We start from the raw sequence: 143,878 nt of genomic DNA on the forward strand, positions 1-143,878 counted from the left end.
AAGGACCATGAAACCTCTTTTGACAGAGCTAAGGATCTGAGACAGACAAAAATATTGTTGTGTGGTCTCAGATTCCCTACTTTATATTTTCCAGTGCCATAGCTTGAGATTCCGATTCAGCCAAATTGTTTTAATCATGGTGATTGTAATTAAAGCACTGTAGATAAGAAGCAGGTCTGATTTACATTAATTATTTGTATTTGTACTCAGCATGATGATACTACTGATGTTGCTACTTTCTCAAATAGCTTGCCACACTCACATTCTCAGATGTCATGTCCATGATCCACAGCCTCCACTTCACAAGTATTATCAACCTGGAGATCTCATCATTGGTGGTGTTGTTTCTCTGACTTTTATAGTTTCTGATCCTCTGGCTTTCGATGTAGAACCTCCACCAGTGGTATACCAAGATCTTAGGTAAGGAATTTCCCCTCATTTCCTTCTTAAACCTACAGCCTAAGAAGGGTATTTTCCACAGTCCACTACCTGCTTACCAAGAAGCTCACTACTTCTGAGTAGATATACTGTATAAATAATTGGGCTAGCAGTAGATTAGTTACTTGATTTTTAATGCCATTAAATGTTTTTCCCTAGCATTTCTTTTCTCTCACTGAAATCCTTTTTCTCTTCTGCACTGACTTATTCTATCTTCCTTGTTATAAAATCACATGTATAGCCATGCTAGGGATAATTGCTTTGATTGCTTACCCCATCAAACATTGCAGATTTTCATTGTACATGATCAGAAGTAGAGATCTTTCCCAGTCATTCAGTCATTTTGTAATCAGAATCAGGTGACTCCAGGATGTCTTACAAACAAAGCATCAATTGGTAGCACTCATTACAATCTCTCCCTCTCTGAAACTTACCCCTCTGATTTTCCACCTTTGGGCAATATTGATCAGCACTTTAACCTTCTGGGGAGTAGGACTCTCTTTGAAATGAATGCATAGGTACTTCCTCTTTAAAAGGTAATGTGTTATTTCATTTTTTGGCTAAATGTGATAAGGCAACCATGCTGTATTTGGAGAGCCTCCTTTGCATTTCTACTGAATTCTACCTGCACTTCGGTGCCCCATATTTTGCCCTGATACCACTGCTACATAGGCATGTGATTCTCAATATGCATTCAAGTTGGATAGTTACATTATTTTTTATACCACAATCTAGAGGGAAAAAAAGACTTACTGAGAACTCAAATATTCTACTCATGAAGTTAATAATATTGATAGAGCTTGGGTTTTATCCTTCTATATCTATCAGAGTAAGATAAGTTTCAACAACAACAACAACAACAATAATTTTTAATGTCAAATATATAGAAATCAGTAGGTTATAAACTTTAATCTACCCTGCTGATGTAGATTGCAACTCTTGTTCTAGCATCCTCACTAAGCATTACCAGCACATTTTGGCTTTGGCATTTGCAGTAAAGGAAATAAATGAAAATTCCCAATTGCTACCTAATTTCACCTTGGGCTTCCATATCTATGACAGCTATTTCAATGCACAGAGGACATACCATGCCACAATGCAGCTAATGTCTACATCAGATAGATTCATCCCCAATTATAAATGTGGTATCCAAAGCAACTTAATAGCAGTCATTGGAGGACTTGATGCCCAAACTTCCCTTCATATAACAAATATTTTGGATATCTATAAAATTCCTCAGGTAAGATAATAGTTCTTCTCTTAAAGTGTAGTATTGGAATTAGGCTTCATTTCATTCATTCATTCATTCATTCATTCATTCATTCATTCATTCATTCATTTTATTAAGAATTTTTATAGAATAAAAGATAAGAAAGAAGGAAGGAAGGAAATGACAGAAAGAGAGAGAGAGAGAGAGAGAGAGAGAGTTAAGAAATATAATGACTTCCAACATTATTTTCAACAGATAATTACAATCTTATAGTCCCTCCTCCCGCTTAGTTATTATACAAGATCCTTCAGCCTCTCAGAGGCTTCATTTCATTCTTATCCTTCCTTATTGAATTTTACTATTCAAAAGGTTGAAATAAATGGATCAGGAGTAACGTGGCAGATCATACATTTTGTGTAGATAAGACATGCTAAGGTAGGATTACTTCTTTATTTATTTCTAAGCATTTAAAATAAAACTACATAAAAAACTATTCTGGCTTGAAGACATGTTGGCTGGAGGAAATTAGTGTGAGATAGAAAGTATTTAATACTCTTGATATCCACATACACTACTCAAACTGAGTTACTAGAAAAATTGTAAAATCTCTTCCAGGTCAAGCTTGATTCCAGGTGACTTTATGAACTTATCTGTGGAATTTTCATGCAAATGAATCTATAAAAATGGTTTCTTTTGCCTTTCTCTAATTGCCTCTTACAGTATTTCTCAATTCTAGCCTACAACCCTGGGAATCCTGTTGGCCTATCATCCCTCTGTTAACCAAATAGGTCCCTGCTTATATTTTAGAGGACAGCAAATGTTGACTAGGTGCTCCACCCTAGTTGGGCAATTCAGACAATATATTGTTGCAAATTTAGATATGGCAGGATAACTAAGATTCTACATTGTCAAATTTCTATCAGAACTCCTCCAGTGGAAAAATGGAGGAGAAAGAAATGTGACTCATGTGTTCTTCTGAAAATGTTCCAATAAAGGCTATGAAGCCATATGATAGGCTCATTTATTTTCCTTTTCATTAGTATCAAGAGAAGGAGAAACATCTCCACCATCTTTCCTCTAGAAATATTAGTGTTTAGGCTATGGCATAACTCAGTGTCTAATCACAAGACCTCAAAATCTATATAGGAAAAACATAAACTCTAGGGTTTGTGGTCTGGGAGGCAATTTAATATTTCTCTATCCCTTCATCAAACACTGTGCAAATGTTGGGGAACCATTCCTAGTTGGGGGAATATCGAAGGTTTGTTGCATCTGCTAAACTTCACTTTTTCATGCCTTGATCCCAGCTATTCCACTCTTCTTGCTTAACAGTGCTTGAAGTGTCTCTTTCCTCTTAGGATCACTTCCAACCTAGAAAATTATCTATTAAACATTATTTTTCTTGTCAGATATAAAGAATTCCATAATCAATTTGATGCAGGTTCAGACTGACCTTGTGAAGTGGGGGCTCTTCCATTGGAGAAATGGGCTCAACAAAATCCACTCGTGCTTGTGGACTAGGATGAGCAAGTTTCACAAGGTCTTGGAGTGAAGTGGGAACTTCTGATGGGATTGCTGAGGCAAAAAGTTGGAGAGAGAAAGGAGGAAGATAAGGATGACAAAGATGAATTCTACACGCTATTCAGACACTACATTGCAAAACAGTTTTCCCAATCTCACTTCCATCATATGTGTGGGGAGAATCAAAATCCTCAGAACTGCATTTAGAAATGCTGGAAATTGTTGAGCCCCAAAGAGCTCTGACTGATATCAGATTGGGATGGACTGCTTTCACAAAAAGGTGTACATGCATTTTTATGTCTGTGCATGCACAAGTGAAGTGGTTTGCCTTTGGGCTGCAGGGATGGGGTCAAGTAGAGCAACCTATTTCATATCACTCTCCCTTTGATTGATTTAAGCATATCAGGTGTTTTAAAGAGTGATCTTTTATATATAATCCAGGTCCTTCTGAAAGTATATCATAACTTACTTCCTCAAGCTAGCAATACTATTATATACTTTGTGCTCCTGTTTTAAATGATTCTGCAGGTTAGAGACAAATGCCTAATATTTTTGTAATGCTTACACAGGGCACGGGTTTAAATCCTAGCTTCCTCTGTGATGTCCATGAGTTTTTGTGTGCCATGTTTGACACAGAAGATAAGAGGACATTTTCTATTTTACCCTCTGAACACCTAAAATGCTGTCCATAATTCTTTACTGTGACTATGGCTGTTGAAATGCTGGTGCAGTTATTATGTTGTGTTGTGATATTCATGTGTATACTGTATCACTGGAAGATATTTTAAGCATATGTTATATCTAGTACAGTTATTTGCAATAATAGGTTTTAGCAAAAATTCATATAAAATTAAACAATCCATACCATTTCAGTTCATCCTCCCTACAACCAATGTCACTATCTGTCAACATCTGTATCCATATCTTCCTTGTGGCTATGGCAAACAGTGCAACTTTTATCTACATTGGTCAGTAGGAAATAGATTTTTCTTCTATGCTGGACTGACTCAGTTGAGCTAAGAAAGACATAACAAATCTAGCTCTGGGTTCCTGATATAATTTGCAATTTAATAAATAATGGATCAGATCTTCCCCCTGTGAATTATCACAAATACACAAAAGGTGTGTAATTGGTAATTGTTTGTATCTTCCATCCAAATAGGCTATTGGCATTATCTGAAAATGAAGTTCTGTGAAAACTAGTCTCAGGGGGTGGGATGTGAGAGCCTGAAAACAAGATGACATTCCTTTTCCATCTTTAAGAAATTTGTACCACTTGGCCAACTTCAGCTTGTATACATGCTCTTTATCTTGTCTAAAATCTTTAAATAATAAGTAGTCCCTCAGTACTGTACAATTATTTATGTCATTCAACAGTTCCTGATCTAGTGAAAAGGGTGAGAATAGTTTTAAACACAAATTCACCCATCCACTACTGTTAAATTGTTGTCAGAGGCATTGTTTTGCCAAATAAATGTCTGGCGTGAGAACTAGTCTCCAATAGTATACAATTATTGCTTTCTTTATCCTTTAAGAAATTGATGGAAGACCCACTTCTAATCTCAGCATCACTGCCAGTGTATTGGGGAATAAAGCTAGAACTGATCCCATGATTTTGAATGAGACAATGGCCATAAATCGTGGACACAGAAAGGTTTAGCTCATCACTATCTGGGATGATACTGGACACAGTCAAGATTACCAATGACAAGAGGTGATGTGAACTGCACTTTAATATTATCTGAAGATACACAGGTTCCCCATCATTGTCTTAAACCATCAGACTTAGTATTTCTGTAAATATGCATAAAATGTAATAGGTTTGAAAGTTTAGCATTCTGGGATTTGCTATGCAAATGCTATTACTGATGTGTTTCCCTTATGAATTATATTCAGATCATTTATGGATCAGCTCCGGAGATGAACGATAAGCTTCCAGGTCTGTCTTTCTACCAGATGGCCCCTAAAGATGACCTTCAGCACTTTGGTATCCTCTCTTTGCTTCTCTATTTCTCATGGACATGGATTGGGATCCTTGCTATGGATGATGACAGAGGAGAAAGATTTGTGCATACTGTAATTCCAGCATTTTCCAAACAAGGCATCTGTTTTGCCTTCATAGAAATGTTCCCTAGAATAAATTACTCTGATGAACATGAAAACATGATAAATAAAGGAGTAAAAATGTATGAAGTTATCCTAGCCAGCAAAGCCAATGTAGTGTTGTTCTATGGGGTATCTTATTCTGTTTTGTTTTTGATATGGTTTCCTTATATTTCTGAATTTGGGGTACAAAAATCATATATAAATCCATTAAAAGGAAAAGTATGGGTAATGACTACTCAGATGGAGCTCAGTATTTTGAACTATCAAAGGAACTGGAGTATAGAAATGTTACATGGTACTCTGTCCTTTACAATTCACTCCAAAGAACTTCATGGGTTTCAAGATTTTATTCAGAGTCAGAAACCATTAAGCAGTAAAGAGGATGGCTTTATGGTGGACTTCTGGCAACATATCTTTAACTGTGGATTTCCAAATAGAATTCAGGACAAAGTTGTAGGACTCATTTGCACAGGCAAGGAGAAGCTGCAGGATGTTCCTGGCCCTTTTTTTGAAATGAATACCATTGGCCACAGCTACAGTGTATACAATGCTGTCTACACTGTGGCCTATGCCTTATGTGCCATGACCGCACCAAGGCTCAGACCAAAAGCAAGAATGAAGGAATCCAAAATTAAGCACTTTTTAGAGGTAAAAGGCTTCAAATCTGAAGTGTAGGAACTTGACTGAAATTTTATCCCTAGCTTCTCTATCTACTCTCCATAAAATTGCGTTAATAGTCTTGCAGATACACTGAACACAAACTTGAATTCTAAGGAAGGTTCATGTTTAACTCTAATAATTAATGCACATCTTGGCTTGGAATAAAATGAAAGGTGTTGGAAAATGCACCAGTGTAAGTGCAGTGATAGTGGTGGTGCCTTCCTTTGAATACCTGCAAATGTTATATTACAGATGTAGTAGAGAGTAAAGATGTTTACTCTGTTAAAGTAAACCTGTCACTTGAAATTATTTTTTAACCTGTTCCATCTAATCTGTGAGCAGAGAAATTGAGTGGGCAACTTTTGCAAATCTCTGCAAAGGAAGGAGAAATTCCTCAAAATAGGCTTTTCCCTCAGTAAGCAGCACAACTGAAAAAGCCTGATGGAAAGCATTCCCTCATCATGGCTTCACTCAGGCTAGGAAGTCAGAAGTTTCAAGGAGAACGAAAGGAAGAAAAGTCCCACCAACTTTGTGACTTTTTCTTTTCAATCCAGCTTCATCGCTTTCTCAGAGGTGTCTCATTCAACAACAGTGCTGGAGACTATATTTCCTTTGATGAGAACAGGAGGTTACTAGTTGGAATGGATGTAACCAACTGGGTTATTTCCTCAAACCAATCTTTTCATAGAAAGAAAGTTGGGAGAATCGCTCATGAAACTTCTCTAGGACGAATGCTGACCGTCAGTGAAGATGCCATAGAATGGCACAACTGGTTTAACCAAGTAAGTTCCACTGTCCTTAAATTTAATGGTGAATTCTAATAACATTTGATTAAAAAAATGAAAAAATGCTATAATCAAACTGATATTACAAATGAAGGTCTACTGAAGCAATCTCTGGAGCATGTTTGAAATAGATTGACTGAAAGCGTGTTGGTGGAAATATAAAGCAGAATATGCATTTATCTTTTGAATCATATATGAAAACAAAGTCATCTCCTCCAACTTTCAACCATGCTACCAAGCATAATGGGAACAATCTTTTTTGCTCAATAGGTCACATGCAAACCTACGTTTTAGCCTGGACTCTTTCCAGGTGTGGATACTGAGTGACAAACACATGTGAGTTCAGGTGCTGTTGCATGAACAAGCATGCTCTCCAGGCTTCACAAGCTCACTTGCCTTTGACAGCAGGATCACGCTTATCTTCTGAGTCTAAGTCTAATCCATTCTCATACTTGTTAAGGCTTTTTAATCAGAGAGACTAAGGAGTAAAATCAATTCAAAAGGCAAACTAGATTAAAATGTCAGAAATTAATCCAACAGTAATGGAATTTCCCCAAAGCATGTGTCATGCTCCCTTCATAATAGCTTTGCTCCTATAATTGCTACAATAAGTCCTTCTTTCACCCGAGTACTGGTGACCTGGATCTGCTCTGGCTTTCTTATAGATTAACCATATTTTCTCTTCTAGATCTGCTTGGCTGTTGGGATATCCAAGCTTTCCTCTGTGATTCTGCCTTCTCATGTTCCCTTATTAAATATCGGCATGTCTGTGGGCTGGGCAGAGGAATCTTAGACTGTAATGTACTGGGTGGGTTTCATGGAGCTGTTGCTGGCCTTGTCTCCTTACTGGAGAGAAAACTTCCTTCTGGTAGTCTTCTTTATCCGAAGGATGCTTGTAAGACTATTTCATGATACCCAAATGAACATAGACATACTGTAGGTAATACATGTGTGAACACATATAATCATATACACACTCACAATACAATTGCTTGCAAAGCAAGAATCTTGACTCTCATTCCTCTTCCAATGATCCTGCATCAATTCATGTATAATGGTATAATGTACCTATTTTATATAAATCTGCTCATCTGGTAATGCCATTATTTTACCATGTTATCTGAAGCAATCGGTAGATGTTTTTTAAAAGGAAAGAAACTGCAAAGTCTGGCCAGAAAAAACATGGTCTGCAAGAGTTAAAAAATAATAAAATATTTGTTCTATTAGATATCTTGTTCATTGAGCAAAAGTATAAATAGCACACCAACAAATTTGACAAACAAAAATTATATTGGAGGTCAGTGAAAATCCTTAGCAAATATTAAAATGCTTTTGAATTCATGCATTTGTTCATCTTTCAGTATCAATCAGTTGACAAGCAGTAGGTCCTACTTACATGATAGCACTTCAGTAATGGATTGTGAACTGATTCTCCTGCAGCCTTAATAACATAAGGGAATGGACAAGAATCAACAGGATTTGAACCTGTGATTATTCTCAGAGTTACTCTCTTCTAACATTCCTAACTAGGTCCAACCAACTTCCATTTGTACTGAGCACTGCCAGCCTGGTACTAGCAAGAAAGTTAAGGAAGGGGAGCCATTCTGTTGCTATGACTGCATCACATGTCCAGTTGGAAAGATTTCAGAGGAGGAGGGTAAGAATTAGGATAAGTAGACTAGCTGTTATGGACAGAAAATTGTATGTAGAATATGTTGGACTTGGAGCAGCATAACCATGTTTCAGGTCCGTATTCAATCATGAAGATCACTAAATGACTTTTGGCTACTCTCTCTCAAGCAGACCCAACCATCACAGTAGTTGTGGAGGTAAAATAAGAGGAGATGTATGTCATCTTCAGCTGTTAAAGGAAAGGTGATAAATAAATGCGAGAAGAAATCAATATGTTTGTGCCTCTGTCAGAACTGAAAAATTCAGAGGGAAGTGTTGAATAGAAAGGGGTTGCTTAGGAAAGAGTAAATGTTATATATGTTTAGGTTAAAATTCCCCCTTCAAATGATAGAGAAGGGGCGGGGAAGGATGGGAGGGAAAGGGGGAAAAAGACAGTTTTACTGATTCTTAAAGCAAATATCATCATCATCATCATCATCATCATCATCATCATCATCATCATCTCATGAGAAGGGGGTTCAGGTAGCAGATCTTTCAGGTAGTAACTGAATGGTTCTGTTTTCAGATTAAAAACAGCAGGAGTCAGTTATCCCTTTTTGAAATAAAGAAGTATAATAAAATTGCACTTCTAGGACCCCTTATGAGACCACAATGTTGATTGAAAATGACCTAATTGGACCACTGATTGGGGCAAGTAATTTTTCCAGAAGGCTTCTAGGAAGTATGTTTTATGGCTTGAATACAGTACATAGGTTTGATACAAGAACTGAAACCAAGTATCTTTCTTTTACAGATATGAGGGATTGTTATAAATGCAGAGATGAATTTTATCCAAATAAGAACAAGAATTTCTGTCTCCCCAGATATGTAAGTTTCTTATCTTATGGAGAACCTCTTGGGATGAGTTTCTCTTTCTCGGCTCTTTTCTTTTCTTTGATCACAGCTCTGGTGCTGGGAATATTCCTAAAGCATCATAACAGCCCAATTGTTATAGCCAATAATCGAAACCTCACTTACACTCTTCTGGTCTCCCTCTTGCTCTGCTTCTTCTGTGTGTTCTTGTTCATTGGCCGTCCTCAGCAGGTGACCTGTCTTATCCGACAAACTGCTTTTGGCATCACCTTCTCGGTGGTGGTTTCTTGTGTGCTGGCAAAAACCATAATGGTGGTTCTGGCATTCTTAGCCACCCAACCTGGATCCAAGATGAGGAAGTGGGTGGGGAAAAGACTGGCCCACTCAGTACTTCTTTTCTGCTCCCTGATTCAGGCATGCATTTGCATTTCATGGATGTGGATCTCTCCACCTTTCCTAGAGGTTGATGTTCATTCAGTGCATGAAGAAATCATACTGCAGTGCAACGAGGGCTCAGTGGTTATGTTTTACTGTGTCCTGGGCTACCTGGGCTTCCTGGCTGTTATCAGCTTCTCTGTGGCTTTTCTTGCCCGGAAGTTACCTGACACTTTCAATGAAGCCAAATTCATCACATTCAGTATGTTGGTGTTTTGCAGCGTGTGGTTGTCTTTTGTTCCAACCTATCTCAGCACCAAAGGAAAGTATATGGTTGCCGTGGAAATCTTTTCCATCTTTGCTTCCAGTGCTGGTTTGCTGGGATGCATTTTTTTCCCCAAAAGTTACATTATTCTATTGAGGCCAGAGCTGAACAAGAGAGAACAAATGATAAGAAAGAAGTGCTAAGAAGAGCAAAGGCCTCTTTTGCTATAATATGCAAAGTACAGGTGAGATACATGTTCAGTCTGTACCATTTCATGATATTACAGTGCTGTGGACAGCCCACTACCTGTTACACAGATATGATCTCCATCATACTTTTTGTATCCCCTTGAGGCGTTATCCTCTACCCCCCCACAAAAAAGTAGGAAAATGCCAGAATTGGCTAATATGTAGAAGTATGTCCTGTATCAGCCCATCTTGCCAGACTACCCTTGCCCTGGTATTTTACAAAGGCAGCAAACTGGCTTCTGCATGATGCTTTGCTCATTGGATGGGAATGTCCTCATCATCAATGCACATCAACTGTGATCCGCTCCAGTTAATCAAGCCCTCATTCAGTTAAATACACCTCTTTTCCTCAACTCCTTAAATACTAGAAAAGCTCCAAAAACAGGCCAACATTTGTGGATGTATCCTGACCTGATCGACTCCAGGTATCCTTAGTAAGTCAAAACGTAATTTAAAAATTAGTGTCTTCCCAAAATGTATTAGATTAAGTATAATCAAAATGTTATAACCATCATGTATAACCCTAATCTAATACATTATCTTGATCTCGATCTCAATCTCGATCTAGATCTCTATGATTCAGAAAGGATTCTGTAATGAAAGCCAGTATGCTACAGGGATTACGGTGCTGAACTAGGACTGAAAAGACTCTAGCCTCTGTGCTGGATGCTTCCTGGATGACTTTGGGACAGTCACTGTCTCTCAGCCCAATGTGTCGCACAGGTTTGCTGTGGTGGGGGAAAAAAATAGGAGAAAGGTGAGACATATATGCCACATTGAACTCCTGGAAATAAGGTGGGATGGATAAATAATAGGGGTATTCCCTTTCTTGTATATGATTGTGTGTGGTTATCTGACATGCCATGTTCACTATTTTCTGTAGGAAATGTATCATCCAAGTTTAATTATGAAATCAGTTTTAAAGAATATATTTTATCTAACTGGAAATCAGTAGAGACATCTCCAGTCATTTTTCATGAAAGCAGAGACCAACCCACAGCCCATGCAGATCCTTACTCTCCATTTCGAAACCCCAAAGCATCCTGAATACATGAAATCTGGCAGCAAAATGAGCTACATTTCAATGGCGCAGTTCTTTACTAAAAAAAAGAAAGTGAGGGAGGAGTAATACTTCTAGAATGTGAAATGCTTTTTCCCTCTTTTCTTGAAACCCCCCCTCCCAGTCCCCAACATGATGAAAAAAAGCCAAATATGTTTCATCTCATTCCTCTCTAGGTGTCACCATATAATCAAAAAGCTTTGTGCTAACTGCTTATGAATTACACTTAAAAAGTTTACTCATTTTGAATTATATTTTGAAACAGTTTATACAAGATTACTTTGTAATGGTAGTCTGGTATGGGGATTATATTCATTATCCATTACTGACAAATGGAATTTTCAATAAAAAATATACTGTGATTTCTGGAATGTGTTGTAAAATACTTGCATGATTCAAAACTATCTATGGGAAAAACGTTATTTCTGCATATTTTTTTCCTTCAGGTCAAAAATATCCCATTTTTGCATTTATCGGCAATCTACCTTTTAATAAAATTAAATTGGAAAAAATACATTGCAATATCTATCTTTAAATATTTAAGCAATCATATTACATGGGATGCCCATACTAGTCTGTTTAAGAACAATGATACAAGTTTTGTTGCATATTAAATATTAATGGATTTACTATACTATTATCCTTTGTGGAGCTGATGTAAGAGACAACAATCAGCTGAAGCAGATAATATATATATGTCAGTATCTTGTAAGATTCCTAAATTAACCAGAGTACTATGTTCCAGAAGCATTTCTGGTACTCCCGTTGTCAAATCTGACAGAGGACAAACTCATCTTCATACTCCTCATCTCTCTGCTACTCTGCTTTCTTTCTGCATGGTCATGAGTCAGCCTCTGAACATGACATGTCTCTTCCGTCAAAGTGTTTTTGCCATCATCTTCTCAATGGTTATTTCCTGTATGCTGACAAAGCCCATCACTGTGGTCCTGACATTTTTGGCTACCAGACCAGGATCCAGAATGAGGAAGTGGGTGGGGAAAAGACACACCATCTCCTTTGTCTTTTCTGCTCATCTATCCAGGCAGCCATTTATATTGCTAAGCTGGCAATCAGTCCTCCGTTTCCAGATATTGACATGCAATTAGTCAGTGACAAAATTATGCTAGAATGTCATGAACGTTCTTTATGTTTTGTTCTGCTGTGGTTATATGGTCATTCTGGCCAGTGCAAGTTTCTCTGCTGCTTTTCTTGCTCAGAAGCTGCCTGACAGATTTAATGAAGCTAAATATATTACTTTCAGCATGTTGATATTTTGTACAGTTTGGTTATCCTTTGTTCCAACCTATCTAGCACCAAAGGAAAATACATGGTAACTCTAGAGATCTTCTCCATCTTAGCCTCCAGTGCTGGAGTGTTTGCCCTATGTACTTCATTATTTTGTTGAGATCATAGTGGAATAAAGAACAGCTTATAAGAAGAAAACTTTGAGAAATGAATCTGCCTCTGCCATTACTTCAGCATTGACTGCTGATGAATACTTTAGTATGTCTTTGTATATTTGCTAGACATGTTCTATTTCCATCTCAGTAGCTGTTGTGTTTTTAGATGGGCTGAAGCCTGTCATTTTCCTAGCTTTAAAATTTGGAAATTGTAAGAACCGTGGTACTCAGTTCCCAATGAAAGCAACTCTCACTGAAACCAATGCAGATTCAAAGGGAAGTTCATTTATTGGTAAGTAGTGAACAACTCTAGAAACATAGCTGGAACTGAGTCTCGCACGCACCAAAACTTGATTTTACCTCACTCCCATTTCACACACACCCTTCTGTCTTTGAATTTCTCTTGCAAACATTGAAGATATTCTCACATTCCCTCATTGGTATGACCTTGGGCATTCCTGAGAGCCAGATAATGGCCCATCTGCGCCTAATGGTGAGCATTCCAACCTTCTCTCCCTTCCTCCCTCTCTACTGTAATGGCAGAAACAAAGCAAGTGAACTAGCAGTGCAAGTGATTGATTGCGAGGATTCTGACAGAATTTTTTTCAGGGTTTGCTAAAAAAAAACCAAAAACACCCAAAACATAGCTAGATTTTTAAGGGAGCCAACTTGATGTAGTGGTTAAGGCAGCAAGTGGGAACTGGGAGACCATGAGTTTGAATTCCACCTTAGGCACAAAACCAGCTGGTTGACCTTAGGCCAGTCAGTCTCTCTCAGCCCTAGGAAGAAGGCAATGGTAAGCCACTTCCAAAAATCTTGCCAAGAAAACAACAGAGATTTGTCCAGGCAATCATCAGGAGTCAAAAGAACAAAATAATCTTTATTGTAGCAGCTCTTTTTCAAACTTCTATTTTGTTCAAGAAGACTTCAGAATACTTTCCTAATGATTCATGAAAGAAAAATAGCTTAGTAGTAACTCCAAATTCATGAATCCCAAATTCAGTACTCAGAGTGTGTGGATTTCTTCTCCAAGGGCAGGACAAGAATCAGTAGTTAGACGGTTTACAAAGGGAGATCCAAACTCAAAAAAAGGATGGATTCTGACCATTAGGGCAACTAGACTGTGGAACAACATACCTCCTGGAATTCATCACTGGAAGTTTTCAAGGAAAATTTAGAAATCCATTTTTCTGGGATGGTATGAGGGTTCCAGCCCTGGGCATGGTGTTGGACTAGAAGACCTTCAAAGTCCTTCTCAACCCTGCAGTTCTATGGTTTAGAATCAAGACAACAGAAGACGGGATAGGAGCAGCTGAAATGCTGAATGTCTATATACACAACCAGAACATTTATGGTATGCCAATGGGCACAGGCCTCACAGGGTTCCTAGCTATAGTATTCATTTCCTCTACAAATTAAATTCTGTGGAACTGACTTCTACAAAGAAAATTCAGCTAGTTAGTCTAGACCCAAAGCACCAAATAGAGCACTTTTTTTTTTTTTTTTAAGTTCTGATATAAAAACCTCTGAAACAGTGAAAATTCTGATTTTCCAAGCAGGAATGAGAGAATATAATATTTCTTCCATGTCTTCCTATCCTTTTTTTATTAAATCTGAGAAGGTATCCCAGCATATTGCAAAGATTCTGTGTGGGCTTTGATGCTTTTATTGACATTTACTCAAAAATCCAGCTGGCAGGATATTCCTGCTGTTAAGAATGTGTATAGAAAATACGTCATTTGTCACTGCAAAGGCAAATCTTAACCATCTTCTGGTATATGGATGATTACTCAGAGAGCCAGGATCTGTCAAAACATATTCAAGAGAATTTTTTTTTAAAGGTGAAACTGAAACAGGAAATGCCCAAACACATTCATGAACTTGATTTGTCCAAGTTTAGCAGATCTGTTACATATATATGTACCTCTTGAGCCCAACTATAAACTATGATAAATATGTGTCATCTGACCCTCCCCACAAGACCGGTTTAATTTTCATAAATACATCATTAAAGTCTTCTTTACCTCAGATTCCTGAAGGACATTTTTCTGAACCTCAAAATTCATGTTTCAGTGAGTAGGTTCTTTAGCTTTGCATGCTCAAATCCACAAGAACATTATCCTGTCTTTCATAGGGAGAAATCCAAAAGGCCCAAATGCCTTTGGACAAAGATTTAGTACAATTGTATAAAATTTGCCGGGTCAGTTTTTGTTGGTTCCAACCATTTTTGGATTGACAATTTGAACATCGGCAGCTTAGATTACAAAAGCAAGGCACACATTTGCCTTTAAATTATGATGACAATGAGGAGGAGGAGGAGGAGGAGGAGGAGGAGGAGGAGGAGGAGGAGGAGGAGGAGGAGGAGGAGGATAATTAGACCTGATAAAGCTGACAGAATGAGATTAGATAAGGGTCCATCCCAAAGTATCCTGTGCCTATACAGATAATCTTCCTTTTGCGAACAAAATTGGGAATGGCAACTCAGTTGTTAAACAAACTGGCTGCTAAATGAAACTGCAATTGCGCATATGATCTTAATTCAGCTTTCCTTTGCTTTATAGACCTGCAAAGGTCATATATGTGAGGATTGGTCGAAAAGTTACATTTTCATCAATGTCATAACTACAAACGGTCATTAAAAATCACTAAATTAACACCACCTGTATATATTATATCTGCAATGATCCAGGTCATTTAGATACTAAAGAAATGTTTCTCTATTTACCTAATTACTTTGTGCTTCCATCCCTTCCATTTGTATCCAAGAAGATAAAAAACATTCTTTGGAGTGGTGCATGTAGACAGATATAACGTGTGCAACAAAAAAGTATTGTTTGCCAAATTGCATCAGTAATAGATAACATAACCAATTTTCACCAAATGCTAGGAACTCTCCGCCAATTTTAGATAATTACCAAAGAGCTATAATTATTTCTGCTGCTTTCCAATCTCCGTGCTGTCTAATATCAAACTTGTTTACAAGAACAGCAGCATAAATGTGTGTAGTTGTACATGCATGCGTCTCTCTGTGTGTCTGTATGGTGTGTATATACAGTCAGGTCTAAAAAATAAGAACAGATAGATTTCAATCAGATTGATTCAAGGACACACTCTTTATAATTCATTCACCAGATTTCAACTTTAATTCAAATCTATTGCAGAGGCTCTAATGTCTGGTATAGACGTGGTATAGATGTATTTGTGTCTTAGTTTAGAGGGTCAATTTCTGCTTAGGATGTTGATAGTAGTAGTGTTACTTTCTCTACTACTGCCTCACTTGACATGCCAGAAAAATGTAAATTGTCGAATTGTGGATCACCATCACATTTTTCACAAGTACCTTCAGCCAGGAGATCTACTCTTGGGTGGCCTTGTTTCCCACACCTTCTTCACTTCCACACCAAAACTTTTTGATGAACCACCACTTCCAGTGTACTCTGAAACCTACATGTAAGGAATTGGATTTGCCTTCAATATAATTCTGAGCAGATTATATTTAGCAGTCCAAATTTATGGATATGATATATTGCAACAAGGAAAGCCATAGATTCCAGTGCTAGAAATTAAGTACAGATTGCAAATCGATTTTTGCTCCCCTACTTCTCCAAGAAAATATTAACTATACAGCTAGTATTTAAGATTTTTTTTTTACTCAAACTAAAATCCTATAGACTTAACTCAGTCAATGTAAAGTTAGGTAAGTAAGTACATAAAAGATCAATAAGTGTCTATTTAACTTTCAGCTGGGGAATGCATTTTGATTCATTTAGACTGAGATTCTCTTAATTCAACTCTTGCTGAAACATTTGAATTTCACACTTCTTCATAACAAATCACCATATTGCTTCCAATAAGATGAATAAAATATTCAATTCATAATGCCACACAGTCTCCTGTTTATATATTTAGAATTACTTTTCAATTTGTCGTCTATAGCAATGGCTAATATATAACAATTATAAATCCATCAGAAAATTTCTATATGTATAAAAAGTTGATGTAAAGTTTATGTTAAATCAAGGTCAACTCCCAGAGATTTCACATATATTTTATGTAATTCTCTTGGCAACTGCATAGTCTACCCCTGCCTTCTTCTAATCTATAGTGCTGGACACCCTGATAGTAGATTTTGGAGTGATTGGCCAAGATCAGTTAGCAGTCAGGGTAGAGATCTATCAAGAAATGCATTTATGAATTCTAAAATGATATTGAGGGTTAAAGGAAAAAAAAAAAGCTTCTACATTAGAAAATTATAAACCATCTCCTTAATGTGCAAGATTTCTTTTATTTTTAAAATAACCTGCTCCAAATATTTGTCCTGTAGAATCATACCATTCAGCTTGTTTTGGCTTGTCATGCCGAGGTAGCTTTGTTGTCTGAATTTTGGACCAAACATGCCTCTTAAACTATGGCATATAATTATTTTACTGAATTAATTTGACACATAATGGAAATCCTACTATAGGGTTATGACTCAGAACTACCAGCATATCCTGGCCTTGGTCTTTGCGATAAAGGAAATCAATGAAGATCCCCAGATCTTACCCAACATCACTCTTGGATTCCATATCTATGATAGCCATATGAATACCAGGTGGGCCTTTCGTTCTGCAATGCAACTTATTTCTCCAAAGAAGCAATTTCTCCCCAATTACCATTCTGATACTAAGGACAATCTCCTTGTAGTCATTGAAGGACTGAATATTGAATCCTCTCTTCAGATACCAAACTTTTTCAGCATCTACAAGATTCCTCTGGTAGGATTTATCTGCACATTGTGATAATTACCCTTCTTCTACCTGTAATGTTTTGTGTTGTTCACATTAAATCATATAGATTTGTGTTGTTCACATTAAATCATATAGAGCTTATTTGTGTGGTGATGTAGGTGATCTCAGAAGCGTCAGCCAACAACATAGTAGCATTAAAGTGTCTTTAAAATCACTTCACCTCATACAATATAAAAGTGATAGATATAAATATAAAAATGATTATTGCACGCCACCAAGTGTGACCTTGTTTGAGACGGGTGGTCATATAAATTTGACCAATAAGTAAAATAAATAAATATTTTTCCATTGGTATTAAAGCCTTCAGTCTTCCTGAGAAGGATAAATACTTGCCACATTTTGTTCTAGAGAGTATTTGTTCCACAATAAATTAATTTACTGAAATGTGATCCCAGCAACTCCATGGCAAAATATTACTATTATTACTATTACGAATATTTATTAAGCAGATGTACACATTAATCTTTCTTTGTCAGTTCTCCAATTTCCAATTGGTTTAGGTCTCCTATGGCTCTGCTCCAGTGACGATGGATCACACCCAAACCCCTTACTTGTACCAAATGGTCTCAAATGAAGCCCATCAGTACAGGGAGATTCTCAAATTACTTCTCTATTTCAGGTGGATATGGGTTGGATTATTCACTTCCTTTGGAATGAATTCAGAATGGATATTTCAAGTGATGATTCCAGAATTTGCCACTCATGGCATTTGTTTTTATTTCATAGACACAGTCTACAATGTAGGCATAGAAATTGAATATGGGGGTTTAAGGAAATGGAGATTTAAACTATGGAATAGAATCATGACCAGCACAGCCAATATATACCTCCTCTTTGGTTATCTTTGCACTTTAGTGCTTTTGAAGTGGTTGCTTACTATGGACCAAGAATACGAGACAACAAATAAAATATATGGTAAAGTGTGGATTTTGACCACTGAGCTACAGCTTAAGAACTATGACACTGATTATAGTCAGAAACCTGCTGAAATAATCTACCAAGGTGCTTTATCATTGACTGTCCATTCCAATGAAGTGCCAGGATTTCAGCAATTTATTCAGGACAGAAAGCCTTATATAAAGCTTATTGCTCTGGCAATGTACCTAAACTGAGAAGTGTCAGTCAAGAACATTCTGGCATCAAAGAGTTTTCCACTGTTCTGTTATGGCTGACAATTTAAATGGCATCTCACCTAATAAAATATAAAAGTGATAAATATAAATATAAAAATGATTATTGTGGGCTGCCCAGAGTCACCATGTTTGAGATGGGTGGCCATATATATTTTATCAATAAAACAAATAAATAAATACTTATCCATTGGTATCTGAGCCTTCAATATTCCTGGGAGGCATAAATACTTGCTACATTTTGCTCCAGAGAGTATTTGTTCCACAATAAATCAATTTACTGAAATATGATCCCAGCAACTCCATGGTGAAATACTACTGCTACTTCTACTACTGCTACTAGACTGATATTGCAGGCTTGAAAAGATAAACGTAGGGCTCCATTTATCCAATGGATTGAAGATGTTATTGAAGTTGCTACTTATGAGCAGATTGTTTAGAGACATAAACTTTATAGACCTATAATGAAATATGGGACACATTGATACAAAATATAATGAATAAAAAATGACATAACTATATTAGAAATATATATGTACTGCAATAATATTTGTATTAGATAAGCATATATAGAAATGTAATTGCTTATTGTTTTAATGATATATTGACACTTTTCTTCTTTTTTAACTTTTTCGTTAAAGCAGTCATATATTTTTGTCTTCTTTTGCAATGAAAACAAATTAAAAATAAATAAAAAACTACTACTGCTGATATTAATAAGCAGATATAAACATTAATCTTTCTTTGCTGTATCTCCAATCGGTTTAGGTCTCCTATGGCTCTGCTCCAGTGACGATGGATCACACCCAAGCCCCTTACTTGTACCAAATGGTCCCAAATGAGGCCCATCAGTACAAGGAGATTCTGGAATTACTTCTATATTTCAGGTGGACGTGGGTTGGATTATTCACTTCCATTGGAATGAATTCAGAATGGATATTTCAAGTGATGATTCCAGAATTTGCCCCGTATGGCATTTGTTTTGCTTTCATTGATACAGTCTACAATGTAGGCATGGAAAATGAATATGGGGGTTTAAGGAAATGGAGATTTAAGCTATGGAATAGAATTATGACCAGCACAGCCAATATATATCTCCTGTTTGGTGATCTCCGCACTGTAGTGATTTTGAAGTTGTTGCTTCATATGAACCAAGAATATGAGACAGCAAATAAGAGATATGGTAAAGTATGGATTCTGACCACTGAGCTTGAGTTTAAGAACTATGGAAGTAATCACGGGTGGAAAGCTGCTGAAGTAATCTACCACGGTGCTTTATCCTTGGCTGTCCATTCCAATGAGCTGCCAGGATTTCAGCAATTTATTGAGGACAGAAAGCCTTCCAATGCAAAAGAAGATTTTTTAATAAGGGACTTTTGGTCTTACGCTTTTGGCTGCACCTTCCCCAACTCAGTTCTGAAGCATAGAAATCGTGACCTCTGCACTGGGCTGGAGAGCCTGGAGAACGTTCCTGAAAACCGTATAGAAAAAAGCACTACTGGGCACAGCTACAGCATCTATAATGCTGTCTTTGCTGTGGCTCATGCTTTGCATGCCATGTTGTCATCCAGACTCAAGCACAGAAGAGGGGTGGAGAGGGAGAGGCAGACATTTCTGACTCAGCAGGCATGGGAGGTAATGTAAATCTCTAAGGTCCTTTACTGTTTTATTCCTTTAGTATTTTATTCTCAGTGATGGGGCCATTACTAATGTAAAAATTCTTCTGTAGCATATTAGTAATGTTTTAAAGAAAACCTTGGATCAAAAGTGTTAGTAGGAATGCAGGATCAGCATAATCCTGTCTATTTAACTATCTAAGTAGTCCAGCTTTTTTAAAAAATAGCAAGGTTTGTAAAAGAGAAACTATAGAAGAAAATTCCATCCATTTTATTTTGTCTGTTTCTTTAAGATGTCAAGTTTTTATACACATAACAGTGTATCTTTTAACATCGATTCCTTAAGGAAAGTATAGAAAGAAAGAAAATGTGAATTCTGTTATGTAAAGGTTATATGTAAACGTACAAATAATAATTGTAGCTATAAGCTACTTAATTAATTTGACAATTAACTCCTACAAGTATTCACTGGTGGCAATACTGGCATTCAATAATACTTTCACATATAGTTTCATGTCATGTATTTATATTTCCCTAAGACTAATCTTGAATGAAGCCTATAGTTTATGAAAGTTCTCCAGGACCAACTTCATATTGCTAATTTTTGAGAAGCAGTTCCTTGATTTTTGAACAATGTGAGTGATCTGTGTCCAGATGCCATTGGACTGGAATGACCGACTCTCATCACTGACCATGCTATCTAAGCCTGATGCTTATCATTGCAACAAACTGATACTAAAAGAAAGGTTGAATTATTTCAGATGTGAGATAATTTCATTCTGTGTGTGATGTCTGGAGCTGGCTCTTATTTTTGCAGTTTGTTTTTTAAGAAAAATGTTAAGATACATATATGCTCTTGTCTTTCAGGATATATTTAACCAATATTCAGTTCCTTGTTTTTGGAAGATTTCCTTAAACATTTGTTCCCTTTCCATCTAGCTCTTCTATTTCCTGAAGCAAGTGTCTTTTAACAATACCATAGGGGACAAGGTTTCCTTTGACCAGAATGGTGTGTTTCTAACAAAATTTGATGTCATCAACTGGGTGTTGTTTTCAAACCTGTCTTTTACTAAACTACAAGTTGGAATGGTCAGTTCTCAAGCTCCAGGAGACCAAAAAGTTATTCTGAATGAAAATCCCATCATATGGCAAAATTGGTTTAATCAGGTAGGAGAAAAATGCAAACCTGTGGGAACTCACCTCACAGAGTTGTCGTTGTAGGGAAAATAGGAGGCAGGAGCATTGTGTAAGCCTCCTTGAGTTGGACAAAATAAAAGCTGGATATAAATCTAATCATAAATAAATAAAAATAAGTTGACATCCTTGTCTAGTACCATTATGGAGTAAAAAAGAAAATGAAGAATGACCATTGACCTTCACTTTCCATTTGGGGGTCTCATAGAAAATCTAGACCATCTTTAGGAACTCCACCTGTGGCTATGGAAACATACATATACAACCCATATTTTTTATCCAAAGCATTTCCCCATCAAGAGAGCTTTGTCTCATCGCTTTTTATTGAATTCAATCCAATCTGGAACCAGCCAAACATTCTGACACAAGTCTACTTTTAATAAAGCCCACTCAATTATCCTTCACCACTGGAAAAATTACTCAATTAAGTCTGTTAGCTAATGTCTACATTAGGCTATAAAATAGGACTCTAATTAGGACATAACATATGCTCTTTTTACCAGGGTTTTGTATAACTAATATATTCTTCATTAAATGAAGAAGATAAAATACCATTTGCAAAAATCTTATTGAGAAATATACACAGAGACACACACTGTAGACAGAATTTATATATCAACTAGAAAAGTATATCAATCAATGTTTTATACCAATGCACAGTAAATTTATCCAACCGTGTTATTTTCATTTTTTTATTTGTTATTGTTATTTTTAGGAATCTATCTATAGAAGAACAGTTTCAGGTTTAGAAAAATATCTATATCTATACCTTTAGTACTTCAGATGGTGTGCTTCTTCTTCTTCTTCTTTTTTTTTTTTAAGGAAAATGTATATCTTCAGAAGAACTACATATCTTACCCTTCCCATATTTAATGACTGTAACATAATCAAAATATCAAAGTTGCTTTCTTTGTACATTCTGATAGGAAGTTAGGAGAACAGGATAATTTGGGCTAAGAGCATTTTAACCGAAAGAACATATCCAGTAATAGGTAACTATATGTTATCTTCTCCTCTGGACTGTAAAGATTCTTAACTTATCCTTGGGAAGGTTTATCTTGATTTATGTTTTCCACTGTCATTGGTGAATTAGGTGCAACCTCTTTCAGTTTGTAACGACAATTGCCAACCGGGTTACAGGAAACAAAGGAAAGAAGGGGAGCCTTTCTGCTGCTATGATTGCATTCCCTGTCCAGAAGGAAAGATTTCTGAGTGGGAAGGTAAGGGAGGGCAGTGCAATTTTTGAGAGCACATTAGTTACCAATAGAGGGATAATAAAAGGGCTTCATGTCAGAAGATCAGGCAGATCTCTGTATTATCTATCTGGGTAGCTCAGGAAAGTGGTAATAGATGGACGTGGAGTTGTTGGGGTTTGGGTACATTGGGCCTAATTCTTAGTGAACAGATGCTCAGGGTAAAGAGGCTCCCCACAATAACACATTGCATTAATTTATTCCTGTGTTCCTTCCAATGGTGGGAAGAAGAAGGGAGAATGAGAGAGGTCAGTAGAATCAGCATAGAGTTGCATGCATTTCTGTGCAATTCAGATAAGCCATCTGGAATTGGGCATCTCTAACAATGGTTCATCTCTCAAGGGAAAAGCGTTTCTTGGAGAATTCTTCCTCAGTAGCAGACTCTTGATCATTATTCCTATCAACAACTTCAGTATCAAACTTTTGCGTAACTAAGGCTAAACTTTTTGTTTCCAGATATGCCTGAATGTGTTGAGTGCATAGAAGATCATTACCCAAACAAGCATCAGAATACCTGCATCCCCAAAACTGTAACCTTTTTATCCTATAATGAACCTATGGGGATAGGTTTAGCCACCAGTGCTCATTTCTTTTCCTTGATCACAGTTGTCTTGTTAAGAACATTTATAGTGCACCACAATACTCCCATTGTCAAAGCCAATAACCGGGACCTCACCTACACTCTTCTCATCTCCCTCCTGCTCTGTTTCCTTTCTACCCTGCTTTTTATTGGGCAGCCTCAGAAGGTGAAATGTGTCCTGCAGCAATCAGTGTTTGGCATTGTCTTCTCAGTAGCTGTGTCTTCTGTATTGGCCAAAACCATCACTGTGGTTCTGGCATTCCTGGCCACCCAACCAGGAACAAAGAGGACCAGATGGATGGGGAAAGGCCTGGCCAGCTCCATTGTTATCTTTTGTTCTCTTATTCAAGTAGGCATTTGTACCGTGTGGCTGGCAACCAGTCCCCCATTCCCAGATACTGATATGCACTCAGGAACAGGTGAAATTACTCTGGAATGCAATGAGGCATCCCCCATCATGTTTTACAGTGTGCTTGGGTACATGGGCTTTTTAGCCATTGCCAGCTTCATTGTAGCTTTCTTTGCCCGGAATTTACCTGACAGTTTCAATGAAGCCAAATTCATTACTTTCAGCATGTTAGTGTTTGTCAGTGTGTGGCTGTCATTTGTCCCAACACACCTGAGTACCAAAGGAAAATACATGGTTGCTGTGGAGATTTTCTCTATTTTAGCTTCCAGTGCTGGATTGCTGACTTTCATATTTTTCCCCAAATGGTACATTATAGTTGTGCGGCCTGAACTGAACAACCGGGAGCATCTTAAGTGGAGAAGCCACTGAAGAAGTAGGAAAGCTGTCTTGGCACGTCACAGTTGTTACATCTCTTCCTTGTAAAAAAAAAAAGCAACATGACACAATGGATATAAATCAGTGGACATGCAAGAAGTGGAAATTGACAAAGATATGTACAATCTCTTCAATTCCCTCTTCCCTTTTAGCAGAATAATGGTAGAACATCCTCATATTTTTCTAAAGAGTTATGAGTTCTTTCAGTAATTTTATAGGTTACAAATTTGACCCTCCACACTGAACTTGAAAGATTTCCTACCATTACCACAAGGTATAGCCTCACCATGCTGTTCGTGTACTCCTAACCCTTGATTATGCTGAATTGCCTCTAAATCTGGTTGGGTTGAGACATTCTGGCAGCACCCTGCAGGATATTCAGTCCACACTTCAGGTTGCCATGTCGGCTCATTTGATAATTCCTCTGCTGCTGCTGTTCCCTCCCAACTTTCTCTTCCAAAACAGAAATTTTCAGCTGCTTTCTTCCTAGGGATGGGCCTTCAGGACATATATATTTGTATATGTATGTATAAATAGGCACTCACGTATAACATTATATGATGCACAGTTAATTTGAATGGATATGTACAAAGCTAAAGCATATGCAGGCACAAACACTCAGCTTCAAATTTAAAAAATAAACAAAAGAAAAACAAAAACCTTTCCCTGCATTTCCTCAGCTGTTCCTCAAGAAAGTCTACTAAAACTACTGTTACTGAAGGTCTTTTTCATTGAAAAAATGATTTTAGCACTGGACTGACTTTCAGAATGTAACCAATTCAAAATTCGCTAGTTTTTTTTTTCTTTTAAATATAATAATAAGCCTCCTGGTGCACCTTTGGAAATCATGCAGGCTTATTCTGAACCAGTGATGTTTTGCACACTGGGCTCATTTTATAATCATTACTTCAACAAGAAGAACCAAGAAAAAATAACTCCATCTACAAAGTAGCCAGACTGGAGTCATTTGCCTAGAAGAAAGCCAAGCCCAGCAGGCAACACAGAAGGCAGCACTACAGCAGACAGAAGCAGGAAAACACACCTTGAAGGCAGAACAGGTGATATCATTTGTTCGTGACCTGTAAAAATGGTCACTGCTCCATACTGCCTATGCGGAAACCTGGTTTTGTAGATAAGCCCTCAGATTTTGAAATGCTGAAGATGTTGTCTCCCTGATTTTGCTTTATTAAGATATGCAAACCTTAAATGAAATGTCAAGCATAAAAAGAGCCTTCACTCAAAATGTGGAAAACAAGCCAGCATGATCATACCATCATCCAGTAGTGGATTTCTAAAAATGAATTGTCTTTCAGCAAAATTTACTGGAAATATATGTTGTGGAACATGATCTCTTTTGCCAGTATTTACTTCAGATGAGATCAGTTATTTCGGGCAACTCTTTTAGATGTTGTATATGTTCTGCTTTTTCTTCAAAAGTAACTCTTTAGGACACAATGATTAGATTAGGAATTTACCTGCCAAATAGTTTGATATTCTTGGATGGAACTGGTAGCTAACAGAGATAATTGGTCCTTGAACGTGGAGATTCCATCTTGCCATAGGTTGCAGGATCTAATAATATAATCAGTTAGGAGGATGTAGGAAAAGCAAGTGAGTTGTTTTAAGTAAGAAAATCTCAGTCCCTCATCTGCTGATTATATTCAAAGCTATTAGTGAATTAATTTGAATATACACAATGTATATATACAAGGGTAACCAAGAAAACAAATAGATCATAGAAGAAATCAAGAAAGAAGTCTTCCTTGAAACGCAAATGAACAGGCTCAAATTACCATATTTTGGACACATATGTGAAGACATAACTCCTTTGCAAAGTGTAAAATTCTGAAAAAGGTGGAAGAAAAGAGAAGAAAATGACCAGTCGGTGTACTCTTGGAAGACCTGAAGAGCCAGCTTGAGGGAGGTCATCCTGGAGAAGGTCTATCAATGTGGTTGCTAGGTGTTGACACTGACTTAAGGATACATAGTCAATCAATTAAACAACCTTCCCAAGAAGGACAGACCGGGTGACAAGTGTCTAAAACCACTGATCCAGGGATGGCCTCTTTGGAAAGGGACATACCACAACCCCTTTTAAGACAGTTAGTAGATCCCCCTTCTACCCCTTGCAATAGCCAAGACAGGCAGGGATTCAAGCCATGGGTGGCACAGGTTAACTAGATATTACCCAATCAAATTCTTTGAAGTTCACAAGCCATCCAAACAAAATCCCAGGCCATAAGGCAAGACCATACCCTAGTGAGCACCATTGACTGCCTAGGAGGAGTCACGTCCCCCCAATTCTGAGCAACTTTATTGACAAAGTGTTGTATAAGTTGCTTATAGCAGCCAGGTAGTCAATCTCTATACTGACTCCTCCCCAAAAGAACCATCCTAAACCAGACTACTAGATCATAACACACCAGTATAATCAAGGAGGAGAAACAAAGATCGTTCACCTCCCATATCACCATGGTGCAGGTGTGGATGTGTGTAGGTAGCATGCTTGGTCAGATTCACTTTTTGTTTTGCTCTATTGGCCCTCTAGGCATTATTTCAAGCACTTGATTTCCTAGAGGGCCTCTGGAAACCAAGGAGCCAATTTGAATTGGCCCAGGAAGACACTGTTTGGGGGTAATCACATCCAGCTGTTTTGGATGTTGCCAATGGTTCACACCATTGGAGGTCTCACATGGGTTGCTATTAATTGACTTCTTAACTATATAGTCTAATGTTATATTAGACCATATATTTGCTATATATTGCATATATATATATTGCATATATTTGCATATATGCTAACCAGATGAATCATACCTATCTTATGCTGGATTGATGCCAATTCCATTACAATTAATATATTAATGTGTGGGAGGAATACTAAGAAATGGTAATATTTGTTTTCATGAATTCTTGTTCTTGCATCCCATTTTAACCCCTTTATATACTGTATATGGTTATTTAAATTTTTTCTGGAAATAAAATTCTTATTACATTAAGGAATTAATTTAATTTATTTAGTTTCCATTCATCTCTGAATCATGATATTATTTGATCATGGCAATGAAGTGATGGAAACCCCTTCATATCTAGATCATACAAGGCCTGCCCAGAGATAAAAGGGAGGTCTACTGTTTCATGGCCTACATGTATAGAGCTAGAGATTATTTGCAACCAGCCCATAGAATCAATCATCCAAAAGAATGATCTGGTAGTCTTCTGTCTAGAATGCATGGCTTCTATGCTATTGCCAGAGGTTTTCTGTCCAGACAGGATTTTTGGCCATGATGTTGCATTATAAGAGAAAGGCAGACATTTGCCAGAGGGAGGAAAGGAGGAGGAGGAGGAGGAGGAGGAGGAGGAGGAGGAGGAGAAGGAGAAGGAGAAGGAGAAGGAGAAGGAGAAGGAGAAGGAGAAGGAGAAGGAGAAGGAGAAGGAGGCTGCTCTCTTTGAAAGCTGACCAATTGAGTTTGCTGTTTTTGAGAAGCCTTGAAGCCATGGCTGAAAAGGAATGCAGGTATGGCACCTGGTCTGTGGCAATGGACTCCACTCATGAAATACCAACATGTGAGTGCCTTTAGTTTGTTGAGTTGCAGAGACAAGTCTGGGATACTGCTGGTGTATCCCAGCCACATGCAGCTCAGAAAAACCTCTCCCTAGGGCGGAGCTGGCGTCGCGGCGATACGGCGGGCGATCCTGGGCTCCCAGGATCGCAGCCGATATTTCCTCTCCCGGACGGTCCCGATGGACCTAAGCCGTCCCGTAGAGATGGCGATTGCAAAGGGCGCATCCCGCGGATCTCAGGGACGCCGCAAGTCCCAGATTGATCCCGGGAGAAGCTCTTGAAGCCGGCGGAGGAGAGCCAGCCAAAATGGCTGCGAAAACCGGGACAGCTCCAAAGGAAGAAGGAAGAGAGGGGTGTCAACTGGGTGAGATGGACTTTTACTATTCAACTATTCTTAGAGAACACCTTAAGTAACTTAAAGTAACTTTTTTTATGCCTTTTTATGTTTTTGTTTGTTCATGTATGTTTTGTGTTTGTTGTAAAAATAAAAAAATATTTAAAAAGAAAAAAAGAAAAACCTCTCCCTGAGCAGCTGGGTTTGATCTCTGGGCTGGGGGTGGAGAATCTCCATGTCGTGGTATTGGGGTCTTTAACTTCCAAGATGTAGGGAACAGTCCTGGTAAGACCCAGGAGTACATGGCCTTCATGGCAAAGACCATAGGTTTCTTCATGTAGTCTCTGGCCTGACTCATGGAAAAAGCTCATACATTAAACTTTTTTTTTTTCCTGAACAGATATTACGTGATCTGGATATGGAGGCATTTGTATCACACCTCTTTCCTGTTCATAAACTGTTTATGATTAGCCTAAAGAAGAGAAGCCTAAGAGGAGACATGATAACAGTAGTTAGAAGGTTTACAAAGGGAGATCCATACTCAAAACAAGGAGGAGTTTGTAACCATTAGAGCAACTAGACCACTAGATTCTCCTGGAATCCATCACTGGAAGTTTTCAAGCAAATTTTTAAAAGCCATTTTAGTGGGATGGTATGAGGGTTCCAGTCCTGGGCATGGTGTTGGACAAGAAGACCTTCAAAGTCCTTCTCAACCCTGCAGTTCTATGGTTTAGAATCAAGCCAACAGAAGCACAGGATTGGAGCAGCTGAAATGCTAAATGTCTATATGCCCAAAGAGAACAGTTATGATATGCCAATGGCCGCAGGGCTCACAGGGGTCCTAGCCCTAGTATCTATTTCCTCTGCAAAAATAAAATCTGTGGAAATGATTTTACAAAGAAAGTTCAGCTGCTTAGTCTAGACCCAAACCACCAAATAGAACACTTGTTTTGAGTTATGATATAAAAAACTTTGGAATAGTGAACATTCTGATTTTGCAGAGCAGAAGTGAGAGGTTATAATATTTCCCCCATGCCTTGCTATTTGTGATGGAATGGAATTATAAAGGACAAGCTCAGGGAGACAAACATTTTCTTAGCTTGCCAGAACCATGAGGGAGGATCAAGAGGATGAGACTGGCACCTTCCTGAGGAATTCACACTGTTGTGGCTCGAGGTCTTTGGGAACTGAGGTTTCAGTCTGGGAAGATTCTTTCTAGAGGTTGTAGCTAATAAACATAGCTGAACTGAATTAGCATTGTCTCTTGGAGTTCCTTGGGTTAGGCCTGACACTATTCTTCTTTATTAATCTGAGAAGGTATCCCAGCATATTGACAAGATTTTGTATTGGGTTTGATGCTGTTATTGGCATTTACTCAAAAATCCACCTCACACAATATTGTAGGGGGCATGGGGTTCTCTGAGCCTGGTCGTTTACTAGCAGACATTTTGTTACCTGACTAGGTAACATCTTCAGTGCTAGAAAGGAGTGGGGTTTGCTCTCTCTTTATATGCAGTAGCTTGCCTGGCCAGTGTTGGTGGAGGTGTTGATATTCCTGCTGTTCTGAATGCTTATACAAAATGTCATTTGTCACTGCAAAGGCAAGTCTTAACTATCTCCTGATCTTTGGATTATTACTCAGAGAACCAGGAACTCTCCAACAAGCTTCCTGAGATCTGAGTGAAACAATAAATCTGTGATGGAATGGAATGAGAGGGTCAAGGACAGAAGCATCTCAGCCCACAGCATGAGCATGGGAAAGCAGAGAAGATGAGACTGGCACCACCCTAAGGGATTTGTAGTGTTTAGTTGCTGGCTTGGGGAGTTTACAGTTAGTCTGGCGAGATTCTATCTAGCAGGTGTGAGCTAATAAAGTAACTGAGCTGTTCCAGAACAGTCTCGTGGAGTTTCTTGGGCTTAACCTGACAAAATCCTTGCACACAGTTGAAATTATTTAAAAGAGCTTATAATTTCCCACTGTCATCTAAAGCTTTTGATTCCTAGGGTCCAGAGTTGATGTTCAGGTACCTTTGGTAGGGAGGCAAAGTGGTGCTTCCCACTTCCCAGCACCATCTTCCCAGCACCATTCAGGAGAATGGAGAAAATCTATCTATGTTTTCACTAAGAGTTGACAATGAATGGACAGCACATAAGCAATTACTCAATCAATTGATGCTTCCAACTCTTTTCTTCCAAAGTTGTAGCTTTTCACCAGGGAATGCAGAAGGACCCAAAATTATTTAAAAAATAACAGTAAATTTAACTCAATTCATTTTACCTCCTGGTAAGCAAATGTTTCACATTTCACAATAAACACTTTAACTGAAGTCTATCAGTTTATTTTTAATACTTTATACTTGAGTACAGTTTTCAGTTACAACAAGCATATTAAGAGTGCTAATGAATCATGAATATGACATTCTACCATCAAGTAAAGAATGAGCTGCAAGAAAAAGGATCAGCAAGGAAGGGTTTCAAAATGCAATCTTAAAACTGAAAGGGAAAAAAAAATCAGCCAACAATATATTTCAGCCACATTTAAAGGTTAAGGATATTATACATACATACATACATACATACATACATACATACATACATACGAATGAATGAATGAATGAATGAATGAATGAATGAATGAAATAATGTCAAATGGAAACAAGAAATTACCCAACCCACTCATGAAATTGATTAGTCCAGGTTTAGCAGATCTGCTGCATACATATATCTGCCTCTTCACCCAACTCTAATCTATGTTATATCTGTGTCATCTGCCCCTCCCCTCAAGACCGGTTTAGTTTTAATAAATACACCTTTAAAATCTTCCTTACCTCAGATTCCTGAAGGACATTTTTTGCCTCCCCAAAACCCATACGTCAGTGGGTAGGTTCTTTTTGTTTGCATGCTCAGACCTACAAGAATATTGTCCTGTCTTTCACAGGAAGAAATCTAAAAGGCCCAAATGCCTTTGGACAAAGAAAGTTTTAGTACAATTGTGTAAAATGGGTTTGTTCCACTTCAGTGCTTTAGCTTTGCAGTGACAATGCAATCTACGCCAACTAATGAAGCAGTATGGGCACCCCTGTTTTGAAGGAGAGGGCACTAATCACAATTTGGTTTTCATTATGTACTTTGCTCAGTGAAGCAAAATGCCCCTTCAAAACCTAGCTAGTATTTTGCAACAGGTTGGTTTTTGTTGGTTCCAACCATAATTTGGATTGAAGACTAGAACAAGGGCATGCCAGATTAAAAAAGCAAGGCACACATTTCCCTTTAAATGATGATGACATGGATGAGGATGTTCAGAATGATGAGGATGAGGATGATGATAATGGTAGATCTCAGCAATTAAATCTGAGAAAGAAAACTGATGGAAGAAAATGAAGTAAGGTTGCATCCCAAAGTATCCTGTGCCTATTCAGATAGTCCTCGTTTTGTGACCACAATTGGGGACAGCAACTTGGTCATTAAGCAAAGTGAAACTGTGCCCATACTTATGATCTTAATTCAGCTTTCCTTTGCTTTATAAACTCGCAAAGGTCATTAGTGTGAAGATTGGTCATAAAGTTACTTTTTCATCATCGGCTTAACTGTGAATGGTTATTAAATGAGGCAGTCACTAAATGAAGACTACTTATATATTATATCTGCTGTGATCCAGGTAATTTAGAAATTTAACAACTATTTTTCTGAGTTTTTACCAAATCACTATGCACGTATATCCCATCTATTTGTCTCCAGGTAAAGAAAAAACAGTTCTTTGGAATGGTGCACGTAGACAGAAAAAAAATGTGGCAGGAAAAAAAAGTTTTGTTTGCCAGATTACATCAGTGTTAATAAAGCTTCAAGGGAAATATAGCACAACCAATTTTCAGCAATGCTAGAAAGGATTTGCCAATTTTAGATAATTACCAAAGAGCTATAATTATTTCTGCCACTTTCCAATCTTTCTGCTGTCTAATATCAAACTTGTTTACAAGAATGAGAGTGTATATATGTCTGACTTTATGTGCATGTGGCTCAGTGTGTGTGTAGGTATTCTGTGTATGTACAGTCAAGTCTAAAAATTAGTGACATATAGATTCCAGTCAGATTGATTCAAGGACACCCTCTTTGCAATTCATTCATCAGATTTCAACTTTCATTCAAATCTAGTCATTGTTATCAGTCAGAGGGTCCAATGTCTGTGGTATAGATGTCTTTGTGTCTTAGTGTAGAGGGTCAATTTCTACTTGGGATGTTGATAGTAGTACTGTTACTTTTTCTAGTACTACCTCACATGGCATGGCAGAAAAATGTTAACTGTCGAACTGTGAATCGCCATCGCATTTTTCAGAAATACCTTCAGCCAGGAGATCTACTGTTTGGTGGCCTTGTTTCACATACTTTCTTTGCTTCCAGACCAAACCATTTTGATGAACCACCACCTCCAATGTACCTTGAAAGCTTCCTGTAAGGGACTGGGTTTGCCTTCAGTATACTTTTGAGCAGATTGTATATAGCAGACCAAATTCATGGGTATCATTCCAGCAAGGAATGGAGTAGACTGCATTGCTAGAAATCAAGTATCTATTGCAAATCTATGTTTGCTCCCGTAGTTCTCCAATAAAATATTAATTATATAGCTAGTGGTTAAGTTTTTTTTAATAAGACAAAGGCTAAGATCAAGGGGACTTGGAGACAAATGAGTCAGCTGGTAGAATTAAAGATGGGTGTGGAGTTTAAGGATAAGAGTCAGCTACTGAAAAATTATAAGGGCCTGACTCCATCTGAAGCCTAAGAGATTGCTAAAAAAAAGGCTCACAGTACTGGCTGCCAGGCTAAGGAGATACACTAGAGAAGCAGAGGCCAAGAAGATAAATGCCCTGATCTCCAAAGAACCATCCAAGGTGTATTACCCAACTGCAGTGCAACAACACAGTAGCAGCAGAGCCATCAACAGCAGAAACTGAACTGTCCTGGAAGAAGATATGGGAGAAAGCAAAGACACATGACAGCAGTGCGAAGTGGCTGCAGGACCTGAAAGCAGACCACAGCAAATTCCCAGAACAGAAACCAGTCATCATCGCAGTGGCAGATATCCAACAGCGGGTCAAGAACATGATGAGCTGGACAGCACTTGGCCTGGACATGATCCACACCTACTGGCAAAAACAAGTAACAGCAGTGCATGAAAGCCTAGCAGCAGAGATGAAACAGCTGCTAGCAGCAATCTCCCACCCAGTGTGGCTAATACATGGAAGGACACGTGCTGATCATGAAAGACATTGGTATCCCACAGTCACACGGGAAACACGATGAGAAGGCAAGGGAGACAGCAACATCCAAGTATCATCAAACAATATAATAGGTCCTCAAGAACCAGCTCAATGGGAAGAACAAGATCCATGCCATCAACACGTATGGCCTGCCAGTCATCAGATACCCTGCTGCTATATTGAGCTGGCCAAAGGAGGATATGGAGGATATGGAGGCTGATGATGTGAAGACCTGGAATTTCCTCACAATGTACGGAAGTTTCCACCCCAAGTCCAACACCCAGACACTTTACGCTAGCCAGAAAGAGAACAGGCGGGGTGACAAAGCCACTGTCCTGGACAAAACCCGGAGCATCCAGGAGTACATCAGTAAGACGGCATCCAAAGATGAGCTGCTAAGAGAATGCCTGAGGTAGCAGAAGAGATGGGAGGATGTTCAAGCAGAGGAAGCACCATGGCAAGACAAGACCCTCCATGGGACGTGGCATCAACAAATAACTGAGGTGGCTGACATTAAAAAATCCTATCAGTGACTGGAAAGGGCTGGACTCAAAGAGAGCAGTGAGGCACAGATCATAGCAGCGCAAGAACAGGCACTAAGCACCAGATCCAACGAAGCAGAGGTCTACCACACTAGACAGGACCCAAGGTGCAGACTGCACAGAGGCCTCAGAGAAAGTCCAACATATAGTGGCAGGGTGTAAGATACAGGAAGGAACATCATATGCTGAATGGCACAACCAAGTAGTTGGCATTGTGTACAGGAACATCTGCACAGCATATGGGCTAGCACCTCCCAAGTACAGATGGGAGATTCCAGAGAAGGTTGTGTAGAATAACACAGCTAAGATCCTGTGGGACTTCCAGATACATGCAGACAGGCAGGTACTGGGCTATCAACCAGACATTGTGGTAGGAGACAAGGACCAGAAGACAGCAGTAGTGATAGATGTAGCAGTGCCAAGTGACAGCAACATCAGGGAGAAGGAGTATGAGAAGCTGGAGAAGTACCAGGGCTCTCGGGGGTGTGACTCCTAAGCTGGGAAACTGGAGATCCAACAGATCCCAGGAACAACATCAGAAGTCTCTGTCCAGAAAAGTGCACTGCTGGGAACAGCTAAGATACTCCATAGAAGCCTCAAACTCTCAGGACTCTGATAGAGGACCTGAGAATGAGGAAGACACATACCACCCATAGGGATAACAGGGGACTTTTTTCTGTTCTTTTCTTTTTTTCCATTTTGTCTTCCTTCCTTCCTTCCTTCCTTCCTTCCTTCCTTCCTTCCTTCCTTCCTTCCTTCCTTCCTTCCTTCCTTCCTTCCTTCCTTCCTTCCTTCCTTCCTTCCCTTCTCTCTCTCTCTCTTTCTTCCTTCCTTTCTTTCTTCCTTTCTTTCTTTCTTTCTTTCTTTCTTTCTTTCTTTCTTTCTTTCTTTCTTTCTTTCTTTCTTTCTTTCTTTCTTTCTTTCTTTCTTTCTATCAATGTAAAGTTTAGTTTAAATCAAGCTCGACGGCCAGAGATTTCACATATACGTTATGTAATTTTCTTGGCAAATGTGTAGAAGTGGTTCATCCCTACCTTTCTCTAACCGGTAGCCTTTGATTCCCTGATAGTAGCCTTTTGGGGTAATTGGCCAAGATCAGTGAGCAGTCTGGATAGAGCTATATTAACAATGCATTTATGAATTCTAAAGTCAAACTGAGGATGAAGGGTGTGTGTGTGTGTGTGAGAGAGAGAGAGAGAGAGAGAAACTTCTCTATTAGAAAATTATGAACCATCTTCTTAATGTGCAAGTTTTTTTTATTTTTAAAATACCCTGTTCCAAATATTTACCCTACTGAATCACATCATTTAGCTTGTTTTAGCTGCTCATGCTGAGGTAGCTTTTTTGTCTGAATTTTGGACCAAGCATGCCTCTTAAACTATGGCATATAAGTATTTTCTATCCAGCCGTCTGGATAGAACTATATTAACAGTGCATTTATGAATTCTAAAGTCAAACTGAGGATGAAGGGTGTGTGTGTGTGTGTGTGTGTGTGTGTGTATGTGTGTGAAACTTCTCTGTTAGAAAATTATGAACCATCTCCTTAATGTGCAAGATTTCTTTCATTTTTAAAATACCCTGTTCCAAATATTTACCCTACTGAATCACATCATTTAGCTTGTTTTAGCTGCTCATGCTGAGGTAGCTTTTTTGTCTGAATTTTGGACCAATTTTGGCATATAAGTATTTTCCTGAATTAATTTGGCACATAATGGAAATCCCACTGTAGGGTTATGACTCAGAACTACCAGCATATCCTGGCCTTGGTTTTTGCGATAAAGGAAATCAATGAAGATCCACAGATCTTACCCAACATCACTCTCGGATTCAATATCTATGATAGTCATATGAATACCAGGTGGGCTTTTCGTTCTTCAATGCAACTTATTTCTCCAAAGAAGCGATTTCTCCCCAATTACCATTGTGATACTAAAGACAATCTTCTTGCAGTCATTGAAGGATTTAATATTGAATCCTCCCAACAGATACCAAATATTTTGAATATCTACAAGATGCCTCAGGTAGGACGTATGTGTCAATTATAAGGCATTTAGATGTGATCAAATTGTCCTTTTCCCTCATTAGATGTTATTGTGTTCTATAGACAGAGAGAGGTTTATTTCCTGTAATCATATCAAGTTATTGGTATGGCAACATAGCTAATCTGAGAAGAAACTTTTATCACGAAAGAGTCTCTCACTGCTGCTAGGGTGGCTAACAGTTTAAAAGTTAAAAAAGAGAGGAGACTTGATAAAATTTAAAATGACATCTTATGAATCACTATCAAAACCTTTACACTTCCTGGTGAAGGATGAATTGTTGCAATGTTTTGTTCAGCTTCTATGTTTGTATATATATTTTACCTGTTTTTATACATGTTGCTTATGCTTGTTTATATTTTAATCATTTAAAAAATACAGGTTTTGAATACCTTGTCAGAATCTGTTTTCATCCAAGCTCTTTTTACTGACTGATGTTAAATGGTAGTCACAAGAAAGTGGAAGTGTTTTTTTTAATCCAAAATAGTTTTCAATACTTTTAGAAAACACAGTAAATAATTTAACTCTTTTGCATATTGAGGAAGTTTGGGTTGTTCTAAAAGGATGAACTCTTCTGTCTCAAGTACAAGGGCTGCATTGTTGAATTTTAAGTAATGGAATAAGGAGAGAGCAGGAGATCTGGTTCTAGTCCACTCTCAGCCATAGAAGCTCTCTTGGTGAGTTTGGGCTAGACACCATCTTTCAGCCTAATTTATTTCAGCATTCTTTTTTTGCAGAAAAAGAACAGGCAGCACTATAGATATTTCCCTTGAGCTCCTGAATGAATTATGAAATCATAACAAAAAGAATAAGCAGATATACAAATTACCCTTCTTCCATTCCATTTTATTCTTCGTCAATTCTCCAATCACTCATCTCTTTAGCTCTCCTATGGCTCTGCTCCAGTGACAGTGGATCATACCCAAGCCCCTTACATGTACCAAATGGTCCCAAGTGAAGCCCATCAGTACAGGGAGATTCTGGAATTACTTCTCTATTTCAGGTGGACGTGGGTTGGATTTTTCATTGCGACTGGAATGAATTCAGAGTGGATATTTCAAGTGATGGTTCCAGAATTTGCCACTCATGGCATTTGCTTTGCTTTCATAGACACAGTCTACAATGTAGGCATGGAAAATGAACACGGAGGTATAAGGAAATGGAAATTTAAACTATGGAGTAGAATCATGACCAGCACAGCCAATGTATTTCTGCTTTTTGGTGATCCTCACACCATATTGGTTTTGAACTGGTTGCTCCGTCTAGGAAGAAATAGTGAAAGAACAAATACAGCAAAGGGTAAAGTGTGGATTTTGACTGCTGAGCTAGAATTTAAGTCCTACAGCAATAAACGGGGTCAGAATGTTGCTGAATTAATCTACAATGGGGCTTTATCCTTGGCTGTTCATTCCAATGGGCTGCCAGGATTTCAGCAATTTATTCAGGAGAGAAAGCCTTCCAACGCAAAAGAAGATTTTTTTATAAGGGACTTTTGGTCTTATGCTTTTGGCTGCACTTTCCCCAACTGGGTTCTGAAGCATAGAAATCGTGACCTCTGCACTGGACTGGAGAGCCTGGAGAACGTTCCTGAAAACCGTATAGAAGAAAGCACTATTGGGCACAGCTACGGCATCTATAATGCTGCCTTTGCTGTGGCTCATGCTTTGCATGCCATGTTGTCATCCAGATTCAAGGAAAGAAGAATGGTGGAGGGGCAGAGTCAGACATTTCTGACTCACCAGCCATGGGAGGTAATGTGAATCTGTAAGGTCCGTTAGTGCATCATTTTCACTGGTGGGACCATTACAACAATAAAATCATACTAGTAATTGTTTAAATAAACTCTGGTGGGTAAACTGTTAATAGGAAACCATGTGTCAGCATAATCCTACCTATAATACTGTGTGTATAGGATTTTGATCCATTATTATTATAATGATTACTATTCTTATTATGAAAGAAACTACTAGACATATTTTAATAACATGCAAAACTTGCTTTCTATCTTTAGCTCCTCCATTTTCTGAAGCAAGTGTCTTTTAATAATACCATAGGGGACAAGATTTCCTTTGACCAGGATGGTGTGTTTCTAACAAATTTTGATGTCATAAACTGGGTTTTGTTTCCGAACAAGTCTTTTGGTAGAGTAAGAGTCGGAATGATCACCTCCGAAACAGCAAGAGATAAAAAATTCATTGTGAATGAAAATCCCATTGTCTGGCATGGTTGCTTTAAGCAGGTAGGACATAACTGTAGATATTTCACTACTTGCCTTGTTATTGACAAGGGTGTGTTTGTGACTGAAACCAGAAACAGGAGATATACATATAGATTTTCATGAAGTTGCATCATATGAATATATATGAAAATAAAGTTTTGTACAACAGTTGCAATAAAGGATTACCATTTTCCATTTAATAATTAATGCATAATCTACATCTGCCAGCAACGTTTTCTAAAAGCAATTCATGGAATACTTGTAGCTCTAAATTGGAGGCAATGTTAAAGAACAAGTCTTTTTGTAATGAGTGAATTGCCCCAAACAGTAGGGTAGCCTATTGCAAGGTTGGGATTTTTCCAGTGAGCTCAGAATAGCTGTTCCAAAATTCGGAGAGGATAATTTAGGGACAGAACACTTTAATCTAAAGAACTTCTCCAATAATATGTAATTGAATGTCATGTTCTCCTCTGGACTGTAAGGATTCAAACTTATCCTTGAGAAGGTTTATGTTGGTTGATGTTTTCTACTCTCATTGATGAATTAGGGGCCACCTCTCTCAGTTTGCAGTGACAAGTGCCAACCTGGTGAGAGGAAGCAAAGGAAGGAAGGGGAGCCCTTCTGCTGCTATGATTGCATTCCCTGTCCAGAAGGCAAGATTTCTGAGTGGGAAGGTAAGAGGGGTGGTCCTTTTCTCAAAACATATGAGCTACCACTCAGATCACATTGGATTTACAAACTGCCTCCCTAATTTCAAGCTTCTTGGGCTTATAGTGGAATTGTCATGCACTCAATAAACTTGTTCTTACTTAAGTGATTCCCAGGGAAAGGGAAAGCTGAACATAAACCTGATTGCTACACTGTTCAATATTAGAACTTGCTCTTATGAGTTTGAGGAAAATTCTCCCCTTTGGACTACTTTTTGCGAAATTTCATTTTAAGGTTTAATTGTGTTATTTACTCAGACCAAAAAATAGAAGGAGATTGCATTGTTGGAATTCTTTGACATTGCTTTGGGGTTGTCATCATTTTGTTAGCCTAAAAGGATGATAGGTAGATCACAATTATAGTGAGAAACAGATGTTTAACTGCTCCCTAATAAAATATGTTATTACATAATAAAGCTCAACTGTAAGTTAGGTAGTTTCGCAGGTAGATTAACTCAGTCTTTATTCCTGATTTTTTTCTTGAGTATTGAAGCAGCATGAGGATTTTCCAGATTTTCTTGGCAGAAAAGAAGAGGACGAGTTGGACCCAATGCTCTTGGGGATGTTATGCCCATGCATAATTTGCTTTTGGAATTGCAAGGAAAGATTGGAGAATACCATGTATTCCTCTACACGCTGATCTAAAACCAGTGAAACATATTTCTGAACAAACAGGAATGGGGTTGCCCTTTATCTTCATTTTAATGGTACTAAACTGTAAATAACTACGGATAGATGTACTAATATTTTTACCAGAGAATAAAGTCCAGATTGCAAATACATATTACAGCTATAGATATGATTCCTGAAATTCTGTATTACAGTTTATCTTAGCCCAAAGACCAAGAAACAGTAATAAGTAGGAATAGGACTTTGTCTAAAATGAAGTGGAAATGGCATTTTTGAGGGGATGTGATTGTTCTCACTGCATTTCTGGGTGTCTCCATGATGAAGTGGTGTCCTTTCCTAAACTTGGACAATGATTTGGCTGTAGGTCGTATTTGCCATTTGAATGCTTCTCTCCCTTAGTTACATGACCACTAGGAGCTTGTTTCTCACCCTTTTCCACATGAATGGTCAACTGTCTCTTACCATTGCTTTCTCTCTTCCTTGGTGTAGAGGTAAGGTTGCCCAAGACTTCCCTGCTGACTGACTTTATGGCACACTTGGTACAGGAGATCTGTGCTTTAGCAATCTTGTCATTTTATTGGTTTTCACTAAGCTTTACAAAGACCTCTTTGAAAGAGTCCACTCTGGTTTTGACTGTGGATAACAGCTCAGAGACAGAGAGAACAGTTTGCGGTGTTAGCAGGCTTTGCCTGATTAGAAAATCAGTTATATGTTCATTGTTTAAGTTGATGAGGCTTGCATTCCCATCCTCATCCTGCAAAAGCACTGCAGCTACTGAGCAGATTGCAACAGTGTGCTCGGAGGGGGTGCCCATCCTCTTCCATAGGAGAGGAGAGATCTATAAGCTGTTGGCTTCTGATCTCTACTCATAGATCCCACTGTAGAGCATCATGTCCAGCAGAGGGATTAGAGGAGATTGCATTACTTACAGGAGGTGGCTGCCTGCTTGTTAGGTAGGTAACTGTTGACTTTTAGCTGTTTTGTGGGCTTAGATGTTGCTTGGGTTGCAGAATGTGTCTGATGTCTCTTCCTTCTTTTCCCCATGATGATTGGTGGTATCCTGAAGTTTTCTCTACTCCTTCTATACGTTGGGGGTTCTGATAGAGCAGCACAAGGGTGTCACATTAAAAGCATGAGTGGAGGGGCAATTGTAAAATAAAATAGGCTGGTATTGAAAGCAATAGTTGAAGAAAAAAGATGATTAAAAAAAATCATCTTTTGGAGGAGATCTTTACAGCAGTTTGAGCCTCATTGCCATCTTGGCTCCTCCCTTCTATTAAAGCAGTAGGTATGATTCCTGGAAATTCTGTATTGCAGTTTATCTTTGCCCAAAAGGCCAAGAAACAGTAATAACTAGGAATGTGACCTTGTCTAGATGGAAATGGAAATGGTATTTTTGAAGGGGTATGATTGTTATCACTGCATTTCTGGGTGTCTCAGCTGTGCTCAGCTAATGCAAAAATGCCATCCTTCAAATTCAAAATATAGTCTTCAGAAACTGTTAATTTTTTTTTTTTTAAGTCAAAGAGATCCCCACTTTCTGACTACTTGCTTTTCTACACATGGCTTACAGGAAAGATTAGCTTCTTCTGGGAATGATCCATTATGTGCTACTCTTGCAACTTCTTGCAAGAGAATTGCTAGAAGGAAAAGAAGGGCTGAAGGAGCTAACAATACAAGGGGATTCCCAGTGTCATCTCACTGGAAATCCCTGACCTCAGTGAAAAAAAATCTATCTTGGTGGAAAAAGAAATTAACTGGATATAAAGTTCCTGCACTTTGAATAGATCGAAGCTAGATCTTGGTGAAGAGCACCTCTGAATATTGAGATATTTGTATTAGGGCAAAGAGTTTACACAAAGCAACACTTTGCATTAATAAACACACATGCTACTTCATCCTGCAGTACTTCCAATGCTGGGAAGAAGAAAGAACTGGAGAGGTCAGCAGACTCAGCATGGAGTTGAATGCATTTCTGTGCAATCCAGACAAGGCATCTGGAATTGAGTGTCTCTGGTATTGGGTCATCTCTCAAGGGAAGAGTGTTTATTGTAGAAAATTGCTTTTCTTTCTCACTGACATTTCTATGACCACCACAGTATCAAACATTTGTGTATCTAAGGATCAATTTCTCTTTTCCAGATATGCCTGACTGTGTTGAATGCAAAGAGGATCATTATCCAAACAAGCATCAGAATATCTGCATCCCCAAAACTGTAACCTTTTTATCTTATAACGAGCTTATGGGAATGGGTTTAGCCACTGCTGCTCTTTTCCTGTCCCTGATCAATGTTGTCTTGTTAAGAGCATTTATACTGCACCACCATACTCCCATTGTCAAAGCTAATAACCGGGACCTCACCTACACACTTCTCATCTCCCTCCTGCTCTGCTTCCTTTCTACCCTGCTTTTTCTTGGGCAGCCTCAGAAGGTGAAGTGTCTCCTGCAGCAATCGGTGTTTGGCATTGTCTTCTCAGTGGCTGTGTCTTCTGTATTGGCCAAAACCATCACTGTGGTTCTGGCATTCCTAGCCACCCAACCAGGAACAAAGAGGACCAGATGGATGGGGAAAGGCCTGGCCAGTTCCATTGTTATCTGTTGTTCTCTTATTCAAGTAGGCATTTGTACCGTGTGGCTGGCAACCAGTCCCCCATTCCCGGATGCTGATATGGATTCAGGAACAGGTGAAATTACCCTGGAATGTAATGAGGCATCCCCCATCATGTTTTACAGTGTGATTGGATACATAGGCTTTTTAGCCATTGCCAGCTTCATTGTGGCTTTCTTTGCCCGGAATTTACCCCACACTTTCAATGAAGCCAAGTCTATCACTTTCAGCATGTTAGTGTTCTTCAGTGTGTGGTTGTCATTTGTCCCAACATACCTGAGCACCAAAGGAAAATACATGGTTGCTATGGAGATTTTCTCTATTTTAGCTTCCAGTGCTGGATTGCTGAGTTTCATATTTTTCCCCAAATGGTACATTATTGTTCTGAGGCCTGAACTGAATAACCGGGAACATCTTAAGTGGAGAAACCACTGAAGAAGCAAGGGAGCTGTCTCAGCAAGCCACATCTATTAGAACTCTTCTAGCTAAAGCACAACATGACAAAACACTTAAAAAAAAAAAAAAAATACTGGTAGACCATTTGAAATCATCCTGACTGATTCTGGTGATTGTTGTTGTTATCTTTGGTAGTGATTTTATTCAAGGTTATAATCACAACAGTAAAAACTAATACAAAGTCAGAAAAAGAATCTTAATCTTTAGTTCATTCAAATAATTTCGTATAACATTTTTCTTTGTCCCTTCTCACAAGATTCTTCAAAACTTTTACAAGCCTTTTTTGTAAATCCATTCTAAGAAATTAAACCAGATCACTCTCTTGGATTACTTTTGGTATATCCCTTTTAATTATTAAGATATCAGCTCATTTCTTTGGAATATCCAGGGTAACATATCCCATTTTTAAAATCTTTTCTTATTATGTTTTTAAAAAAGATTCAAAACAAAAGCGTTTTTCCATAGGAAGGATTCTTTATCATTAATTCCAAAATCTTCTTTTGAATTTATCTGACCCTTAGTCCATTTGTATATTTCTAAAATAAATGTTTTAATCACCCTTTTGATGGTTATGCCAAGAAAAAAAAATTAAGTTCTTAAACTTGTAGTTAAAACACCCTTTTGCTAGGCATTGAAGGAAACTCACCCGGTGCTGTCAAACGTGTTGATCCATAGGTTTCCAAAAGGTGAAAAGCAGTTAACAAGCAATTTCTGGAAGGGATTAGAAAAGGAAGAATGTGAACTTTGATCCTATCCAAGGTGCCAACCGCAGTTTCATCAAGATGGCTATTCCCTTGTCTCCCAGAGCTCTAAACACACCTGCTGTCTTGCGGTCTTCTCATGAGGAGAAGCTTTCTGGAGCACTTGTCCATCATACCATCATCCAGTAGTGTATTTTCAAAAATGAATTGCCTTCCAGGAAAATTTACTGCCATTATATATTGTTGGATCCAGTCTCTTTTACAAGTAATTATTTCAGATGTGATTAGATATTTTAGTCAACTGTTTTAGACATTGTACGTCTTCAGCCTTTTATTCAGAATTACTAGATTAGGACAAGATTATTAGATTAGGAATATTTTGCTTCTTTAATTGGTCACAAACTGAAATCCACTTTCACTGACCATTACTTGAGTAAGGGGAAACTATGGTAGAAAATAGATGTATAAAGTTGCACTTACATCTCAGAGGCTAATGACCCTTTGTTTTGTTTTTGTTTGCACTTTTGGCGTACTTAAACTTTTCCAGAATCACCACAAAATCTTTGGCACAATTGTAGTTGAATAAATAAAGCAGCAAACAAGAATTGCTCTTCTTTAGTAATTAGAAATTGGTGCCTCACATCTTCAAAATCTCTTGCACACTAATGACAAATTGAAGAGGTGTATCATGCACTATGATAATATAGGAAATGAATTTCTGCATATTATTCAAGCTCTATAGTCTCTGATTCTAAGCCTGAAATACCAAGATGAGAGTGCCTCTAGGTGAGGTTGGGTTGCACAGACAGGTTTAGGAAACTGCTTGTGTGTCCCAGCCACCTGTGATAGGATCAGGAAATGCAGTGATTTCCATCACCCCTTTTGCTGTGTCAGAGCAGAACAGAAACTGTTTATGATTAGCCTAAAGAAGAAAAGTCTAAGAGGAGACATGATATCCATGTTCTCACATTTGAAAGCTTACCCCAGGGAAGAGAATATGGATTTACTCTCCAAGGGTAGGACAAGAATCAGTAGTTAGGAGGTTTACAAAGGGAGATCCAAACTCAAAACAAGGAGGGATTTCTGACCATTAGAGCAACTAGACCATGTATAAATGGACCTCCTGGAATCCATCACTGGATGTTTTTAAACAAAATTTAGAAAGTAATTTTCCTGGGATGGTATGAGGATTCCAGTCCTGGGTGTGGTGTTCCACAAGAAGACTTCAAAGTCCTTGTCAACCCTGCAGTTCTATGGTATAAAATCAAGCCAACATAACAACAGGGTAGGAGAAGCTGAAATACTTAATGTCTATATGCCCAAAGAGAACACTGATGGTATGCCAATGGCTGCAGGCCTCACAGTATTCCTAGCCCTCGTATCTATTTCCTCGGGGGGGGGGAGGGGGAGGGAATCTGTGGAATTGACTTGTATAAAGAAAGTTCAGTTCATTAGTCTAGAACCAAACCACCAAATGGAGCACTTGTTCTTAGCTGTGATATAAAAATCTTTCAGATAGTGAACCTTCTGATTTTGCAGGGTAGGAGTGAGAGATTATCTCCTATCTTCCTATTCTTTTTATTACATCTGGGTAGGTATCCAAGCATATTGCCAAGATTTTTTGTGGGCTTTGATGTTTTTATTGACATTTACTCAAAAATCCAGCTCATCGTGCTGTTGATAACTCTTATACAAAATCTCATTTGTCACTGTAAAAGCAAGTCTTAACTATCTCCTGGCTTTTGGATCATTAGTCAGAGAGCCGGGAGCTGTCAAACCAGCTTCCTGAGATCTCAGTGAAGTAATAAATCCTTGTGCACAGGAGAAATTGCCTAAAAGTGCTTATTATTTCCAACTGTCACCTAAAGCTTTTGATTCCTAGGGTCCAAAGTTGATGTTCTGCTGTCTCTTGTAGGTAGACACCATCTTTCCAGCACCATTCAGGTGAGGGACTGAGTGTCCTGGAGAAAATCTATTTATGTGGTCACTAAGAGTGGAGAATGACTTGATGGAACATAATCAATTAATCAATCTAGGCTTCTAACTTCTTTCTTCCAATGTAAAAGCTGCAAGGAAAAGGATCAACAAGGAAGGTTGCAAAGTACAAACCTCAAATGGAAAGGGGAAAAAAAGTCAGCCATCAATACATTTTAGGCACAAATAATGCTTAAGAAATTTCAAGAATTTTTTTTAAAAAAGCCAAACAGAAAGAAGAAATTCCCCAACCCACTCATGAACTTGATTATTCTACGTTTAGCAGATCTGCTGCATATATATCTGCCACTTGAGCCAAACTAACTTATGTGTCATCTGCCCCTGCCCCCAAGACAGGTTTAATTTTAATCAATACATCATTAATATCTTCTTTACCTCAGATTCCTGAATCACATTTTTCCCCTTCCCAAAACCCATGTTTCAGTGGAAAGTTTCTTTAGCTTTGCATGCTCAAGTCTAACAGACCATTGTCCTGCCTTTTATAGGCAGAAATACATGAAAAAGCCCAAAATGCCTTTGGACAAAGAAAGATTTAGTACAATTGTGTAAATGGGTGTGTTCCACTTCAGTTCTTAAGCCTTGCAGTGACAATGCAACCCACGCCAACTAATGAAGCAGTATGGGCACCCCTGTTCACAATTTTGTTTTGATTATGTACTTTGCCCTATGAAGCAAAATGCCCCTTCAAAACTTAGCACACCTCTAATATTTTACAACAGGTTTTTGTTGGTTCCAAACATGTTTTGGATTGAAGATTTGAACAAGGGCATGATAGATGACAAAAGCAAAGCACACATTTCCCTTTAAATGATGATGACAATGATAAGGATGAGGTGGATGAAGAGGATGAGGATGGTGATAATGGTTAGATGTGAGAAATTAGATCTGAGAAAGCGGATGGAAGGAAATGAGGTAAGGGTCCATCCCAAATAGCCAGTGCCTATACAGGTAGGCCTTGCTTTGTGACCACAATTGGGAAAGGCAACTCAGTCGTTAAACAAGTGGCATTTGCCACTATGGTTATCATCTTAATTCAGCTTTCCTTTGCTTTAGAGACCTGCAAAGGTCATAAATGTGAGGATAAGTCATAAAGCTACTTTTTCATCATTGTTGTATCTGTGAAGTGTTATTAAACAAGACAGTCATTAAATGAAGACTACCTGTATATTATATCTGCAGGGATCCAGGTAATTTAGATATTTAAGAACTATTTCTCCGAGTTTTTATCAAATTTCTATGTTCCTACATCCCTTCTATTTGTCTCCAGGAAGACAAAAAAAAACAACAACTTTGGAATGGTACATGTAGACTGAAATAATGTGTGCCACAAAAAAAGTTTTATTTCCAGATTGCATCAGTGTTAATAAAGCTTCAAGGGAAATATCATACAACCAATTTTCAGCAATGCTAGGGAGGATTCACCAGTTTTAGATAATTACCAAAGAGCTATAATCATTTCTGCTGCTTTCTAATCTCTGTGCTGTCTAACATCAAACTTGTTTACAAGAATGAGAATTCATATGTGTGTAGTTGTACATGCATGCGTCTCTCTGTGTGTCTGTATGGTGTGTATATACAGTCAGGTCTCAAAAATAAGAACAGATAGATTCCAGTCAGATTGATTCAAGGACACACTCTTCGTAGTTCATTCACCAGACTTCAACTTTCATTCCAATCTAGGCATTGTTATCCCAGAAGCTCTAATGTCTGCGGTATAGATGTCTTTGGGTCTTAGTTTAGAGGCCAAATTACTACTTAGAATGTTGATAGTAATAGTGCTACTTTTTCTACTACTCCCTCACATGGCACGCCAGAAAAATGTGAATTGTCAAATTGTGGATCACCATCGCATTTTTAACAATTACCTTCAGCCAGGAGATCTACTCTTTGGTGGCCTTGTTTCTCACACCTTCTTTGCCTCCAGATCAAAATATTTTGAACAACCACCACTTCCAGTGTACTCTGAAGCCTACCTGTAAGGAATTGGATTTGCCTTCAATATACATCTGAACAGATTTTATGTAGCAAACCAACTTTATGAGTATGATTTATTGCAGCAAGGAATGGAGTATATTCTATTGCTAGAAATCAAATACAGATTGCAAATCTATTTTTGCTCCCCTAATTTTCTAAGAAAAAATTAATTATATAGTTTCTGTTTAAGTTTTCTTTAATCGCACCAAAATGTTATAGATTTAACTCAGTCAACGTAAAGTTAGGTAAGTAAGTACTTCAAAAAGCAATAAGTGTATCTTTAAGTTTCAGCTCGGGAATGCATTTTCATTCATTTAGACCAAGATTCTCTTAATTCAACTCTTGCTTAAAAACTAGAAGTTCATACTTCCTCATAACAAATCACCATATTGCTTCCAAATAAGATGAGTAAAATATTAAATTCATAATGCCACACAGTCTCCTGTTTATTTATTTAGAATTACTTTTGAATTTCACCCAGTGGAATCACTAATATACAACAATTATAAATCCACCAGAAAATTTCTATATATAAGAAAAGACAGTATAATGTTTACTTTAAATCAGGCTCAACTCCTAGAGATTTCATGTATATTTTACATATTTTTCTTCAGAACTGCATAGAAGTGGTCCACCCCTGCCTTCCTCTAATCCATAGCTTATGGATTTTCTGATAGTAGCCTTTTGGCATGATTGGCCAAGATCAGTTAGCAGTCTAGATGGAGATATATCAAGAAATGCATTTATGAATTCTAAAATGAAACTGGGGTTGAAGTGAAAAAAAGATTTCTATATTAGGAAATTATAAACTATCTCCTTAAAATGTGCAAGTTTTCCTTATTTATTAAATAACCTGCTCCAAATATTTATCATACCAAATCACTAATTTAGCTTGTTTTGGCTCCTCATGCCAAGGTAGATTGTTGTCTGAATTTTGGACCAAGCATGCCTCTTAAACTATGGCATGTAATTATTTTCTTGAATTCATCTGACACATAATGGAAATCCCACTCTAGGGTTATGACTCAGAACTACCAGCACATCCTGGCCTTGGTCTTTGCGATAAAGGAAATCAATGAAGATCCCCAGATCTTACCCAACATCACCCTCGGATTCCATATCTATGATAGTCATATGAATGCCAAGTGGGCCTTTCGTTCTGCAATGCAACTTATTTCTCCAAAGAAGCAATTTCTCCCCAATTACCATTGTGGTACTAAAGACAACCTTCTTGCTGTCATTGAAGGACTTGAAATTGAATCCTCCCTTAGGATACCAAAGCTTTTCAGCATCTACAAGATTCCTCAGGTAGGAGGTATTTGCAGATTATAATGAGTATCCTTCTTCCTCCTGGAAAGCTTTGTGTTGTGCAATAGAGGATATTTTTTTAATTATATAAAGCTTATTGCTCCGCCAATGTACCTAAACTGAGAAGTGTCGGTCAAGAACATTCTAGCATCAAAGAGTCTTCCATTGGCAGGTTAAATGTCATCTCACCTAATAAAATGTAAAAATGATGGTGAAATCCTATTGCTGCTACTACTACTGCTACTACTACTACTAGAGTGATATTACAGGCTTGAAAAGATAAACATAGGGCCCCATTTATTCAATGGATTGAAGATCTTATTGCAGTTGCTACTTATGAGCAGATTGTTTATACACATAAAATTTATAGACCTATAATGAAATATGGGACACATTGATACAAAATATAATGAATAAAAAAATGACATAACTATATTAGAAAGATATATGTACTGCAATAATATTTGTATTAAATAAGCATATATAGAATTGTAATTGTTTATTGTTTTAATGATATATTGACACTTTCCTTCTTTTTTTCACTTTTTCGTTAAAGCAGTCATGTATTTTTGTCTTCTTTTGCAATGAAAAATATTAAAAATAAATTAAAAACTACTACTGCTGATATTAATAAGCAGATATAAATATTAATTTTTCTTTGCTGTATCTCCAATCGGTTTAGGTCTCCTATGGCTCTGCTCCAGTGATGATGGATCACACCCAAGCCCTTTACATGTTCCAAATGGTCCCAAATGAGGCCCATCAGTACAAGGAGATTCTGGAATTACTTCTGTATTTCAGGTGGACGTGGGTTGGGTTATTCACTACCATTGGAATGAATTCAGAATGGATATTTCAAGTGATGATTCCAACATTTGCCCCACATGGCATTTGTTTTGCTTTCATAGACACAATCTACAGTGTAGGCATGGAAATTGAACATGGGGGTTTAAGGAAATTGACATTTAAGCTACAGAATAGAATCATGACCAGCACAGCCAATATATATCTCCTCTTTGGTGATATTCGCACTTTAGTGCTTTTGAACTGGTTCCTTACTATGGACCAAGAATACAAGAAAACAAATAAAATATATGGTAAAGTGTGGATTTTGACCACTGAGCTACAGCTTAAGAACTATGACACTGATTACAGTCAGAAAGCTGCTGAAATAATCTACCAAGGTGCATTATCGTTGGCTGTCCATTCCAATGAGGTGCCAGGATTTCAGCAATTTATTCAGGACAGAAAGCCTTCCAATGCAAAGGAAGATTTTTTTATAAGGGACTTTTGGTCTTATGCTTTTGGCTGCACCTTCCCCGGCTGGGTTCTGAACCATACAAATAGTGACCTCTGCACTGGATTGGAGAGCCTGGAGAACCTTCCTGAAAAGCATTTAGAAAAAAGCATTACGGGGCACAGCTACAGCATCTATAATGCTGTCTTTGCTGTGGCTCATGCTTTGCATGCCATGTTGTCATCCAGACTCAAGCACAGAAGAAGGATGGAGAGGCAGAGGCAGACATTTCTGACTCAGCAGGCATGGGAGGTAATGTAAACCTGCAAGGTCCACTAGTGCTTTATTCTCAGTGGTGGGGCCATTACTACTGTAAAAATTGTTCTGTAGCATATTACTAATATTTTAAAGAAAATCCTGTGTACAAAGTGTTAGTAAGTTTGTATAAACCTGTCTATTTTACTATCTATGAAGTCCAGCATTTTTAAAAATTGAGAGTTTTGTAAAAGAGAAACTACAGAAGAAAATTACATCCATTTTAATTCGTTTGTTTCCTTAAGATCTCAAGTTTTTATACACATAACATTGCATTTTTTACAGAAATTCCTTGAGAAAACTATACAAAGAAAAAAGTGTGAATTCTGTTATGTAAAGGGCAATAGTAAGAATTGTAGTTAAGCTACTTAATTAATTTGACAATTAAATTAACTCCTACAAGTATTCACTGGTGTCAATAATGGCATTCTATAATATATTCAGATCTAGTTTCACCTTATATATTTATATTTCCCTAAAAATAAATCTTGAATGAGGTCCATATTTTATTAAGGTTCCCCAATACTAAGTTCTCAAGGACCAGCTCCATGTTGCTAATTCTTGAGGACCATTTAATTGATTTCTGAGCAATATGAGTGATGTATGTCCAGATGCCATTGGACTGGACCAGTTGATTCTCAGCACTGGCCCTGCTACCTAAGGCTATGCTTATCACTGCTCATTGAGACAAACTGATATTTTAAAAAAAGAGTTGAATTATTTCAGAAGTGACAGAATTCCATCCTGTGTGTGATGTCTGAAGATGGCTGTTATATTTGAAGCTTTCTGTTTCTTTTATGAGAAAAAACTGAGATACATATATGTTCATGTGTTTGAGGATATTCAAATGTTGGGATATTTTCTTAAATATTTGTTTCCCTTTCCATGTAGCTCTTCCATTTTCTGAAGCAAGTGTCTTTTAATAATTCCATAGGGGAAAAGGTTTCCTTTGATCAGAATGGTGTGTTTCTAACAGAATATGATGTCATCAACTGGGTGATGTTTCCAAACCTGTCTTTTACTAGTGTACAAGTTGGAATGATCAACTCTCAAGCTCCAGGAGACCAAAAAGTTATTCTGAACAAAAATCCCATCATATGGCACCATTGGTTTAACCAGGTAAGACATAAATGCAACCCTGTGGGAACTCACCTCACAGAGTTATTGTGGGGAAAATAAGAGGCAGGAGCATTAGGTAAGCCTCCTTGAGTAGACAGAATAAAAGCTTGGTATAAATCTAATAATAAATAAATACAGTAAAAATAAGTTGCCATCCTTGTCTAGGACCATTGTAGAGTAAAAAAGGAAAGGAAGAATGACCTTTGACCTTTGACACTTTTCATTTGGGGTTCTGATAGAAAATCTATATCAAGTTTAGAAATCCTTTAGGAAATCCATATTTGGCTATGGAAACATACATACTGTATATAATCCATATTTTTTATCCCAAGCTTTTCCCCATCAACAGAGCTTTGCCTCCTCTGTTTTTATTGAATTCAATCCAATCTGGAACCAGCCAAACATATTCTGACACAACTCTACCTATAATAAAGACCATTCAGTCATCCTTCACCACTGGAAAAACTACTCAATGAAGTTTGTTAGCTAATGTCTACATTAGTCTATGAAATAGGACTCTAATTAGGACATGCTATTTTGATCAGGTTTTTGTAAAAGTGATTTATATTTCATGAAATGAAGATAAAATACCATTCTGCAAAAATCTCATTGTACACACAGACACACACACTGTAGATAGAATTTATCTATCACAAAGAAAGGTATATCAAAAAATGTTTTATACCAATTCACTATTGAATCCCATTATTTTTATTTTTCATTTGTTATTGTTATTCTTAGGAATCTAGCTATAGAAGAACAGTTTCAGCTTTAGAAAAAACGTCTATCTCAACAGATTATTTCTCAGGTTTAGAACTTCAGATGGAGGGCTTTTTGTTTTTGAAGGAAAATGTATATCTCCATAAGAACTACATATCTTACCATTCCCGTGTTTAATGACTGTAACATAATCAAAATATCAAAGTTGCTTTCTTTGTACATTCTGATAGGAAGTTAGGAGAACAGGAAAAATTGGGCTCAGAACATTTTAACCTAAAGAAGATATGCAGTAATTGGTAACTACATGTCATCTTCTCCTCTGGACTGTAAAGATTCTAAACTTATCCTTGGGGAGGTTTATGTTGATTTATGTTTTCCACTGTCATTGGTGAATTAGGTGCAACCTCTCTCAGTCTGTAATGCCAATTGCCAACCGGGTTACAGGAAGCAAAGGAAGGAAGGGGAGCCCTTCTGCTGCTATGATTGCATTCCCTGTCCAGAAGGCAAGATCTCTGAGTGGGAAGGTAAGGCGGGACAGTGCAATTTCTGAGAGCACATTAGTTACCAATAGAGGGATAATAAAAGGGCTTCATGTCATCTTCTCACTGCAGATCTCTGTATTCTCTGTCTGGGTAGCTCAGGAAAGTGGTAATAGATGGATATTCAGTTGTTAGGGTTTGGGTACATTGGCCCTAATTCTTAGCAAACAGATTCTCAGGGTAAAGGGGTTCCCACAATAACACTCTGAATTTAGTGTACTCCTCCAGTTCTTTCAATGTTGGGAATAAGAAAGGAGAACTAGAGAGGTAAGGACACTCAGTATAGTTGAATGCATTTTTTGTAATCCAGATAAGGCATCTGTTACTGGGCATCTCTAGCAGTGGTTCATTTGTCAAGGGACAAGTGTTTCTTGTAGAAAATTGTTCTTCCTCAGTAGCAGATTCTTCATCTTCATTCCTATCAATAACTTCAGTATCAAACTTTTGTGTAACTAAAGCTAAACCTCTCTTTAACAGATATGCCTGACTGTGTTGAGTGCAAAGAAGATCATTATCCAAACAAGCATCAGAATACCTGCATCCCCAAAACTGTAACCTTTCTCTCCTATGAGGAACCTATGGGGATGGGTTTAGCCACTGCTGCTCTTTTCTTTTCCTTGATCACGGTTGTCTTGTTAAGAACATTTATAGTGCACCACAATACTCCCATTGTCAGAGCCAATAACCGGGACCTCACCTACACTCTTCTCATCTCCCTCCTGCTCTGCTTCCTTTCTACTCTGCTTTTTCTTGGGCAACCTCAGAAAGTGAAGTGTCTCCTGCAGCAGTCGGTATTTGGCATCGTCTTCTCAGTGGCCGTGTCTTCTGTGTTGGCCAAAACCATCACTGTGGTTCTGGCATTCATGGCTACCCAACCAGGAACAAAGAGGAGCAGATGGATGGGGAAAGGCCTGGCCAGTTCCATTGTTATCTCTTGTTCTCTTATTCAAGTAGGCATTTGTACCGTGTGGCTGGCAACCAGTCCCCCATTCCTGGATGCTGATATGGATTCAGGAACAGGCGAAATTACCCTGGAATGTAATGAGGCATCCCCCATCATGTTTTACAGTGTGATTGGGTACATGGGCTTTTTAGCCATTGCCAGCTTCATTGTGGCTTTCTTTGCCCGGAATTTACCCGACACTTTCAATGAAGCCAAATTCATCACTTTCAGCATGGTAGTGTTTGTCAGCGTGTGGCTTTCATTTGTCCCAACGTACCTGAGTACCAGAGGAAAGTACATGGTTGCTGTGGAGATTTTCTCTATATTAGCTTCCAGTGCTGGATTGCTGAGTTTCATATTTTTCCCCAAATGGTACATTATTGTTCTGAGGTCTGAACTGAACAACCGGGAGCATCTTAAGTGGAGAAACCACTGAAGAAGCAGGAAAGCTGTCTTGGCAAGCCACATCTGTTACATCTCTTCCTTGAAAAACAAAACAAAACAAAACAAAATGACACAATAAATTTAAATGAGTGGACATGCACAGAAGTGGAAATTAACAAAGATTTGTACAATCTCTTTAATGCTAGGTTTGCATTTAGCAGAACAAGAGTAGAATATCCTCATATTTTTCTAAAGAGTTATAAGTTCTTTCAGTAATTTTATAGGTTACAAATCTGGCAGTCTGCACTGAACCTGAAAGATTTCCCCCAACTACTACAAGGCATACCCTCATTATACCCTTCAGGAACTCCTAACCCTTGGTTATGCTGCCTTGCTCTAAATCAGTAGGGCTGGTTGTGATGATACATTCTGGCAGCACCTTGCAAGATATTCAATCCACACTTCAGGTTGCCATATCCACTCATTTGATCATTTTCCTGCTGCTGTACCCTCCCAACTTTCTCTTCCAAAACAGAAATTTTTCATTGCTTTTCTTCCTAGGGATGGGTCATCAGGGCTTATATATTTGTCTATGTATATATGAATAGGCATATATATATAACATTATATGATACAAAGTTAATTTGAATGTATGTGTACGAAGCTAATGCATATCCAGGGACAAACAGTCAGATTCAAATTAAAAAATAAACAAAAGAAAAACAAAAACCTTTCCCTATATTTCCTCAACTTTTTGTCAAGAAAGTCTACGAAGGGATGTATGGATGTATGGATGTATGGATGTATGAGTGAGTGAGTGAGTGAGTGAGTGAGTGAGTGAGTGAGTGAGTGAGTGAAATAATGTCAAACGGAAACAAAAAATTACCCAACCCACTCATGAAATTGATTAGTCCAGGTTTAGCAGATGTGCTCCATATATATATCTGCCTCTTCACTCAAACTATAAACGATGTTATATCTGTGTCATCTGCCCCTCCCCCAAGACCGGTTTACCTTTAATAAATACACCTTTAAAATCTTCCTTACCTCAGATTCCGGAAGGACATTTTTTGCCTCCCCAAAACCCATACGTCAGTGGGTAGGTTCTTTTTGTTTGCATGCTCAGACCTACAAGAATATTGTCCTGTCTTTCACAGGAAGAAATCCAAAAAGCCCAAATGCCTTTGGACAAAGAAAGTTTTAGTACAATTGTGTAAAATGGGTTTGTTCCACTTCAGTGCTTTAGCGTTGCAGTGACAATGCAATCTACGCCAACTAATGAAGCAGTATGGGCACCCCTGTTTTGAAGGAGAGGGCACTAATCACAATTTGGTTTTCATTATGTACTTTGCTCAGTGAAGCAAAATGCCCCTTCAAAACCTAGCTAGTATTTTGCAACAGGTTGGTTTTTGTTGGTTCCAACCATAATTTGGATTGAAGACTAGAACAAGGGCATGCCAGATTAAAAAAGCAAGGCACACATTTCCCTTTAAATGATGATGACATGGATGAGGATGTTCAGAATGATGAGGATGAGGATGAGGATGATGATAATGGTAGATCTCAGCAATTAAATCTGAGAAAGAAAACTGATGGAAGAAAATGAAGTAAGGTTGCATCCAAAAGTATCCTGTGCCTATTCAGATAGTCCTCGTTTTGTGACCACAATTGGGGACAGCAACTTGGTCATTAAGCAAAGTGAAACTGTGCCCATACTTATGATCTTAATTCAGCTTTCCTTTGCTTTATAAACTCGCAAAGGTCATTAGTGTGAAGATTGGTCATAAAGTTACTTTTTCATCATCGGCTTAACTGTGAATGGTTATTAAATGAGGCAGTCACTAAATGAAGACTACTTATATATTATATCTGCTGTGATCCAGGTAATTTAGAAATTTAACAACTATTTTTCTGAGTTTTTACCAAATCACTATGCACGTATATCCCATCTATTTGTCTCCAGGTAAAGAAAAAACAGTTCTTTGGAATGGTGCACGTAGACAGAAAAAAAATGTGGCAGGAAAAAAAAGTTTTGTTTGCCAGATTACATCAGTGTTAATAAAGCTTCAAGGGAAATATAGCACAACCAATTTTCAGCAATGCTAGAAAGGATTTGCCAATTTTAGATAATTACCAAAGAGCTATAATTATTTCTGCCACTTTCCAATCTTTCTGCTGTCTAATATCAAACTTGTTTACAAGAATGAGAGTGTATATATGTCTGACTTTATGTGCATGTGGCTCAGTGTGTGTGTAGGTATTCTGTGTATGTACAGTCAAGTCTAAAAATTAGTGACATATAGATTCCAGTCAGATTGATTCAAGGACACCCTCTTTGCAATTCATTCATCAGATTTCAACTTTCATTCAAATCTAGTCATTGTTATCAGTCAGAGGGTCCAATGTCTGTGGTATAGATGTCTTTGTGTCTTAGTGTAGAGGGTCAATTTCTACTTGGGATGTTGATAGTAGTACTGTTACTTTTTCTAGTACTACCTCACATGGCATGGCAGAAAAATGTTAACTGTCGAACTGTGAATCGCCATCGCATTTTTCAGAAATACCTTCAGCCAGGAGATCTACTGTTTGGTGGCCTTGTTTCACATACTTTCTTTGCTTCCAGACCAAACCATTTTGATGAACCACCACCTCCAATGTACCTTGAAAGCTTCCTGTAAGGGACTGGGTTTGCCTTCAGTATACTTTTGAGCAGATTGTATATAGCAGACCAAATTCATGGGTATCATTCCAGCAAGGAATGGAGTAGACTGCATTGCTAGAAATCAAGTATCTATTGCAAATCTATGTTTGCTCCCGTAGTTCTCCAATAAAATATTAATTATATAGCTAGTGGTTAAGTTTTTTTTTAATAAGACAAAGGCTAAGATCAAGGGGACTTGGAGACAAATGAGTCAGCTGGTAGAATTAAAGATGGGTGTGGAGTTTAAGGATAAGAGTCAGCTACTGAAAAATTATAAGGGCCTGACTCCATCTGAAGCCTAAGAGATTGCTAAAAAAAAGGCTCACAGTACTGGCTGCCAGGCTAAGGAGATACACTAGAGAAGCAGAGGCCAAGAAGATAAATGCCCTGATCTCCAAAGAACCATCCAAGGTGTATTACCCAACTGCAGTGCAACAACACAGTAGCAGCAGAGCCATCAACAGCAGAAACTGAACTGTCCTGGAAGAAGATATGGGAGAAAGCAAAGACACATGACAGCAGTGCGAAGTGGCTGCAGGACCTGAAAGCAGACCACAGCAAATTCCCAGAACAGAAACCAGTCATCATCACAGTGGCAGATATCCAACAGCGGGTCAAGAACATGATGAGCTGGACAGCACTTGGCCTGGACATGATCCACACCTACTGGCAAAAACAAGTAACAGCAGTGCATGAAAGCCTAGCAGCAGAGATGAAACAGCTGCTAGCAGCAATCTCCCACCCAGTGTGGCTAATACATGGAAGGACACGTGCTGATCATGAAAGACATTGGTATCCCACAGTCACACGGGAAACACGATGAGAAGGCAAGGGAGACAGCAACATCCAAGTATCATCAAACAATATAATAGGTCCTCAAGAACCAGCTCAATGGGAAGAACAAGATCCATGCCATCAACACGTATGGCCTGCCAGTCATCAGATACCCTGCTGCTATATTGAGCTGGCCAAAGGAGGATATGGAGGATATGGAGGCTGATGATGTGAAGACCTGGAATTTCCTCACAATGTACGGAAGTTTCCACCCCAAGTCCAACACCCAGACACTTTACGCTAGCCAGAAAGAGAACAGGCGGGGTGACAAAGCCACTGTCCTGGACAAAACCCGGAGCATCCAGGAGTACATCAGTAAGACGGCATCCAAAGATGAGCTGCTAAGAGAATGCCTGAGGTAGCAGAAGAGATGGGAGGATGTTCAAGCAGAGGAAGCACCATGGCAAGACAAGACCCTCCATGGGACGTAGCATCAACAAATAACTGAGGTGGCTGACATTAAAAAATCCTATCAGTGACTGGAAAGGGCTGGACTCAAAGAGAGCAGTGAGGCACAGATCATAGCAGCGCAAGAACAGGCACTAAGCACCAGATCCAACGAAGCAGAGGTCTACCACACTAGACAGGACCCAAGGTGCAGACTGCACAGAGGCCTCAGAGAAAGTCCAACATATAGTGGCAGGGTGTAAGATACAGGAAGGAACATCATATGCTGAATGGCACAACCAAGTAGTTGGCATTGTGTACAGGAACATCTGCACAGCATATGGGCTAGCACCTCCCAAGTACAGATGGGAGATTCCAGAGAAGGTTGTGTAGAATAACACAGCTAAGATCCTGTGGGACTTCCAGATACATGCAGACAGGCAGGTACTGGGCTATCAACCAGACATTGTGGTAGGAGACAAGGACCAGAAGACAGCAGTAGTGATAGATGTAGCAGTGCCAAGTGACAGCAACATCAGGGAGAAGGAGTATGAGAAGCTGGAGAAGTACCAGGGCTCTCGGGGGTGTGACTCCTAAGCTGGGAAACTGGAGATCCAACAGATCCCAGGAACAACATCAGAAGTCTCTGTCCAGAAAAGTGCACTGCTGGGAACAGCTAAGATACTCCATAGAAGCCTCAAACTCTCAGGACTCTGATAGAGGACCTGAGAATGAGGAAGACACATACCACCCATAGGGATAACAGGGGACTTTTTTCTGTTCTTTTCTTTTTTTCCATTTTGTCTTCCTTCCTTCCTTCCTTCCTTCCTTCCTTCCTTCCTTCCTTCCTTCCTTCCTTCCTTCCTTCCTTCCTTCCTTCCTTCCTTCCTTCCTTCTCTCTCTCTCTCTCTTTCTTTCTTTCTTTCTTTCTTTCTTTCTTTCTTTCTTTCTTTCTTTCTTTCTTTCTTTCTTTCTTTCTTTCTTTCTTTAAATCAATGTAAAGTTTAGTTTAAATCAAGCTCGACGGCCAGAGATTTCACATATACGTTATGTAATTTTCTTGGCAAATGTGTAGAAGTGGTTCATCCCTACCTTTCTCTAACCGGTAGCCTTTGATTCCCTGATAGTAGCCTTTTGGGGTAATTGGCCAAGATCAGTGAGCAGTCTGGATAGAGCTATATTAACAATGCATTTATGAATTCTAAAGTCAAACTGAGGATGAAGGGTGTGTGTGTGTGTGAGAGAGAGAGAGAGAGAGAAACTTCTCTATTAGAAAATTATGAACCATCTTCTTAATGTGCAAGTTTTTTTTATTTTTAAAATACCCTGTTCCAAATATTTACCCTACTGAATCACATCATTTAGCTTGTTTTAGCTGCTCATGCTGAGGTAGCTTTTTTGTCTGAATTTTGGACCAAGCATGCCTCTTAAACTATGGCATATAAGTATTTTCTATCCAGCCGTCTGGATAGAACTATATTAACAGTGCATTTATGAATTCTAAAGTCAAACTGAGGATGAAGGGTGTATGTGTGTGTGTGTGTGTGTGTGTGTGTATGTGTGTGAAACTTCTCTGTTAGAAAATTATGAACCATCTCCTTAATGTGCAAGATTTCTTTCATTTTTAAAATACCCTGTTCCAAATATTTACCCTACTGAATCACATCATTTAGCTTGTTTTAGCTGCTCGTGCTGAGGTAGCTTTTTTGTCTGAAATTTGGACCAATTTTGGCATATAAGTATTTTCCTGAATTAATTTGGCACATAATGGAAATCCCACTGTAGGGTTATGACTCAGAACTACCAGCATATCCTGGCCTTGGTTTTTGCGATAAAGGAAATCAATGAAGATCCACAGATCTTACCCAACATCACTCTCGGATTCAATGTCTATGATAGTCATATGAATACCAGGTGGGCTTTTCGTTCTTCAATGCAACTTATTTCTCCAAAGAAGCGATTTCTCCCCAATTACCATTGTGATACTAAAGACAATCTTCTTGCAGTCATTGAAGGACTTAATATTGAATCCTCCCAACAGATACCAAATATTTTGAATATCTACAAGATGCCTCAGGTAGGACGTATGTGTCAATTATAAGGCATTTAGATGTGATCAAATTGTCCTTTTCCCTCATTAGATGTTATTGTGTTCTATAGACAGAGAGAGGTTTATTTCCTGTAATCATATCAAGTTATTGGTATGGCAACATAGCTAATCTGAGAAGAAACTTTTATCACGAAAGAGTCTCTCACTGCTGCTAGGGTGGCTAACAGTTTAAAAGTTAAAAAAGAGAGGAGACTTGATAAAATTTAAAATGACATCTTATGAATCACTATCAAAACCTTTACACTTCCTGGTGAAGGATGAATTGTTGCAATGTTTTGTTCAGCTTCTATGTTTGTATATATATTTTACCTGTTTTTATACATGTTGCTTATGCTTGTTTATATTTTAATCATTTAAAAAATACAGGTTTTGAATACCTTGTCAGAATCTGTTTTCATCCAAGCTCTTTTTACTGACTGATGTTAAATGGTAGTCACAAGAAAGTGGAAGTGTTTTTTTTAATCCAAAATAGTTTTCAATACTTTTAGAAAACACAGTAAATAATTTAACTCTTTTGCATATTGAGGAAGTTTGGGTTGTTCTAAAAGGATGAACTCTTCTGTCTCAAGTACAAGGGCTGCATTGTTGAATTTTAAGTAATGGAATAAGGAGAGAGCAGGAGATCTGGTTCTAGTCCACTCTCAGCCATAGAAGCTCTCTTGGTGAGTTTGGGCTAGACACCATCTTTCAGCCTAATTTATTTCAGCATTCTTTTTGCAGAAAAGAACAGGCAGCACTATAGATATTTCCCTTGAGCTCCTGAATGAATTATGAAATCATAACAAAAAGAATAAGCAGATATACAAATTACCCTTCTTCCATTCCATTTTATTCTTCGTCAATTCTCCAATCACTCATCTCTTTAGCTCTCCTATGGCTCTGCTCCAGTGACAGTGGATCATACCCAAGCCCCTTACATGTACCAAATGGTCCCAAGTGAAGCCCATCAGTACAGGGAGATTCTGGAATTACTTCTCTATTTCAGGTGGACGTGGGTTGGATTTTTCATTGCGACTGGAATGAATTCAGAGTGGATATTTCAAGTGATGGTTCCAGAATTTGCCACTCATGGCATTTGCTTTGCTTTCATAGACACAGTCTACAATGTAGGCATGGAAAATGAACACGGAGGTATAAGGAAATGGAAATTTAAACTATGGAGTAGAATCATGACCAGCACAGCCAATGTATTTCTGCTTTTTGGTGATCCTCACACCATATTGGTTTTGAACTGGTTGCTCCGTCTAGGAAGAAATAGTGAAAGAACAAATACAGCAAAGGGTAAAGTGTGGATTTTGACTGCTGAGCTAGAATTTAAGTCCTACAGCAATAAACGGGGTCAGAATGTTGCTGAATTAATCTACAATGGGGCTTTATCCTTGGCTGTTCATTCCAATGGGCTGCCAGGATTTCAGCAATTTATTCAGGAGAGAAAGCCTTCCAACGCAAAAGAAGATTTTTTTATAAGGGACTTTTGGTCTTATGCTTTTGGCTGCACTTTCCCCAACTGGGTTCTGAAGCATAGAAATCGTGACCTCTGCACTGGACTGGAGAGCCTGGAGAACGTTCCTGAAAACCGTATAGAAGAAAGCACTATTGGGCACAGCTACGGCATCTATAATGCTGCCTTTGCTGTGGCTCATGCTTTGCATGCCATGTTGTCATCCAGATTCAAGGAAAGAAGAATGGTGGAGGGGCAGAGTCAGACATTTCTGACTCACCAGCCATGGGAGGTAATGTGAATCTGTAAGGTCCGTTAGTGCATCATTTTCACTGGTGGGACCATTACAACAATAAAATCATACTAGTAATTGTTTAAATAAACTCTGGTGGGTAAACTGTTAATAGGAAACCATGTGTCAGCATAATCCTACCTATAATACTGTGTGTATAGGATTTTGATCCATTATTATTATAATGATTACTATTCTTATTATGAAAGAAACTACTAGACATATTTTAATAACATGCAAAACTTGCTTTCTATCTTTAGCTCCTCCATTTTCTGAAGCAAGTGTCTTTTAATAATACCATAGGGGACAAGATTTCCTTTGACCAGGATGGTGTGTTTCTAACAAATTTTGATGTCATAAACTGGGTTTTGTTTCCGAACAAGTCTTTTGGTAGAGTAAGAGTCGGAATGATCACCTCCGAAACAGCAAGAGATAAAAAATTCATTGTGAATGAAAATCCCATTGTCTGGCATGGTTGCTTTAAGCAGGTAGGACATAACTGTAGATATTTCACTACTTGCCTTGTTATTGACAAGGGTGTGTTTGTGACTGAAACCAGAAACAGGAGATATACATATAGATTTTCATGAAGTTGCATCATATGAATATATATGAAAATAAAGTTTTGTACAACAGTTGCAATAAAGGATTACCATTTTCCATTTAATAATTAATGCATAATCTACATCTGCCAGCAACGTTTTCTAAAAGCAATTCATGGAATACTTGTAGCTCTAAATTGGAGGCAATGTTAAAGAACAAGTCTTTTTGTAATGAGTGAATTGCCCCAAACAGTAGGGTAGCCTATTGCAAGGTTGGGATTTTTCCAGTGAGCTCAGAATAGCTGTTCCAAAATTCGGAGAGGATAATTTAGGGACAGAACACTTTAATCTAAAGAACTTCTCCAATAATATGTAATTGAATGTCATGTTCTCCTCTGGACTGTAAGGATTCAAACTTATCCTTGAGAAGGTTTATGTTGGTTGATGTTTTCTACTCTCATTGATGAATTAGGGGCCACCTCTCTCAGTTTGCAGTGACAAGTGCCAACCTGGTGAGAGGAAGCAAAGGAAGGAAGGGGAGCCCTTCTGCTGCTATGATTGCATTCCCTGTCCAGAAGGCAAGATTTCTGAGTGGGAAGGTAAGAGGGGTGGTCCTTTTCTCAAAACATATGAGCTACCACTCAGATCACATTGGATTTACAAACTGCCTCCCTAATTTCAAGCTTCTTGGGCTTATAGTGGAATTGTCATGCACTCAATAAACTTGTTCTTACTTAAGTGATTCCCAGGGAAAGGGGAAAGCTGAACATAAACCTGATTGCTACACTGTTCAATATTAGAACTTGCTCTTATGAGTTTGAGGAAAATTCTCCCCTTTGGACTACTTTTTGCGCGAAATTTCATTTTAAGGTTTAATTGTGTTATTTACTCAGACCAAAAAATAGAAGGAGATTGCATTGTTGGAATTCTTTGACATTGCTTTGGGGTTGTCATCATTTTGTTAGCCTAAAAGGATGATAGGTAGATCACAATTATAGTGAGAAACAGATGTTTAACTGCTCCCTAATAAAATATGTTATTACATAATAAAGCACAACTGTAAGTTAGGTAGTTTCGCAGGTAGATTAACTCAGTCTTTATTCCTGATTTTTTTCTTGAGTATTGAAGCAGCATGAGGATTTTCCAGATTTTCTTGGCAGAAAAGAAGAGGACGAGTTGGACCCAATGCTCTTGGGGATGTTATGCCCATGCATAATTTGCTTTTGGAATTGCAAGGAAAGATTGGAGAATACCATGTATTCCTCTACACGCTGATCTAAAACCAGTGAAACATATTTCTGAACAAACAGGAATGGGGTTGCCCTTTATCTTCATTTTAATGGTACTAAACTGTAAATAACTACGGATAGATGTACTAATATTTTTACCAGAGAATAAAGTCCAGATTGCAAATACATATTACAGCTATAGATATGATTCCTGAAATTCTGTATTACAGTTTATCTTAGCCCAAAGACCAAGAAACAGTAATAAGTAGGAATAGGACTTTGTCTAAAATGAAGTGGAAATGGCATTTTTGAGGGGATGTGATTGTTCTCACTGCATTTCTGGGTGTCTCCATGATGAAGTGGTGTCCTTTCCTAAACTTGGACAATGATTTGGCTGTAGGTCGTATTTGCCATTTGAATGCTTCTCTCCCTTAGTTACATGACCACTAGGAGCTTGTTTCTCACCCTTTTCCACATGAATGGTCAACTGTCTCTTACCATTGCTTTCTCTCTTCCTTGGTGTAGAGGTAAGGTTGCCCAAGACTTCCCTGCTGACTGACTTTATGGCACACTTGGTACAGGAGATCTGTGCTTTAGCAATCTTGTCATTTTATTGGTTTTCACTAAGCTTTACAAAGACCTCTTTGAAAGAGTCCACTCTGGTTTTGACTGTGGATAACAGCTCAGAGACAGAGAGAACAGTTTGCGGTGTTAGCAGGCTTTGCCTGATTAGAAAATCAGTTATATGTTCATTGTTTAAGTTGATGAGGCTTGCATTCCCATCCTCATCCTGCAAAAGCACTGCAGCTACTGAGCAGATTGCAACAGTGTGCTCGGAGGGGGTGCCCATCCTCTTCCATAGGAGAGGAGAGATCTATAAGCTGTTGGCTTCTGATCTCTACTCATAGATCCCACTGTAGAGCATCATGTCCAGCAGAGGGATTAGAGGAGATTGCATTACTTACAGGAGGTGGCTGCCTGCTTGTTAGGTAGGTAACTGTTGACTTTTAGCTGTTTTGTGGGCTTAGATGTTGCTTGGGTTGCAGAATGTGTCTGATGTCTCTTCCTTCTTTTCCCCATGATGATTGGTGGTATCCTGAAGTTTTCTCTACTCCTTCTATACGTTGGGGGTTCTGATAGAGCAGCACAAGGGTGTCACATTAAAAGCATGAGTGGAGGGGCAATTGTAAAATAAAATAGGCTGGTATTGAAAGCAATAGTTGAAGAAAAAAGATGATTAAAAAAAATCATCTTTTGGAGGAGATCTTTACAGCAGTTTGAGCCTCATTGCCATCTTGGCTCCTCCCTTCTATTAAAGCAGTAGGTATGATTCCTGGAAATTCTGTATTGCAGTTTATCTTTGCCCAAAAGGCCAAGAAACAGTAATAACTAGGAATGTGACCTTGTCTAGATGGAAATGGAAATGGTATTTTTGAAGGGGGTATGATTGTTATCACTGCATTTCTGGGTGTCTCAGCTGTGCTCAGCTAATGCAAAAAATGCCATCCTTCAAATTCAAAATATAGTCTTCAGAAACTGTTAATTTTTTTTTTTTTTTAAGTCAAAGAGATCCCCACTTTCTGACTACTTGCTTTTCTACACATGGCTTACAGGAAAGATTAGCTTCTTCTGGGAATGATCCATTATGTGCTACTCTTGCAACTTCTTGCAAGAGAATTGCTAGAAGGAAAAGAAGGGCTGAAGGAGCTAACAATACAAGGGGATTCCCAGTGTCATCTCACTGGAAATCCCTGACCTCAGTGAAAAAAAATCTATCTTGGTGGAAAAAGAAATTAACTGGATATAAAGTTCCTGCACTTTGAATAGATCGAAGCTAGATCTTGGTGAAGAGCACCTCTGAATATTGAAATATTTGTATTAGGGCAAAGAGTTTACACAAAGCAACACTTTGCATTAATAAACACACATGCTACTTCATCCTGCAGTACTTCCAATGCTGGGAAGAAGAAAGAACTGGAGAGGTCAGCAGACTCAGCATGGAGTTGAATGCATTTCTGTGCAATCCAGACAAGGCATCTGGAATTGAGTGTCTCTGGTATTGGGTCATCTCTCAAGGGAAGAGTGTTTATTGTAGAAAATTGCTTTTCTTTCTCACTGACATTTCTATGACCACCTCAGTATCAAACATTTGTGTATCTAAGGATCAATTTCTCTTTTCCAGATATGCCTGACTGTGTTGAATGCAAAGAGGATCATTATCCAAACAAGCATCAGAATATCTGCATCCCCAAAACTGTAACCTTTTTATCTTATAACGAGCTTATGGGAATGGGTTTAGCCACTGCTGCTCTTTTCCTGTCCCTGATCAATGTTGTCTTGTTAAGAGCATTTATACTGCACCACCATACTCCCATTGTCAAAGCTAATAACCGGGACCTCACCTACACACTTCTCATCTCCCTCCTGCTCTGCTTCCTTTCTACCCTGCTTTTTCTTGGGCAGCCTCAGAAGGTGAAGTGTCTCCTGCAGCAATCGGTGTTTGGCATTGTCTTCTCAGTGGCTGTGTCTTCTGTATTGGCCAAAACCATCACTGTGGTTCTGGCATTCCTGGCCACCCAACCAGGAACAAAGAGGACCAGATGGATGGGGAAAGGCCTGGCCAGTTCCATTGTTATCTGTTGTTCTCTTATTCAAGTAGGCATTTGTACCGTGTGGCTGGCAACCAGTCCCCCATTCCCGGATGCTGATATGGATTCAGGAACAGGTGAAATTACCCTGGAATGTAATGAGGCATCCCCCATCATGTTTTACAGTGTGATTGGATACATAGGCTTTTTAGCCATTGCCAGCTTCATTGTGGCTTTCTTTGCCCGGAATTTACCCCACACTTTCAATGAAGCCAAGTCTATCACTTTCAGCATGTTAGTGTTCTTCAGTGTGTGGTTGTCATTTGTCCCAACATACCTGAGCACCAAAGGAAAATACATGGTTGCTATGGAGATTTTCTCTATTTTAGCTTCCAGTGCTGGATTGCTGAGTTTCATATTTTTCCCCAAATGGTACATTATTGTTCTGAGGCCTGAACTGAATAACCGGGAACATCTTAAGTGGAGAAACCACTGAAGAAGCAAGGGAGCTGTCTCAGCAAGCCACATCTATTAGAACTCTTCTAGCTAAAGCACAACATGACAAAACACTTAAAAAAAAAAAAAAATACTGGTAGACCATTTGAAATCATCCTGACTGATTCTGGTGATTGTTGTTGTTGTCTTTGGTAGTGATTTTATTCAAGGTTATAATCACAACAGTAAAAACTAATACAAAGTCAGAAAAAGAATCTTAATCTTTAGTTCATTCAAATAATTTCATATAACATTTTTCTTTGTCCCATCTCACAAGATTCTTCAAAACATTTACAAGCCTTTTTTGTAAATCCATTCTAAGAAATTAAACCAGATCACTCTCTTGGATTACTTTTGGTATATCCCTTTTAATTATTAAGATATCAGCTCATTTCTTTGGAATATCCAGGGTAACATATCCCATTTTTAAAATCTTTTCTTATTATGTTTTTAAAAAAGATTCAAAACAAAAGCGTTTTTCCATAGGAAGGATTCTTTATCATTAATTCCAAAATCTTCTTTTGAATTTATCTGACCCTTAGTCCATTTGTATATTTCTAAAATAAATGTTTTAATCACCCTTTTGATGGTTATGCCAAGAAAAAAAAATTAAGTTCTTAAACTTGTAGTTAAAACACCCTTTTGCTAGGCATTGAAGGAAACTCACCCGGTGCTGTCAAACGTGTTGATCCATAGGTTTCCAAAAGGTGAAAAGCAGTTAACAAGCAATTTCTGGAAGGGATTAGAAAAGGAAGAATGTGAACTTTGATCCTATCCAAGGTGCCAACCGCAGTTTCATCAAGATGGCTATTCCCTTGTCTCCCAGAGCTCTAAACACACCTGCTGTCTTGCGGTCTTCTCATGAGGAGAAGCTTTCTGGAGCACTTGTCCATCATACCATCATCCAGTAGTGTATTTTCAAAAATGAATTGCCTTCCAGGAAAATTTACTGCCATTATATATTGTTGGATCCAGTCTCTTTTACAAGTAATTATTTCAGATGTGATTAGATATTTTAGTCAACTGTTTTAGACATTGTACGTCTTCAGCCTTTTATTCAGAATTACTAGATTAGGACAAGATTATTAGATTAGGAATATTTTGCTTCTTTAATTGGTCACAAACTGAAATCCACTTTCACTGACCATTACTTGAGTAAGGGGAAACTATGGTAGAAAATAGATGTATAAAGTTGCACTTACATCTCAGAGGCTAATGACCCCTTGTTTTGTTTTTGTTTGCACTTTTGGCGTACTTAAACTTTTCCAGAATCACCACAAAATCTTTGGCACAATTGTAGTTGAATAAATAAAGCAGCAAACAAGAATTGCTCTTCTTTAGTAATTAGAAATTGGTGCCTCACATCTTCAAAATCTCTTGCACACTAATGACAAATTGAAGAGGTGTATCATGCACTATGATAATATAGGAAATGAATTTCTGCATATTATTCAAGCTCTATAGTCTCTGATTCTAAGCCTGAAATACCAAGATGAGAGTGCCTCTAGGTGAGGTTGGGTTGCACAGACAGGTTTAGGAAACTGCTTGTGTGTCCCAGCCACCTGTGATAGGATCAGGAAATGCAGTGATTTCCATCACCCCTTTTGCTGTGTCAGAGCAGAACAGAAACTGTTTATGATTAGCCTAAAGAAGAAAAGTCTAAGAGGAGACATGATATCCATGTTCTCACATTTGAAAGCTTACCCCAGGGAAGAGAATATGGATTTACTCTCCAAGGGTAGGACAAGAATCAGTAGTTAGGAGGTTTACAAAGGGAGATCCAAACTCAAAACAAGGAGGGATTTCTGACCATTAGAGCAACTAGACCATGTATAAATGGACCTCCTGGAATCCATCACTGGATGTTTTTAAACAAAATTTAGAAAGTAATTTTCCTGGGATGGTATGAGGATTCCAGTCCTGGGTGTGGTGTTCCACAAGAAGACTTCAAAGTCCTTGTCAACCCTGCAGTTCTATGGTATAAAATCAAGCCAACATAACAACAGGGTAGGAGAAGCTGAAATACTTAATGTCTATATGCCCAAAGAGAACACTGATGGTATGCCAATGGCTGCAGGCCTCACAGTATTCCTAGCCCTCGTATCTATTTCCTCGGGGGGGGGGAGGGGGAGGGAATCTGTGGAATTGACTTGTATAAAGAAAGTTCAGTTCATTAGTCTAGAACCAAACCACCAAATGGAGCACTTGTTCTTAGCTGTGATATAAAAATCTTTCAGATAGTGAACCTTCTGATTTTGCAGGGTAGGAGTGAGAGATTATCTCCTATCTTCCTATTCTTTTTTATTACATCTGGGTAGGTATCCAAGCATATTGCCAAGATTTTTTGTGGGCTTTGATGTTTTTATTGACATTTACTCAAAAATCCAGCTCATCGTGCTGTTGATAACTCTTATACAAAATCTCATTTGTCACTGTAAAAGCAAGTCTTAACTATCTCCTGGCTTTTGGATCATTAGTCAGAGAGCCGGGAGCTGTCAAACCAGCTTCCTGAGATCTCAGTGAAGTAATAAATCCTTGTGCACAGGAGAAATTGCCTAAAAGTGCTTATTATTTCCAACTGTCACCTAAAGCTTTTGATTCCTAGGGTCCAAAGTTGATGTTCTGCTGTCTCTTGTAGGTAGACACCATCTTTCCAGCACCATTCAGGTGAGGGACTGAGTGTCCTGGAGAAAATCTATTTATGTGGTCACTAAGAGTGGAGAATGACTTGATGGAACATAATCAATTAATCAATCTAGGCTTCTAACTTCTTTCTTCCAATGTAAAAGCTGCAAGGAAAAGGATCAACAAGGAAGGTTGCAAAGTACAAACCTCAAATGGAAAGGGGAAAAAAAAAGTCAGCCATCAATACATTTTAGGCACAAATAATGCTTAAGAAATTTCAAGAATTTTTTTTTTTAAAAAAAGCCAAACAGAAAGAAGAAATTCCCCAACCCACTCATGAACTTGATTATTCTACGTTTAGCAGATCTGCTGCATATATATCTGCCACTTGAGCCAAACTAACTTATGTGTCATCTGCCCCTGCCCCCAAGACAGGTTTAATTTTAATCAATACATCATTAATATCTTCTTTACCTCAGATTCCTGAATCACATTTTTCCCCTTCCCAAAACCCATGTTTCAGTGGAAAGTTTCTTTAGCTTTGCATGCTCAAGTCTAACAGACCATTGTCCTGCCTTTTATAGGCAGAAATACATGAAAAAGCCCAAAATGCCTTTGGACAAAGAAAGATTTAGTACAATTGTGTAAATGGGTGTGTTCCACTTCAGTTCTTAAGCCTTGCAGTGACAATGCAACCCACGCCAACTAATGAAGCAGTATGGGCACCCCTGTTCACAATTTTGTTTTGATTATGTACTTTGCCCTATGAAGCAAAATGCCCCTTCAAAACTTAGCACACCTCTAATATTTTACAACAGGTTTTTGTTGGTTCCAAACATGTTTTGGATTGAAGATTTGAACAAGGGCATGATAGATGACAAAAGCAAAGCACACATTTCCCTTTAAATGATGATGACAATGATAAGGATGAGGTGGATGAAGAGGATGAGGATGGTGATAATGGTTAGATGTGAGAAATTAGATCTGAGAAAGCGGATGGAAGGAAATGAGGTAAGGGTCCATCCCAAATAGCCAGTGCCTATACAGGTAGGCCTTGCTTTGTGACCACAATTGGGAAAGGCAACTCAGTCGTTAAACAAGTGGCATTTGCCACTATGGTTATCATCTTAATTCAGCTTTCCTTTGCTTTAGAGACCTGCAAAGGTCATAAATGTGAGGATAAGTCATAAAGCTACTTTTTCATCATTGTTGTATCTGTGAAGTGTTATTAAACAAGACAGTCATTAAATGAAGACTACCTGTATATTATATCTGCAGGGATCCAGGTAATTTAGATATTTAAGAACTATTTCTCCGAGTTTTTATCAAATTTCTATGTTCCTACATCCCTTCTATTTGTCTCCAGGAAGACAAAAAAAAACAACAACTTTGGAATGGTACATGTAGACTGAAATAATGTGTGCCACAAAAAAGTTTTATTTCCAGATTGCATCAGTGTTAATAAAGCTTCAAGGGAAATATCATACAACCAATTTTCAGCAATGCTAGGGAGGATTCACCAGTTTTAGATAATTACCAAAGAGCTATAATCATTTCTGCTGCTTTCTAATCTCTGTGCTGTCTAACATCAAACTTGTTTACAAGAATGAGAATTCATATGTGTGTAGTTGTACATGCATGCGTCTCTCTGTGTGTCTGTATGGTGTGTATATACAGTCAGGTCTCAAAAATAAGAACAGATAGATTCCAGTCAGATTGATTCAAGGACACACTCTTCGTAGTTCATTCACCAGACTTCAACTTTCATTCCAATCTAGGCATTGTTATCCCAGAAGCTCTAATGTCTGCGGTATAGATGTCTTTGGGTCTTAGTTTAGAGGCCAAATTACTACTTAGAATGTTGATAGTAATAGTGCTACTTTTTCTACTACTCCCTCACATGGCACGCCAGAAAAATGTGAATTGTCAAATTGTGGATCACCATCGCATTTTTAACAATTACCTTCAGCCAGGAGATCTACTCTTTGGTGGCCTTGTTTCTCACACCTTCTTTGCCTCCAGATCAAAATATTTTGAACAACCACCACTTCCAGTGTACTCTGAAGCCTACCTGTAAGGAATTGGATTTGCCTTCAATATACATCTGAACAGATTTTATGTAGCAAACCAACTTTATGAGTATGATTTATTGCAGCAAGGAATGGAGTATATTCTATTGCTAGAAATCAAATACAGATTGCAAATCTATTTTTGCTCCCTAATTTTCTAAGAAAAATTAATTATATAGTTTCTGTTTAAGTTTTCTTTAATCGCACCAAAATGTTATAGATTTAACTCAGTCAACGTAAAGTTAGGTAAGTAAGTACTTCAAAAAGCAATAAGTGTATCTTTAAGTTTCAGCTCGGGAATGCATTTTCATTCATTTAGACCAAGATTCTCTTAATTCAACTCTTGCTTAAAAACTAGAAGTTCATACTTCCTCATAACAAATCACCATATTGCTTCCAAATAAGATGAGTAAAATATTAAATTCATAATGCCACACAGTCTCCTGTTTATTTATTTAGAATTACTTTTGAATTTCACCCAGTGGAATCACTAATATACAACAATTATAAATCCACCAGAAAATTTCTATATATAAGAAAAGACAGTATAATGTTTACTTTAAATCAGGCTCAACTCCTAGAGATTTCATGTATATTTTACATATTTTTCTTCAGAACTGCATAGAAGTGGTCCACCCCTGCCTTCCTCTAATCCATAGCTTATGGATTTTCTGATAGTAGCCTTTTGGCATGATTGGCCAAGATCAGTTAGCAGTCTAGATGGAGATATATCAAGAAATGCATTTATGAATTCTAAAATGAAACTGGGGTTGAAGTGAAAAAAAGATTTCTATATTAGGAAATTATAAACTATCTCCTTAAAATGTGCAAGTTTTCCTTATTTATTAAATAACCTGCTCCAAATATTTATCATACCAAATCACTAATTTAGCTTGTTTTGGCTCCTCATGCCAAGGTAGATTGTTGTCTGAATTTTGGACCAAGCATGCCTCTTAAACTATGGCATGTAATTATTTTCTTGAATTCATCTGACACATAATGGAAATCCCACTCTAGGGTTATGACTCAGAACTACCAGCACATCCTGGCCTTGGTCTTTGCGATAAAGGAAATCAATGAAGATCCCCAGATCTTACCCAACATCACCCTCGGATTCCATATCTATGATAGTCATATGAATGCCAAGTGGGCCTTTCGTTCTGCAATGCAACTTATTTCTCCAAAGAAGCAATTTCTCCCCAATTACCATTGTGGTACTAAAGACAACCTTCTTGCTGTCATTGAAGGACTTGAAATTGAATCCTCCCTTAGGATACCAAAGCTTTTCAGCATCTACAAGATTCCTCAGGTAGGAGGTATTTGCAGATTATAATGAGTATCCTTCTTCCTCCTGGAAAGCTTTGTGTTGTGCAATAGAGGATATTTTTTTAATTATATAAAGCTTATTGCTCCGCCAATGTACCTAAACTGAGAAGTGTCGGTCAAGAACATTCTAGCATCAAAGAGTCTTCCATTGGCAGGTTAAATGTCATCTCACCTAATAAAATGTAAAAATGATGGTGAAATCCTATTGCTGCTACTACTACTGCTACTACTACTACTAGAGTGATATTACAGGCTTGAAAAGATAAACATAGGGCCCCATTTATTCAATGGATTGAAGATCTTATTGCAGTTGCTACTTATGAGCAGATTGTTTATACACATAAAATTTATAGACCTATAATGAAATATGGGACACATTGATACAAAATATAATGAATAAAAAAATGACATAACTATATTAGAAAGATATATGTACTGCAATAATATTTGTATTAAATAAGCATATATAGAATTGTAATTGTTTATTGTTTTAATGATATATTGACACTTTCCTTCTTTTTTTCACTTTTTCGTTAAAGCAGTCATGTATTTTTGTCTTCTTTTGCAATGAAAAATATTAAAAATAAATTAAAAACTACTACTGCTGATATTAATAAGCAGATATAAATATTAATTTTTCTTTGCTGTATCTCCAATCGGTTTAGGTCTCCTATGGCTCTGCTCCAGTGATGATGGATCACACCCAAGCCCTTTACATGTTCCAAATGGTCCCAAATGAGGCCCATCAGTACAAGGAGATTCTGGAATTACTTCTGTATTTCAGGTGGACGTGGGTTGGGTTATTCACTACCATTGGAATGAATTCAGAATGGATATTTCAAGTGATGATTCCAACATTTGCCCCACATGGCATTTGTTTTGCTTTCATAGACACAATCTACAGTGTAGGCATGGAAATTGAACATGGGGGTTTAAGGAAATTGACATTTAAGCTACAGAATAGAATCATGACCAGCACAGCCAATATATATCTCCTCTTTGGTGATATTCGCACTTTAGTGCTTTTGAACTGGTTCCTTACTATGGACCAAGAATACAAGAAAACAAATAAAATATATGGTAAAGTGTGGATTTTGACCACTGAGCTACAGCTTAAGAACTATGACACTGATTACAGTCAGAAAGCTGCTGAAATAATCTACCAAGGTGCATTATCGTTGGCTGTCCATTCCAATGAGGTGCCAGGATTTCAGCAATTTATTCAGGACAGAAAGCCTTCCAATGCAAAGGAAGATTTTTTTATAAGGGACTTTTGGTCTTATGCTTTTGGCTGCACCTTCCCCGGCTGGGTTCTGAACCATACAAATAGTGACCTCTGCACTGGATTGGAGAGCCTGGAGAACCTTCCTGAAAAGCATTTAGAAAAAAGCATTACGGGGCACAGCTACAGCATCTATAATGCTGTCTTTGCTGTGGCTCATGCTTTGCATGCCATGTTGTCATCCAGACTCAAGCACAGAAGAAGGATGGAGAGGCAGAGGCAGACATTTCTGACTCAGCAGGCATGGGAGGTAATGTAAACCTGCAAGGTCCACTAGTGCTTTATTCTCAGTGGTGGGGCCATTACTACTGTAAAAATTGTTCTGTAGCATATTACTAATATTTTAAAGAAAATCCTGTGTACAAAGTGTTAGTAAGTTTGTATAAACCTGTCTATTTTACTATCTATGAAGTCCAGCATTTTTAAAAATTGAGAGTTTTGTAAAAGAGAAACTACAGAAGAAAATTACATCCATTTTAATTCGTTTGTTTCCTTAAGATCTCAAGTTTTTATACACATAACATTGCATTTTTTACAGAAATTCCTTGAGAAAACTATACAAAGAAAAAAGTGTGAATTCTGTTATGTAAAGGGCAATAGTAAGAATTGTAGTTAAGCTACTTAATTAATTTGACAATTAAATTAACTCCTACAAGTATTCACTGGTGTCAATAATGGCATTCTATAATATATTCAGATCTAGTTTCACCTTATATATTTATATTTCCCTAAAAATAAATCTTGAATGAGGTCCATATTTTATTAAGGTTCCCCAATACTAAGTTCTCAAGGACCAGCTCCATGTTGCTAATTCTTGAGGACCATTTAATTGATTTCTGAGCAATATGAGTGATGTATGTCCAGATGCCATTGGACTGGACCAGTTGATTCTCAGCACTGGCCCTGCTACCTAAGGCTATGCTTATCACTGCTCATTGAGACAAACTGATATTTTAAAAAAGAGTTGAATTATTTCAGAAGTGACAGAATTCCATCCTGTGTGTGATGTCTGAAGATGGCTGTTATATTTGAAGCTTTCTGTTTCTTTTATGAGAAAAACTGAGATACATATATGTTTATGTGTTTGAGGATATTCAAATGTTGGGATATTTTCTTAAATATTTGTTTCCCTTTCCATGTAGCTCTTCCATTTTCTGAAGCAAGTGTCTTTTAATAATTCCATAGGGGAAAAGGTTTCCTTTGATCAGAATGGTGTGTTTCTAACAGAATATGATGTCATCAACTGGGTGATGTTTCCAAACCTGTCTTTTACTAGTGTACAAGTTGGAATGATCAACTCTCAAGCTCCAGGAGACCAAAAAGTTATTCTGAACAAAAATCCCATCATATGGCACCATTGGTTTAACCAGGTAAGACATAAATGCAACCCTGTGGGAACTCACCTCACAGAGTTATTGTGGGGAAAATAAGAGGCAGGAGCATTAGGTAAGCCTCCTTGAGTAGACAGAATAAAAGCTTGGTATAAATCTAATAATAAATAAATACAGTAAAAATAAGTTGCCATCCTTGTCTAGGACCATTGTAGAGTAAAAAAGGAAAGGAAGAATGACCTTTGACCTTTGACACTTTTCATTTGGGGTTCTGATAGAAAATCTATATCAAGTTTAGAAATCCTTTAGGAAATCCATATTTGGCTATGGAAACATACATACTGTATATAATCCATATTTTTTATCCCAAGCTTTTCCCCATCAACAGAGCTTTGCCTCCTCTGTTTTTATTGAATTCAATCCAATCTGGAACCAGCCAAACATATTCTGACACAACTCTACCTATAATAAAGACCATTCAGTCATCCTTCACCACTGGAAAAACTACTCAATGAAGTTTGTTAGCTAATGTCTACATTAGTCTATGAAATAGGACTCTAATTAGGACATGCTATTTTGATCAGGTTTTTGTAAAAGTGATTTATATTTCATGAAATGAAGATAAAATACCATTCTGCAAAAATCTCATTGTACACACAGACACACACACTGTAGATAGAATTTATCTATCACAAAGAAAGGTATATCAAAAAATGTTTTATACCAATTCACTATTGAATCCCATTATTTTTATTTTTCATTTGTTATTGTTATTCTTAGGAATCTAGCTATAGAAGAACAGTTTCAGCTTTAGAAAAAACGTCTATCTCAACAGATTATTTCTCAGGTTTAGAACTTCAGATGGAGGGCTTTTTTGTTTTTGAAGGAAAATGTATATCTCCATAAGAACTACATATCTTACCATTCCCGTGTTTAATGACTGTAACATAATCAAAATATCAAAGTTGCTTTCTTTGTACATTCTGATAGGAAGTTAGGAGAACAGGAAAAATTGGGCTCAGAACATTTTAACCTAAAGAAGATATGCAGTAATTGGTAACTACATGTCATCTTCTCCTCTGGACTGTAAAGATTCTAAACTTATCCTTGGGGAGGTTTATGTTGATTTATGTTTTCCACTGTCATTGGTGAATTAGGTGCAACCTCTCTCAGTCTGTAATGCCAATTGCCAACCGGGTTACAGGAAGCAAAGGAAGGAAGGGGAGCCCTTCTGCTGCTATGATTGCATTCCCTGTCCAGAAGGCAAGATCTCTGAGTGGGAAGGTAAGGCGGGACAGTGCAATTTCTGAGAGCACATTAGTTACCAATAGAGGGATAATAAAAGGGCTTCATGTCATCTTCTCACTGCAGATCTCTGTATTCTCTGTCTGGGTAGCTCAGGAAAGTGGTAATAGATGGATATTCAGTTGTTAGGGTTTGGGTACATTGGCCCTAATTCTTAGCAAACAGATTCTCAGGGTAAAGGGGTTCCCACAATAACACTCTGAATTTAGTGTACTCCTCCAGTTCTTTCAATGTTGGGAATAAGAAAGGAGAACTAGAGAGGTAAGGACACTCAGTATAGTTGAATGCATTTTTGTAATCCAGATAAGGCATCTGTTACTGGGCATCTCTAGCAGTGGTTCATTTGTCAAGGGACAAGTGTTTCTTGTAGAAAATTGTTCTTCCTCAGTAGCAGATTCTTCATCTTCATTCCTATCAATAACTTCAGTATCAAACTTTTGTGTAACTAAAGCTAAACCTCTCTTTAACAGATATGCCTGACTGTGTTGAGTGCAAAGAAGATCATTATCCAAACAAGCATCAGAATACCTGCATCCCCAAAACTGTAACCTTTCTCTCCTATGAGGAACCTATGGGGATGGGTTTAGCCACTGCTGCTCTTTTCTTTTCCTTGATCACGGTTGTCTTGTTAAGAACATTTATAGTGCACCACAATACTCCCATTGTCAGAGCCAATAACCGGGACCTCACCTACACTCTTCTCATCTCCCTCCTGCTCTGCTTCCTTTCTACCCTGCTTTTTCTTGGGCAACCTCAGAAAGTGAAGTGTCTCCTGCAGCAGTCGGTATTTGGCATCGTCTTCTCAGTGGCCGTGTCTTCTGTGTTGGCCAAAACCATCACTGTGGTTCTGGCATTCATGGCTACCCAACCAGGAACAAAGAGGAGCAGATGGATGGGGAAAGGCCTGGCCAGTTCCATTGTTATCTCTTGTTCTCTTATTCAAGTAGGCATTTGTACCGTGTGGCTGGCAACCAGTCCCCCATTCCCGGATGCTGATATGGATTCAGGAACAGGCGAAATTACCCTGGAATGTAATGAGGCATCCCCCATCATGTTTTACAGTGTGATTGGGTACATGGGCTTTTTAGCCATTGCCAGCTTCATTGTGGCTTTCTTTGCCCGGAATTTACCTGACACTTTCAATGAAGCCAAATTCATTACTTTCAGCATGGTAGTGTTTGTCAGTGTGTGGCTGTCATTTGTCCCAACGCACCTGAGTACCAGAGGAAAGTACATGGTTGCTGTGGAGATTTTCTCTATTTTAGCTTCCAGTGCTGGATTGCTGAGTTTCATATTTTTCCCCAAATGGTACATTATTGTTCTGAGGTCTGAACTGAACAACCGGGAGCATCTTAAGTGGAGAAACCACTGAAGAAGCAGGAAAGCTGTCTTGGCAAGCCACATCTGTTACATCTCTTCCTTGAAAAACAAAACAAAACAAAACAAAATGACACAATAAATTTACATGAGTGGACACGCACAGAAGTGGAAATTGACAAAGATACGTACAATCTCTTTAATGCTAGGTTTGCATTTAGCAGAACAAGAGTAGAATATCCTCATATTTTTCTAAAGAGTTATAAGTTCTTTCAGTAATTTTATAGGTTACAAATCTGGCAGTCTGCACTGAACCTGAAAGATTTCCCCCAACTACTACAAGGCATACCCTCATTATACCCTTCAGGAACTCCTAACCCTTGGTTATGCTGCCTTGCTCTAAATCAGTAGGGCTGGTTGTGATGATACATTCTGGCAGCACCTTGCAAGATATTCAGTCCACACTTCAGGTTGCCATATCCACTCATTTGATCATTTTCCTGCTGCTGTACCCTCCCAACTTTCTCTTCCAAAACAGAAATTTTTCATTGCTTTTCTTCCTAGGGATGGGTCATCAGGGCTTATATATTTGTATATGTATATATGAATAGGCACACACATATTGTTATATGATAGAAAGTTAATTTGAATGTATGTGTATGAAGCTAATGCATATCCAGGGACAAACAGTCAGCTTCAAATTAAAAAATAAACAAAAGAAAACCAAAAATCTTTCCCTGCATTTCCTTGGCTGTTCCTCAAGAAAGTCTGCTGAAGTTACTTTTACTGAAGGTCTTTTTCACTGGCATAGTGATTTTAACACTGGACTGACCTGCAGAATGATACAAATTCAAAATTCTCTAGGTTTTTTAAAATAATAATAATAATAATAATAATAATAATAATAATAATAATGATGATGATGATGATGATGATGATGGTGTAATTTTTGAAATAATCCTCGCTGATTCTGAACCACTGATGTTCTGCACTATGGGTTCATGTTATAAACATCCTTTCAACATAAAGAACCAAGAAGAAATCACAATATTAAGGTGCAGGAAACTGTATTCAGGAAAAGCTGGGGAAAATGGTATGAGGCCCTTCCTGCCTCTCTGAAGTAGCCAGACTGGAGTCTTTGCCTGGAAGGAAACAAAGCCTAGCAGGCAACAGAGAAGGCAGCACTACAGCAGACAAAAGCAGGAAAACATGCCTTGAAGGTGGAACAGGTGATATCATTTGTTCCTGCCCTATAAAAATGGTCACTGTTCCATACTGTCAGTTGGGCAACCTGGCTCTTAGATTTTGAAATGCTCAAGATATTGTCTCTCTGATTTTGCTTTATTAAGAGTACACAAATATTAAATCTAATATCAAACACACAAAGATCCTTCATTCAAAATGTGGAAAAATAGTCTAGCATTATAACATTCAAGTAGTGCATTTTTAAAAATCAATTGCCTTACAGCAAAATTTACTGGAATTGTATGTTTTGGAATGTGATCTCTTTTGCCAGTTTTTACTTCAGATGAGATTAGATATTTTAGTCAACTATTTTAGACATTGTATGTGTTCTGCCTTTTATTCAAAAGTAACTCTTTCGGACACAATTATTAGATTAGGAATTTACCTGCCAAATAGTATGATACTGTTTGAAAGAACTGGTAGCTGAGAGATATCATTGGTTCTTGAACATGGAAATTCCACCTCGCTAGAGGATTCAGAAATTAATAATATAATCAGTTGGGGGGATGTAGGAAAAGAAAATGAAATAACAAAACCCAGTCCCTCATCCACTGACTCTCTTCAAAACTATTAGTGAATTACTTTGAATATACACAAGGGTAACCAAGCAAACAAATAGATCATAGAAGAAATCAAGAAATAAGTCTTCCTTGAAACACAAATGACCAGGCTCAAATTACCATATTTTGGACACATATGTGAAGATTTGACTCTTTTGAAAAGTCTAAAATGCTTAGAAAGGTGGAAGAAAAGAGAAGAAGGAAATGACCAGTAGGTGTACTCTTGGAAGACCTGAAGAGCCAAGTTGAGGGAAGTCATCCTGGAGAAGGTCTATCAGTTTAGTTGCTAGGTGTTGACATTGACTTAAGGATACCCAATCAATCAACTGAAACAACCCTCCCAACAATGTGAGTGCCTATAGGTTAAGTTGGGTTGTTGTGATGGAATGTATGTACGAGGAGGAGAGTGATGTGGGAGATCAAGACTATCAGGAGGGAGGGGTTGCATTCCCAGAGGGAATAGAGAGAAGAGACAATACAGTCCTCAAGGGGAGTGTGGGAATTGAAGGAGGTTCAGGATAGACATTTCCTAAATCTCCCAGGATATATCCACTAATTGCTGTAGTATAGATTTAGGTGTAAGGAAATAAAGGAACTATACTCAGCTGGACTGTTTCACCATTGTTCTTGGGCTGGGCCTGACATCGATCTTGCCAAACTCATACTCACAAGAAGAGGGATAAAATTTGAGAATGGCTATGGATCCTCAAAGAGCACTGTTAAGGCCACAGCCTCTAGCAACAGCCTTACTACAGCACCAGCAGCAAGTGGACAAACAGGTCAATCATTTACAACCCGCAGTGACGCAGTTGGCACAGAAGCTCGGGCAAAATGCCCAAGAAGCCGCAGCCAGACCACCAGTGCTCTTGCATTGTCATGGAAGCTTGCCAGAGAAAAATGGAGGGGATGTGGACCAGTTAAGGAGCTTCTTTACACAGTGTGAGATATTCATGGACACCAGACCTGCAGAGTTCCCAACAGACTGCACAATGGTGACCTTTGTGTTAAGCTTGTTAAAAGTGTCAGCAGTGAAATGGGCCATCTCCATGATAGGAGGCAATGACCTGATGCTCAACAACTATCAGAATTTCCTTGGGAGATTTAGACGCCATTTTGGGATCCCATCCAGAGGGTAACAGCCAATCGGGAGATTCGGAAACTCAAACAGGGCAACAGGAGAGTAAGATTATACACTGCAGATTTTAAGTTAGCCGGAGATGTCGAATCGAATGAGGTGGCTCTCATTAACCAGTTTAGGGAGGGGTTGAATGACAACCTTTGGGATGAGCTAGTGAGACAGGGAATCCCAAATACACTGGATGAACTTTATCAGTGTTGTGTGATAATTGACATCCATCTGGAGGAGTTAAAACAGAGTTGGGGTTTCACAAACAGAAGTGCCTATGGGTCTCCCCTCACAGCTCTCCCTCCTATCTCTACAGTAACCTCAGATCCAGGGGTAGGAGATCTAATGCAAATTGGAGCTGCCAAGAGATCAGTCTCTGTGGAGGAGAGACAGAGGTGAAGAGATCTGAGTCTCTGCTTTTACTGTGGAGCCCCAGGGCATATTGTAAGAGCATGTCCAGCAAGGAATTCAACAACAGGGGCTAGACCATCAGAGCAAACCTCTACTAAATGTACAGTTTCAACCACAGCAGCAAACCAGGGAAACTTTCAACAGAGCTCACAAGAGGGGCCTTCAAGCAGATGAGAAGAGCTCATTCTGAAGAGAATAGGTAAGCATTTTTTCTTACCCCTGTTACTATAGCCCTAGATTCTGGTTGCAAGATACAGCTGGAAGCTCTTTTTGATTCAGGGGCTGCCACAAACTTCATAGATATTCAGGCAATACAGAGATGGCAATTGCCTACAGTAGATGCAAAGAAACCCATAGAGGTTGCCCAACCTTTGAAGGTAGGTCCCATAGTGTAGTTCACTAGTCTGCTGCAGTTCACTATCAACAGTCAGACTTGTTTCCCCTTTACACAACAGCCTCCTTGCAAGTATCTGTAGTATTAGGCACCTCATGGCTGAGACTTAACAACCCTACAATAGATTCTCCTCCCCAGATTGCCAACACCACAAGGCACAAATGGCTAGTCTCTCCACTCCCAAAGCAAACATCCAGGTGGGGGAAGGTGAGCAGCTCACCATGTATGCTGATTGTACAGACTTTTTGGGGAGGAGGAGGCTACTGCACTGCCCTCCCCCATTGAGACTGTGATTGCACTATTGATTTGAAACTGGGGGCAAAGATCCCTGCCAGGCAGCAATACCCTATGTCTGCCAAAAAGCTAGCTATTCTGAAAGAATACTTGGATATAAACCTTAAGAAGGGATTTATTAGACCATCCAAGTCACCAGCCTCTGCTCCCACTTTCTTTGTTCCAAAGAAGTCAGACCCACAGACGATTTCAATGAAGAGGTCGAGTGAGGGAGCTCCTGTGGGCACTGTCCATTATTACAAGCATCTAAATAAGGTCACAATATGTGATCTTTTGATTACCCACTTCCATTGATATCTGATCTTTTGAATCAGATGCAGAAAGCACACATCTTTAGAAAGTTAGACCTTGGGAATGCTTACAACCACATTCGGGTAAAGGAGGGGCATGAATACCTGACTGCCTTTGATACAAGGTACGGAAAGTTTGAGTACACCGTAATGTCATTCAGACTTGCTAATTGTGGGGCAGTGTTTTCCAGATTCATGAATCATATATATTTTTTTCTGACATAATTGATTCTTATGCAGTGATTTATTTGGATGACATTTTAATCTTTTCTGAGGATGCAGAATCCCATACTATGCACATCAGAAATGTCTTACATAGGCTGAGGGAGAATAAGCTTTTTGCCAAATTGGAAAATATGCATTTGATTTATGTCAGACTATTTGGGGTTCAGGATCTCAACAGAGGGGCTGCAAATGGACCCAGCTAAGGTGCAAGTGGTTTTTTCATGGCACTCCTCCCATAAAGTGAAAGATGTGCAGCGCTTCCTGGACTTTGCCAACTTGTACCGAAAATTCATTCCAAATCTTGCTGACAGAGTTAAGCGTCTCTTGCAACTTTTGAAGAAAGGAAGGAAATTTGCTTGGACAGCACAAGAACAATTGGCATTTCAGGAGTTAAAACAGCTCTTTGCCTCTCAGCCCCTCCTCCATCACCTTGATCTCTTGTGGCAGTTTGTCTTCCAGACTGATCCTTCAGATCCTGCTGTCAGAGCGGTACTGCTATAGGCCAAGAAAGGAGAGGAAGGGGAATTGCTTTTGTGTGCCTTCTTCTCTCGCATGTTGTCACCTGCAGAGAAAAACTATGATATATTTAATAAGGAGTTGCTAGGAAGCAAGGCAGCCTTCCAGGAATGGAGACAATGGCTGGAGGAGGTGAAATTTCCAGTACAAGTTTGCACAGACCACAAGAACTTGGAGCTGATGCAGAATATGCAGTCACTCACTTCCCCAACAGATAAGATGAAGCCAATTTTTCTCCTGTTTTGATTTTTACATAACATATGTGCCTGGTTTCTGAAACTTGCTACCAGATGTACTCTCCCATAAACCAGAATATTTAACGGCTCAACAACCAGCCACCCGCACTGCAATCTTGCAACCCCACAACTTTAGGCAGCACTGCAAGGATTATACAGGCCTGAGAAGTTGGGATGGGTTGACAGGCTGAAGACCTCTTTGCACTGATAAAAACACAGGAGCTGCAGGACCCATATGTGAAGGCCAGAATGGATGACTTCCAGGGCACCCAACAAGGAACTGTTTCCCCATTTTCAGTGGAAGTGGGGCAACTTTGGCATAAGAGTTGACTATATGTTTCCCTACTTTTGTGGGAGGAGGTATTACAGCTTTGCCATGACAATGAGACAGCTGGGCACAAGGGAGTTTTTAAAACACTCCACAGGACTCTAAGAGAGTATTGGTGGCCAAAGATGGCTACAGGTATTAAAGACTATTTTGCATCTTGCCACGTGTGCAGATGGGCTAAACTGGTTTATGGGAAGCTGGCTGGATTCTTGCAGCCATTAGACAGCCCCCCCCTCCAGCCTTGGGATATGGTGTCAATGGACAGTCAATTACTGAACTACCCCTGGTGTAAGGATATATGTCAGTGCTAGTAGTAGTAGACCTATTTACAAAAAATGGCTCATTTTATACCATGCAAAGGGTTACCTATGTCACAGGCCATAGCACAGCTCTTTTTAGACCATGTATTTTGGTACAGTGCAAAGGTTAACCACCTAATAACACACAGAGGAGGTCAGTTCTCTTCCAAGTTCCGGAGGGCCCTGTTTCAGTTACTAAACATGCAGATTCACTTGTCTTCTGCCCACCACCCTTCCACAAACAGCAAAGCAGAGAAGACTAATAAGGTGTTACAGCACATACGGCCAAGACAACTGGACAGCACTCCTCCCCTTAGCAGAATTCGCATATAATAATTTGGTGCACTCATGACTTGGTGTGATGGAATGGAATTATGAAGGCCAGACTCAGGGAGAGAAGCATCCTCTTTCATCTCTTTCCCCTCATTTCAAGGGAGGGGAAGAGATAAGAGGATGAGGCTGGTACCTCCCTGAGGAATTCACTCTGTTTTCGCTTGCTACTGTGGGAACAGAGTTTCAGTTAGGGAAGATTCTTGATAGAGGTTGTAGCTAATAAACATTGCTGAACTGAATCTGTATGGTCTCCTGGAGTTCCTTGGGCTAGGCCTGACACTTGGCATGTCACTATTTCAAGCATTGTATGGAGTATACCCATGAGTTTTACACACAACCATACAGCAGGACCTGTAGCGCATGCAGCAGGATTTCTCAGAGAGCAACAGGCAGCTCAGGAGCTATTGAAACAGCAACTACTAAAGGCGAAGGCAGCATACAAGAAAGCAGCAGATGCATGTAGGCAGAAGGAGCCAGTGATTTCAGAAGGACACAAGGTATGGCTTTCTACTAGATTCTTAACTTCCACCAGGCCATCTAGGACATTGGACTCTAAATTTGTGGGGCTTTTCACTGTTATTCAGCAAGTGAACCCAGTGACTTTCTATCTGCAACTACAGGCTTCAATGAAAGTCCATCCTGTCTTTCATCTCTCCTTGCTAGTCAAGGAAGCACCTTCAAGTGCCTTGAGGTCTCAGTATCCACCGCTCCCACCAGTCATAGCTGAAGGGGAAAAGGATTATTTATTTATTTGTTTGTTTGTTTGTTTATTTATTTATTTATTAGATTTCTCTCCCGCCCATCTCCCCTACAATAGGGGACTCTGGGCGGGTTACAGAGAGATTAAAACTATAAAAATACATAAAATACACCCCATATACAATTAAAACAATACTAAAAACAAAAAATCCAAGAAGATGGAAAATCAGGGTGGGGACAGCCGGCCACTATGGGGCTAACCATCTACCTGCTTGAGCTGTTCCCTCCCCAACCCAGGCCAAGTGGCAGAACCAGGTCTTCAAGGTCCTTCGGAAGGCCAGGAGTGAGGGGCCAATCGCACCTCCAGGGGCAGAATGTTCCAAAGAGCGGGGGCTACCCCAGAGAAGGCCCACCTTCTGGACCTCAATATGAGGTCGAAGCAATCTTGGACTCATGAAGGAGAGGGAAGGGAATTCAATATTTAATTCATTGGAAAGGGTACCCAGAGATAGAACATTCTTATGGGAAAATGCAAGGGATGTACATGCTCCTCTGTTGGCGCATCACTTTCATCAGTGTTTCCCTAACAAGCCAAGGCCTCATAATCTACCCGAATGTTTGGATGCTGAACAGCAAGCAGAGGAGGTTGTGAGTAAACAGGTGGAAGGTTTGGGAGGGGCCCTGGGGCAGGAAAGCGCCGAGACTGAAATTACTTGGCCTTTGACTTCTGGTATCCATCTTCCAAGGTGGAAGGGGGCTGATTTTCCTAACTCTGTAGCTGTTTTGCAGGAGGAGTTGCCTGACATGGAGGAATCATCAGGGAACTTGGAAGGAAGCACCATACCTGCACTTTCATCTCTACCACCACTGCCCAGTTCCTCTGAGAACTTGGAGGGGGAATCTGCCTTTGAAGGGCAGGGGGTGATGTCATGGAATGTATCTTTGAGAAGGAGAGTGATATAGGAGATCTAGGCTATCAGGAGGAAGGAGGTTCATTCCAGGAGAGGAAAGGAGGCAAGAGACAATACAGTCTGCAGGGGGAGTGTGGGAAGTGAAAGAGGTTCAGAATAGCCACTCCCTACAATCCCCCAGGATATATTCATTAGTTGCTGTTGTATAGATTTAGTTTGGCAAGATTCTGTCTATAAGGTGTAAGCAAATAAAGGAACTGTACTCGACTGGATTGTTTCACCGTTGTTCTTGGGCTGGGCCTGACAATATCATTTGTTTCCTATATGAAAAGTGTTAGTAATTGTTGTGGCAGAAGTGAACCTATAGGCATGAAACTGGTGTTTACCATTCAGAGTGCAGAGGATTATCTGTACCTGTGTGATTAGAGGTTTCCTATGGGGCCCACATTAGATAGGCCTCAGCAGGACAGAAGATTTTCAGTTCCTTAAGAAATGGTTTGAGTGAAGTTGGAAGAAAGTTCACAGGTTATATTCTGAACTTAACTTAGGCACACTACCACAATCTAGAGCTGTTTATTTATTTTATTTATTCATTTATCGTATTTATATAGCTGCCCATCTCACATAAAATGAGTCTTTATTGTTGGCCAAGGTTCATTTTTGGCATCCCTTCTTTTCAGTTTATTTATCTGTCCTCTTGGAGCCAGATGGAGCAATCCAGCTTCTGTCTTCAGCACTGGGATATACAAGTAGTCCTCAACTTATGCCCACAATTGGGATTGAAATTTCCATCACCAAGCAATGTGGCCATAAAGCAAAAAGTCACATGACCACATCACTTAGCAACTGCAATCCTGGCACTCCCAGTTGTCACCATTAGCTGAGAATTTTGGGTCATTAAGTGAGTACCCACCCCAATCCAAGACATTCCAGGCTTGGTCCCTCCCATCTCCAAGCCTCAGTAAGGTAAGGGACTGCTTCCAACTCTCCCCACCTGCCTATCTTCCCCCATCTCTTCCTACTGGCCTCCCTGCACCCTGCCTTGGGGACAGCAAATAGCTCCAGAACCATGCAGCTCTGGGGCTGTGTGCCACGCCCCAGGAAGCTGCAGCCACCCCAGCCCAGGCCCAACATCAGTTGCTCTCCCCATCCTGCATTCTGGGACTTCTGCTTCATCCTGCAAAAAAAAAAAAGCTCTTCTTTGCTCCCTCACTTCATTTTTTTTTCTTCCCCCATGGGTCGACTGGCCTGCTCCTGGTTTTCCGGCTAGGGTAGGTGGGTAGACTGTGCTCTTGCAGCCCACTTTGACTCTCTCCCTTGTTTTCTACAAGTAGACTGGTCCTCCTTCTCCTTTTTAGCTTTTTACCTTTAGCCTTCTGTTGCTAAAGCTTTCCAAAAAGTTCCTGGAGCGCAGCATGCCAAAAGGTTGTAGGTCCGGAGGGCTAAGGCTGGCCTGGTCTGCCCAGTGGCCAAAGGCAGGACTACCTGAGGTAGGTGAGGGAAGAATATATATATATATATAGCAGCTGGATAGCATAGTGGTTAGAACACCGCCTTTGATGCAGGAGACCGGGGTTCAAATCCCAGCTGGTTAGGGTCCTTGGGCAAAGACCCCCTAACGCTTCACCTGCCTACCTCAAAATATGAGAGTGACATGAACTAAGAGAGTCATGCCAGCTCGGACGTCACCCGGATTAACAAGGTCCATGTTAGATGTTGGGGAACTAGGACAATCTGATGTTAAGTGGGCTACTGGAACAAACCATACATGGACGAGACAAGAGAGAACTTGGAAATGATGGAATGCTACTGGGAGAATGGCTCCAACAGATCCCAGGAACACCCAGGAGCTTTTTGAAAAGGGGCTTTTTAGACCAAGAAGATGACCAAGGTCCTTCATAGGAAGTTTATTAAGTGTGGGAAGCCAGGAGAAGCTGAAGACCACTGGACATTATTGTAACATAAGAAGGGAAGAATATGCCTGCTGGATTAGGCCAAGGCTCAGTCTTCATCCATCATTCCCTATCATTAGCCAATCAGATCCTTCTAGCTTGGTCACAAGCAGGAGATAGAGACATATCACTTTTCTACTATTGTTCATCTGCAATAGGTATTTGAAAACAGTAAAAGATAAGACATTCCCACACATTCCTTGGCTACCTCTTGGTTAAGTAAGTTCAAGGACATTACAATACTCCTATGAGAATTTGACTGTAATTCCCTTTTTGTCAAAATCAAATCTTCCTTCTTCATATCCTCAGAAGCAAATCTTCCTTCCTTTCATTGAATGAGAGCAATAAAGAAAAGCTTTGTGTTAAAAGGGATACATTCCTCTAATTGCTGTCTGTTCCCTCTGACCTTGAAAGCTCAGTCTTATCTTGTGTTTATTTTCAGAAGCAAAACTTTCCAAGGGCAGATTTTCTTGCAATTATATCCAAATTCACGGACTGTATTTTCTTAAACATTTAAAACAATCCTTAAAAAAGTTGTTTCAGATCCATCTAGCCTCCAATCAACATTCTTAATTCCTTTCACTGTTTCCAAACATCAAACTATTTCTTTTTGATCTTTAAAGTTACTTCAGTCTTCTTTCTCCCAGGATAGTAGGAAATTCTCCCAGTGTACAGCAACTTGTCTTTCAGGAGGTTTTTAATTACCAAATTAAAATTTTAATTTGGTTTTAATTACCAAATAAATCACAGATAGGCAATTTACGATGTTAGTTAAAAGAGGAAGTAAAGTAAATCTAGTGTCCTTCTGAAAGCTCCACACCACAGCTTGGGCTCAATGTTTTTCCCTTGACTCCCAGAGCATTCCACCCACTGGAGATTGCTAGATTGGAACCTCTTCACGGGAAATCTCGGTCAGCAGTACCTGTGGGTGATCCTGTTGATCTCCTTTATCTGGAGATGACTTTGAAGAGCTGGACCAAGGCCAACTCCTTTAATTGCCATGGGTGTCAACTCCACAATGGAGCCATATTTAATCAGCCATTTCTTCCCTGGAAGCCAAGAATGGTTTAATTTTAATAAATACACAATTAATCTCTTCTTTACCTCAGATTCCTGAATGACATTTTCTATTCCACACAATCCATGTTTCAGTGGGTGGGTTACTTAGGTTTGCATGCTCAGATCCACAAGAACATTGTCATGTCTCTCATAGGCAGAAATACAAAAGGCCCAAATGCCTTTGGACAAAGAAAGACTTAGTACAATTGTGTAAAATTTGTTCAGTTGGTTTTTGTCAGTCCCAACCATTTTTGGATTGAAAATTTAAACATGGGCAGCTTAGATTACAAAAGCAAGGCACACATTTGTCTTTAAATTATGATTACAGTAATGAGGATGAAGAGGATGAGGAATACTAGGAGGATACTAATTAGATCTGAGAAATTAGACCTGAGAAAGCTGATAGAATGAAATGAGGTAAGGGTCCATCCCAAAGTAGCCTGTGCCTATACAGGTAGACCACAACTGGGAATGGCAACTCAGTTGTTAAATGAAGCGGCTGATAAATGAAACTGCGACTGCGCATATGATCTTAATTCAGCTTTCCTTTGTGTTACAGACATGCAAATGTCATAAATGCAAGGATTGGTCATAAAGTTACTTTTCCATCATCATCGTCATAACCACAAACAGTCATTAAATGAGGCAGTCACTAAATTAAGACTACCTATATATATTATATCCACAGTGATCCAGATAATTTAGAGATTTAAGAACTATTTCTCTATTTACCTAATTACTATGTGCTTTCATCCCTTCTATTTGTATCCAGGAAGACCAAAAAAAAAATCTTTGCAATGGAACATGTACACTGAAGTACTGTGTGCCAAAAAAACCTTTTATTTGCCAGATTACATCAGTGTTAATAGAGCTTCAAGTGGAAGGTAACATAACTGATTTTCAGCAATGCTAGGGAGGATTCACCAATTTTAGATAATTACCAAAGAGCTATAATTATTTTTGCTGCTTTACGATCTCTGTGCTGTCTAATATCAAACTTGTTTACAAAATGAGAGTATATATGTGTGTGGTTGTATGTGTGTGTGTCTCTGTGTGTGTATGTATGTTGTGTATATACAGTCAGGTCTAAAAATCAGTGACAGATAGATTCCAGTCAGATTGATTCAAGGACACACTCTTTGTAGTTCATTCATCAAATTCCAACTTTCATTCAAATCTAGCCATTGTTATCACATAGGCTATAATGTCTGCAGTATAAATATATTTGTGTCTTAGTTTAGTGTGTCAATTACTACTTAGGATGCGGATAGTAGTTTTACTTTTTCTACTACTACCTCACATGACGCGCCAGAAAAATGTGAATTGTCGAATTGTGGATCACCATCGCATTTTTCACAAGTACCTTCAGCCAGGAGATCTACTTTTGGGTGGCCTTGTTGGTCACACGATCTTTGCCTCCAGACCAAAACATTTTGATGAACCACCACCTCCAATGTACTCTGAAGCCTACATGTAAGGAATTGGATTTGCCTTCAATATACTTCTGAGCAGATTATATGTAGCAGACCAACTTTATGGGTATGGTTTATTGCAGCGAGGCATGGAGTACATTCTATTGCTAGAAATCAAGTACAGATTGCAAATCTACTTTTGCTCCCCTACGTCTGAAAGTAAATACTGATTATATAGCTAAGGTTTATGATTTTTTTAAAGAAACCAGAATGTTAGACTTAACTCAATTAATGTAAAGTTAGGTAAGTAAGTACATAAAAGAACAATAAGTGTGTATTTAACTTTCAGCTAGGGAATGCATTTTCATTCATTTAGACCCAGATTCTCTTCATTCAACTCTTGCGTAAAAAATTGTATTTCACACTTCTTTATAACAAATCACCATATTTCTTCCAAATAAGATGAATAAAATATTCAATTCATAGGGCCACACAGTCTCCTGTTTACATATTTAGAATTTCTTTTGAATTTGTCCCTCTATTTTAACCACTAATATATAATAATTATAAATTTCTCTCTATATAAAAAATCAATGTAATTTTTTTCCCTAAATCAATCTAAACTCCCAAAGATTGCACAGATATATCAACAAATGCATTTATGAATTCAAAATTCAAATGGGGGGGGGGGCTGAAAGGAAAAAGGTTTCTATATTAGAACATTATAAAACCATCTTCTTAATATGCAAGTTTTCTTTTATTTCTAAAATACCCTTCTCCAAACATTTATCTTGTAGAATAACATCCTTCGGCTTGCTTTTGCTCCTTATGCTGAGGTAGCTTTGTTATCTGAAGTTTGTACCAAGCATGCCTCTTAAATGATGGCATATAACTAATTTACTAAATTAATTTCACATATAATGGAAATCCCACTGTAGGGTTATGACTCAGAACTACCAACATATCCTGGCCTTGGTCTTTGCGATAAAGGAAATCAATGAAGATCCCCATATCTTACCCAACATCACTCTTGGATTCCATATCTATGATAGTCATATGAATGCCAAGTGGGCCTTTCGTTCTGCAATGCAACTTATTTCTCCAAAGAAGCATTTTCTCCCCAATTACCATTGTGATATTAAAGACAATCTTCTTGCAGTCATTGAAGGACTTGATATTGAATCCTCCCACCATGTACCAAAGGTTTTGAGCATCTACAAGATTCCTCAGGTAGGATTTATGTGCAGACTATAATGAGTAACCTTCTTCTGCCTGGAATGTTTTGTGTTGTGCAGATAGAGTTTTTTGTTTTTTTTTAAGTGTATAGAGCTTATTGGTGTGGCAATGTAGCTAATCTCAGAAGTGTCAGCTAAGAACATTCTAGCATTAAGAAGTCTTTCACTGCTGTTAGTATGGCTGACAGTTTAAAAGTCACCTCACCTCATAAAATATGAAAGTGATAAATATAAATATAAAAATGATTATTGTATGCCGCCCAGAGTCACTTTGTCTGAAATGGGTGGCCATATAAATTTGATCCATAAGTAAAATAAATAAGAAATCTTATCCATTGGTATCAAAGTCTTCAGTCTTCCTGCGAAGGATGAATACTTGCCACATTTTGTTCCAGAGAGCATTTGTTCCACAATAAATTAATTTACTGAAATGCGATCCCAGCAACTCCATGGCGAAATACTGCTGCTGCTGCTGCTGCTGCTGCTACTGCTGCTAATCAGATGTACACATTAATCTTTGTCATTTTTGCAATTACCAATCCATTTAGCTTTCCTATGGCTCAGCTCCAGTGACAATGGATCACATCCAAACCCCTTACATGTATCAAATGGTCCCAAGTGAAGCCCATCAGTACAGGGAGATCCTCGAATTACTTCTCTATTTCAGGTGGACGTGGGTTGGGTTATTCACTTCAATTGGAATGAATTCAGAATGGATATTTCAAGTGATGATTCCAGACTTTGCCACTCATGGCATTTGCTTAGCTTTCATAGACACAATCTACAATGTAGGCATGGAAACTGAATATGGGGGTTTAAGGAAATGGACCTTTAAGCTGTGGAATAGAATCATGACCAGTACAGCCAATGTATATCTCGTCTTTGGTGATCTTCGCACTGTAGTGATTTTGAACTGGTTGCTTAGTATGGAACCAGACTATGAGACAGCAAACCATTTATATGGTAACGTGTGGATTTTGACCACTGAGCTAGAGTTTAAGAACTATGGAAGTAGTCATGGTCGGAAAGCTGCTGAAGTAATCTACCATGGTGCTTTATCGTTGGCTGTCCATTCCAATGAGCTGCCAGGATTTCAGCAATTTATTCAGGACAGAAAGCCTTCCAATGCAAAAGAAGATTTTTTTATAAGGGACTTTTGGTCTTATGCTTTTGGCTGCACCTTCCCCAACTCGGTTCTGAAGCATAGAAATCGTGACCTCTGCACTGGACTGGAGAGCCTGGAGAACCTGCCTGAAAACCGGTTAGAAAAAAGCATTACTGGGCACAGCTACAGCATCTATAATGCTGTCTCTGCTGTGGCTCATGCTTTGCATGCCATGTTGTCATCCAGATTCAAGCACAGAAGAATGGTGGAGAGGGAGAGGTAGACATTTCTGACTCAGCAGGCATGGGAGGTAATGTAAATCACAAAGGTCCTGTAGTGTTATATTATTGTAGTAGTTTATTCTCAATGGTGGGGCCATTACTACCATAAAAATTCTTCTCTAGCAGATTAGTAATGTTTTAAAGAAAACCTTGGGTCGAAACAGTTAGTAGGAAGGCAAGATCAACATAAGCCTCTCTATTTTATGATCTATGTAGTCCAGCTTTTTTAAAAAAATAGGGAGTTTTGTAAAAGAGAAACTATGAACGAACATTGTATAGTTTGACATTTAAATTAACTCCTACAATTATTCACTGATGTCAGTAATGGCATTCAATAATACATTCAGATTTTGTTTCATCTCATGTATTTATATTTCCCTGAGGCTAATCTTGAAGGTATTCTATACTTTATGAAACTTCTCCAATACAAAGTTGTCAAGCACCAACTCCATATTGCTAATTTTTTATAATCATTTAATTGATTTCTGAACAATGTGAGTGATGTGTGTCCAGATGCCATTGGACTTGAATGACCGACTCTCATTACTGGCCATGCTATCAAAGGCTGATGCTTATCACTGCTCTGTGAGACCAACTGGTATTAAAAGAAAAGTTGAATTATTTCAGATGTGACAAAATTCCATTCTGTTTGTGATATCTAGAGCTGGCATATACAGTCATGTGAAAAAGAAAGTACACCCTCTTTTAGTTCTATGGTTTAACATATCAGGACAAAATAAAAATCATCTGGTCCTTAGCAATTCTCAAAAGTAGGTAAATACAACCTCAGGTGAACTACAACACATGACTTATCCATGTCATCATTTATTTTACAAAAAGAAAGCCAAAATGGAGAAGCCATGTGTGAAAAACTAAGTAGACTCTTACTGCTTCCATAGGTATGAAGAGGCTAAGTAGCAGCCAGGTGCTGCTAATCAAAGGCCCTTGATCAATTGATCATCAGCAAGTGTGACTGCCTCTATAAAAGCTGAAGTTCTAGTAGTTTGCTGGTCTCGAGCATTGTGGTGTGTGTTAACATAATGCCAAAGAGTAAAGACATCAGCAATGATCTTAGAGAAGCTACTGTTGCTGCCCATTAATCTGGGAGGGGTTATAAGGCCATTTCCAAACAATTTAAAGTCCATCATTCTACAGTGAGGAAGATTCTTCCCAAGTGGAAAACATTCAAGACAGTTGCCAATCATCCCAGGAGTGGACATTCCAGCAAATTTACCCCAAGGTCAGACCATGCAATGCTCAGAGAAATTGCACAAAAATCTAACAGTTACATCTCAGACTCTACAGGCCTTAGTTAACATGAGAAATGTTCAAGTTCATGACAGTACAAATAGAAAAAGACTGACCAAGTATGGTTTGTTTGGAAGGGTTGCCAGGAGAAAGCCTCTTCTCTCTAAAAAGAACATGGTATCACAGCTTAGGTTTGCAAAGTTGTATCTGAACACATCACAAGACTTCTGGAACACTGTCCTTTGGATAGATGAGACCAAAGTGGAGATGTCTGGCCATAATGCACAGTGCCACATTTGGCGAAAAGCAAACACAGCATATCAGCAAAAACATCTCATACAAACTGTCAAGCACGGTGGTGGAGAGGTGATGATTTGGGCTTGTTTTGCAGCCACAGGACCTGGGCACCTTGCAGTCATTGAGTCAACCATGAACTCTCTGTATACCAAAGTATTCTAGAGTCAAATATGAGGCCATCTGTCTGACAGCTAAAGCTTGGCCGACATTGGGTCATGCAACAGGACAATGATCCCAAGGACACCAGCAAATCTACAACAGAATGGCTGAAAAAGAAAAGAATCAAGGTGTTGCAATGGCCCAGTCCAAGTCCAGTCCTCAACCCGATTGAAATGCTGTGGCGGGACCTCAAGAGAGCTCTGCATAAACAAATGCCTGCAAACTTCAATGAACTGAAGCAATGTTGTAAAGAAGAGTGGGCCAAAATTTCTCCACAACAATGTGAGAGACTGATAAAGTCTTACAGAAAATGATTACTTCAAGTTATTGCTGCTAAAGGTGGTTCTACAAGCTATTGAATCATAAGATGTACTTAGTTTTTGACACATGGCTTCTCCATTTTAGCTTTCTTTTTGTAAATAAATGATGGCATGGTATAATATGTCATGTGTTGTTGTTTATCTGAGGTTGTATTTACCTACTTTTGAGAACTGGTAAGGACCAGATGATTTTTATTATGTCCTGATATGTAAAACCATAGAACTGAAAGAGGGTGTACTTTCTTTTTCACATGACTGTCCATATATACTTTAGTCTTTCAGGATATATTTAACCAATATTCAGTTCCTTGTTTTTGGAAGATTTCCTTAAACATTTGTTCCCTTTCCATGTAGCTGTTCCATTTTCTGAAGCAAGTCTCTTTTAACAATACCATAGGGGACAAGGTTTCCTTTGACCAGAATGGTATGTTTCTAACAGAATTTGATGTCATCAACTGGGTGTGGTTTCCAAACCTATCTTTTACTAGAGTACAAGTTGGCATGATCAACTCTCAAGCTCCAGGAGACCAAAAAGTTATTCTGAATGAAAATCCCATCATATGGCACCATTGGTTTAACCAGGTAGGAGAAAACTGCAAACCTGTGGGAACTCACCTCACAGAGTTGTTGTTGTGGGGAAAACAGGAGGCAGGAGCATTAAGTAGCCTCCTTGAGTTGGACAAAATAAAAGCTGGATATAAATCTAATCATAATTCGTAAAAAAAGTCACCATCCTTGTCTAGGATCACTGTAGAATAAAAAGGGAGATGAAGAAAGACCTTTGCCCTTCACTTTCCATTTGGGGGTCTCATAGGAAATCTAGATCATCTTTAGGAACTCCACCTGTGGCTATGCAAACATACATGTACAACCCATATTTTTTATCCAAAGCATTTCCCCATCAAGAGAGCTTTGTCCCCTCTGTTTTTATTGAATTCAATCCAATCTGCTACCAGCCAAATGTATTCTGACACATGTCTACTTTTAATAAAGCACAATCATCCTTCACCACTGGAGAAATTACACAATGAGGTCTGTTAGCTAATGTCTACATTAGTCTATGAAATAGGACTCTAATTAGGACAAAACATATGCTCTTTTTACCAGGTTTTTGTATAACTAATATATACTGTACTTCATTAAATGAAAAAGATAAAATACCATTTTGCAAAAATCTCATTGAGTTGTACACACAAACAGAGACCCACACTGTAGACAGAATTTATATGTCAGCTGAAAGGTATATCAATAAATGTTTTAAATCGATGCATATTAGAGTTATTCAATCTCATTATATTTATGTTTCATTTGTTATTGTTATTTTTAGGAATCTAGGTATAGAAGAATAGTTTCAGATTTAGAAGAACATCTGTATCGTCAGATTATTTCTCAGGTTCTCAGGCTTAGTATTTCTGATGGAGTGCTCTTTTTTTTTTTATAGGAAAATGTACATCTTCAGAATAACTACGTATCTTACCATTCCCATATTTAACGATTGTAACATACCCAAAATATCAAAGTTGCTTTCTTTGTACAATCTGATAGGAAGTTAGGAGAACAGGATAATTTGGGCTAAGAACATTTTAACCGAAAGAACATATCCAGTAATAGGTAACTAAATGTCATGTTCTCCTCTGGACTGTAAAGATTCTTAACTTATCCTTGGGAAGGTTTATTCTGATTTGTGGTTTCCACTGTTATTGGTGAATTAGGTGCAACCTCTCTCAGTCTGTAACGACAATTGCCAACCAGGTTACAGAAAACAAAAGAAAGAAGGGGAGCCCTTCTGCTGCTATGTCTGCATTCCCTGTCCAGAAGGCAAGATTTCTGAGTGGGAAGGTAAGGGGGGCAGTGCAATATTTGAGAGCACATTAGTTACCAATAGAGGGATAATAAAAGGGCTTCATGTCAGAAGATCATGCAGATCTCTGTATTCTCTGAGTAGCTCAGGAAAGTGGTAATAGATGTGCAGTTGTTGGGGTTTGGGTACATTGGGATTAATTCTTAGTAAACAGATTCTCAGGGTAAAGCAATTCCACAGAATAACACTCTGAATTAATGTACTCGTCCAGTGCTACAATTGGTGGGAAGAAGAGAGGAGAACTAGAGAGGGCAGTAGAGTCAGCACAGAGTTGAATGCATTTCTGTGCACTCCAGATAAGGCATCTGCTATTGGGCATCTCTAACAATGGTTCATCTCTCAAGGGAAAAGTGTTTCTTGTAGAGAATTGCTCTTCTTCACTAGCAAACTCTTGATCATTATTCCTATCAACAACTTCAGTATCAAACTTTTGTGTGACTAAGGCTAACATTCTCTTCTCCAGATATGCCCGACTGTGTTGAGTGCAAAGAAGATCATTACCCAAACAAGTATCAGAATATCTGCATCCCCAAAATTGTAACCTTTTTATCCTATGATGAACCTATGGGAATGGTTTTTGCCACCGGTGCTCTTTTCTTTTCCTTGATCACTGTTCTCTTGTTAAGAACATTTATCATGCACCACAGTACTCCCATTGTTAAAGCCAATAACCGGGACCTCACCTACACTCTTCTCATCTCCCTCCTGCTCTGCTTCCTTTCTACCCTGCTTTTCCTTGGGCAGCCTCAGAAGGTGAAGTGTCTCCTGCAGCAATCGGTATTTGGCATCGTCTTCTCAGTGGCCGTGTCTTCTGTGTTGGCCAAAACCATCACTGTGGTTCTGGCATTCATGGCTACCCAACCAGGAACAAAGAGGAGCAGATGGATGGGGAAAGGCCTGGCCAGTTCCATTGTTATCTCTTGTTCTCTTATTCAAGTAGGCATTTGTACCGTGTGGCTGGCAACCAGTCCCCCATTCCCGGATGCTGATATGTACTCAGGAACAGGTGAAATTACCCTGGAATGTAATGAGGCATCCCCCATCATGTTTTACAGTGTGATTGGGTACATGGGCTTTTTAGCCATTGCCAGCTTCATTGTGGCTTTCTTTGCCCGGAATTTACCTGACAGTTTCAATGAAGCCAAATTCATTACTTTCAGCATGGTAGTGTTTGTCAGTGTGTGGCTGTCATTTGTCCCAACCTACTTGAGCAGCAAAGGAAAATACATGGTTGCTGTGGAGGTTTTTTCTATTTTAGCTTCCAGTGCTGGATTGCTGGGTTTCATATTTTTCCCCAAATGGTACATTATAGTTGTGAGGCCTGAACTGAATAACCGGGAACATCTTAAGTGGAGAAACCACTGAAGATGCAAGAAAGCTGTGTTGGCAAGCCACATGTATTACATTTCTTCCATTTTTTTTTTTAAACACATCATAACAGATATAAATGATTGGACATGCACGGAAATGGAAATTGATTAAGATATGTACAATGTCTTCTACAAAATCTTTCTGTGATTGTATACTTTAAATATTTGGCAGTCTGTGCTGAACTTGAAAGATTTCCCCAACTACCACAAGGCTTATCCTAACTGTACCCTTTGAGTACTCCTAACCCTTGGTTATGCTGAATTGCCTCTAAATCTTATTGCAATGAGACATTTTGGCAGCTCCTTGAAAGATATTTAAGGAACAGTTCAGATTGCCATAACCTCTCAATTGATAATTCTCCTGCTGCTGTACCCTCCTTACTTTCTGTTCCAAAACAGCAGTTTTCAGTTGCTTTTCTTCCTAGGGATGGGTCTTCCAGGACATATATACTTCTACATGTTTGGATATATAGGCACTCACATATAACATTACACGATACAAGTTTAATTGAATTTATATGCACCAAGCTAAAGCATATGTCAGCACAAACAAGCAGCTTTAAAATGAGAAAACAAATGAAAGAAAAACAAAAAACTTTCCCCACATTTCCTCAGCTGTTCCTCAAGCAAGTCTGATGAAGCTACTTTCAACATTCACTAGAAACATAAGAAAAGAAACAAAGTACCTTTATTTCCCTGAGTTAACTAGTGTTCTACTTTTTAATAATAACAACAACAACAACCTACTGCTACACCATTTGAAATCATCCTGGCTCATTCTGAAACAGAGATATTCTGCACCATAGGCACATGTTATATCCATGAGTTCAACAAGAAAAACCAAGAAGAAAGAACAATAGCACGGTGCAGGAGACTGTATTCAGGAAAGACTGGGAAAATGAGATGAGGGGCCATTCCTGCCTCTGCGAAGTAGCCACACTACCACAAGGTATATCCTTACTATGCTGTTCGTGTACTCCTAACCCTTGATTATGCTGAATCAGTAGGGCTGGTTGGGTTGAGACATTCTGGCAGCACCTTGCAAGATATTCAGTCTACACTTCAGGTTGCCATGTCATCTCATTTGATAATTCCTCTGCTGCTGTATCCTCCCAACTTTCTGTTCCAAAACAACAATTTTCAGTTGTTTTCTTCCTAGGGATGGGTCTTCAGGACATATATATTTGTATATGTATGTATAAATAGGCACTCACATATAACCTTATATGATGCAAAGTTAATGTGAATGTATATCTACGAAGCTAAAGCATATCCAGGCACAAACAATCAGCTTCAAATTAAAAAATAAACAAAAGAAAAACAAAAACCTTTCCCTGCATTTCCTCAGTTGTTCCTCAAGAAAGTCTGCTGAAGCTACTGTTACAGAAGGTCTTTTTCACAGACAAAATAATTTTAGCACTGGACTGGCTTGCAGAATGCAACCAATTCAAAATTTGCTAGTATTTTTTTTTTCTTTTAAATATAATAATAAGCCTCCTGGTGCACCTTTGGAAATCATGCAGGCTCATTCTGAACCAGTGATGTTTTGCACACTGGGCTCATTTTACAATCATTATTTCAACAAGAAGAACTAAGAAGAAATAACTCCCTCTCCAAAGTAGCCAGACTGGAGTCATTGGCCTAGAAGAAAGCCAAGCCCAGCAGGCAACACAGAAGGCAGCACTACAGCAGACAGAAGCAGGAAAATATACCTTGAAGGTGGAACAGGATGACATCATCTGTTCCTGCCCTCTAAAAATGGTTGCTGGCCCATACTGCCAATGGGGCAACCTGACTTTGTACATAAACCCTGAGAATTTGAAATGCTGAAGATATTGTCTCCCTGATTTTGCTTTATTAAGAGTATACAAATATTAATTGAAATGTTAAACCAGCAAAACAAAGACCCTTCACTTAAAATGTGGAAAATAGAATAGCATTATCATACCATCTCCCAGGAGTATATTTTTAGGAATGAATTACCTTCCAGCAAAACATATTGGAATTATATATTTTGGAGTCCAGTCTGTTTTGCCAGTATTTACTTCAAATGAGATTAGATGTTTTAGTCAACTATTTTACATGCTGTATGTGTTTTGCCTTTTATTCAAAATTAGTAGATTAGGACAAAATTATTAGACTAGGAATATCTTGCTTCAGTAATTGACCACAAATTGATATCTGCTTTCATTGACCATGATTTGAGTATGGGGGAGCTATGGTAGAAAATAGATACATAAAATTGCACTTTAGTCTCAGAGGCTAATGCCCCCCCCCCCAGTTTGGTGTTTGTTTGCACGTTTGGGGTGACTAAACTTTTCCAGAGTCACCACAAAATCATTGGCACAATTGTAGATGTATAAAAAAACAAACAAACAAACAAGAATTCCTCTTTTTTAATACCGAGAATTTAAGTGCCTTACTTCTTTAAAAGCTGTGGCACACCACTGACAACTACAAGAGGTATATTATCCCCTATGATAGTACAGGAAATGAATTTCTGCATGTTATGCAACCTCTAGAGTCTCCAATCCTAAACCTATATGAGGGGAGTCTCGACTTCTCATGTGATTGTCCTACCCTGGGGAAAAAGTGGTCCTCTCCGCCCCCAAGTCTCAAGATACTGATGGTACATGCCAGGCTTGTTTGTAAATGATTAGATGGTGGATGAAATGGCAAATGTGGCATGTATTGCTGAAACTTAGATGGGCAAGATAAGCAATGTTGCTCTCTTTGGAATCTGACCAGAAACCTGCATTTATTGGGCAACGTCAGAAGGTGAAATGTGTCCTGCAGCAATCAGTTTTTGGCATTGTCTTCTCAGTGGCTGTTTCTTCGGTATTGGCCAAAACCATCACTGTGGTTCTGGCATTCATGGCCACCCAACCAGGAACAAAGAGGACCAGATGGATGGGGAAAGGGCTGGCCAGTTCCATTGTCATTTCTAGTGCTCTTGTTTAAGTAGGCATTTGTACCATGTGGCTGACAACCAGTCCCCCATTCCTGGATGCTGATATGTATTCATGAACAGGTGAAATTACCCTGGAATGTATGAGGCATCCCCCATCATGTTTTACAGTGATTGGGTACATGGTTTTTTTTAGCCATTGCCAGCTTCATTGTGGCTTTCTTTGCCCAGAATGTACCTGATGATTTCAATGAAGCCAAATTCATTACTTTCAGCAAGTTAATTTTCTTCAGTATATGGCTGTCATTTGTCCCAAACTACCTGAACACCAAAGGAAAATATATGGTTGCTGTGGAGGTTTTCTCTATTTTAGCTTCCAGTGCTGGATTGCTGAGTTTCAGATTTTTCCCCAAATAGTACGTGATAGTTCTGAGGCCTGAACTAAACAAGTGGGAACATCTTAGGTTGAAAAACCACTGAAGAAGCAAAGGACCTGTCTCAGCAAGCCACATCTATTATAAGCCTTCCAGGTAAAACACAACATGACAAAACACTTTTAAAAAAAAAAAGTCTATTGCTGCACCATTTGAAATTATTCAGGCTGATTCTGGATGTTGGTTTTTTTGGGTGGGGGTGGGGGTGGGGGGAAGGGTAGCAATTTAATTAAAGGTTATGATCACAACATTAAAAATAATTTAAACTGAGTAAAAGAATCTTAATCTTTAGTCCATTCAAATAATTTCATATAACATAATTTCTTTTCATTTTTTCTTTGTCTCTACTCTCAGGATTATTCCAAAACTTTAACAAGCCTCTTTTGTACATCCAATACAGGAAAATTATCTAGGTCACTCTCTTGGATTATTTGTGGTATATCCCTTTTAATTATTAAGACATCAGCTGGTTTCTTTTGCATCTCCAGGGTAGCATATTTTGTCCATGTCATTCTTGTAGCCTGTCATTTGTACATCCACTTTCAACTCAGTCTCGATCTTTTCAGGTAGAGCTTATTCCTCTTCGCTGACATCTTTTAGATATAATCTCTCCATAGAGGCTGATGTCTCTATTGACACTATTAAAATTAACTTGAATCTACTGTTCAAAAATATCCTCCAATATATCCAATTTTAAAATATTTTGCTTCATTCTGTAATTATGAATTGAGATTCTATGTTCTTCTCCTTTACTTGTAAGCTTTAGTTCCCTCTAGTTTCATGTAGTTCCCTCCAGTGTCCAATTTTTAAAATCTTATTATTTTTTTTAAAAAAGATTCAAAACAAAAGCATTTTCCCACAGGAAGGAATCTTTATAATTAATTCCAAAATCATCGTTTAAATCTATCTGACTTTTAACCTATTTGTATCTTTCTAAAATAAATGTTTTAATAATCTTTTTGCTTTTTTTTAATAAGTGTATTAAATAATAAAAAGCATACAGATGAAAGCAAACAAGAACTAACAATCAAAGAGAAAAATAGAGAACAGAAGAGTTAGAGATAAAGAAGGAATACAAATGTGATGAAAATTAACAGAAAAAGGAAAAAGGAAAAATTACAAAAAGAATTACTTCTGACTTCTTATACAGCAGATATAAATAAATCATATACTGACCTCTTACTCTTAAGCAACATCTTAATATATATATTTTGTATACCCTATTATTTTAATTAATCATCAGATCAAAAAAATCATGATTTCCTTTGATTTCATAAGTGCTTTAGCTTTATAGTGACAATGCAATCCATGCCAATTAATGAAGCAATATGGGCAGTACTGTTTTGAAGTTGAGGACACTACTCACAATATTGTTTTGATGATGCATCAGTGAAGCAAAACACCCCTTCAAAATGTAGCACATCTCTAGTATTTTGCAACAGGTTGGTTTTTCTTGGTTCCAACCATGTTTTGGATTGAAGATTTGATCAAGGACATTTTAGATTGTGAAAGCAAGGCACACATTTCCCTTTAAGTGATGATGACAATGATAAGGATGATGAGGATGAAGAGGATGAAGATGGTGCTAATGGTTAGATCTGAGAAATTAGATCTGAGAAAGCTGATGGAAGGGAATAACGTAATGGTGCACCCTGAAGTATTCTGTGCCTATACAGGTAGTCTTCATTTTGCAACCACAATTGGGAAAGGCAACTCAGTCATTAAGCAAAGTAGCAGTGAATCTGTGACTGTGCTTATCATCTTAATTCAGCTTTCCTTTGCTTTAGAGACCTGCAAAGGTCATAAATGTGAGGATTGGTCATAAAGTTACTTTTTTTGTCCTTGACATAAATGTGAGTGGTTATTAAATGAGGCAGTCACTAAATGAAAACCAGCTGTATATTATATCTGCAGTGATCCAGTTAGTTTAGATATTTAAGAACTATTTCTCTCAGTTTTTACCAAATTTCTATGTTCTATTTGTCTCCAGGAAGACAAAAAAACAATATTTGGAGTGGTACATGGAGACTGAAATAATATGTGCGACAACAAAAAAGTTTTCTTTGCCAGATTGCATCAGTGTTAATAAAGCTTCAAGGGAAATATCACACAACCAATTTTCAGCAATGCTCCAGAGGATTCACCAATTTTAGATAATTACAAAAGAGCTATAATTATTTCTGATGCTTTACGATCTCTGTGCTGTCTAATATCAGACTTGTTTAGAAGAATCAGCATGTAAATATGTGCAGGTCATTCATCAGATTTCAACCTTCATTCAAATCTAGCCATTGTTATCACAGAAGCTCTAATGTCTGTGGTATAGTTGTCTTTGTGTTTTAGTTTAGAGGGTTAATTACAAATTAGAATGTTGATAGTAATAGTGCTACTTTTTCTACTACTCCCTCACATGGCACACCAGAAAAATGTGAATTGTCGAATTGTGAATCACCATCGCATTTTTCACAAGTACCTTCAGCCAGGAGATCTACTCTTTGGTGGCCTTGTTTCTCACACCTTCTTTGCCTCCACACCAAAACATTATGATGAACCACCACCTCCAATGTACTTTGAAAGCTACCTGTAAGGAATTGGATTTGCCTTCAATATACATCTGAGCAGATTATAAGTAGCAGACCAACATTATGGGTATGATTTATTGCAGCAAAGGAATGGAGTATATTCTATTGCTAGAAATCAAATACAGATTGCAAATTGATTTTTGCTCCCCTACTTCTCCAAGAAAATATTAATTATGTAGTTAGTGTTTAAGATTTTTTTTTAATCAAAACAAAATGCTATAGACTTAACTCAGTTAACGTAAGGTTAGATAAGGAAATACATAAAAGAGCAATAAGTGTATCTTTCACTTTCAGCTTGGGAATGCATTTTCATCCATTTAGACCAAGGTTCTCTTAGCTGAACTGTTGTTTAAAAATTTCAATTTCACACTTCTTCAAAATAAATCACCATATTTCTTCCAATAAAAAGAAATAAAATATTAAATTCATAATGCCACACAGTCTCCTGTTTATATATTTAGAATGACTTTTGAATGTACTCTCTATAGGAATCACTAATATATACCAATTATAAATCCATTAGAAAATTTCTATCTATCTATCTATCTATCTATCTATCTATCTATCTATCTATCTATCTATCTATCTATTCAATGTAAAGTTTACCTTAAATCAAGCTCAACTCTCAGAGATTTCATGTATGCTTTATGTAATTTTCTTGGCAGCTATATAAAGTGGTCCACCCCTGCCTTCCTCTAATCTACATCCTTTGGATTCCCTGATAGTAGCCTTTTGGGGTGATTGACCAAGATCAGTTAGCAGTCTAGATAGAGATATATCAATAACTGCATTTATGAATTCTAAAATGAAACGGGTTGAAATGAAAAAAAAAGATTTCTAATTAGAAAACTATAAACTATCTCCTTGTGCAACTTTTTTCCTTTATCTTTAAAATACAATGCTCCATATTTAACCTACTGAATCATATCCTTCAGCTTGCTTTTGCTCCTCATGCTGAGGTAGCTTTGTTGTCTGAATTTTGTACCAAGCATGCTTCTTGAATTATGGCATAAAATTATTTTACTGAATTAATTTTTAACATAATGGAAATCCCACTGTAGGGTTATGACTCAAAACTACCAGCATATCCTGGCCATGGTCTTTGCGATAAAGGAAATCAATGAAGATCCCCAGATCTTACCCAACATCACTCTTGGATTCCATATCTGTGATAGCCATATGAATACCAGGTGGGCCTTTCATTCTGCAATGCAACTTATTTCTCCAAAAAAGCAATTTCTTCCCAATTACCATTGTGATATTAAAGACAATCTTCTTGCTGTCATTGAAGGACTGAATATTGAATCCTCCCTTCGGATACCAAAGCTTTTCAGTAGCTACAAGATTCCTCAGGTAGGAGGTATGTGCTTTTTTATGATAACTATCCTTCCTCCTGGAATGTTTTTTGTTGTGTAGATAGAGTTTTTTTGTTTTTGTTTTTAGTCATATAGAGCTTATTGGTCTGGCAATAAGCAGACCTTATTGGTCTGGTACCTAATCTGAGAAGTGTCAGCCAAGAACATTCTAGCATCAAAGAGTCTTCCACTGTTCTGTTATGGCTGACAATTTAAATGGCATCTCACCTAATAAAATATAAAAGTGATAAATATAAATATAAAAATGATTATTGTGGGCTGCCCAGAGTCACCTTGTTTGAGATGGGTGGCCATATATATTTTATCAATAAAACAAATAAATAAATACTTATCCATTGGTATCTGAGCCTTCAATATTCCTGGGAGGCATAAATACTTGCTACATTTTGCTCCAGAGAGTATTTGTTCCACAATAAATCAATTTACTGAAATATGATCCCAGCAACTCCATGGTGAAATACTACTGCTACTTCTACTACTGCTACTAGACTGATATTGCAGGCTTGAAAAGATAAACGTAGGGCTCCATTTATCCAATGGATTGAAAATGTTATTGAAGTTGCTACTTATGAGCAGATTGTTTAGAGACATAAACTTTATAGACCTATAATGAAATATGGGACACATTGATACAAAATATAATGAATAAAAAATGACATAACTATATTAGAAATATATATGTACTGCAATAATATTTGTATTAGATAAGCATATATAGAAATGTAATTGCTTATTGTTTTAATGATATATTGACACTTTTCTTCTTTTTTCACTTTTTCGTTAAAGCAGTCATATATTTTTGTCTTCTTTTGCAATGAAAACAAATTAAAAATAAATAAAGAACTACTACTGCTGATATTAATAAGCAGATATAAACATTAATCTTTCTTTGCTGTATCTCCAATCGGTTTAGGTCTCCTATGGCTCTGCTCCAGTGACGATGGATCACACCCAAGCCCCTTACTTGTACCAAATGGTCCCAAATGAGGCCCATCAGTACAAGGAGATTCTGGAATTACTTCTGTATTTCAGGTGGACATGGGTTGGATTATTCACTTCCATTGGAATGAATTCAGAATGGATATTTCAAGTGATGATTCCAGAATTTTCCACTCAGGGCATTTGTTTTGCTTTCATAGACACAATCTACAATGTAGGCATGGAAATTGAACATGGAGGTTTAAAGAAATGGACATTTAAGCTACGGAATAGAATCATGACCAGCACAGCCAATATATATCTCCTCTTTGGTGATCTTCGCACTGTATTCATTTTGAACTGGTTGCTGAGTATCGAACAAGACTATGAGACAACAAACAAAATATATGGTAAAGTGTGGATTTTGACCACTGAGCTAGAGCTTAAGAAGTATGGAAGTAATCGCAGTCAGAAAGCTGCTGAATTAATCTACAATGGGGCTTTATCCTTGTCTGTCCATTCCAATGAGCTGCCAGGATTTCAGCAATTTATTCAGGACAGAAAGCCTTCCAATGCAAAAGAAGATTTTTTTATAAGGGACTTTTGGTCTTACGCTTTTGGCTGCACCTTCCCCAGCTGGGTTCTGAACCATACAAATAGTGACCTCTGCACTGGACTGGAGAGTCTGGAGAATGTTCCTGAAAACCGTATAGAAAAAAGCACTACTGGGCACAGCTACAGCATCTATAATGCTGTCTTTGCTGTGGCTCATGCTTTGCATGCCATGTTTTCATCCAGACTCAAGCACAGAAGAATGGTGGAGAGGGAGAGGCAAACATTTCTGACTCAGCAGGCATGGGAGGTAATATAAACCTGCAAGGTCCACTAGTGCTTTATTCTCAATGGTGGGGCCATTACTACTGTAAAGAATTCATCTGTAGCAAAATAGTAATATTTTAAAGAAAATCTTGGGTAGAAAGTGTTAGTAGCATTGCAGAATCCTGTCTATTTTACTATCTACTGTATGTAATCCAGCTTTTTTAAAAATGGAGAGTTTTGTAAAAGAGAAACTACAGAAGAAAATTGTATCCATTTTAATTTATGTGTTTCATTAAGATGTCACGTTTTTCTACACATAACATTGTATCTTTTAACATAAATTCTTTGAGAAAAATATATAAAGAAAAAAGTGTGAATTCAGTTATGTAAAGGGAAATAGTAACAACTGTAGCTATTAGCTACTTAATTAATTTGACAATTAAATTAACTCCTATAAGTATTCACTGATGTCAATAATGGCATTCTATAATACATTCAGATCTAGTTTCATCTTATATATTTATATTTCCCTAAAAATAAATCTTGAATGAGGTCCATATTTTATTAAAGTTCCCCAATACAAAGTTCTCAAGGACCAGCTCCATATTGCTAATTCTTGAGAACCATTTAATTGATTTCTGAACCATATGACTGATGTGTAGCCATTGGACTGGAACAGCTGAGTCTCATCACTGGCCATGCTACCTAAGGCTAATGCTTATCACTGCTCATTGAGACAAACTGATGTTAAAAAAAAAAGAGTTGAATTATTTCAGAAGTGACAGAATTCCATTCTGTTTGTGATATTTGGAGCTGGCTCTTATATTTGAAGCTTTCTGTTTCTTTTATAAGAAAAAATTGAGATACATATATGCTTTTGTGTTTGAGGATATTCAATTTCTGGTTGTTGGGATATTTTCTTCAATATTTATTTCCCTTTCCATGTAGCTCTTCCATTTTCTGAAGCAAGTCTCTTTTAACAATACCGTAGGGGACAAGATTTCCTTTGACCAGAATGGTGTGTTTCTAACAGAATTTGATGTCATCAACTGGATGTTGTTTCCAAACCTGTCTTTTAGTACAGTACAAGTTGGCATGGTCAACTCTCAAGCTCCAGAGGGCCAAAAAGTTATTCTGAATGAAATTCCCATCGTATGGCACCATTGGTTTAACCAGGTAGGACATAAAAGAAAACGTGTGGGAACTCACCTCACAGAGGTGTTGTTCTGGGGAAAATAGGAGGCTGGAGCATTCTGTTAGCCCCTTGAGTTGGACAAAATAAAAGCTGGATATAAATCTAATCATAAATAGATAAAAATCAGTTGACATCCTTGTCTGGGATCACTGTAGAATAAAAAAGGAGATGAAAAAAGACCTTTGACCTTCATTTTCATTTGGGGTTCTGATAGAAAATCTATATCAACTTTAGAAATCCTTTAGGAAATCCATATTTGGCTATGGAAACATACATACTGTATATAATCCATATTTTTTATCCCAAGTTTTCCCCATCAAGACAGCTTTGTCCCCTCTGTTTTTATTGAATTCAATCCAATCTGCTACCAGCCAAACATATTCTGACGCAAGTCTACTTTTAATAAAGCCCACTCAATCATCCTTCACCACTGGACAAATTACTCAGTGAAGTCCTTTAGCTAATGTCTACATTAGTCTATGAAATAGGACTCTAATTAGGACATAACACATGCTCCTTTCACCCCTTTTTATTAAACGCTCTTTTCCTTTTTTTTTCTTTGTTCTGAATTATTTTTAATAAAGAAAGCAAAACCAAAACCAAAAAATACTTTCATTCCCATGACTGAGAAGACTCAGTGATGGTGCACATTCTGATATGGAATTAGTAGAACAGGATAATTTGGGCTCAAAACATTTTAACCTAAACACGATCTCTAGTAATTGGTAATTATATGATATGTTCTCCTCTGGACTGTCAGGATTCTAAGCTTATCCTTGGGAAGGTCTATGTTGATTTATGGTTTCCACTGTCATTGGTGAATTAGGTACAACCTCTCTCAGTCTGTAATGACAACTGCCAACCTGGTTACAGGAAACAAAAGAAAGAAGGGGAGCCCTTCTGCTGCTATGATTGCATTCCCTGTCCAGAAGGCAAGATCTCTGAGTGGGAAGGTAAGAGGGACAATGCAATTTATGAAAGCACATTAATTGCCAAAGGAGTGACAATATAAGGGGATTCCTATCATCTTCTCACAGGAAATCCCTGCATTGTCTACCTGTATAGCATACGTAAGAGCTAACTGATGGATGTGAAGCTGTTGGGGTTTGGGTACACTGGGCCCAATTCTGAGTGAACGTATGTTCAGTGTAAAGAGGCTCTCCAAAGTAACACTCTGAATTAATGTACTCCTGCAGTACCTCCAGTGAAGGGGAGAAGAGAGGAGAACCAGAGAGCTAAGTAGAGGCAGCATGGAGTTGAATGTTTTTCCATGCAATCCAGATCAGGTGTCCGGCATTGGGCTTCTCTAACAATGGTTCATCTCTCAAGGGAAGAGTGTTTATTGTAGAAAATCACTTTCCTTCCTAATTAAGATTTATATGACTACCTCAAGATCAAACACTTGTGAATCAAGGGATAAACCTCTCTTTTCCAGATATGCGTGACTGTGTTGAGTGTAAAGAAGATCATTACCCAAACAAGCATCAGAATATCTGCATCCCCAAAACTGTAACCTTTTTATCTTATAACGAACCTATGGGGATGGGATTAGCTACCGGTGCTCTTTTCTTTTCCCTGGTCACTGTTGTCTTGTTAAGAACATTTATAGTGCACCACCATACTCCCATTGTCAAAGCCAATAACCGGGACCTCACCTATACTCTTCTCATCTCCCTCCTGCTCTGCTTCCTTTCTACTCTGCTTTTTATTGGGCAGCCTCAGAAAGTGATGTGTGTCCTGCAGCAATCGGTTTTTGGCATTGTCTTCTCAGTGGCTGTTTCTTCGGTATTGGCCAAAACCATCACTGTGGTTCTGGCATTCATGGCCACCCAACCAGGAACAAAGAGGACCAGATGGATGGGGAAAGGGCTGGCCAGTTCCATTGTTATCTCTTGTTCTCTTATTCAAGTAGGCATTTGTACCGTGTGGCTGGCAACCAGTACCCCATTCCCGGATGCTGATATGTACTCAGGAACAGGTGAAATTACCCTGGAATGTAATGAGGCATCCCCCATCATGTTTTACAGTGTGATTGGATACATAGGCTTTTTAGCCATTGCCACCTTCATTGTGGCTTTCTTTGCCCGGAATTTACCTGACACTTTCAATGAAGCCAAATCTATCACTTTCAGCATGTTAGTGTTCTTCAGCGTGTGGCTGTCATTTGTCCCAACGTACCTGAGCACCAAAGGAAAATACATGGTTGCTGTGGAGATTTTCTCTATTTTAGCTTCCAGTGCTGGATTGCTGAGTTTCATATTTTTCCCCAAATGGTACATTATTGTTCTGAGGCCTGAACTGAATAATCGGGAACATCTTAAGTGGAGAAACCACTGAAGAAGCAAGGAAGCTGTCTCAGCCAGCCACATCTATTATAACCCTTCCAGGTAAAACACAACATGACAGAACAGATTTAAATCAGTGGACATTCACAGAAATGGAAATTGATAAAGATATGTACAAACTGAAATCTGATTTCTCTGATCATAATTTGAGTATGGGGGAATTATGGTAGAAAATAGATGTATTAAATTGTACTTAAGTCTCAGAGGCTAATGCCCTGCCTGTTTTTTCTTAGCTTTATTTGCACTTTTGGGGTGTCTAAACTTTTCCAGAGTCACCAAAAAATCATAATTGTAGATTTATAAATAAACAAGCCAACAAGCAAGAACTCCTCTTCTTTAATGCCCAGAGTTAAGTGCCTCACATGTTTAAAAGCTGTTGCACAACAGTGACAAATGCAAGAGGTATATCAGGATCAAATTGTACTTTTCCCTCATCAGATGTTATTGTGTTCTATAGACAGAGAGGGATTTATTTCCTGTAATCATATCAAGTTATTGGTGTGTCAGCATAGCTAATCTGACAAGTATCAGCCAAGAACAAAAGCGTCTTTAACTACTGCTAGTGTGGCTGACAGTTTAAAAGTTAAAAAAGAGAGAAGACTTTATAAAATTTAAAATGAGATCTTATGAATCACTATCAAAAGTTTTTCCTGGAGAAGGATTAATTTTGGCCATGTTTTGTTCAGGAAAGGATCCATATCACAACAGATCCACTGAATTCAAATATGCTCCCAGCAAAATCCATGATGAAGTTTTTTAACATTTTGAAAAGACAGTGACTATATCACTGAATAAAAGGTCCTCCTTTTCTTAGCTCCCTTCCCATTCAAGAATAGTATTCCTGGCTTGTACGTTTCTATGTGATTTATGTATCTGCATATCTTAATCATTGAAAAAGTACAGAAATTGAACACCTTGTCAGAATCTGTTTTCTATCCAAGCTCTTTTTACTGACTGATATTAAATATTCATTCATTCATTCATTCAGCATATTTATATAGCTGTCCATCTCACACAAGGTGACTCTGGGTGGCTTACAACAATTAAAAAGAATAAATACATAAAAACAGTTACACATAAAAAAACTGTAGAAACACACAAAATAGGAGGGGATAAAATTAATAAGGGAGCCATCGTAAAATCTCCCCGGTCCCCTGGGAGCCCCAGGCTTGATCACATAGCCAGTTCTTGAGGGACTTGCAGAATGTTAAGAGGGATGAAGCTAATCTCACTTCTCGGGGGAGAAGGCTCTACAAGGCAGGTACCACGGCATGAGAAGGCCCACCTCCTGGGACCCAGCAAATGTAATTGTCTAGCAGACGGATCCATAGCATGCCTTCTGTGCCAGACCTGATGGGAGTGGCAGATGTAATCGGGGAGAGGCAGTCCCTCAGGTAACCTGGCCCCATGCCATGAAGGGCTTTAAAGGTTAAAACCAGCACCTTGAATTGGACCCGGAAGCAAACTGGCAACCAGTGCAGCTTGCGGAGCAGAGGTGTATCGTGTACCACCCTAGGGTCATACATAACTGCCTGTGCCGCTTCATTTTGCACCAGCTGAAGCTTCCGGATACTCTTCAAGGGCAGCCCCATGTAGACTGCATTACAGAAATCCAAACGGGAGGTGACCAGGGCATGAGTGACAGTGATTAGGTCCCTCTGATCTAAGAATGGGCGCAAGTGGCGCACAACACGAAGCTGTGCAAAGGCCCTCCTGGCCACGATTGCTACCTGCTCCTTGAGCAGGAGTCATGAGTCCAGGAGGACCCCAAGATTGTGCACAGGGTTTGTCTGGGGCGGTGTAACCCCATTCAGTACCAAAGATGGCATAACTCTAGCACCAGAAGGCCCCAAAACCCACAGCCACTCAGTCTTGCCAGGGTTCAGTTGAAGCCTGTTGTTCCCCATCCAGACCCTCACAGCCTCCAGGCACCAGGATAAGACATTCACAGCATCACTTAATTCACCAAGGGCAGAGATATATAACTGGGTATCATCAGCATACTGATGATACCTCACCCCATGGAGATGGATGAGCTCGCCCAGCAGCTTTGTGTAGATGTTAAATAGGAGGGAGTCTCCTGGGACCCACCAAATGTAATTGTCTAGCAGACAGATTTGTTCGTAAATGACTAGGTGGTGGATGAAGTGGTAAATTTGGTATATATTGCTGAAATTTGGATGGACAAGATCAGCAATTTTGCTCTCTTCGAAATCTAACCAGCTGGGTTTCAGATTTTCAGAAGCCTTGAAGCCAAGGCTGGGAAGGGATGTTGGTATTGCACCTAGTCTGTAACCATGGACTCCATCCCTGAAATACCAATATGTCAGTGCCTGTAAGTTAAGTGGGGTTGCAGAGACAAGTTTGGGATACTGCTTGTGTGTCTTAGCCACCTGCAGCCCAGAAAAACCTCTCCCTGGGCAGCTGGAATTGGTCTCTAGGCTGGGGGGGGGGGGTGGAGAACCTCCATAGCTCAGTATTGGGGTCTTCAGCTTCCAAGATGTTGGAAACAGTTCTGGTAAGACCCAGGAGTTCATGGCCTTCATGGCAACAACCATGGGATTCTCTCAAGTAGTCTCTGGCCTGACTCGTGGAACAGCTTATACATTAGAATATGTTTTCTCTCTGAGCTTCATTTTTTTCCCCTGAGCAGATGTTATGTGATCTGGATATGGAGTGATTTCCATCATCTACTTTGCTGTGGTCAGAGCATAACAGAAACTGTTTACGATTAGCCTAAAGAAGAGAAGTATAAGAGGATGATAACAGTAGTTAGATTTGCAAAGGGAGATCCATACTCAAAACAAGGAGGGATTTCTGACCTTTAGAGCAACTAGACCATGGAACAACTTACCTCCTGGAATCCATCACTGAATCTTTTCAAGCAAAATTTAGAAAGCCTTTATTCTGGGATGGAGTGAGATTTCAGCCCAGGGCATGGTGTTGGACTAGAAGACCTTCAAAGTCCTTCTTAACCCTGCAGTTCTATGGTTTTGAATCAAGCCAATATAAGCACAGGATAGGAGCAGCTGAAATGCTAAATGTCTATATGTCCAAAGACTACATTTATGGTATGCCAATGGCCACAGACCTCACAGTCTTCCTAGCCCTAGTATTTCTTTGCTCTGAAAATTAAACTCTGTGGAATTGACTTGTACCAAAAAAGTTCAGCTAGTTAAGCTAGACCCAAACCATCAAATAGAGTACTTGCTTTAAGTTCTGATATTAAAATCTTTGAAATAGTGAAAATTCTGATATTTCAGGGCAGGAGTGAGAGATGATAATATTTCTCCCATGTCTTGCTATTCTTTTTTTGTTAAGGCTGGGGAGGTATTGCTCAGCACATTGCCAAGAATTTGTGTGTGCACTGATGCTTTTATTGAAATTGACTCAAAAATCCAGCTCATACAATATTCCTGCTGTTGACAGTGCTTATACAAAATGTCATTTGTTACTGTAAAGGCAAGTTTTAATCATCTCCTGGCCTTTGGTTCATTAGTCAGAGACCCGGTAGCTGTCAAATCAGCTTCCTGAGATCTGAGAGAAACAATAAGTCCTGGTGCACAGGAGAAATTACCTAAAAGGGTTTACTACTTCCCACTGTCACCTAAAGCTTTTGATTCCTAGGGTCCAGAGTTGATGTTCAGGTGTCTGTAGTAGGGAGAGCCCTATTTTCCCAATACCATTCAGATCTGGGACAGATTGCCATGGAGATCATCTTTCTATGTAGTTGCTAAGAGTTGACAATGACTTCATGGCACATATTCAATTACTCAGTCAATCAAGGCTTCTAACTTCTTCCTTCCAGAGTTATAGCATTTCAACAGGGAATACAAGAAAGACCCCAAAATATAAACAAAATAACAGTAAATTTAACTCAATTCATTTTATCTCCTAGCAAGCATATATTTCACGTTTCACAATAAACGTTTAAACTGAAGTACACCCATTTATGTTTAATGCTTTATACTTGATAGCAGTTTTCAGTTCAGCAAGTATATTAAGAATCCTAATCAATCATAAACATGGCATTCCAATGTCAAGTAATGAATGAGCAGCAAAGAAGGGAATCAGCAAGGAAGAGTTGCAAAATACAAAGCTCAATCAGTCAAAAGGGAGGGCCTCTGAAGATCTGCTGAGCAAGAAAATGGGACAAGACCCGGGGGCTGGAATGCAGGACTGGAATTAAACACCATGCCTGCCTTCCGTGAAAGTGGCCTGCCCCTGCTCTCCCACCATATCTTCCCATATTCATCACCACCATGACATTACCATCCACCTTAAAAACTCCAGAGGCCCCTAAAATCCCCACTCCATGCCTCCAGATCCCAAACAGGGGACCCCAACATGCCAACAAACATCCCAAAGGGGCAAAGAACAAAGTCCCCAGGGTGCTATAGCATAAGCTCTCAGAGCCACAGGGCAACTCTAACACCCACCCCTGCTATCCAAAGAGCAATCAGTGCCTCTCCTCCCCACACATATCAGCTGCTCTCACCAAACTGGCTGGAGGAGCCTCCAGTCACAACAAACCCAACCATCCCATATCCTCCCTCCAGCTCTCACCTGGGATGGTACTCAGTTCAATACCTTATTACCAATCCAACCACCAGGTGGTGTCCACACATCAGATTTAGTTTGCCTGAAAATGGCCACCACATTGTCCCCTTTCAATTCCAACCATGAAGGAGACAAAATAGCCTCTAAGGAGAGAAAGTCCATGACAGGTCTCAGGTACCAGCCTTCTTCTGCCACTATTCTCTCTCAGATCCACCAAATGCCACTCATTAGACATTCCATAGTAGCTCAGGAGTTCTTCAGGTCCCAGGCCAAATTTGGGGACCATGAACCACACCAGACTGCACTGTCTGTCACTGGTAAAGGTCAGCAACTGGTGAAGGCCTGTCACCATGTCCTGTGTTGTCCCCACCACTGCCACTGCCATAAATGCCACCACTACCACAAATGCCGACACATATTCACCAAGCAATCCTGGAAAACAGAGAGCCCTTCTGACTGGCCTTTATGTCCAAGCCTCTAAAAACAGTTTCCTGCATCACTGCAGCATCCACCCAACCAAAAACCAGCTCTGCACCAGTCTGGTAGAGACTCTCATCCACCAGAATAGCTCTGAAAAATCTCCCACTGCTGATGCAAATCTGTGGGAGCAGCATACATGCCTGCCTCTGCTCCCCGACACCACGCAGCCCCAGAAGGAGTATGAGATGTGCAGTCCAGCTGATCTAGCCTGGGAGCCACTTTGGGTTCACCAATTGAAAAATGGATCAAAAAACAGACCAAAAAGGGGCAAGTGAGTCAGGAAACTCACCCATTAGTCACATAGTCCACTCTCTCACTATCTTGATTGCTCTCAAACCCTCTGTTACATACAAAATGCCCTCAAAAAAACAAACATACCGGTCCCTGTAATAAAAACAGAACCCACAACACACATCCACCACTCTCACCACCATCTTGCCTCCCTTAGCAAACCTCCGATCTTTTCACTGTGGGTTTTCCAAGAAGAAGAAGAAGAAGAAGAAGAAGAAGAAGAAGAAGAAGAAGAAGAAGAAGAAGAAGAAGAAGAAGAAGAGGGGGAAGAGGGGGAGAGGAAGAGGAAGAGGAAGAGGAAGAGGAAGAGGAAGAGGAAGAGGAAGAGGAAGAGGAAGAGGAAGAGGAAGAAGTATATTTGAGAAGGCTGATGGAAAGAAATGGGGAAGGGACCAGCCCAAATTAGCCAGTGCTGATAAATATTATATTAGCAATAATTCAGGTTTTTAAGGCATTTTGGAACTACTACTCTGAATTTTTGCCTAATTTCTATGTGCCCAGATCCCTTCTACTTGTCTCCAGGAAGACAAAAAACAGTTCTTTGGAGTGGTGTGTGAAAACAGAAACAATATGTGGCAGAAAAAAAGTTTTATTTGCCACATTGCATCAGTGTTAATAAAGCTTCAAGGGGAAGATTAACACAACCAATTTTCAGCAATGCTAGGGAGGATTTACCAATTTTAGATAATTAACAAAGACCTGTAATTATTTCTGATGCTTTCCAATCTCTGTACTAATATCAAACTTGTTTACAAGAATGAGAGTGTATATGTCTGTGGTTGTACATGCATGTGTCTCTCTGTGTGTATGTATTGTGTGTATATACAGCCAGGTCTAAAAATTAAGAACAGATTTCAAGGACACACTCTTTTTAGTTCATTCATCAGATTTCAACTTTCATTTACTTTGAGCCATTGTTATCATAGAGGTTCTAATGTCTGTGGCATAGATATATTTATGTCTTAGTTTAGAGAGTCAATTTCTACTTAGGATGTTGATAGTAGTAGTGTTACTTTTTCTACTACTGCCTCACATGGCACGTCAGAAAAACATTAAATGTCGAATTGTGGATCACCATCGCATTTTTCACAAGTACCTTCAGCCAGGAGATCTACTCTTTGGTGGTCTGGTTGGTCACACCTTTTTTGTCTGCAGTCCAAAAAATTTTGATGAACCACCAACTCCAATGTACTATGAAAAATACCAGTAAGGAATTGGTTTTGCCTTTAGTATATTTCTGAGCAGATTATATATAGCAGAACAATTTTATGGGGGTAATTTATGGCAGGAAGGAATAAATAGATTTTATTGCTAGAAATTTTTTGTTTTAAGGAAATCAAAATCTTATGGGCTTTGCTACATAAGGGTCAGCTATTACTTTTCATAAAAGGGCAAATACGTGTATGTTTTACTTTCAATTAGGCAATGCATTTTCAGTCATTTAGACTAATTTTTAAATTGTCTCTTGCTTCAAATTAGAATGATTTTACTCTTTTTCATGACAAATCATCATATTGATTCAAAAATTATACACGATTATTTAATTTATTGATTTTTGAGTTTGTTCTCCCAGGAATTGATTATGTGCCATCCAGTCAGTGTTGACTCTTAGCAAAGTAGACTATGACTTTCCCCAGGATGATCTGTCCCCAAACTGGGCCTTCAGGGCACCCAAGGGTGTACTGACCAACACTGTAATTGAGTCCATCCACCTTGCTGCTGGTCATCCTCTTGTCTTTTTGATCACCTTCCCCAGCATTATGGACTTCTCAAGGGATCTCAGTCTTCGCATAAGGTGTCCAAAATTTGATAATTTGGTCATCTGTGCCTTGAGTGAGAACTCTGAATTGATTTCTTTTGTGATACGTTTGCTTTCTTGCCTATCCATGGTATTCTCAAGAGTCTGCTGCAACATCACATTTCAAAAGTATCCATAATCTTCTATCCTGCTATTCCAAAATCCAACTTTCACTTCCATAGAATATCACAGGGAAAAAGTATTGCTGGCACAATTCTGATCTTTGTAGTTAAAAACACAGCACAACACATGATAATTTTGGGGGGGAGGCTTTCATTGCTACCTCTCCATATACCAAACCATGGCTTCTATCTTGACTGCTGGTTCCTGTACAGTTATTACTGGATACAAAAAGGCAGAAGCTATTCAGTATTTTCATTGTCACTTCTAAGGCTAGTTGTTGCACCTATTGTCATTAGTTTGGTCTTTTTTTATAGTTTGTCATAGTCCTGTTTTTTTCACTGTGCTCCTTGATATTCATTATTAGAGTTTACAGATAGTTTGCATTTTCCCTTATCCAAGTAGTGATATCAGTATGACACAGGCTATTGATATTTCTTTCTCCGATTTGAAACTCATGATTACCTTCTTCAGATTCCTTCAGTTAATATCCAAGGTATTTGTTGAATAAATGAGAGAGTACACAGTCTTGTCTCATTCCTTTGCTGACTTGGAGCCAGCTTACTTTTCCATGTTCCATCCACACTTTGACTTCCTGGCCCATGCATAGACTTACTATGTGGGCATTGAAATGTTCTGGGATTCCCCTTTTCCAAAGCTTGACATAGTTCATACAACCAAGGGTCTATGTATAGTTAGTGAAGCACATATTGACTTCTTTTTAGTATTCTTTGGCTTTCTCAATTATCCAACATGCATCAGCAATAATGTCTCTTTTTTTTTTTCTTTTTCTAAAACCTGCTTCAACTTCTGGAATTTCCTTTTCCGTTCAGGGCTGTCATCTTCATTGTGTGATCCTATGTATTATTTTTCTAGCATTTGGAATTAAGAATATTGTGTGATGTTTTGCATACTGTGTTAAGTCTCCTTTCTTTGGTATTGATATATATATATAGACTGACCTCTTCCAGTCTCTTGGTACTCCAGGGGTGCTGCCATAATTTGGTTAGAATCTTTATTGTGTCCTCTTCTCTTGCCATTTTTTGTAGATATTCCATCAATTCCTGTAAGCTTTCAATTTCTTCTGCATCAGTGGTTGGTATATAAAGTTAGACAATAGTTTTATTAAACAATTTATTATTTATTTAATAGTTCTTTAAAGAATACTAGTTTTATTAAATTGGATTGTCCACAATGTCTAATTGATGTTATTTCATCATTGACTGTATTGTATCCAAGTAGTCTTCATTGATTTCAGATTGAATTTGACCATAAAACTCATTAACCTCCTCTTCTTTTGCATCAGTGGTTGGAGAATAAACTTGGATAAATGTCAAATTAAATTGTTCTAAATGAAATTTAATTGGCATTAGCCAATTACTGAGTAATCCTACCCAAGTCCTGTCTTTGCTTAGCCTTCCTGATTTGAAAGCAACACTGTTGCGTCTTTGTTTTTCATGTACCGAATAGTAAACCTTATGCGCTTCTGACTGAAAATATCCAATTCCAGTCCATTTCAATTTGCTGATGACTAAGATGTAATGTGTAGTCAGTTCATTTCATCTTTAACTATGTTGAGCTTTCCTACATTCCTGGTACAGATGCTTCATCTTCCCACTCTAATTCTATGTTTGCAGCTTCAGATTTTCTTGTCTTGCATGGCAATATCAGGAATTAGACATCCAGAAGGTTTTAAATTAGCCATGTCATAAACACCAATTCTACTCAGAATGATCCTCAGCATGTCCCCAGTAGGATGTTGAGTGCCATCTGACCTGAGGGGCTTATCATCTGCTACTATAACATCAAACACTTAATCTTCCCTAGCCTACCTGGTTTCTTGTTAAAATTCAGAAGTGTTTATTATTGCTTTCTCCAACATAGTATGAAATAATGCTTTTATCATTCACTGAAGTTATCATCAGTCTCCAGCATCTTCCTGTATCACTATTGCCCAATGTAGGTGTCTGTTTCCTTCAGCTGGGATGACGTTCATGCCTTAGATGACCCTACTGGGAATATATCTTCTTGGCAATAGTACGTAAGTGGTCTGCCCCTGCTTTTTTCTAACCTCCAGGGCTGGGCTTCCTTAATAAAAGCGTTTTTGGAGGATTGGCCAAGATTGGCTAGCTAAGTTGACACCAAGATGACAGCACATATCAATCTATAGAAACAGTTGTATTTATGAATTATAAATGAACTAAGTAAGGTAGGAGAAAGCTTGTGCACTGGAAAATTATAAACCATGACCTTATGTGCAACTATACCCTTTTTATAAAATAACCTATTCCAAATATTATCCTAATGAATTATATCCTATAATTTGCTTTAATTCTGTATACTGATATAAGTTTGTTGTCTCTGTTTTGTACCAAGCATGCCTCATAAACTATGGTATATAATTATTAGACTGAATTAGTGTGATACAAAATGGAAATCCTACTGTAGGGTTATAACTCAGAACTACCAGCATATCCTGGCCTTGGTCTTTGCGGTAAAGGAAATCAATGAAGATCCCCAGATCTTACCCAACATCACTCTTGGATTCCATATCTATGATAGTCACATGAATGCCAGGTGGGCCTTTCGTTCTGCAATGCAACTTATTTCTCCAAAGAAGCATTTTCTCCCCAATTACCATTGTGGTACTAAAGACAATCTTCTTGCAGTCATTGAAGGACTTGACATTGAATCCTCCCATCAGATACCAAATATTTTCAGCATCTACAAGTCACCTCAGGTAGGATGTATGTGCAGATTATAAGTATTATCCTTCTTCCTCCTAAAATGTTTTGTGTTGTGTAGATAGAGGTATTTTCTATGATCATACAGAGCTTATTGATGTGGCAATATAATGAATCTGAGAAGTATCAACCAAGAACATTCTAGCATGGAAGGTTCTTTCACTACTGCCAGTGTGGCTCACATTTAAAAAGGTTAAAGAAAAACAAAACCTCTCACCTCAACTCATAAAATATAAAAGTCAATGATACCTGATGCACTGTTATCAAAGCCTTCAATCTTCCTGGGAAGGATGAATTCTTCTCACATTAAAGGACCACCTTTTCCCAGTTTCATCTGCCCAACCCACCAGATCAGGGAGGCAGGGTATATTATGGGTCCCCCCCTCCCCATTAAAGAGGTCCATCTAGTGGGACTGAGAAAAAGGGCCTTCTCCATGGTGGCTCCCTCCCTGTGGAACATCAACCCCACGGAGTTCAGACTGGACCCCACCTTGATGCTGATCCCCAAGGCCCTGAAGACATCGTTTTGCCAAAAGGCCTGGGTATTCCAGGTCAATCCGGAGCCCATCAAATGGCTAGTGTAAATGTGTTGTTGTCACCAGGGGGTTGGGGTTGTAGTGGGTTTGGTATTTGGGATTTTTATTCTTGTAAGCTGCCTGGAGTCACTGTGAGTGAGTTTGGCAGCCATATAAATTGCTTAAATAAATTGCTTGCTTAAATAATTTTGTGCCGCAATAAATCGATTTACTGAAATGTGATCCCAGCAGTTCCATGGTGAAGTAATAATATTAATAAGCAGAGCTACACATTAATCTTGTTCCATTTCATTTCATTTTTGTCTCTTCTCCAATTACCAATTTGTTTAGCTCTCCTATGGCTCTGCTCCAGTGATGATGGATCATACCCAAGCCCGTTACTTCTACCAAATGGTCCCAAATGAAGCCCTTCAGTACAAGGAGATTCTCAAATTACTTCTCTATTTCAGGTGGACATGGGTTGGATTTTTCACTGCACCAGGAATTCATTTAGAATGGATTTTCCAAATCATGGTTCCAGAATTTGCCACGCGCGGCATTTGTTTTGCTTTTATAGATACAGTCTACAAAGTAGGCATGGAAAACGAATATGGGCATATAAGGAAATGGACATTTAAAACATGGAATAGAATCATGACCAGCACAGCTAATATATTTCTCTTCTTTGGTGATCTTAGCACTCTAATGATTTTCAACTGGGTGCTAGGTATAGACAGAGATGGTAAAACAACAGAAAAGTTAAATGGTAAAGTGTGGATTTTGCCCGCTCAGCTAGAGCTTAAGCACTATGGCAGTGATGATGTTCTGAGAGTTGCTAAGCAGGTCTACCGTGGTGCTTTATCCTTGGCTGTCCATTCCAATGAGCTGCCAGGATTTCAGCAATTTATTCAGGACAGAAAGCCTTCCAATCCAAAAGATTTTTTTATAAGGGACTTTTGGTCTTATGCTTTTCGCTGCACCTTGCCCAACTGGGTTGTGAAGTATAGATATAGTGCTGAACTCTGCACTGGACTGGAGAGCCTGGAGAACCTTCCTGAAAAGTATTTGGAAAAAAGCATTACTGGGCACAGCTACAGCATCTATAACGCTGCCTTTGCTGTTGCTCATGCTTTGCATGCCATGTTTTCATCCAGATACAAGCACAGAAGAAGGGTGGAGAGGGAGAGGCAGACATTTCTGACTCAGCAGCCATGGCAGGTAATGTCGGTCACTGAGGTCCTTTATTGTTTTATTGTTTTATTGTTTTATTTATTTTATTCTCAATGGTGGAGCCATTATTACCATAAAAAATTATTCTATAGCATATTACTAATATTTTAAAGAAAATCTTGGATAGAAAGCATTAGTACAAAACCAAGATCAGCAAAATCCTGTCTATTTTACTATCTGTGTAGTCCATCTTTTTTAAAAAAAATGGAGTTTTGTAAAAGAGAAACTATAGAAGAAAATTGCATCCCTTTTAATTTGTGTGTTTGCATTTTTAACATAAATTCCATGAGAGAGAGAGAGAGAGAGAGAGAGAGGAAAGAAAGAAAGAAAGAAAGAAAGAAAGAAAGAAAGAAAGAAAGAAAGAAAGAAAGAAAGAAAGAAAGAAAGAAAGGAAGGAAGGAAGGAAGGAAGGAAGGAAGGAAGGAAGGAAGGAAGGAAGGAAGGAAGGAAGGAAGGAAGGAAGGAAGATGTGATTTCTGTTATGTAAATGATGTTGCTCCTTTAAGCAAGCAGAATTTGGGGTGGCTTTACTCCTTATTTCAACCTAATCCTAATAGGTTTATTCAGCATTATTACTCCCTGAATTAAATAGAGCTTATTCCCAGGAAAATACTAAAAATTGTAGCTATTAGCTTCTTAATTAATCTGTCAATTAAAATTACTGTAAGTCCTGGTGTTTGATAAATACATTCACATGTAATTTCACCTTATATATTTATATTTCACTTAGAATAACTCTTGAGTCTACACTTTATGAAAGTTCTCCAGCACAAAGTTCTTAAGAACCAACTCTGTAATGCTAATTTTTGAAACCATTTAATTGATTTCTGAAATATGTGAGTGATGTGTGACCAGATGCCTTTGGAGTGGAATGACCGACTCTCATCACTGGGCATACTATCTAAGGATAAGGCTTATCACTGCTCATTCAGACAAACTGATATTAACAAATAGCTGAATCATTTCGCATGAGACAGAATTCCATTCTGTGTGTGATTTCTGGAGTTGGCTTTTATATTTGCAGTGTTTTTTTTTTTTTTAAGAAAAAAGAAAAATCTTAAAGTACATATATGCTTTTGTGTTTGAGGATATATTTAACAAATATTCAGTTCCTTGTTCTTGGAACATTTTCTTAAATATTTGTTTCCCTTTCCATCTAGCTCCTCCATTTCCTGAAGCAAGTATCTTTTAACAATAACGTAGGGGACAAGGTTTCCTTTGACCAGAATGGTGTGTTTCTGACAGAATTTGATGTCATCAACTGGGTATTATTTCCAAACCTGTCTTTTAGTAGAGTACAAGTTGGAATGATCAATTCTCAAGCTCCAGGAGATCAAAAAGTTATTATGAGTAAAAATCCCATTGTATGGCATCGTTGGTTTAACCAGGTAGGACATAAATCCAAACCTTTGGGAAGTCACTATACAGTATTTTTGATAAGGATGAGAGTAATTGTTCTCAAAAGTGACTCTTGATATGTTTTTTCACTGAAGATGAGTGAATCTCCTTTTTCTAAAAAAAAAGAAAAGAAACTCAGTTTCTTCTTTTTTCAAATGTTAAGATTGATCTGTCTTATTTCTGAATCAGTCTGTAATTTTAATGTTCACCCAGCAACAAATTTTCATCTCTATGTCTTTAAACATACAGATTTCATGCTCTTCTAACATGCAGATTTCTGCATTGTTTTAGAGCCAGTTTAGTGTAGTGGCTAAGAAACTTAGAAAACAGGAGATCCTGAATTCTAGTCCTCTCTTTAGCATGAAAGCCAGCTGGGTGACTTTGGGCCAGTCACTCTGTCATACCCCAACCCACCTCACAGAGTTGTTGTTGTGGGGAAAATAGGAGGCAGGAACATTATGTAAGCCTCCTTTAGTTGAACAAAATAAAAACTGGATATAAATGTAATCGTAAATAAGTAAAAATAAGTTGACATCCTTGTCTAATGCCATTGTAAACTAAAAAGGGAGATGAAGAAAGACCTTTGACCTTCACTTTCCATTTGAGGATCTCATAGAGGATCTAGATCAACTTCATAAATCCTTTAGGAAATCCACATTTGCCTATGGAAACATACATATATTATTTATTTATTTTATTTATTTATATATCAAATTTATATCACCGCCCAACTCCCCCACAAGGAGGGACTCTAAGCGGTTCACAACAAAACAGTTTAAAATCAATAGAAACATAAATAATACAATATAAATATACAATTATGTATATTTTTTATCACAAGCTTTTCCCCACCAAGTGATAGAATTACAGCTTTGTCTTCTCTGTTTTTATTAAATTCAATCCTACCTGCTAACAGCCAAACATATTCTCACACATGTCTACTTTCAATAAACCCCACTTGATCATTCTTCACCACTGGAGAAATTACTCAGTGAAGTCTGTTAGCTAAAACAGTAGTTTAAAATTTAATGTCTACATTAGTCTATGAAATAGGTCTATAATTAGGACACAGCATATGCTCTATTTACCAGTTTTTTGTACAACTAATATATAGTTCATTAAATGAAGATCAAATACCATTTTGCAAAAGTCTCATTCATTTGTATGCAAACACAGAAACACTATACAGACACACAGAAACTATAGATAGAATTTAGCAGCAAGTATATCAATAAATATGTTTTAGTATTTATCAATCCACAGGAAATATATCTAATCCTGGTGGTTACTATTATTCATATCCAAAATGCTATTTTTGATCTCATCCATAGTCAAAGAAAAGAGTAGTTACAGTTATTTTAAGAAATCTGGGTGTGGAAGATCAGTTTCCTTAAAAAGGCATCTATATACTCATCAGATTAGTTCTCAGGCTTAGTATATAAGTCAGCATGCTTTCTTTTTCTTTCCTTTTTTTTTTTTTGGTTAAATAAAACATTATATCTTCAGGAGAACTTTATATCTTATCATTCCCATATTTAATGATTGTAATTTTTTTCTCTTTTTTGGTCAGACATGGAGCTTTATTCAACAATCGATTTGTTTTTGTATTACATCCAAAATATTGCATGGTGTCAAAAGGCATCTGCTTTACAAATTTATTCCATTCAATAAAGAGTCATTAAAATACCAATTTTCACATAGGTTGATAGGATGTTGTAAGTGTAAACTGAAATGGATATGAGCTGATATTTAAGGGACATCAGTGGTGCTGGTTTGCATCTGTTAAAAGAATGTCGAGGGAACATACAATAATGAAGTTGCCTTTTTTTCTTTTCTTTTTCTTCTTTTCTTCTTTTCTTCCTTTTGTTGCTGTTTTATTTTTTTAATAAAGAAAGCAAAAAGCAAAAAAAAAAAAAAAAAGATTAATCCCATGATTGAGAAGTCTCAGTTCTGTTCCACAATGAGATAGGAAGTTAGAACAACAGGATAATTTGTGGTCAGCAGATTTTCATCTGAAGGAATAGGTAATTGTATGGCATGTTGTCCTATGGTCTGTGAGGATTGCAACTTATCACTGTGAAGGTTTAAATTGGTTTCTGTTTTCCATTCTCATTGATGAATCAGGTGCAACCTCTCTCAGTGTGTAATGACAAGTGCCAGCCTGGTTACAGGAAACAAAAGAAAGAAGGGGAGCCCTTCTGCTGCTATGATTGCATTCCCTGTCCAGAAGGCAAGATTTCTGAATCAGAAGGTAAGAGGGGCAGTGCAATTGCTTAAGCAGATTAGTTACCAATGCAGAGACAGGACAAGGGGATTCCTGTCATCTTCTCAATGCAGATTTCTGCATTCTCTATCTGGGTAGCTCAGGAAAGAGCTAATGATTGTAATTTTTTTCTTGGAAACTCCAAATGTGGAGTTGTTGGGGCTTGGATACATTGGGCCTAATTCTTAGTGAACAGCTGTTCAGGATAAAAAGGCTCCCCACAATAACACACAGAATTAATGTATTCCTGCAGTACTTCCAAAGGAGGGAAGAAGAGGGGAGAATGACAGAAGTCAATAGTCTTAGTAGACACTTGAATGCATTTCTGTGCAATCCAGATAAGGTAACTGGTATTGGGCTTCTCTTCATCACTCAAGGGAAAAGTGCTTCTTGTAGAAAATTGCTCTTCCTCAGTAGCAGACTCTTGATTATCATTCATATCACCAACTTCAGTAAACTTTTGTGCCACTAAGGCTGAACCTCTCTTTTCCAGATATGCCTGAATGTGTTGAGTGTAAAGAAGATGATTACCCAAACAAGCATCAGAATACTTGCATCCCCAAAATTGTAACCTTTTTATCCTATGATGAACCTATGGGGATGGGTTTAGCCACCAGTGCTATTTTCTTTTCTCTGATCACTGTTCTCTTGTTAAGAACATTTATAGTGCACCACAACACTCCCATTGTCAAAGCCAATAACCGGGACCTCACCTACACACTTCTCATCTCCCTCCTGCTCTGCTTCCTTTCTACCCTGCTTTTTCTTGGGCAGCCTCAAAAAGTGATGTGCGTCCTGCAGCAATCGGTGTTTGGCATCATCTTCTCAGTGGCTGTTTCTTCGGTATTGGCCAAAACCATCACTGTGGTTCTGGCATTCATGGCCACCCAACCAGGAACAAAGAGGACCAGATGGATGGGGAAAGGACTGGCCAGTTCCATTGTTATCTCTTGTTCTCTCATTCAAGTAGGCATTTGTACCGTGTGGCTGGCAACCAGTCCCCCATTCCCAGATGCTGATATGCACTCAGGAACAGGTGAAATTACCCTGGAATGTAATGAGGCATCCCCCATCATGTTTTACAGTGTGATTGGGTACATGGGCTTTTTAGCCATTGCCAGCTTCATTGTGGCGTTCTTTTCAAAGAATTTGCCCGATAGTTTCAATGAAGCTAAATTCATCACTTTCAGCATGTTAGTATTCTGCAGTGTATGGCTGTCATTTGTCCCAACGTACCTGAGTACCAAAGGAAAATACATGGTTGCTGTGGAGATTTTCTCTATTTTAGCTTCCAGTGCTGGATTGCTGAGTTTCATATTTTTCCCCAAATGGTACATTATTGTTCTGAGGCCTGAATTGAATAACCGAGAACATCTTAAGTGGAGAAACCACTGAAGAAGCAAGAAAGGTGTCTTGGCAAGCCATATCTGTTACATCTCTTCCAGGTAAAACACAACACAACATAACAGATTTAAATCAGTGGAGATACACTGAAGTGGAAATTGAAAAACATATGAAGAATCTCTTTAATTCTAGCTTTCCATTTTCATTCAATTTAGCAGAACAACAGTAGAACATCCTCATATTCTTCTAAGAATTAGAGGTCCTTTCAGTAATTAAGCAGTCTGCACTGAAGTTGAAAGATTTCCCTCCACTACCACAAGGCATTGCACCCTTCAAATATTCCTGACCCTTGATTATGCTCAATTGCCTCTACACCAGTTGGGCTGGCTTGACTGATATGTTCTGGCAGCACCCTGCAAGATATTCAGTCCACACTTCAGGTTGACATTTTATCTCATTTGATAATTTCCCTGCCGCTGTACCTTCCAAACTTTTTCTTCCAAAACAACAATTTTCAATCGTTCAAAGGTTCAAATGTTCAAAAAATTCCTTTTTTTCCTTAGGGATAAGTCTTTCAGGACATATATACATTTATATGTATGCATATATAGTCACATACATATAACATTATATGATACAATGTTAAATTTAATTTATATGTACAAAGCTAAAGCATTTGCAGGCACAAACAAGCAGCTTTAACATTAAAAAAAAAAAAAAAACACCTTTCCTTGCATTTCCTTAGCTGTTGCTCAAGAAAGTTAGCTGAAGCTACTCTTACAGAAGGTCTTTCTCACTTGCCTAGTGGTTATAACGCTGGACTGACCTACAAATGTACCCAATTCAATATTCACTAAAAACTTGAAGCAAAGTATTTTTTTCTTTCCTTGAGTTAACTAATTTTCCACTTTAAAAAAAAAAAGAGTCTACTAGGGTACCATTTGAAATCATTGTGGCTAATTCTGAATAAGTGTCAGGTTCAGCCCAAGAACCACAATGAGGTCATCCTTTATTGACCATTACCTATTAGAAAGAATCTTGCCAGACTAAACTTATCTACAGCTACTAAAGAATATACTCCATGAGGTTCTAGGGAGGACCCAGCCTCATCCTCTTCGTTGTCCCACAGTCCTGTTGTGGGCTGAGGATGTGCTTGCCCTAGAATGTCTTTCCCCTCTCCTGACAACCTTGAAGCTCCATTCCAGAATCTTCCCCACTCAAGCTATCCATCTACAATAAGTAGTGTTCTGCACAATTGTTATATGTTTTAAGCATTATGTCAAAAAGAAGAACCAAGGAAAATGAATAAATAGTAAGCTGCAGGTGACTGTATTTGGGAAAACCTGGGAAAATGAGATGAAGGGCCATTCCTGCCTCACTAAAGTAGCCAAACTGGAGGCATTGGCTTAGAAGAAAGTGAAGCCCAACAGGCAAAACACATGGCAGCACAATGGCTAACATAAGCAGTAATACACTATTTTAATGTGAAAGAGAACATGCCAGGACCTCACCTTTGTGATGAGGAGAACAGGGTGACATCATCTGTTCCTGCCCTCTAAAAATGGTTGCCAGTCCAAACAGCCAATGGGGCAACCTGTCATTATAGACAAGCCCTCTGGTTTAGAAATGCTTGAGATATTGTCTCCCAGATTTTTCTTTATTAAGAGAATGCAAACATTAAATGAAATGTGAAACAAGCAAACAGCCTTCACTCAAAATGTGGAAAACAGGCTAGCATTATCATGCCATCTCCCAGGACTGTGTTTCTAAAAATGAATTGCTTTCCGGCAAAGTATGCTGGAATTGTTTATTTTGGAATCCATTCTATTTCACCAGTGTTTACTTCAGATAAGGTTATTTAATAAGCACCAAAGGAAAATACATGGTTGCTGTGGAGATTTTCTCTATTTTAGCTTCCAGTGCTGGATTGCTGAGTTTCATATTTATCCCCAAATGGTACATTATTGTTCTAAGGCCTGAACTGAACAACCAGGAGCATCTTAAGTGGAGAAACTACTGAAGAAGCAAGAAAGGTGTCTTTGAAGATGACTTCTACCATATTCCTTCCATTTTTTTTTTAAGAAAGAAAAGAAAACATACCAGATTTCAATTAGTCGATATGCACTAAATTGGAAATGATATGAACAATCTCTTTAATCCTAGGTTCCTTCCTTGAGACCATTTAACAAACAGAAATAATACATCTTGACATTCTTTTAGGACTTATAAGTATTTGCAATAATTTTATTTTTTAGAGGTTAAGAAAACTTGTCCTTTTCTTACTATGTTGCAGGTGAAAGACTATTAATTGTTCTGAATATGCATAAGGAGAATTTTTAGAAATATTCTTATAAGTATATTGCAAGTTGTTCTAGTATCCTTTTGTTGTATTGTTTCTGATTTTACAGTGCTCTTGAAAAAGGAATACCATTTCCAAATTGTTGGGCCTAAATTAAAAACAAAACAAAAATACTGGCACTTAGTATTCCTACATATACTAAGCATTCCTTAGTATTCCTTTGTTGAGTTCAGTGCGTGCCCTCCTCTTTCACTGGCTAGAATATAATCCTATAGTGCAGGATTTTCTTCTCCTTGTAGACACGGCTCACTTCTTACTAACCTCTGTTAATAGTCCCCCAGACTGATGAGATCAAAGTACAGGCACTGTTTTACAGTTTGAGCCACTGTCTTTTGGGAAATTATGGAATACTCTTCCTCCGTGGGCTAGGCTAGCACCTTCAATATTGGCGTTCTGGAGGTTAGTTAAGTTTGAGCTGGGGTTATTTGGGGAATGAATGTCACCATTGTACCTTAGGTCTTTATATTGTTGTACTATGATATACCTTTTGAGGAATAAACTTACAGCTTTTATTATTGCTTGTGTTTTTCTTAGCTTTATATTTTTAGTCTGTTTTTATGTATCTATGTGGTAACCCTCCAGGAGATATTTTTGTTGAATCCAGCAGTATATAAACATGATTTTAAAAATTAAAGAGATAAAGAAATATTTGAAATTACTTTTTTACCTTGGGACACCCAGGTTCAATTCCATTTTTAGTCATGGAAGCTTATTGTATGACTTAGTGACAATCACTTCCTCTCAGCCCAATGACTGTTGTGGTAGGGAAAATCAGAGGAGTTAGTGCTGCTCCTGGAAGGAAGGTAAGCTATAAATTCAACAAATAAAGTAGGTAATTAATCATTCCACTTGTTTCCACTTGTCTATTGTGTCAAATTTTTGTCTTGATCTGCACTGAAGATATTATGACATTGTTTCTTGGAAAGCAGAACTGGTGAACTTTCAGGCTTTTTGATATCATTATTCCAATTCCACAGAAACAATGGGATTCTAAGGAGTTCTTTGCAAGGCAGCCTTGAACTGCTTGATTCTTATGCATAAACAGGCTGGAAATCAAGCCAGTTTAGGAAATCCCTTTTGGGAATTCAACTTCTTCCTGTGTTGACCCTTTACCCCTTCCACCTGTATGGGGAAAGGACATACCAACTGCTTTCCATTCCACTGAAAAAAATTCCTGTATGAGCCTCACTCTGTTTATTCTTTCTCATCTTTGACACTTCCCATCATCTGGGTATTCTGTGGAACAGAGAAAGAAAGAAGGCAGGAAGGCAGGAGGAAGGAAGGAAGGAACAAAGGTCTCTCAAAATTTTAAATTTTGTTTGTTACATTAGAACAACAAGATGAAAGTAAGCAATATGGAGTCCTTGCTGCTCTCTGAGCTTGGTTGTTTGTTTGGAGATGTTTCATTACCCAACTAGGTAACATCATCAGGGCAGGGGAAAAGAAAACAAAAACAAAAACAAAACAAAACAAAACAAAACCCAACCAATCCCCCCCCCCCCACACACACACACACCCCTTGCAGAGCAGAGAGATTGGAGAGGAAGGATTACAAGGGACTAAGCAGGCACACAATGGGGAATGCACCAGCTGTTTGTTGTGTGCGCTCATGGCTTCTGGCAGAAGTGCATTGTTTTCAATTTATATTCCCTATTTTGTGCCTGCTTACTCTCTTGTAATCCCTTCCTCTCCAATGAATGTAAATACAAAAATTAATGCCCTTCTTGCTAATTATCCCAGCAATGGGGTGAACATTCCAGAGGGCAAGGGAGTGGTTAGGAGGCAAACAACAGCCAAAGGTGCGAAACTGATTAGTCTTCTCAATTTTGAGCCAGCTATACCAGCACCATGGTGCGTGTGTGTGTGTGTGTGTGTGTGTGTGAGCATTCTAAAGGGAAAGGAAGTGAGGAAAAGGAAAGCACAGTGGTGGTCACATGATTTCCCACATAGCGACTGCTTTGCTTAGTGACCAAGTTGCTGGTCCTAATTGTGGTCACTAAATGTGGACTACCAGTACTAGGATAGCAATCTATTTTTTTCACAAAAGGAGAAAAATACAGCTAATATAAAATACATCATGTAAGGAACTTTAAGACCCTGACATTACTGATATTACGTTTTCTAGAATTTCCATCTTCTCATGCAGGCCAGTTATGTGATGAAATATTTGCATTTTTCCCTCTGGAACCAGAGCACGATTTGATCTTTTGAAGTTCTCTGCTTTATTTATTTATTTAACTTTCTGTTATCCTAAAAGAAGAGAGAAATTTCTTCTGTCTAGTGAGGAAAATATTTTTGGCAAAGCTATAATTAGTACCCTAAAACCACAATATAATTATTGCAATTAGTCCTGCTGCTCTCTAAATTGCCTCTGGACCTGAGGTAGAGAATAACAAAGCGGTTGTTATGAACGGTGGTACAAATGCAATTCCCTCACCCATCATTCAAACATTTAATATGGAGAAACTTTATGTCAGTTTGATCTCTGATACCTTACGTGTTGTTTTTGAGGGATGGAAAATGAGACAGTAGAACGGATAAGATTCTATTCTTAGCACATGTTCATTACTGAACTCTGTCTTCAAATAATGGTACCTGCATTGAAAATGAAAATTTGCTCTGGGTATGGAATCATCAGTGATATTACTACTGGTGCTGCTTCCCTGCGTGTCATGTAAAGCTGCTAGATGTGGATCCCAAAATCTTCATCCCATTCTTCACCAATATTACCAGCCAGGAGACATTATATTTGGTGGCATTTTTTCCCAAAGCTTCATCTTGTCCGCTCCAGAAGACTTCAGCCAACAACCTCGTCCAATATCATCTGAAGAAATTATGTACGTTTCCCTTACAATACAGTTTTTGGCAGAGTTTTACATTGCTTGCCTTACTTTTACAACACTGCCTTTTGTTTTAAAAATAAGTAACATGTTTTACAAAGTATAGTATATAATTGTAACTGATGAAAATCTTCTTTTAGTGTGGTGACTAAGAACTATCAGCACGTCTTGGCTTTGGAATTTGCAATAAAGGAGATCAATGAAAATCCCTTCCTTTTACCCAATGTCACCCTGGGCTTCCACATGTATGATATCTACTCTGATGCCAGATTGACTTATCGAGCCACAATGCAACTTATTTCCATGAAGAACATATTTATTCCCAACTACAAGTGTGATCTCAAGGACAAACTAAGTGCAGTTATAGGGGGACTTCACTCAGAGACCTCCCACCTGATAGCAAATATTTTGGGCACCTATAAGATTCCACAGGTAAGATGTATGTCCAGAATATGGAAATAAAAGAAAATGGGGTGTTCCAGGTTTAATTTTATCTTTCATGGGCCCAAATCCATGCATTTCATGCAGATAGGGATATCTTCTAATTAATGTTATATCTGAATTAATGAAAATATTTTTTGTATCAATTCAATTCAAATAATGTATGCTTCATGGATAGGCATATAAGAGGCTGCTACCATCCATAAAATACTGCTCAGCTTAAAAACTGTATACAAATTGTGTACATTTAAGTTGTGATAGAGAGATAGAGAGTAAAAAAATATTGTTTGGGAAACCTGTTTATAAAACATGGGATAAATACATTTAAAGAATATGTTAATGAGGAAATTGGAAACAACATAGGAAAATATAAAAATTATTATCTTTAGGATGCTACAGATAAAGATTACCACTGAGATTTTGAATTTTAAAAAGAAAATATTTTTTCCCATAAAATATGCATCGGAGAACTACTCCTCTGACATGTAACTTTAATCATACATATTTAGAGTAATGTGCTTAGGACTGTCATTTCTATTTTCAAAGAGAAGTAGCAAGGCCTCAATCGCTATTATCACCCAATGATACCCCCACCCCACTCTTAGGTTGCCATTTACACTCAACATTGTTGTTACTGTAAATGAAATTGTCCTTCAAAATAAAGAAATGTCCTTCTTTTCTATAAATGCTATAAAGCAGAGTTAAACTCCAGCCTTTTGGTAGCCTCAGTTATTCTTTTTGAAGTGCATCATCAATGGGATTAATGTGAAAGAATTGTAGAAAAGAAATCATTTTTTAAAAAAATTTAAAACAAGTCATTGCTATAGGAGAAACAAAGAAAGAATCATTGTCCTCCTCTATTATATTGATATAACAAACAATGCAGCAAAGATTTATAGATATTCATTCCCATGGTAAATCACTAGAAATATTTAGGTTAATAATGTTAGATTGGGATAAAATCATCATCATCATCATCATCATCATCATCATCATCATCATCATCATCATCCATGAGTCACAATACACCTCACAAACCAACATTGTATTCAACATTTTTGTACACCTCCTTACTTCACTTCCAAATCTGATTGTAGCTCCTGTATGGCTCCACTCCAGAGAGGATGTATAAAACTGAATTCCTTTCCCCATATCGGATGGTTCCAGATGATGCCCTTCAGTATCTAGGAATTCTTCAGTTACTCCTCCATTTCAAATGGATATGGATTGGATTCATTGCTGATGATAAAGATAATGGAGAAATGTTTCTAGAGCTCATGCTTCCATTATTTTCTGAGAGTGGAATCTGTTTAGCTTTCATGGAAATATGCCCCGAGAATGTAAGCTTTGATGATTATAAGGAAGACATTATAAGGAAAGGATCTGAAATGTATGAAAAAATCATGACCAGTGCAGCCAATGTTTTTGTCTTCTATGGAGAAGCTGATTCCATCATATTTTTGAGATGGGTGCTATACTTCCCAGAAATAGAAGTCAATTTATGCAAACCAAAGGGTAAAGTCTGGATACTTACTGCCCAGATGGAGTTAAAATCGCTTGTCTTTCAGTGGGTTTGGGATATACAGGTCATCCATGGTGCTCTGTCCTTTGCAATTCATTCCAAAGACCTGCAGCAATTCAAAGCATATATTCAGGGAAGGAACCCTTCCAGTGCAACAGGAGATGGTTTGATCATAGATTTCTGGGAACAGGCCTTTCGCTGTGTTTTCCCCAGTACTTTCCAGGGTCAAATTGAGGGTGACATCTGCACTGGAGAGGAGAGGCTGGAGAGCCTTTTGGGGCCCTATTTTGAAATAAGCATGACTGGCCATAGCTACAGCATCTATAATGCTGCCTATGTGGTGGCCCATGCCTTGGATGCCATGTTCTTATCCAACGCCAGAGCTAGAACAATGATGGAAGGAGATAGGACAATAAAACTGAATTATCAGCCATGGCAGGTAAGTCCTGTGAGAAATGCAACTGCATAACCCAGCACTATAAGCATATGTCAGTAGTAAGCTTCCAGGCCATCAAAACAATAGGTGTGTTTGTAATAAATACAACCAAAGATCAGTGGGTTTAACAACACCCATGCAAACAATGGCTAACACCTCCCTCCTTAGGACCTCACGTCGTTTGTGAATGGGAGGAGGGGACAGTTTCATAAGTGTGTTACTCTGTCATCAGAAAATGGATGGAAAATTTGAGATTTCAAATGTGATTGAAATAAATTGGTATAAGGCAAAGTATGGCTATGCCCAGGAATGTTTAATATTATATCCCCAAAAGGCAGATATTTAGCTTCCTAAGGAAAGATTGGCCAGGAGACATGGAGACACCATAGATGAGTCATTTCTGGGGTTTGGAATTGTAGGAACAGGCTGTTCTGGGCTAGATTAAACTCTCCCAAGCAAGAGATCTGTAATCTGAGGAGCTTCTAGATCCATATAATGTCTTCAATGACTTCATTGACTAATGATGTGCCTTACCAACTTGGAAAATCTGATTATGTCAAACATGGATTACTATAATATATTCTAGGTGGAAGCTTCTATGTGGAAGCTATTTGGAAGTTGGAATTTCAGAATGCTAAATTACCATGCATTTATTTCCACTTTGCTAAAAGTTCATCACATAGTGCAAGTCTGTTACCAAGTCAGATTCAGGTGTTGGTGTAAATATATAAAGATACAAACAGCACAGGACCAGGTTACCTTACCATTTATATCAACTCCTCATTCCACAGACATTCTGTTACTTATGGCCTCTCATGCAGATTTCCACCTTGCCACAAAATAGAGATTTCTCTGCAGTGGTGCCTGCTCTGAAGAATGATTCCCCCTCTCTTCTATTCTAGGATGCAGCACTGATATCTGTTAAGCAGTCTTTGAAAATGTATCCTTTGCTCATCCCCCAGCTCACACTATTCAGCTTAAACTGTGAATTATTTAATTTGATAATGTTGTAACCATTCTGTTATTAATAGACGTTAGAAGTGATGCACACAAAACTGTTTATATGTCTTTTCAATTTAGCTTCACTCCTTTCTGAGGCAAGTCTCATTTAACAACAGTGCAGGAGATGAAATATTTTTTGATCAGAATGGAGTGGTAGTAGCAGGATTTGATGTTATAAACTGGATTACATTCCCAAATCAGTCCTTTGCTAGAGTAGAAGTTGGAAGAATGGATCCCAAAGCCCCTAATCCTGACCAGGCATTTACCATCAACAATGATGCTATTGTGTGGCACAGCTGGTTTAACCAGGTATGACTTCAATGCAGTCTCTGGGGAAGTACCCACATTTTCCAATCATGTAAAGACAATGAAATTTAAGGAATGGAATCCAAATAGCATTGTTCTCCTCAGCTCTGAAAGTCTATTCTCTTCCTGTAAAGATTGCATGATGGCCTCTTATCTTACCCACCTTTGAAAAGAGATGCAGTTCTCCTAGCCACATAAGATGTTATTTCATTTTTCTTTTGATGGAGGATTGGATTATTGGACACGTGATCTCCTTTCAAGTTCTATTTACTCTATGTGACCAACACAGTTATTTCAAATGCATCTGAAATATTTCTGAAGGAAAAATGCCATGTTTTATTGTTGCTTTTGTATGATGAGATATAAATGTTTCAGAGGGGAAACAATTGGGATGATTTATGATGAACAAAATAACACTCTAAGTCTTTGTGTGTACTGTATGCTCTATTGAATTTACCCAAATGTCAAGGAAATGAAATAAGAATGAAGTTTTATTGGGACTCTAATTCAATCAAAACTCTTTTTCATACTCCTCCTTCTAAAAGAGAGAATGCCTAAAGAACTTTTGAGACTAGGGTATGTGGCTGTTTAATTTTTATTTTCTCTTTATCTTGTTTGAGTTTTAATTTTAACATGGGTGTTTTATTTATTTTATTTTTATATCATGTCAAGAGTTGTGAGATTGATGCAGGATATTAATAAAATAAAAAAAATAAAACCATCCTGAGAAATATTATTTCAACATCCTTGTCCCAAAGCACTTTGTTTAAAGAAGTCTGCTGAAACCATTCATTGTGATTAGAAGTTAGAACTATTCCCTTGATTTGCCCTGATTCTTCTCACTAGAATTTTCCATATAGGAAGAACTTAAGTTTTGAAAACAACTTATCTTCAGTTGAATAATCCAGATTCAGTCTTAAATTTAGGATGTTACTTTGCTTTGCTTTGCTTTACTTCAATTTTTACATTCCTCCTGCTGAATTTTTACCATGTAAGGGAGGGGAAAAATCCCGCTGTCTTTGATACTAAGGAATCTGATGATTTCTTATATTCCTTATTCTTCATACTTTAAGAATTCATTTCTTCTTCTATTTTATTGATGCATTAGGCACAGCCTCTTTCTGTTTGTAATGACAATTGTCGTTCTGGATATAGCAAGCAAAAGAAGGAAGGGAAGCCGTTCTGCTGTTATGACTGTATTCCATGCTCAGAAGGGAAGATCTCTACATTACCAGGTGAGAGTTGTGCACTGGTTACCAAAGAGGTTCATTATATTTGAAAGAAAGTTATATGCTGGTCTCTTTGTCCAAAACAATCCTTATTCTCTATTTAAAATATGCATTTGATGGCTTAATCTGTAAGAATGTCTGTTAATGTCATAACATTAAAATAAGTGCACTCCGAAAGTATTCAGACCCCTTTCACTTTTTTCAATTTTGTTATGTTGCAGCCTGATATGACAATCGTTCAAATTCATTTTTTTTCTCATTAATCTACATTCAGTACCCCATAACGACAAAATGAAAACAGAATTTTAGAAATGTCTGTAAATTTATTAAAAAGAAAAAACTGAAATATCACATGTACAGTACTTAAGTATTCAGACCCTTTACTCAGTACTTTGTTGAAGCACCTTTAGCAGCAATTATAGCCTCAAGTCTTTTTCGGTATGACATGACAAGCTTTGCACACCTGGATTGGGGGATTTTCTGCCATTCTTCTTTGCAAATCCTCTCAAGCTCAATCAGGTTGAATGGGGACCATCGGTGGACAGCCATTTTCAGGTCTCGCCAGAGATGTTCAATAGGGTTCAAGTCAGGGCTCTGGCTGGGGCACTCTAGGACATTCACAGAGTTGTCCCTAAGCCATTCCTGTATTGTCTTGGCTGTGTGTTTAGGATCATTGTCATGTTGGAAGGTGAACCTTCAGCCCAGTCTGAGGTCCTGAGCACTGTGGAATAGGTTTTCATAGAGGATATCTCTGTACTTTGCTCCATTCAGCTTTCCTTCAACCCTGACCAGTCCCCCAGTCCCTGCTGCTGAAAAACACCCCCACAATATGATGCTGTCACCACCATGCTTCACTGTTTGAATGTTATTGGCAAGTGATGAGTGGTGCCTGGTTTCCTCCAGACATAATGCTTAGAATTGAGGCCAAACAGTTCAATCTTGGTTTCATCAGTCCACAGAATCTTGTTCCTCACAGTCTAAGAGTCCTTCAGGTGCTTTTTTGCAAACTCCAAGTGGGCTTTCATGTGTTTTGCACTGAGGAGAGGCAAAGAGAGGTCTAGCCACTCTGCCATAAAGCCCAGATCGGTGAAGGGCTGCAATGATGGTTGTCCTTCTGGAACTTTGTCCCATCTCCACACAGGATCTCTGGAGCTCAGTCAGAGTGACCGTCGGGTTCTTGGTCACATCTCTAAGGCTCTTCTCCCCCAATTGCTCAGTTTGGCCGGGGCACAAGCTCTTGGAAGAGTCCTGGTTGTGCCAAACTTCTTCTATTTGAGATTTATGGAGGTCACTGTTCTCTTGGGAACCTTCAGTGCAGCAGAATTTTTTTTGTAGCCTTCCCCAGATCTGTGCCTTGCAATAATCCTGTCTCTGAGCTCTGCAGACAGTTCCTTTGACCTCATGGCTTTTGCTCTGATACAGTATGCATTGTCACCTGTGAGGCCTTCTATAGAGAGGTGTGTGCCTTTCCAAATCATGTCCAATCAATTTAATTTACCACAGATGGACTCCAATCAAGGTGTAGAAACAGCTCAGCAATGATCAAGAGAAATGGGAGGCACCTGAGCTTAATTTCAAGTGTAAAGTGCAAAGGGTCTGAATACTTATGCCAAAGTGATATTTCAGTTTTTCCTTTTTCATACATTTGCAAACATTTCTAAAATTCCCCCTCTCTTCTATTCTACAACATTTGTGCATACATTTCCCTAAGAGGTAGAATTTTGTATTTGACTTTATCAGCATATTTATATTTCTATATTATCTGCATGAGGTAAATAGTCTAAGCTTTCTTCTCCATTCCCAGCATTCAGCTGAAGAGGTCTTGATTTCCAAAGAGTAAGCAGACTCAAAAGAAATCAGAACTTTTCTTCTTTTTTTCTCTAGATAGAGCTGAGTGTTTCCAGTGCCAAGAAAACCATTATCCAAACAAAGATCATAATTCATGCATCCCCAAGAGTATAGACTTTTTGTCCTATGAAGAACATATAGGGATTGGTTTATTTCTTGTGATGCTTACATGTTCCTTGATAACAGCTCTGATCCTAGGAATATTTCTGAAGCACCACAACACCCCTATTGTCAAAGCCAACAACCGGAATCTCACATACATTCTCCTCATCTCCCTCTTGCTCTGCTTTCCTTGTGCGTTACTCTTTATCGGCAAACCTACTCAGGTGACCTGTCTTCTCCGGCAAACTACTTTTGCCATTACCTTCTCAGTGGCTGTTTCTTGTGTGTTGGCCAAAACCATGACTGTTGTTTTGGCTTTCATGGCCACCAATCCAGGATCAAGGATGAAAAAATGGGTAGGGAGAAAACTAACCACTTCCACTGTCCTTTGCTGTTCCCTTATTCAAGCAATTATTTGTGCTGCATGGCTGACAACCTCTCCCCCATTTCCTTCTGTTGATACACATTCAGTGCCTAATGAAATTCTCCTGCAGTGTAATGAGGGATCAGGTGGAATGTTTTACTATGTTTTTGGTTACTTGGGTTTCTTGGCATTGGCAAGTTTCACTGTGGCTTTCCTTGCCAGGAAGTTACCTGACAGTTTCAATGAAGCCAAGTTCATCACTTTCAGCATGTTGGTCTTTTGCAGTGTTTGGGTCTCCTTTGTTCCAACCTATCTGGGCACTAAAGGGAAATACATGGTGGCTGTGGAGATCTTTTCTATCTTAGCCTCTGGGGCTGGACTGCTGGGCTGTATCTTTTTCCCCAAATGTTATATTATGCTGCTAAGGCCTCAGCTAAATACACGGGAACAATTAACAAGGAGAAATCTCTAAAGAATGTAAATCCTACTGTAGTGGCCTTCTCAACTAACACGTGTTTTATCTGATTCTCCATGGCGTAGCTCTTTTCTGCTGATCTTCAAATGATCCTTTGTTTAAAAGTCCATTTGAAGAGTAAGAGGTGCTTGAACCCTTGCCTATCTCTGCTTTGAGGGCAAGATGCTGTGATATCATTCTTTATAAATGACATTTTGCAATTCCATTTTATGTTACAAATCGCCTTTTGCTTTCAAAACTGCTTTTTATTCAGTTCTGAAGACCTAAGCTACTGGGAAGCTGAAAACTTGTGTGGAGTTTGTTTGTGTGTTCTTAGCTGCCGATGGTAGATAATTATTTCACTGATAGCCCCAAGAATTATGCCAACAAAAAATGATTTATTAGTTGATTGGATTTGCTAATGCCACCCAATACCAAGGAGACTCTGGGAGGCAAACAATAAGTCTGAGACATAGATTCAAAACACCTTAAAACCACATAATTGGCTGGACCTAAACTTCACTCCCCTAGTATGCAAAAATGAACAGGGGCTCCACAACCAGCCCAACCCTAGGTCTCAGAAAAGAGCCAGGTCTTAACAGACTTCCAGAAACCAAGGAGAGTGGAAGCCATGCATATCTGGGGGGATCCTATGCCAGAGGGCAGAGGCTGTGAGAGAGAAGGCACACTTCCTCATCCCCATAAGATGGCATGTGTCCACTCTGCCTGAACACAGTGGACAGGCAGAAACAACTGGAGACACTCAAATAACTAGGTCAGATGCCATGAAAGGCTTTATAGGTAATGACTAGAACCTTGAATTGCACCATCTGAAGAGCCTCTTGATCTATGATAGGGTACAACTTGTGCAAAGGTCCTCCTGGCCATAGTTTCTACCTGTTCTTCAAGCCTTAGTTGCAACTATAGGAGGTCCCCCAACTTGCACACTAGTCTCAAGTGGGAAAATGCAACCTCACCCAGATCAAATATATCAATGTTCATGACCCCCACTGGGGGAGGGGGAGGAACTGTCAGTTTTCTCAAGATTGAGCCAAAGTCTCCTCTCACCCATCCAGACCTGGACAGCCTCCAGACCCTTGGTCAGTGTACTGACAGCATCACCTGTTTAGCCTGGGGCTGAGATGTACAGTTGGTTCTCATGCACATACTAATGTTACTAAACCCTGAACAGATGAATGATCTTACCCAGCAGTTTCATGTAGAAGAGGGCATCAAATCCTTAGGCACCCCACAAGTGAGAGCCATCAGCATGATCTCTCCCAACACTGACTGGAACTCTCCACTTCGTCAAATATCACAGAATCAAACTCTGTCCAGATATCACTTTAAGGCTATGTCCCAGGAAACATATCTGGACCTACCCAGTCAAAGTCCAACTCTGAGTGAATCTGAGCAACTTTATCTGCCAGTTAGCATGAATATTTTTCCCTGCAGCCCTGTAGATGATCCTGGGGCTGCTTGGAAAACAGCATAGGGATTGGTGCATAGAGAGACGCCAACAGGGTAATAATGCAATGTGACAAATGAATCTATCCTCAAAACTATACTCATCTAATATGCATACCTGCGTGACTTAAAAACTTGCTCTTCATTATTATTAGCTTTATGATTCAGTGTTAATAACTGACACCTTCTAATGCCAGGACTCTGGGAGCAGTAAAGATTTCTAGAGATACTTTTTAAATAATTATACCTACATTCCAAAAATGCTAGCATACCTAAAAGCATGCAGCTTAAAGAGCAATAGCCAGAAACCTCTTATATGAAACACGGGGTAGCCATATGATCTTCAGAAAGACTGGGCTGCTTTAAGGTGTTCCTGACAGTTGCAGTCCCATAGGAATCCAGATTGCTGCACAGTTCTAGGATTTTTGTTACTACTTTTGCTTTGTTATGCTCCCTCCCTTTGCACTATAGGTAGCCCTTGGCTAGTGACTGCAATTGGGACCAGCAACACCACCACTAAGCGATAAAGTCATTAAGCAAACCATCACATGACCATACTGGTCTTATGATATCAGTTAAATGAGTCACCTGCAGTCATTAAGCATGTCATCACATGACCATGACTTATGACTTACTACCAGCTTCCCCACTGACTTTGCTCATTGGAAGCCAGCTATGAAGTGCACAAATGTCAATTACATGATCATGGGATTCTGCAACAGTCATAAGTTTGAGGACTGGACATAAAGTTACTTTTTCAGCACCATCATAAATTTGAATAGTTGCTAAACAAGGCAGTCGTTAACCAAAGTCTGCCTGTACTTCAATCTACTATTGTAAGGAAATAGGTCTAGGCCAGGGATTGTGATCCCTAAGGGAAAATACAAGCTGGCAATACCTTCCATAGCAGTAGCTGTCCAGACAAGCAGCTGAATTTTACTTGAACACAGTCTATGGGAAAAATGATCTCTTCAGCACCCGAGGGCAATTGATACATAAGTGCACCACTTGTTGCTCTATAGGTGCCCATATCATAAATGCCACCCAATTATAATTGCCTTCCAAATTGGAAAATTAAATGTGTCAATAGGGAAAAGTTATTAAAAACATGAGAATTAAGATCAGTTACTTATGTACTTTATATGGCCACCCAATTTGCAGATTGGGAGCGTAGGCGGCTAATGTGGGATTAAAAACATGAAAAAGACAAGCTATAAACACAAAATCCATGAAACATACATCAAAGGTCAAATCCAATGTCTTCAATGACCGTAACAACTTACTGGACTGGCATACCCACTGTATTCAATTGCATTTGAATTAATTTCAATTGAACTTAAGTAAATTTTATTTTTTCCCCTAGATTCACTCTCTCCTGTTGAATAGTCTTTTATACCATTTTATCTTTAAGACCATTCAATGGCCAAGTATAGATTCCAGCATGGCAAAAATTTCCCTACCTCTGAATTATGGGGGACAAAGCTGGTTGCAAGATCAATATTTCTTTGCCTTTGAGGAGGAATGACCAAAAGGGTCAGCAGAAATAACTATAAACATATTGCTATCCTGAATATAATCTTCCAATATTCTGCTAAAGGCTGCATTTTCAGACATTTTAGGGAAAAATAGCTGAACTAAACAAAACAAGCAGAAAGAAGTCTAAACAAGAGAATATGAATTCCTGTATTACTTTGGAAGAAATCTATTAATGAAAACTATGGCTTCATTGAACAAATAGAGACTATAATAAGATGAGACACTGCCACCCCAAGTCCTGCTGTCATGCTTCATTGTAGCGGTGGTGGTGGTGGGTGCTCCTGCGAGGGGTAAGCAAAGAACACTAGGAGTGTGTGCCAGGGGTATATAATCCCAGCAGGGTCACCCAAGGTGTGCAGATCATCCCAGTTGCCAGCTAAAGCAAGCAAGTCCTTGCAGCTTTATAGAAAGAGCAATATCACAAAACATACATTCACAGCTAATTGCATGGTATTAATACTTTTTAAAAAGTGACTTTGTCCTTTCTGTAATTATCAAAATGACTGTGATTATGGTTACCTATGCTAAACGTCCTATTTGTCCAATAATTAATACTAAATTGTAGCAAGCCACAAATGGAATAAAGCTTCCTCTCAACCAGCATGATCCATAAGAACTCACTTCTGAGAACTCTCTTTAAGTTTTATATTCTGTAATTTAAACATAGAGATAGATAAAAATAGATCAATAGAGATAGAGGTAGAGATAGAGATACACGATGTTGCTGATTCTTGTTTTACAGTTGATATTGCTATGTCTGGTAGAATGCCAGACTCATATTCTGAAATGCTCAGTTGGAATTCCATTGCCTATTTTTCACAAATTTTGCCAGCCCGGTGATCTCAGCATTGGTGGTATTATTTCTCAAAGCTATATGCCTTTTGAACTGAGTAGCTTCAGTGAGCACCCCCATAAGTCATTGATTGGTGAGAGCATGTAAGAATTAATTGTTTTTCTGTTGTCCATATAGTATGTCTATTTACATTATATTCTTACCTAAATCCTTAAGTTTAATATAAATATAGCAAGCTACAGTTTCATCATTCACATATTTAACCACTTCAGTCCCCTTTTTGTATCATGCTTCTAAACAGTTCCAGAGGTTAGGCTGGACTTTATATCC

General features: G+C 38.5%; 9 protein-coding genes and 1 pseudogene across 9 annotated transcripts; all 10 read left to right on the top strand.

The window, feature by feature from the left end:
* The first annotated feature begins 5,503 nt into the window (after positions 1 to 5,503).
* LOC103048108 (vomeronasal type-2 receptor 26-like) lies at positions 5,504 to 10,047 on the top strand. The gene is made up of 4 exons (XM_007442371.2): positions 5,504 to 5,923; positions 6,490 to 6,717; positions 8,251 to 8,377; positions 9,146 to 10,047. Exons 1-4 carry the CDS (start codon positions 5,504 to 5,506, stop codon positions 10,045 to 10,047), a joined length of 1,677 nt encoding a protein of 558 aa, XP_007442433.2.
* A 6,974-nt stretch (positions 10,048 to 17,021) lies between these two features.
* Positions 17,022 to 23,893, top strand: LOC103068201 (vomeronasal type-2 receptor 26-like). The gene is made up of 5 exons (XM_015890699.3): positions 17,022 to 17,309; positions 19,241 to 20,107; positions 21,028 to 21,255; positions 22,376 to 22,502; positions 22,992 to 23,893. The coding sequence occupies exons 1-5, from the start codon at positions 17,022 to 17,024 to the stop codon at positions 23,891 to 23,893; spliced, it is 2,412 nt and encodes an 803-aa protein (XP_015746185.3).
* An 11,435-nt stretch (positions 23,894 to 35,328) lies between these two features.
* LOC148215763 (vomeronasal type-2 receptor 26-like) lies at positions 35,329 to 42,233 on the top strand. The gene is made up of 5 exons (XM_088142462.1): positions 35,329 to 35,616; positions 36,519 to 37,385; positions 37,646 to 37,873; positions 38,400 to 38,526; positions 41,332 to 42,233. Exons 1-5 carry the CDS (start codon positions 35,329 to 35,331, stop codon positions 42,231 to 42,233), a joined length of 2,412 nt encoding a protein of 803 aa, XP_087998588.1.
* A 5,711-nt stretch (positions 42,234 to 47,944) lies between these two features.
* Positions 47,945 to 57,013, top strand: LOC148215764 (vomeronasal type-2 receptor 26-like; annotated as a pseudogene).
* A 2,187-nt stretch (positions 57,014 to 59,200) lies between these two features.
* LOC148215765 (vomeronasal type-2 receptor 26-like) lies at positions 59,201 to 66,109 on the top strand. Its single transcript, XM_088142464.1, has 5 exons — positions 59,201 to 59,488; positions 60,388 to 61,254; positions 61,515 to 61,742; positions 62,269 to 62,395; positions 65,208 to 66,109. The coding sequence occupies exons 1-5, from the start codon at positions 59,201 to 59,203 to the stop codon at positions 66,107 to 66,109; spliced, it is 2,412 nt and encodes an 803-aa protein (XP_087998590.1).
* Positions 66,110 to 71,823: 5,714 nt separating this feature from the next.
* LOC148215766 (vomeronasal type-2 receptor 26-like) lies at positions 71,824 to 77,418 on the top strand. The gene is made up of 5 exons (XM_088142465.1): positions 71,824 to 72,111; positions 72,794 to 73,651; positions 74,553 to 74,780; positions 75,899 to 76,025; positions 76,517 to 77,418. Exons 1-5 carry the CDS (start codon positions 71,824 to 71,826, stop codon positions 77,416 to 77,418), a joined length of 2,403 nt encoding a protein of 800 aa, XP_087998591.1.
* Positions 77,419 to 89,541: 12,123 nt separating this feature from the next.
* Positions 89,542 to 97,524, top strand: LOC148215767 (vomeronasal type-2 receptor 26-like). Its single transcript, XM_088142466.1, has 6 exons — positions 89,542 to 89,714; positions 90,592 to 90,883; positions 91,437 to 92,258; positions 94,653 to 94,880; positions 96,011 to 96,137; positions 96,623 to 97,524. The coding sequence occupies exons 1-6, from the start codon at positions 89,542 to 89,544 to the stop codon at positions 97,522 to 97,524; spliced, it is 2,544 nt and encodes an 847-aa protein (XP_087998592.1).
* A 5,757-nt stretch (positions 97,525 to 103,281) lies between these two features.
* On the top strand, positions 103,282 to 110,098 carry LOC148215768 (vomeronasal type-2 receptor 26-like). The gene is made up of 6 exons (XM_088142467.1): positions 103,282 to 103,454; positions 104,515 to 104,806; positions 105,743 to 106,609; positions 107,515 to 107,742; positions 108,588 to 108,714; positions 109,197 to 110,098. Exons 1-6 carry the CDS (start codon positions 103,282 to 103,284, stop codon positions 110,096 to 110,098), a joined length of 2,589 nt encoding a protein of 862 aa, XP_087998593.1.
* A 6,372-nt stretch (positions 110,099 to 116,470) lies between these two features.
* On the top strand, positions 116,471 to 126,900 carry LOC107326402 (vomeronasal type-2 receptor 26-like). Its single transcript, XM_088142468.1, has 6 exons — positions 116,471 to 116,643; positions 119,804 to 120,095; positions 120,966 to 121,832; positions 123,005 to 123,232; positions 125,367 to 125,493; positions 125,999 to 126,900. The coding sequence occupies exons 1-6, from the start codon at positions 116,471 to 116,473 to the stop codon at positions 126,898 to 126,900; spliced, it is 2,589 nt and encodes an 862-aa protein (XP_087998594.1).
* Positions 126,901 to 133,646: 6,746 nt separating this feature from the next.
* Positions 133,647 to 139,770, top strand: LOC107326403 (vomeronasal type-2 receptor 26-like). The gene is made up of 4 exons (XM_088142469.1): positions 133,647 to 134,450; positions 135,528 to 135,758; positions 136,864 to 136,990; positions 138,869 to 139,770. Exons 1-4 carry the CDS (start codon positions 133,647 to 133,649, stop codon positions 139,768 to 139,770), a joined length of 2,064 nt encoding a protein of 687 aa, XP_087998595.1.
* Positions 139,771 to 143,878: the final 4,108 nt, after the last annotated feature.

The sequence above is a fragment of the Python bivittatus genome, unplaced genomic scaffold (genome assembly GCF_059951505.1).
Source record: "Python bivittatus isolate LINGU-HERP-01145 unplaced genomic scaffold, Pbiv_v1 ctg000440_np1212, whole genome shotgun sequence".
NCBI classification, from domain to species: Eukaryota; Metazoa; Chordata; class Lepidosauria; order Squamata; family Pythonidae; genus Python; species Python bivittatus.

What these genes read in the sequence shown, in the direction of transcription:
- LOC103048108 (XM_007442371.2), top strand. Translation starts at nt 5,504, where the DNA reads ATGACTACTCAGATGGAGCTCAGTATTTTGAACTATCAAAGGAACTGG. An exon ending in AAATTAAGCACTTTTTAGAG is followed by an intron (nt 5,924 to 6,489) that starts GTAAAAGGCTTC and finishes TTTTCAATCCAG; the next exon opens with CTTCATCGCTTTCTCAGAGG. An exon ending in AAAGATTTCAGAGGAGGAGG is followed by an intron (nt 8,378 to 9,145) that starts GTAAGAATTAGG and finishes TTTCTTTTACAG; the next exon opens with ATATGAGGGATTGTTATAAA.
- LOC103068201 (XM_015890699.3), top strand. Translation starts at nt 17,022, where the DNA reads ATGACTCAGAACTACCAGCATATCCTGGCCTTGGTCTTTGCGATAAAG. An exon ending in GCATCTACAAGATTCCTCTG is followed by an intron (nt 17,310 to 19,240) that starts GTAGGATTTATC and finishes CAATCGGTTTAG; the next exon opens with GTCTCCTATGGCTCTGCTCC. An exon ending in AAAGATTTCTGAGTGGGAAG is followed by an intron (nt 22,503 to 22,991) that starts GTAAGGGAGGGC and finishes TTTTGTTTCCAG; the next exon opens with ATATGCCTGAATGTGTTGAG.
- LOC148215763 (XM_088142462.1), top strand. Translation starts at nt 35,329, where the DNA reads ATGACTCAGAACTACCAGCATATCCTGGCCTTGGTTTTTGCGATAAAG. An exon ending in TGACTCACCAGCCATGGGAG is followed by an intron (nt 37,386 to 37,645) that starts GTAATGTGAATC and finishes TTCTATCTTTAG; the next exon opens with CTCCTCCATTTTCTGAAGCA. An exon ending in GGCATGGTTGCTTTAAGCAG is followed by an intron (nt 37,874 to 38,399) that starts GTAGGACATAAC and finishes TTGATGAATTAG; the next exon opens with GGGCCACCTCTCTCAGTTTG.
- LOC148215765 (XM_088142464.1), top strand. Translation starts at nt 59,201, where the DNA reads ATGACTCAGAACTACCAGCATATCCTGGCCTTGGTTTTTGCGATAAAG. An exon ending in TGACTCACCAGCCATGGGAG is followed by an intron (nt 61,255 to 61,514) that starts GTAATGTGAATC and finishes TTCTATCTTTAG; the next exon opens with CTCCTCCATTTTCTGAAGCA. An exon ending in CAAGATTTCTGAGTGGGAAG is followed by an intron (nt 62,396 to 65,207) that starts GTAAGAGGGGTG and finishes TCTCTTTTCCAG; the next exon opens with ATATGCCTGACTGTGTTGAA.
- LOC148215766 (XM_088142465.1), top strand. Translation starts at nt 71,824, where the DNA reads ATGACTCAGAACTACCAGCACATCCTGGCCTTGGTCTTTGCGATAAAG. An exon ending in GGCACCATTGGTTTAACCAG is followed by an intron (nt 74,781 to 75,898) that starts GTAAGACATAAA and finishes TTGGTGAATTAG; the next exon opens with GTGCAACCTCTCTCAGTCTG. An exon ending in CAAGATCTCTGAGTGGGAAG is followed by an intron (nt 76,026 to 76,516) that starts GTAAGGCGGGAC and finishes TCTCTTTAACAG; the next exon opens with ATATGCCTGACTGTGTTGAG.
- LOC148215767 (XM_088142466.1), top strand. Translation starts at nt 89,542, where the DNA reads ATGACGCGCCAGAAAAATGTGAATTGTCGAATTGTGGATCACCATCGC. An exon ending in GCATCTACAAGATTCCTCAG is followed by an intron (nt 90,884 to 91,436) that starts GTAGGATTTATG and finishes CAATCCATTTAG; the next exon opens with CTTTCCTATGGCTCAGCTCC. An exon ending in GATTCAAGCACAGAAGAATG is followed by an intron (nt 92,259 to 94,652) that starts GTGGAGAGGGAG and finishes CTTTCCATGTAG; the next exon opens with CTGTTCCATTTTCTGAAGCA.
- LOC148215768 (XM_088142467.1), top strand. Translation starts at nt 103,282, where the DNA reads ATGGCACACCAGAAAAATGTGAATTGTCGAATTGTGAATCACCATCGC. An exon ending in ATGTACTTTGAAAGCTACCT is followed by an intron (nt 103,455 to 104,514) that starts GTAAGGAATTGG and finishes ATCCCACTGTAG; the next exon opens with GGTTATGACTCAAAACTACC. An exon ending in GGCACCATTGGTTTAACCAG is followed by an intron (nt 107,743 to 108,587) that starts GTAGGACATAAA and finishes TTGGTGAATTAG; the next exon opens with GTACAACCTCTCTCAGTCTG.
- LOC107326402 (XM_088142468.1), top strand. Translation starts at nt 116,471, where the DNA reads ATGGCACGTCAGAAAAACATTAAATGTCGAATTGTGGATCACCATCGC. An exon ending in ATGTACTATGAAAAATACCA is followed by an intron (nt 116,644 to 119,803) that starts GTAAGGAATTGG and finishes ATCCTACTGTAG; the next exon opens with GGTTATAACTCAGAACTACC. An exon ending in GGCATCGTTGGTTTAACCAG is followed by an intron (nt 123,233 to 125,366) that starts GTAGGACATAAA and finishes TTGATGAATCAG; the next exon opens with GTGCAACCTCTCTCAGTGTG.
- LOC107326403 (XM_088142469.1), top strand. Translation starts at nt 133,647, where the DNA reads ATGGTTCCAGATGATGCCCTTCAGTATCTAGGAATTCTTCAGTTACTC. An exon ending in GGCACAGCTGGTTTAACCAG is followed by an intron (nt 135,759 to 136,863) that starts GTATGACTTCAA and finishes TTGATGCATTAG; the next exon opens with GCACAGCCTCTTTCTGTTTG. An exon ending in GAAGATCTCTACATTACCAG is followed by an intron (nt 136,991 to 138,868) that starts GTGAGAGTTGTG and finishes TTTTTTCTCTAG; the next exon opens with ATAGAGCTGAGTGTTTCCAG.